This window comes from Arachis hypogaea, chromosome 13, assembly GCF_003086295.3.
Source record: "Arachis hypogaea cultivar Tifrunner chromosome 13, arahy.Tifrunner.gnm2.J5K5, whole genome shotgun sequence".
Classification (NCBI taxonomy): domain Eukaryota; kingdom Viridiplantae; phylum Streptophyta; class Magnoliopsida; order Fabales; family Fabaceae; genus Arachis; species Arachis hypogaea.
In genome coordinates, this window is record NC_092048.1 from 30,556,588 (window position 1) to 30,700,766 (window position 144,179).

At 34.6% G+C, this 144,179-nt stretch overlaps 10 protein-coding genes, 2 long non-coding RNA genes and 1 pseudogene across 21 annotated transcripts; 2 read left to right on the forward strand and 11 right to left on the reverse strand.

The window, feature by feature from the left end:
• Positions 1–3,955: 3,955 nt before the first annotated feature.
• LOC112737914 (GDSL esterase/lipase At4g01130-like) lies at positions 3,956–5,658 on the reverse strand. The gene is made up of 3 exons (XM_029291526.2): positions 5,319–5,658; positions 4,973–5,182; positions 3,956–4,317 (listed from the first exon to the last, which is right to left on the reverse strand). The coding sequence occupies exons 1-3, from the start codon at positions 5,518–5,520 to the stop codon at positions 4,199–4,201; spliced, it is 531 nt and encodes a 176-aa protein (XP_029147359.1). The 5' UTR covers positions 5,521–5,658; the 3' UTR covers positions 3,956–4,198.
• A 2,506-nt stretch (positions 5,659–8,164) lies between these two features.
• Positions 8,165–10,807, reverse strand: LOC112737915 (exosome complex component RRP41 homolog). The gene is made up of 10 exons (XM_025788069.3): positions 10,536–10,807; positions 10,394–10,454; positions 10,284–10,322; positions 10,101–10,168; positions 9,443–9,521; positions 9,317–9,353; positions 9,007–9,123; positions 8,792–8,877; positions 8,582–8,671; positions 8,165–8,482 (listed from the first exon to the last, which is right to left on the reverse strand). Exons 1-10 carry the CDS (start codon positions 10,634–10,636, stop codon positions 8,435–8,437), a joined length of 726 nt encoding a protein of 241 aa, XP_025643854.1. The 5' UTR covers positions 10,637–10,807; the 3' UTR covers positions 8,165–8,434.
• A 12,422-nt stretch (positions 10,808–23,229) lies between these two features.
• Positions 23,230–25,597, reverse strand: LOC112737916 (uncharacterized). The gene is made up of 4 exons (XM_025788071.3): positions 25,271–25,597; positions 24,517–25,013; positions 23,906–24,150; positions 23,230–23,815 (listed from the first exon to the last, which is right to left on the reverse strand). The coding sequence occupies exons 2-4, from the start codon at positions 24,963–24,965 to the stop codon at positions 23,580–23,582; spliced, it is 930 nt and encodes a 309-aa protein (XP_025643856.1). The 5' UTR covers positions 24,966–25,013; positions 25,271–25,597; the 3' UTR covers positions 23,230–23,579.
• Positions 25,598–25,663: 66 nt separating this feature from the next.
• On the forward strand, positions 25,664–30,999 carry LOC112733293 (mitochondrial carrier protein MTM1-like; annotated as a pseudogene).
• Positions 31,000–31,538: 539 nt separating this feature from the next.
• LOC140177909 (uncharacterized) lies at positions 31,539–32,595 on the reverse strand. Its single transcript, XR_011869540.1, has 2 exons — positions 31,936–32,595; positions 31,539–31,790 (listed from the first exon to the last, which is right to left on the reverse strand). It is a non-coding gene; the product is annotated as an uncharacterized lncRNA (long non-coding RNA).
• A 411-nt stretch (positions 32,596–33,006) lies between these two features.
• Positions 33,007–39,309, reverse strand: LOC112737917 (tubulin gamma-1 chain). Of its 9 annotated transcripts, none has more exons than XM_025788072.3 (14): positions 38,593–39,309; positions 37,676–37,723; positions 37,014–37,234; positions 36,521–36,721; positions 36,226–36,337; positions 35,425–35,825; positions 35,084–35,137; positions 34,901–35,005; positions 34,446–34,520; positions 34,260–34,304; positions 33,961–34,089; positions 33,719–33,823; positions 33,543–33,630; positions 33,007–33,355 (listed from the first exon to the last, which is right to left on the reverse strand). In XM_025788072.3, exons 3-13 carry the CDS (start codon positions 37,140–37,142, stop codon positions 33,589–33,591), a joined length of 1,398 nt encoding a protein of 465 aa, XP_025643857.1. In that variant the 5' UTR covers positions 37,143–37,234; positions 37,676–37,723; positions 38,593–39,309; the 3' UTR covers positions 33,007–33,355; positions 33,543–33,588. The 9 variants fall into 9 exon arrangements, with proteins under 9 accessions (XP_025643857.1, XP_072067667.1, XP_072067670.1 ...); XM_072211566.1 differs by having other exon boundaries at positions 38,683–39,286; XM_072211569.1 differs by having other exon boundaries at positions 33,007–33,419; positions 38,593–39,275.
• A 3,557-nt stretch (positions 39,310–42,866) lies between these two features.
• Positions 42,867–46,623, reverse strand: LOC112737918 (CMP-sialic acid transporter 1). 2 transcript variants are annotated; one of them, XM_025788074.3, is made up of 9 exons: positions 46,433–46,623; positions 46,193–46,276; positions 45,883–46,097; positions 45,681–45,759; positions 45,332–45,501; positions 44,726–44,912; positions 44,451–44,528; positions 43,839–44,021; positions 42,867–43,192 (listed from the first exon to the last, which is right to left on the reverse strand). In XM_025788074.3, the coding sequence occupies exons 1-8, from the start codon at positions 46,481–46,483 to the stop codon at positions 43,872–43,874; spliced, it is 1,014 nt and encodes a 337-aa protein (XP_025643859.1). In that variant the 5' UTR covers positions 46,484–46,623; the 3' UTR covers positions 42,867–43,192; positions 43,839–43,871. The 2 variants fall into 2 exon arrangements, with proteins under 2 accessions (XP_025643859.1, XP_025643858.1); XM_025788073.3 differs by having other exon boundaries at positions 42,867–43,232.
• A 1,662-nt stretch (positions 46,624–48,285) lies between these two features.
• Positions 48,286–50,804, reverse strand: LOC112737919 (cytochrome P450 703A2). Its single transcript, XM_025788075.3, has 2 exons — positions 49,857–50,804; positions 48,286–48,978 (listed from the first exon to the last, which is right to left on the reverse strand). Exons 1-2 carry the CDS (start codon positions 50,802–50,804, stop codon positions 48,340–48,342), a joined length of 1,587 nt encoding a protein of 528 aa, XP_025643860.1. The 3' UTR covers positions 48,286–48,339.
• Positions 50,805–52,189: 1,385 nt separating this feature from the next.
• LOC112737920 (ubiquitin-conjugating enzyme E2 35) lies at positions 52,190–56,618 on the reverse strand. The gene is made up of 8 exons (XM_025788076.3): positions 56,410–56,618; positions 56,117–56,144; positions 55,808–55,894; positions 54,551–54,609; positions 53,299–53,340; positions 53,118–53,191; positions 52,559–52,656; positions 52,190–52,442 (listed from the first exon to the last, which is right to left on the reverse strand). The coding sequence occupies exons 1-8, from the start codon at positions 56,443–56,445 to the stop codon at positions 52,405–52,407; spliced, it is 462 nt and encodes a 153-aa protein (XP_025643861.1). The 5' UTR covers positions 56,446–56,618; the 3' UTR covers positions 52,190–52,404.
• A 13,978-nt stretch (positions 56,619–70,596) lies between these two features.
• On the reverse strand, positions 70,597–75,503 carry LOC112737921 (alpha-1,2-mannosyltransferase ALG9). The gene is made up of 10 exons (XM_025788077.3): positions 75,074–75,503; positions 74,488–74,575; positions 74,201–74,360; positions 73,760–73,977; positions 73,303–73,598; positions 72,149–72,263; positions 71,913–72,051; positions 71,278–71,474; positions 71,088–71,177; positions 70,597–70,941 (listed from the first exon to the last, which is right to left on the reverse strand). Exons 1-10 carry the CDS (start codon positions 75,340–75,342, stop codon positions 70,810–70,812), a joined length of 1,704 nt encoding a protein of 567 aa, XP_025643862.1. The 5' UTR covers positions 75,343–75,503; the 3' UTR covers positions 70,597–70,809.
• A 27,765-nt stretch (positions 75,504–103,268) lies between these two features.
• LOC112735854 (uncharacterized) lies at positions 103,269–104,574 on the forward strand. Its single transcript, XR_003168576.3, has 3 exons — positions 103,269–103,651; positions 104,172–104,255; positions 104,383–104,574. It is a non-coding gene; the product is annotated as an uncharacterized lncRNA (long non-coding RNA).
• A 5,157-nt stretch (positions 104,575–109,731) lies between these two features.
• On the reverse strand, positions 109,732–110,571 carry LOC140177529 (protein FAR1-RELATED SEQUENCE 5-like). The gene has a single exon (XM_072210650.1). It carries the CDS (start codon positions 110,569–110,571, stop codon positions 109,732–109,734), a length of 840 nt encoding a protein of 279 aa, XP_072066751.1.
• A 17,296-nt stretch (positions 110,572–127,867) lies between these two features.
• Positions 127,868–135,701, reverse strand: LOC112737922 (phosphoenolpyruvate carboxylase, housekeeping isozyme). The gene is made up of 11 exons (XM_025788078.3): positions 135,482–135,701; positions 134,968–135,161; positions 133,536–133,927; positions 133,324–133,408; positions 132,493–132,715; positions 132,075–132,178; positions 131,888–131,981; positions 131,552–131,706; positions 129,000–129,998; positions 128,509–128,895; positions 127,868–128,404 (listed from the first exon to the last, which is right to left on the reverse strand). Exons 2-11 carry the CDS (start codon positions 135,130–135,132, stop codon positions 128,108–128,110), a joined length of 2,901 nt encoding a protein of 966 aa, XP_025643863.1. The 5' UTR covers positions 135,133–135,161; positions 135,482–135,701; the 3' UTR covers positions 127,868–128,107.
• Between the last annotated feature and the right edge of the window lie 8,478 nt (positions 135,702–144,179).

Sequence of the window (144,179 nt, forward strand, 5' to 3'; positions counted from 1 at the left end):
GTGTGTTTCTTGGATATGCCCCTAATTACAAAGGCTATAAATGTCTATCACCCAATGGACGAATATATATCACTAGGAATGTTAAATTTGATGAATCTTAGTTTCCTTATTCTGACTTATTTCTCTCTAAATCTGTTACTAATGAGCTTGACTTAACTAAGAAGGATGCAGATAGTTCCTTTTATTTTTCAAAGTACCCTATTCCTACGGTTGTTCCCCATGTAACTTCCGCCACTCATCAAAATCCATGCACCTTAAATGAGCAAGACACTCTACTTAGTTCACATACAATTAAAGGTGTTCCTTCTGTCACAACTAATGACTATCCAAGCCATCAATTAGAGGATGCTTTTGGTCCTAGCCACAATCCTACTCCAACACAGCCACAAGGCCCAATACAACCCACTTCTGGCATAGAGATTGTTCTTCGACCTATAGAATCCTCTAACACTCAACCCTCTACAACATCACACCATTCACAACCAATTACTCCTCACAATACTCATGCTATGATGACAAGGTCTAAAACAGGTTCATCTAAACCAAAAGTATTTTTTTCTTCTATTCGGTCCAAAACTAGTGATGAACACCCTCCTAAAACAGCTCATGTTGCCCTCAGTATTCCTTGTTGGAAAGAGGCGATGATAGAAGAGTTTCAAGCTCTACAAAGAACCAATACTTGGTCTTTAGTGCCTAAGCCAGAAAATGCAAAAATTATAGGTTGCAAATGGTTTTTACCATTAAAAGACACCCTAATGGATCCATTCACAAGTATAAAGCTAGGTTAGTGGCTCAAGGCTTTCACCAAGAAGAAGGTTTTGACTTTGAACAAGTTTTTAGTCCGGTAATTAGACCTACAACAATTAGACTAATCTTAAGCTTAGCTCTTTCTCGAAATTGGGTAATAAGACAATTTGATTTCAACAATGCCTTTTTGAGTGGGAATTTACATCAAATAATCTACATGTCACAGCCGATTGGCTTTGAAGAAAATTCTGACACACATGTTTGTAGGATGCATAAATCTCTCTACGGCTTGAAACAAGCTCCTAGAGAGTGGTTCATTAAGTTAAGCACCACTTTGCACTCTTTTGGTTTCAATAATGTCAAGTCTGATAATTCTTTGTTTATAAAGAAACATACCAATTCAATTATTTATATTTTTTGTTATGTGGATGACATTATAATTACTGGCAATAATTTACATTGTGTGGCTGACATGATTAAGAAATTGGACACTGTTTTCTCATTAAAAGATTTAGGTGACTTAAGCTATTTTTTGGGGGTTGAGATTCACAAAACTGAAAATGGAACTTTGCATCTCTCACAAACCAAATATATTACAGATTTATTGTCAAAATTGGGGATGGCGCAAGCTAGCTCTATGCCAACCCCTATGGTTTCTTCGCTACAATTGTTGTCAGCAGGTTCAGAGAGTTTTGAAGATCCAAAGCTTTATCGAACTGTTGTAGGATCTCTACAATATTTATGCATCACAAGACCAGATATCTCTTTTGCTGTGGCAAAAATTAGTCAATTTATACATTCTCCCCTCTTAGCTCATTGGAAGGCAGCAAAGCAGGTGTTAAGATATTTGAGAGGCACACAGCATCATGGTTTAGTCCTGCACAGAAGCGATGATATGAGATTATATGGATTTGCAGACTCAGATTAGGCTACAGATCTAGAAGATAGAAAGTCAGTGTCAGGGTATTGTGTGTATTTTGGGGCTAACTTAATTTCTTGGATGTGCAGGAAACAACCGACTATAAGTCGTTCCTCTGTTAAAGCAGAATTTAGGAGTGTAGCAGCTTGTGAAGCTGAGGTACAATGGCTCAAGCATTTGCTAGAAGAACTGGATGTCAAGCTTCAAACTGCTCCAACGATATATTGTGACAACTTAAGCACTGTTTTGTTAATGGCAAATCCTGTGTTACATGACAAGACTAAACATTTCCAGCTTGAAGTACAATTAATCAGGGACAAGATAAATCAAAAACAGTTACATGTTATGCATATTCCAGGGACAAACCAGGTTGCTGATCTTCTTATTAAACCTTTGACAGCCTCCACATTTGAAAGACTGAGGTTCAAACTGCGAGTTGTCCCAAGGCCAAGCTCGAGTTTGAGGGAGGTGTTGAGATTAAGGATGATTAATTATGATAATTAGAGAACTAATTTTGATTTTAAAAGTGCTATATAAGTAGAGATGGGAAACTCTATTGAAGGGATGACTCATTTTGTTTTACTGAAAAACTAAATTCAATACTTCTATTCTTTAGCTTTTCTTCCCTTTTCAATTTCCCTTTCTTTCTTTCTGTTCTTCTGCGATAAGAACTACTGTTGGAAAATTCCTTTCAGATAGAGTCCAAATCCTACCATACCTTATCTATTGCCAGCCCTATTAGGGATATGTGAACGTGAGGTTCAAATGAAAAGGATTTTTTTGAAATTTTTGAAATATGAAAGTGTCCAATCACTAGATTTTTTATCCCAAAAAAGAGAATATTCATTTTTTTAATAGAATATTCTGTTATTTTAAACGTTTTTTGTCACGGTAGAAATTTAATTAAAAAAATTAACGTATACAGATCCAATTAAAAAAATATAAAGACTTAATTAAACATTCAGTAAAGTCATAGGGACTTGCAAAATAATTAAACTTTTTTTTCTTTTGGGGATCTTTACTAGGGGTGCACATGACTCGACCCGGTCCAAAAGCCCGGCCCGGTCCCGAACACTTTAGGGGCTAATTTGGTGTGATTTCATCGGGTTTAGAGCCGGGTAAGGGTCTCAAAAATAGACCTGGTCATTATTTTGGGTCGGGTCCGGGCCATAGCTCGGGTCACCCAAAGTCGGCCCGGTGGCCCAGTCATCATACACAATTAATATTGTGTGTTATTACTTATTAGTGTTGAATCATGACTATTCTTATATGGAATTTAAGTATTGTAAATCTTAATATTTTGTGTTATTAGTCATTATAAGACTATAAGTTAATGTTTTATGTTTAGAATGTATAAGACTTTAGACTAATGCATAATATTGTGTTATTTGTATTGATTTAAATATTTGGTATTATTAGACAATATTAGTATTGATTGTGGTTATGCTTTAATTGTGAAGAAGGGTTAGTTCTTGTTATATTTTTCTAACTGAATTTTACCATGTTAAATAATGGTTGGAGTCTTGGAAATTTGGATATTTTTACATGCTAACTTACAAGAAGGTATCAACGTAATGTAATGTTAACGGCCCGATTTTCACCCGATTTTTACCCAGTTTTCACCCGGTATAATTGTGGCCCGAAAGTGTATTGGTTTCATCGGGTCTAGGGCCAGGTTCGGATCTAATAAATAGACCCAGTGTATATTTCGAGTCGGATCTGGGTCACATCAAACTCGGCTTGACCCGCCCATGTGCACCCTAATCTTTACCGGGACTAATTAAAGTAAGCAAGCATAAGTTGGTAGCTGAGGAGATTGCTGACTTGCCCAATACAAGATTGTTGTAAGTACTCAGTAGTCCATAAGCACGTAGCTTTTTTATACTCTTTTTTGTTTTTTTTTGTTTTTTTCATCTTTAATTTATATCAAATAATATTATGCTTAAGGAATAATACGGCCTGAATTCATGACATTTTGTCACTTTCTCTTAGTTTTAGTGGCTTCATTGCAAAAACTGTGGCGCATCGAAACTAAATATGAACGTGAGACAAATCGATTTAAAATGTTCCTGAAGAGGGAAGTTGGGATCAGAATAGGAACCATTGAGAATGGCATAGGTAACAAGCTTGTTTGCAGCTTCTGTTGCATGGATCCCATCCCAGGTTACGTAGTTGTAAGGATCATCACATGCTGTTGCTGTCACTCTGCGAAATTGTACTTTCCCCCTCCATATCCGCAACATGCTTTCGTGCCATACTTTATCCGTGTTCCAAAGAATATATAAACCGTTTTGAGAAGTGATTAAACTTATATATAGATATGAAGGAGAAGTGTTTGATTTGAACCATGAGAAGTTGGATGCTGAAAGAGCTCTAACAGAACAGTGTGTACATCAGAGAGAGTCTCTCTAGTCTGTCTCAATGTCTCTTTCAAAGGAAACCATACATCCAAATTCATCAATGTCTGAACTATTATTTTGTTATTTAATAATAGATCTGTGTTGGTGTTGAGTCTCACCTTAATTGTGGCACCTATTTCTGCTTCACTCCACCTACACCAATGGCACCTAAGTTGGAAGTGAAGTCATTTTGGCCAATGTAGAATGTGTAAAGCGATTTTCCGAATATATCCGGTGAAGGAAGCTTGGCTTCTGCAAGATGTTGTGAACTAAAATAAAGTTAATTCTAAAAGCAAGAACTTAAAAGGGTTAAAGCTAAGAAAAGTAAAATTAATTGTACTGAAATACTCTTGTTCACAAGACTCGGATACTCTGAAATATTCTATTAATAGGACACCTCATCAATTCTAAACAATACTAATCTGCACCGCAATGCTTGGTTGAGTGGCAATTATGTTTGCCTTGCTAGGAGGTGCACCGGGTTCAAATCCCAGCTGAGGCTGGTTGTTGTTTAAGAACCCATGGTAGTGTGTGTGAGTGTGTTGTGTGGGTATGTGAAACATGAATGTAATGGCTAGGATTGAGGGCTGTCCAATCCGCTTGACCAAAAAAAAAATACTAATCCTATAACTCCTATCTCTATTTTATAATTATTATATTGATGATGATAACACAAGAAAAGGGGTGCCAGTTTTGGCATTGTTAAAAGAAAACTAGTAAGCTCCTATAATACTGCTTCCATTCTTAAATAACTGTTTATTTGAACAAAGTGTTCTATTCAGAGCTAGTGTATATAGGCATAATTTATATCTAGATACATGGATTTGTTAATATGCCACTTTGTCTTTGTGGAACGGGTGAAATAATAAATAAAATTTGGGAACTAGAAACTTTGTACATTTTGCACCTTCTTGATGAAATTCAAGGACTCTGGTTATAAATTGCTTCATTTGGTTGAGCTGGATAGCAAGAGAGAAAGGGCTGATCCCGCTGACAAACAAACAAGTGTTAGGAATAAGCACAGTGGATGCCAATGTTGCATAGTTGGCCCCATGTCTGAAGTTTGATCCTATTGATTGCAGATAGGGACTCAAAAATGGCAATCCAAGAGCTTGAGCTGCCAAATCAAATGTAAAATATAATTATTAATATTAGTAATTTAGTATCAATGAATAACCAGATAAGTCTGCCCTTGGTTTATAAATGGTTGATGACAAAAAACCAACTAAGGAAGAAAGAATATGAAAGATTACCAAGAAAATCAATCATGAGTCTGCCATCGGAAGCTCGGCCAGCTGGTTTTTTGAAGAAAGTAACTCCAAAAGGAGCAGACTGTGCGGGAAAACCTGCATAGAAACCACCAGTGTCTGAGTTTGAATCCCCGAAGTTGAAGATAGCCTCAAAATCACATTTTGTGTGACTTAAACCCACTAAGCATAACAACAAGAAGGCCATCAAGGATGTATACACTACTATAAATATAATGGAGAGGCAGCAGTACTATACATGGAAACACGGCAACCAATTTATTCTCTTGCTGAGACAACCGGTAAAAAATTTCTGGCCCCACTACTCACTCTTGTTATATGCATAAATAATCCAATATCAATTGCTAATCATATATATAGCAGGCGCAACATGCACCACATATGTTTTGGATGTGTTGCTATTAATTAATAGTAACATAGCAGCAGATTACGTAATTGTTGCTTAGGATGCTAATAATACTTAGTATTGTTAGTGGACTAAATCCCCGTAATGGTCCCGAGATTGACGCCGTGCACTAAAATTGTCCCTGAGATTCTAATTGCACTAATTACGTCCCTGAGATTGGAAAATTTGCACCATAGTGGTCCCTGACCCGTTTTCCGTTAACGGCGCGCTGACGTGGCTTGATGACGTGGATTTTTGGTGACACGTGTCACTTCATGGTTTGGCCACGTGTCACGATATGATGATGTGTCGGTCAACGACACGTGGCAAGCTGACATGGATGGGTATGCCACATGTCACAATGCTATTTTGCCACGTGTCAGATTATGCCACGTGTCGCAATGCTATTTGTCCACGTGTCATCCACGATGTCATCGTTACATGTGCACCAAATTGGTCCCTTACTTTGCATCTAATGACTCATTTTAGTCCCTGAAATTGAATATCGTGCACCAAATTAGTCCCTTCATCAGTTTTTTCTCATTTTTTTATAAATTTAAAAGTTTTTATATTTTTTTATACACTAATTTTAATTATATTATAATAAATTTTTTAATTAATAATGTTAACTTGTATCATTGGTGTACATGTTAACTAAAACCAAAACTTTATTATTGCCTCTTGTGTTTATTTGTATCTGTTTTAATATTGTTCAAGTCATAGTTATAATAAGTACTTATATTAATTAATAGTGTAATATATGAAAAAGCCGCCTAACAAGTTATAGATAAAATGAATTATTATAATCGACAGTATAAATCTATCTTATTAATTTAGTGAGAAGTTAATTATATAGAAAATCGAACATTCTTAAAATGGATGAGAATAATAAATTTATATTAGTTAATAAGTGTCTTATCAAGTATTCTTAAAATATTTATTAAAGTGTTAAATATTAAAAAAATTGTATTAAGGAATATTATTAGGCAACTACTCCCATGAAAATGCCAAAAACATCTTCTCATGATGATCCTTGTTTAAAAAGTGTAACTTATTTATTTAGCAACACTTTACATAAAGGTAACAATTTTACTTCAAATAAAATCAAGCCCTACAATCTATCATCCAATGGTCAAAATGATGTATCTTCACATGAAGATAATCATTAAATCTTCATTGGAGTAGATACCATAGTATTAAACTCTTAACTTACACTCTTTATTAAATCAATATCAATATGTCACATAATTCTTTTAATAAAATATTGTAGAAAAAAATTGTATAATTAAAACTAATATTTTAAAAATATTTTATAAAAACACTTGTATTTAAATAACTTGTGAAAAGATAAAATTAAAATTAGTGTATTCAAATATATAATGAGAATTTTAAATTTATAAAAAAAAATGAGAAAAAACTGATGAAGGGACTAATTTGGTGCACGACATTCAATTTTAGGGACTAAAATGAGTCATTAGATGCAAAGTAAGGGACCAATTTGGTACACATGTAACGATGACATCGTGGATGACACGTGGACAAATAGCATTGCGACACGTGGCATAATCTGACACGTGGCAAAATAGCATTGTGACACGTGGCATACCCATCCACGTCGGCTTGCCACGTGTCGTTGACCGACACGTCATCATACCGTTACACGTGGCCAAACCATGAGGTGACACGTGTCACCAAAAATCCACGTCATCAAGCCACGTCAGCGCGCCGTTAACGGAAAACGGGTCAGGGATCACTATGGTGCAAATTTTCCAATCTCAGGAACGTAATTGGTGCAATTGGAATCTCAGGGACAATTTTGGTGCACAGCGTCAATCTCGGGGACCATTATGGGGATTTAGTCATTGTTAGTGACATTATTGACCTTGGAATGTAATGAATTCAATGGTGGTGTAAAGTGTTAATTAAGTAATATTAATGGAACTTTTTTCAGTTTTTTGGTTAAGGACTAATCCACCACATATCTAAGCTCCATTTAAGGATCTGTCACTGGCATTCTGGCAATGGGTTATTGCATACATAAGGCGTAATTCGGATCCGTAACACTTGCTTAAGTGGACAAGTGAACCACTCAGCCAACCCAAGTTAGTTCTATGCATACTTTTTGATTCAGTGAACATGGTGGTGTATCTATTTTATTCAAAGTTATAACCAGCAATCAATCATTTTCGCTGGTAAATATTCTATTTATTAATTTCTCTAAAATGGAGGAATTGGGTTTCTCTGTAACATTATTCTTGTCTTTTTTTTTTCTTAATAACGGTCACTGTAGGATAATATTGATTTTATTCAACCCTAGTGACCAGTTTCAATTCAAAATAAATAAATAAACTATATGTAAATATAAATTACAAATAGCTTTCGTAATCATTATTATTTATTAAGACGGGAAAATTGAATATGTTGGCCAAAGAAGAAATGAACGGCATCATCAAAATTCTGTTGACAAATTCATCTGGAAAGATTTACAGCCTAAGAATCAGAATCCAGGGGAACTTTTAATTCTCTCTATTTTCTTTCAGTCAATAAGTCAAACATTTAATTCAGACTTTGCTAAAATACAGGGAACACTGAAAGTACAAGACAAAATGAATTTATAAGAACATCAAGCTCTGCATTTCTTGTTTCACAAACAACCCACATGCCAAAAATATTTCCAGGTAGATAGCAAAAAGGACACATCACTTCAGCCACTGAATTATACACCCCGTCGATACTCCAGTTGCTTTGTGTTCTCTAATAGAATCTGCTAAGCAGGACAGAGATCAGGAATTAAGCTAAGAAATCAATAGGCCATGATTTGATTCCTTTGAAGGTGATCACAAAATTGAGGTACAGCACTTACTTCACGGATGTAATTTGCAACTGCTTTGCAGCCTTCAGTTGCCAGTTGCATAACATTTTCCAAAATGTCAATCGGTAGTTTAGAATCCATCTACAGCCAGCAACAAAAGAAAGAATGCATATTGGGGTAACAAAAAAAAAGGTCTAAAACTAACTTTACACTGTTGACTATAAGAAATCCGAAAAACAAAATGATGCAATGAAAATTAACCTGAAGAAGTGTCACTTTATTCAACTTTGGCAGAATTCCAACAGTTACATCAGGACCTCCAGCACTGTCTTCTACGTAGTTCAAATCTGTCCATATTCATACAACAAGTTTCAATAATTACAAAGTTGCAAAGCTAAAACAAAAGATGAGCAGTTTAAAAGAAAACACAAACTTGCATTTAGCCATTTGAAAAGTCAAGTAAAATAGGTGCATACCAAGCAAAGGGGTGCTATTAAGGTATCCAGCACTACATGAAGTTACAAGATCACACATGGGGATCCCAGCATCAGAAAGGGCCAAAGTTGCAGCATTGATACATGCAGATCTAGTTCCTACACAAGGAATATTGGGGAAAAGAGTTAGTTAATGGTCAATAATGAAGGGCTTCAAAGAAACTAAAGAATCATTTGTTAATACTAGAAAGATTTAACAGAAGATAAATTATTAGAAGAGCACAAGATAAACAAATATTTATCATGAGGAAAAATGGTGATAACAAGATCCCATTATAAGGTTTTAACTTACCACCATCTGCTTGGAGAACTTGGACATAAATATCTATCTGCAAATGACATATATGAATCATACAAACAATAAATATACAATTTACATTAATGAAAAAGAGATTCCAGAAGCTGTGTAAAATGGAACCTGGGAACGAGGCATTAAATGTGTCATTATGCATGCTTCCATAGTCTGTCGAATAACCATAGAAATTTCAGTTGATCTCCTGTAGCAAGAGAAAAATCCCGTCAGAAAAAGAAGAGCAAGAGGTCATTCTCCTAGTGTTAAAGAACCTGGCAATTTGGCCATAAGAACCAGTTTAACACAATCAAAAAGAAAAAGTTAAAGTGTCATAAGATGTATATTGGTGGGGAATGGTATGCCCTAAGTTTCTCCTTCCTTTCCAAATTCTCTTCTGTACTGTCAACTCTTCTCAGACCGAGATATCTTAAAGACCCTTCACTTGGACACATCAGTGATTAGTTGCTCATGTTGGCTACTTACATATCTCAGTGACTCCTTCGTTTGGTTGCTAAATTTAACTGTGGGACAAAGATTCTAGTGTTCTCCAAATTCATCATTGCACTGTTCTAATTGACACATTACATATTCTACTGCTACAGATTGAAATTAGAATGTTATGTACTGCTGACATATTGTTCAGTGTTCTGTTTCATAATATTAGCATTATTTGCATCATCCAATTCAGTCTTGAGCTACTATTTCAACATTATAAATAACTAAAAACAGTGCCCAAACAAAAAAGAACTAGGAATTAAATTTAAGCAAGAGCATATGAGAAAACCTGTCACCCTTTGGTTTCCTCTTGCGATCTCCAGTGCTAAAGTTAGCCATGCTGTACTCACATCGAATCTACAGAGATGATGAGAAGCATGTAGATAGAGAGACAGCAATTAGGTATCCAGCAAAATACACTACCTAGACACAAAATGCATAATAACTTGATAAGAAAAAAATTGTTTTTCACCAAAGCCTGGTCACTCATTTGCTGGCTCCTATTTTGGACCTGAAAGGCATACAAGTTAATACAGCAATCATATCAAATAATGCTGAAATGCAAATTGAAAAGTTATTTACCTCTCTGGGGCCATATACAGCAGCAACCACTTTGGTGTTACCCATCTCAAAAATAGCAGAACTGGTTCCAAAAACAAAAACCACGCATTAGCCAAACCCTAATTTGGAAATTAAGAGGTTTGAAAAGCACGAAAAGAATTACCCATCAGCTCTGGAAACAGCACCAATCTCGGCTCGAATTTGCCGCATCTCCATGGGGCGGCGACCGTCCAAGCGAAGTCCTTCAGGGCTCACATACTCCATCTTCCTTCAATTTCCTTAATCAGGAGAAGAACCAAGTGAGTAGCAAGAGGTGGTGGCGCGGGAAACTGAGCTGGTGCAGCGATTCTAAGCTGCTGGAGTAACACTGTCACAGGAATTAGAGAAGGGCAAATTAATCAAACCGGTCATCGAACTGGTTAAATGAACCGTTGTGTTTTTTTTTTTTTTTTTACCAAAGATAGGAGACTTTAATTGAGTATCGGGAGACTATGCCATTTGAGCTATTACTTATTGGCAATGAACCGTTGTGTTATCTATTTTTTAAAAATTTTTAATTATATTACGTATATATTAGAATTAGTTATCACTCTAAAATATATAATAAAATTAAATAAATATATAGTAATTAATTTTCGTATATAAATAATATTTTTATTTTTTTAATATAACTATTTAAGTTGGTTTTTTATGTATATGATAAATAATTTGATGATAGAAATTTACTAAAAATGTATCTTTTTAAAAAAAAAATCAATTAAGATAATAAAATATAATTTTTAATATTTTAATATTTTTTTATATTTTTTCTTGTTCTTATTAATAAAATATATGTTAAGAGATTACATTTTATTTTTTTAAATAAAAAAATTGAAAGGATCTAATTTTTAAAATTGACGTGTATTGTTTTTATTTAATTTAACATATTTAATTAAATTATTTAATATAATATATATCCATATTTTATTATTATTATTTTTCAAAATTTAGTTAAAGTATTTTTTAAAATAAAAAACTTTTATTATATGTACAATTTAATTTGGAGTTGTGGAACAAGTATGCATATAGTCTGGATGATGTAAAATGTATATGCATAATTACTTTGTTTGAAAAATAATAATAATAAAAAATAAATAGAATAAATAAAATGCACGTCAGAAATAAGTGGTTGGGGATTTGGATCCTCTAAAGTTTAAATTTCACTTTAGATAGTAAAGTGTGATTTCTCACCATTTATTTCATAGGTAAGACCAAGAATAAATATAAAAGAGAAACTATTCAAAGGTAGAAGATCACACCTTACTCTCTAAAATGAAATTTAAACTTTAGAGAATCTAAATCCATTGATTGGTCACTCCCCTACAGCAATAAATAAGCAGGTCAGATTTCTGTTGTGATAAGGTGATGATATGGATGCCCATTCATTATGTGCAGTTCACATTCTCTAAAGTGAATGACATTAAAGAAGTATTGAAAAAGCAAGTATGTTACCTCTATAAATAGTGGAATGTCACCCAAAAAAATATAGAGTAAAGTATCATTTTTGTTCCCAATGTTTGGGGTAAGTCCCAAAGTTATCCCTAACGTTTCAATCGTCCTATTTAAGTCTTTAACGTTTCAAAATTGACAATGTTGTCCTGCTGTTAGGATCCGTTAACAAAATTGACGGCAGGACAAAATTGAGACGATTATAAAACGTTAGGGACTTAAATAGGACGAAAACGTTAGGGACAAAAACGATATATAAAAATAAATTTTAATTCAATTTTATCTTTCAATAACATTAATTTTTTACTGTACATAATATTCAATTATTTTTTAATTACATCTAAATAAATTACACTTAATCACATTACTTTCATTTTAAATAAATTTATTTTTTTTATAATTTTAAAGAATTTTGATACATTAGAGACAAAAGGTATAATTTATATTTTATCGTATATATATTATTTTTTTCTGCAAGTTTATATACTAGTCATTCTACAAACATTTCATGATAACTAAAATTCTTTAAGAGTAAAATTATAAAAAAAAATAATTTATTTAAAATAAAAGTAATATGATTAAGTATAATTTACTTAGATGTGATTAAAAAATAATTGAATACTATGTATAGTAAAAAATTCATTATTGAAGAATAAAATTAAAATTTATTTCTATGTATCATTTTTGTCCCCAACGTTTTTGTCTTATTTAAGTCTCTAACATTTCAAAATTGTCTCAATTTTGTCCCGCCGTCAATTCTGTTAACGGATCCCTAACGGCAGGACAACATTGAGTCAGTTTTGAAACGTTAGGGACTTAAATAGGACGATTGAAACGTTAAGAACAATTTTGGAATTTACCCTAAACGTTGGGGACAAAAATGATACTTTACTCAAAAATATAAATAGTGGAATGTAATTTCAGTTTGGTACACACAATCAATAACAAAATCTTCTCTCTTTTAGACTTTAATACTTAATACTCTCTTTTCTCTCTCTTTTATATACGATACTATATATATTAGTGATATATATATAAATCACTTCTATTAATATATTGAGATATTATATGGGTAAATATTAATATGGGTAAATATTAACACTATAGTATTTTATTTATACTTCTTATTTTATATTTATTATATCTTCCTTAATTATTTATTTTACAACACGTTATCAGCACGAGACTCTAATCAAATTTTAGGAAGACTCAGGTAATAAATTTTCATTATGTCAAAACTCTCTCATATTGAATTCAATGCTCTTGATATATTTGGAAACAATTATTTATCATGGATATTAGATGCTGAAATCCATCTTGATTCAATGGATCTTGGAGATACCATTAAGGCTGAAAATAATGCATCCCAAAAGGATAAAGCCAAAGCCATGATTTTCCTTCGTTGTCATCTTGACGAAGGATTGAAAAATGAATACCTCACATTAAAAGATCCTGCAGATATGTGGAAAGACCTTGAAGAAAGGTACAATCATCAAAAGACGGTGATACTTCCTCTAGTCCGATATGAATGGACGCACTTGCGTCTACAGGATTTTAAATCCATAAATGAATATAATTCTACAATGTTTCGAATCACCTCATGAATGAAATTATGTGGGGAAAAGATAACTGATAATGATATGTTAGAGAAAATTTTCTCAACCTTCTATGCCTCGAATGTGCTCCTGCAGCAGCAGTATCGAGAAAAAGGATTTAAAAAATATTCTGAGTTAATTTTTTGCCTTCTTGTTGCTGAACGCAACAATGAATTGCTTTTAAGAAATCATGAAGCATGCCCAGCTGGCGCCGTCCCATTTCCTGAAATAAATGCGGCAAATCATTACCCTAGAAGAGGTAAATTGCAAGGTTTTAGTAGCAAGAAAAATTATGGAAGGAAAAGGAATTATGTTCACAAAGGATCTCACCAGAAGTGGGATAAAGAAAGGAATAATGGACAAAATAAATCAACAGAGGATAAATGTTTCCGTTGTGGTGAAAAGGGTCATTGGTCACATACCTGTCGTACCCCAAGGCACCTAGTCGATCTTTATCAAGCATCTTTGAAAAATGATGATAAAGGAAAGGAAACAAATTTCGTTTCAAATGATGCTGAAAATTCTACTACTCATTATGATGTATCTGATTTCTTTGAGGATCCTAAAGGAAATATTGGCCATTTGATCAATGATGGAATAGTTTAATATGTGAAATTGTTAAGTATTCATGTAAATAAATAATGTAAAGAACTTCTTGTTAAGTTTTATTTTCTATGCATCTGAATAATATATATAAATAATGTTTAATAAAATATTTATGAATTTTAAAATTATTGAATGTGCTATACTTCTTAGAAAAATATTTTCAATCAAGAAAATAATTTTATGCGCATATACTTCTACTCATTTTATTATTATTTGTCTTTGAAGAGAATGGCAAGGACATACAGTGAAGATATTTGCCTTGCGGATAGTGCAAGTTCGCACACCATTCTCAAAAGTAATATATATTTTACCCATTTTGTGCCAAAAGAAGAATATATTAATATTATTATTGGCTCAGGCAATGTGATAAAAGGCTCTGGAAGAGCTATAATTTTGTTTCCTAGAGAAATAAAATTCATAATAAATAATGCACTATTATCTACCAAGTCTCTAAGAAACTTGTTGAGCTTTAAAGATATTAGCCGAAATGGATATCATATTGAGACTATGAATGAGAGAAATCATGAGTACTTATGTATCATAACTCATGATTTAAATAAAAAGGTTATATTAGAAAAGTTACCCTCACTTTCATTTGGGTTATATTATACCAAGATTAGTGCGATTGAATCACATGCCATTGTAAACCAGAAGTTTACTAGTCCAAATGAATTCATAACTTGGCACGACCGATTGGGTCATTTGGGAACAACCATGATGCGGAGAATTATTGAAAATTCTGATGGACATTCATTAAAGAACCAGAAGATTCTTAAATCTAGTGAATTTTGTTGTGCTGCATGTTCTCAGGGAAAGTTAATTTTAAGGCCATCACCAGTAAAGATTGGATTTGAGTCCCCTAAATTTCTATAAAGGATTCAAGATGATATATGTGGACCTATTCATCCACCATGTAGATCTTTTAGATATTTTATGATCCTGATAGATGCATCTTCAAGATGGTCACATGTGTGCTTATTGTCTTCTCGCAACCTGGCGTTTGCGAGATTACTGGCTCAAATTATTCGATTAAAAGCACAATTTTCAGGAAATCCAATCAAAGCAATTCGTCTTGATAATGCTGATGAATTTACTTCCCAAGCTTTTGATGCTTATTGTATGGCTAATGGAATAAGTGTTGAACATCCAGTAGCTTATGTTCACACGCAAAATGGGTTAGCAGAATCACTTATTAAACACCTCCAATTAATTGCTAGACCCTTACTTATGAGAACAAATCTTCCAACCTCGGTTTGGGGGCATGTTATTTTACATGCCGCAGCACTTATTCGTTTGAGGCCAACGAGTTACCACCAGTTCTTTCCTATGCAATTAGCTTTTGGCCAGCCAAATGTTTCCCATTTAAGAATATTCGGATGTGCGATATATGTTCCCATTGCACCACCTAATCGCACCAAAATGGAACATCAAAGAAAATTGGGGATATATGTTGGATATGATTTTCTCTCTATAGTGAGGTATCATGAGATACAAACTGGAGATGTATTTAAAGCCCGGTTTGTGAATTGTCATTTTGATGAATCAAAATTTCCAACATTAGGGAGAGAGAATAAGCTTCCTGAAAAGGAACTTAATTGGAATGTATCCTTGATGCATTTAGATCCTCAATCAGGGCAATGTGAACTAGAAGTTCAAAAGATTATACATTTGCAAAGAATAGCAAATGAATTGCCTGATGCATTTTTCGATACAAAGAGGATAACCAAATCTTATATACCAGCAAAAAATACCCCAATTCAAATTGAGGTCCTAGTCGGACAAATTACCACCGAAGCAAATACACACTAGAAACGTGGCAGACCTATCGATTCCAAAGACAAAAATCCTCGAAAGAGAAAAGATGTAAATACTATTCCTGTTGAAAAAGACATAGTAAAGACACCTGCAGTTGTTCAAAATTCTGATATAGTTTTAACGCCAGAAGACATTCAGGTACCTGAAAATTGTGAAAATAACGAGATCTCGATAAATTATGTCTTTACAGGAAAGAAATGGGACCGAAATAAGACAATTGTCAACGAAATATTTGCATATAATGTGGCATTAAATATCATGCATGAAAGTAAGGATCTTGAGCCAAGATTAGTTGAAGAATGTCGACAAAGAAATGATTGGCAAAAATGGGAAGAAGCCATGAAGGCTAAGTTAGACTCACTTACAAAACGTGAAGTCTTTGGACCTGTAGTCCGTACACCAAAAGATGTAAAACTTGTTGGATACCGCTAGGTATTTGTGAGAAAAATGAAGTTGTATGCTACAAAGCTCGACTTGTAGCACAAGATTTTTCACAAATGCCCGGTATAGATTATGAAAAAACATATTCCCCTATAGTGGATGCGATAATATTGTGTTGTTTGGTCAGTTTATCTGCATATCATAAATTACATATGCATTTAATGGATGTGGTAACAGCCTACTTATACGGCTCATTAGATCGTGATATCTATATGAAAGTCCCTGAAGGACTAAAGATATCTAAACCATCCAATGAATATTCACAGGGATTATACTCAGTCAAATTGCAAAGATCTTTATATGGTCTAAAAGCAATCTGGACGAATGTGGTATAATCGTCTTACTGAGTATCTGGCCAAAAACAGATTCAAGAATGATGATATCTGCCCATGTGTTTTCATAAAGAAATCTACATCTGGATTCATTATAATTGTTGTGTACGTTGATGATTTAAATATCATTGGAACTCCTGAAGAGATTCCAACAATTATAAAAATTATAAAAGAAAAGTTTGCTATGAAAGATCTTGGAAAGACTAAATTTTGTCTCGGCCTGCAGATTGAGCATACAAAAAATGGGATCTTTATTCATCAAACAACATACACAGAAAGGATCTTGAAGAGATTTTATATGGATAAGTCACATCCATTAAGTACCCTAATGATCGTAAGATCTTTGAATGTGGAAAATGATCAATTCCGTCCTAATGAAGAAATCCTTGGTCCTAAAGTACCATATCTCAGTGCCATTGGAGCGCTAATGTACCTTGCTAATAATACAAGACCCGATATATCATTTGCTGTGAATTTACTAGCAAGATTTAGTTCCTCTCCAATCAGAAGACATTGGAATGGAATCAAACAAATCTTTCGATATCATCATGGAACGGTTGATATGGGATTGTTTTATCCCTATAGATCCAAGTCACAACTAGTTGGCTATGCAGATGCTGGATACTTGTCTGATCCACATAAAGGGAGATCTCAAACAGGATACCTGTTTACATATGGTGGAACAGCTATATCATGGAGGTCCACGAAACAGACGATTGCTGCAACATCCTCTAATCATGCCAAAATACTAGCGATTCATGAAGCAAGTCGCGAGTGTTTTTGGCTCAGGAGTTTGATCCAATATATTCTGTCATCATGTGGACTGATTGATCATAAGATAACTCCAACTGTCCTGTTTGAAGATAATACAGCATGCATTGCTCAACTTAAAGGCGGATACATCAAAGGTGATAGAACAAAGTATATTTCTCCCAAATTCCTCTTCACTCATGATCTTCAAAATCAAGGGATAATTGATATCCAACAGATCCGCTCAAGTGATAATCTGGCAGATTTTTTTTTACAAAGTCACTCCCAAAATCCTCCTTTGAAAGATTAGTACATGAGATTGGGATACGCCGATTTCGAGACACTAAATGATGTCGACAAGAGGGGGAGACTGTGCTCTTTTTTTCTTGGTCAGGTTTTTTTTCATTGAGTTTTTCTTGACAAGATTTTTAATGAGGCAGTCCCTATCACAAAGGATATTGTACTCTTTTTCCTTCACTAAGATTTTTTCCCACTGGACTTTTCTTTAGTAAGGTTTTAAGGAGGCATAATCCTGAATGGTCATCCAAGGGGGAGTGTTGTGATAAGGTGATGATGTGGATGCCCATTCATTATGGGCAGTTCACATTCTCTAAAGTGAATGACAATAAAGAGGTATTGAAAAAGCAAGCATGTTACCTCTATAAATAGTGGAATGTAGTTTCACTTTCATACACACAATCAATAACAAAATCTTATCTCTTTTATACTGTTAATACTTAAACTCTCTTTTCTCTCTCTTTTATATACGATACTATATTCATATATATATATATATATATATATATATATATATATATATATATATATATGAATCACTTCTATTAATATATTGAGATATTATCATATAGTGAAATTCACTTAAAGAAATTATTACGAGAACCAACCATTCTATAAAATTTAAACATAAGCACAATCAATACTAATATTATCTAATAACACCAAATAGTTAAATCACATACAAATAACACAAAATATTATGCATTAGAAAAAAACACATAAATTTCCAGCTTCAATTTCTATTGTTTTGTTCTTTTTGATGATTGGTGGAGAAACACAATTATCTCCTCCTCCCATTGTTCGTATCCTAAACAAACAACATCAAGAATAAATTCAGCAATAATCAGCAACACATCAAAAGTTCAGCAATAATTAGAACAAAACACTTAAACAGGAAAAACAAAGTTGCACCTAATCAGAAGTTTCAATAATCAAGAGTCAGAATAATAATTAAAATTCTGATTAGAACAATAAACACCTAATCAGAACAATAATCAAATACTGAAAAAGGAAGAATAATAAACACTTAATCAGAACAATAATCGAAATTCCTAATCACAAAATCCAATAATTAAATTCCTAATCAGACATTTTAATAATAAAAATCCCTAATAAAAAATTCCAATAATCAAAACCAATAATCAAAACCCTAATAAAAAATTCTAATAATCAAATTTCTAATCAGAAATTCCAATAATCAAATCCTTAATTAGAAATTCAAAACATTAATTATTTACCTGGGCTTGAGCAGGGGCAGAGAAGAGAAGAAGACACCAGCGGCAAAAGCAATCGTCGTCATCGTTCAGGTCTTGATGGTCAGAGAAGCTCCGTCGCCGTTTGCAGTCGTCGTCGTCATCGAGGGACGTTGTCACAGGGAGGCGAGAAGCAGTGCACCACCGTCGTGACTTCGAGGCTGTGGAGCAGTGATGGGCGATGTCATGGTGGCTGGTGAGAGACAGAGAGAGGGCTGAGAGGGAAAGAGTGCGACGGTTGGTGAGAGGCACAGAGGGGCTGCGACGGGAAGACTGGCGGTGGCGCCGTGAGGGCCTGAGGGGAAAGGCTGAGAGGGGACTGTGGCAGGGTGTGTGACTGCGTGGAAGAGGGCTTGTGAGGTGTGACTGCGTGAGGTTTAGGCATGACTCGTGGCTAAATGAAACTATGAATGTGGCGGCGTGCCCTAGTTCACTTGGATTTGGGAATTATGATTCTCTACCGGGCCAGGTCCAGGTGACCCGAGTTATGGCTCGGTTCCAATTTCATCCCTCTCTTTGGTTTCATTTCTTTTTTTTCGGGTTAGTCCCGGGCTACTTCAGGTCCGGACCATCATGCCCCAAAATTCTTCGGGCTCGGGTCGGGTCTTCGGGCAGGACCGGGTCATGTACACCCCTATGCCATACTATGATGGACACGTGAGTTGCAGCCGACGATGTCTATCGTATCATGAGGTGCTGCATGGCACAAGAAATGATACGTCCATGCAAGCACAGCGAACCCCCATGAAAGACCGTTGTACCTCCCAAAGTCCGCCAACAATGGCAACCACCTGATGTGCACCTGATTGTTGGACTTGTCGGTCATCAGGTATCCACCGATCAGCAGCATGATATAGCACCTGAGGGTGTCCGAATTGTCGGAGGCTGGCATCTGTTGGACTCGGTCCCTGAGCCATCTCATCTTAATGTGGAAAGTGTGGGTCTCCGGACGCCACCGCTCCACAAATGCAGTGATCAAGGAGTTGTCAAAGACAAAGTTCTTGAGCTGCACCGTGTTGCCAAACCCGGCTTCCCTCAGGTAAGGGACGATAGCATCCAGAGGTGCAAGTGTGTGACTAACCCGCCTAGGTAATAAAAGGCGAGGCCTCTGTTTAAAGGTAAAAAAGTTACAAATACAAGACTTCAAACTAATTTATCTAGCATGTTCATATCTATTCTTAAAAAAATATAATATGCAACTTAGATAACCATTAGATAAACATCAGAAAAAATAGTACTTATAATTCTTATTTGCCAACTAACATACTTATCAAATTTTCACTATGAATAAACTTAACTTCTGCTAATTAAGTTGTCAACAAGTCTTCCCTATCAATAAAAAGTTCACTATAAATTAACTTAACTATTTATAAATGTTTTGATCCATATTTTCCAACTAACATACTCTGTGTTACCTAAATATCATTCCATCTATCCGGTCTATTCACTAATTAAAAGACAATCAATTATTAATTTGAACCACAAAAGATAGCACCAACCTCGAAGTCGATGGTTCCCGCAATATGTCAGGTTGCGTTCATCCGATTTATGTCAGGGTTACGTGCCATAACATTTTGGGAACTCAAAACTCTCAATAAACTGGCCTAAGGATGGAGAGAAATGTGAGAAATGTGGGTCAGGAGTGGGGTCAGGCGGTCTGCAAACGAGTTGCTTTTATAGACACCAAGTAACCTTATCTCGTTTAGGGTTTATATCTCGTTTACACTGTGAACAAGATAAAGTTAAATACGAAAAATGATAAATACTCTGAAAACTACGTATATCAGTAATATTAATATTTATTTTATTTATTTAAAAAAATTCTAATGTTTAGTAGGACTGACTCAATGAAATATAAGGAGTAAAAACTAAAAAGTAAAAATCCTTCCAATTCCAACCTAAAGTTTGGCTTAAGGCACATGTTAAAAATGTAGTGACGATAACAAGAATTTTTTTTAACCAAAAAAAAATTTAACTAAATTGGATTGGTCTAATAGTTAGCTCACTAGCAAGGTTGCGAGAACCAGACCGGTCAATGAACTGGTGAGGCGACTGGTTCACTGGTTCAGTAGTTCGACCGGGGTTCAACCGAAGTTCAACCGGTTTAATTAAATATTAAATAAAATTATTAAAAATTTAATATATAATTTTATATATTTAAATTCATGAATTTTTAAGTAAAAAAATTTTAATAGAATTTAAGATATAAAAAAAATTGAAGATGAAAAGTTCATTGATAATATTCAGATTGAGTTAAATTTATTGATAACTTTAAAACAACTAACTGAGGCAGAATTTCCACTCAAGCTGCAAAAAATTAAAGATCTTGCAGGCGACATTGTCAAGTCAAGGCTAATTATTCAACATCAATTCTCTTATACAATTCAATTATCCCTTTTTGGGCTGCCAATATACAATTCAATTGAATAACACATTGATGAAATTTCTTATTGTGCAACAAGCCTCTTATAACTAACCAAACCCTAACTAGATTCAACAAATTCAATGCTTTTCAACAACAAAAACTCAGAATACAGAGTTACAGATAATTCAACCTCCAAATCCAGAAACAGAAAAATTAAGTGAAACAATTCAAATTAAATTCAGACTCACATTAAGGAACAACCCAACTCAGAACACAATCCCAATTCAGAATCTAGTACAAAAAATCAACTCAGAAGCCAGAATCTTAGAAATCAAAACTAAAGAAGCAGCGGCTTACTGGAGACACGGCGAGGGAGGAATGACGGTGGTGAAAGTGAGCTCAGAAGAGGATCATCAGTTTCTTTTTTTTATTTTAATTAAAGTTTCAAAACCAGATCAATTTCAGTACTGCACCATTCAAACAAAACAAATCAAATTCAAAACAACACAATTTACACAAAAATGTATACATATATACACAAAATTGAATCAGAGGAAACAGATCTAGAGAAAAAAATAAATTGTTCATAATATATGTAATTTGTTCATGCAGCTTGACAGTCACAGAAATCAACTGATTCAGGTAAAATAAAAATTTCAAACTATTTCCATTCAGAAGCAACAAAAATATTCATGAAGCAGCAAACCGAAGCAGCAAACAGAACAGGCAGCATAGAAAATCAAAAACAAAAATCAAGATCAGAACATATTCAGAAGCAACAAACAGATTGAAAGGGTAATAAAAGTGTTCGAGACTCAACACGACTTGAAAAACTGAACCTGAAGCATATTTAACTGGATTCATATGTTTTTTTTTTTTAAACTCAGATGCCCTGTTATTTTTTTTTTTTTTCAAACAGAACAGGCGGGCTCGACCGGTGGTGGTCGCGGTTGCTGTGGTTGGTTGTGGGTGGCAATGGTGGCCTTGGTGGGTGAAAGGAGGCTGGCGCCGAATGCTCAGATTAGGTTAGGGAAAAGGGGAAGAAAGGGGAAGAAAGGGTAGCTCAGATTAGGGTTAGTTAGTGGCATAGTGGGTTACAGCTTACAGGGTTAGGTTCGCGTACGCCTTTGTCTTTTTTTTTTTTTTTTTAAGCCAAAACGACGTCGTTTGGCATTGAAGTTGCAAACCACTAAACCGCCAAAAAACCGGACAGTTCTTCCGATTCGTCGGTTAACTGCCGGTTCGACCGATTTTTCTACCGGTTTTTTGCCAGGCGGTTTTCTACATTACCCGGATCGGTTAGGTAATCGGTTCCCGGTTTTCCGGTTAAACCGGCCGGTCCGATCCGATTTTCAAAACCATGCTCACTAGTCCGCTTAAGTAAGTGTCAAGAATTTGAATTTCGCGTAACTTGATCTGTGGATAAAAAACAAGAATTCCCGTAGTGTGTGGATAACATTTTGCTCATGACTCAGCCAACTTCTCTAATACTAACAGAAATCATTGGGTCATCTATGAAAATTTTTCCATAAGAATTACTGTTAGATTTAATAATAGTACCGAGAGATAAATTCATCTAGAATGTCTGCAAAATAATTATTAACGTGTATCTTTTCTCATCTTAAAATTTGTCAATAACTACTTGCTCAAATATATAACTTATCTAAAATAATATGCTGCCTAACGAGTCAACAAAAACATTACTCAGTTAAGTAGTTAACTAACTTGGATTGATTGAGGGTTTAAATCTCGCATTCTACATACAACAATTCATTAAATAACGACAAACCCTTAAATGCTTCTTTCTACAGCTTTTATAATTGATTGTTCCTGAGGTGAGGAAGAAGGGATCCACAACTTTATTCTGCTCCTTTCTAAAATAAGAGCATCATGTTATAAAATAGAGGCACAAATCTTATCATTATAAGAGCTATTGTTATTTATGCTGATAATTCAATATTGTGTTTCTCTTGTTCTGTGACATTTTCAAGTGAATATATGACACACAAAAGATCCTCATCCTAGAAAGAACTAACAAATTGAATAATCTCAAAATATAAGAATTAGACAAACAAAAGAAGAAAAAGGTCTGATTCCTACTAAAAATATAACTACATAAATAAAATCTCCTTCAAATTCAAAAAAGAAATATCACAACATTATAATTATGTAATGATGATGATGATAGCCAAACTGAAAGGAGGCACTAAATTGAAAGCGTATTTTCCTTGCTACAAAAATGGATGGACATGGTAGCAATGTTCATCAGAGGCATTTAAGTCTTGCAAATGTCAAAAAACCTGTGTGACCTCTAGCTTCGCCACAAGGTCTAGCCATAACCGAAGAAACAGTACTGTCTGGCGCATAGCTTCCGCCAGAACGTTGCCTCCTCTTGCAAGGCAGAGAAGAACCATTAGACCCATTGTTGTCTCCATTAAGGTTTTCCATTTTCCCTTCTCTAACTTCGTATGTGCGCAACAGCACCTCAAATGTTCTTATATCTTTAACATAAAAACAAAATTTATTTAGGAATTATAACTTGAAAGACATAGAAAAGGCACCAAAAGTTGTAAAATATAGAGAGAGTGAACCTGTGAAGCAGTTTTGAAGTGTTTCGCATGATCGCTGTACTTGCTCAACACATGGAGAGAATGAGCACAATGTACCATCTTGTTTTAACATTTTTGCGGCTGAGGGAATAGCAAGCCATGGTTGGGGTAGATCCAAGAATACGGCATCAGCCAAGCCAGCAAATTCATTCGGAAATCCCTCGCCCTGAATATCCCTAACTCGCACACTAATTATGCTGCTTAGACCTGTCCTCTCAAAATCATCCCTATGAAGAAGAAAATCAATCAAGTAAACATATCAAACCGGAATGGTGGAATGGTTTCTATATTCCGCATAACTCTATGTCAAGAAAATAGTAGTAACCTACATAGAATCTAACTATCAATAGCTTTCAAATCGACATTTTCAGCCCTTCAAGAATGCTAAATCCTGTTAAGTAGAGTCCTAACTAATCCAACTAAACATCAACTTATGCATACAAAATACGAAGAGATTGAACATTGGAATATTTTTTCACAAATATGTAACTTCAAATGCATTCGAATTAAGTTTCCCAGGCAATGGTCACAAAATTGCAATCATGAGGTAAGTGGAAATTAAGAATATCACTATCATCTTCCTTGTTCGTTACCTAGCCGATCCAGCTCGTTGCTCATGGAAGTCGAACGTATGGACATGTCCCGTAGGAGCAACAGCCCTTGCAAGCGAAGTAGTTAAAGATCCACTTCCAGTGCCAGATTCAAGAACCAAGCAACCAGGAACAACCTCCAAGTACATGATAACAAAGCTAATATCTGCAATATAGAGAATCTGAGTCCTGTGGCTTAACACTAGAGTCCATAACTCTGGTGTTGGAGCCAACAAATATACAAAACCACCCTTATTGCTGAATACTTTAGACCCAAATGGCTTTCCTATCCATTCGGAATGCTTAAAAACACCGAATCGATTCTGCAGTACCGAATTTTCAGCCACTGTTACTGCCTTCATGTTGTCATGCCTTTCATAAACTATAACCAAATCACCATTGCTAATCAATCTATTGAAAGATAATTTCTTTCCAGGATCAATTGCCAACATCTTAAAAGGTCCTCAAGAATCTTTCAGCAAAATCACAAGGAACAATTCCTGTCATTCATAAAAGGGAAAAACCAACAATGCAAATTGAATTATTTGAATGTACTAGTGTTTAATCTTACTGCATTTAACTCTCAGTCCCAAAATTCTGAGCATAAAACACTAATGAAAGTAGTTACCAACTTGAAATTAAATAAACTCGTGAACTTTTCTCTTTGATGAAAAACCAAGTAAAGTAACATAAAAATCAAAACATGGATTGAAACAAGAGAATCAAAGAAGAAAAGAGAAGGAATGACGAAACTAACCGGGGATTGAGCAAGCACTAATCTTTACTCGTCAAGTTGAAAACTTTATGGACCCAATTGATGGGTTCGCAAGTTGGGTATCAGAGTCTGAAGATGACTAACTTTTGCGAATGGGAATGAAGCATCAAACAACAGCGGCACTGGTTTAAGTTTAACATAAACAAAAACTGATTTAGGGGTTTAACTTAATCTAAGACTATGTTTGGATCGGTGATTTGGGAAGAGGAAAAACGAACTGAAGTCTAAAGAGATTAATAACAAAAACTTGAGTTAAATCCCAAAATGGTCCTTGTGCATTAAAATCATCCATGAGATTCTAACTACATCAATTACGTGAGATTGAAAAAAGTGTACCTTATCAGGGTTTAGGGTTTAGGGTTCATTAACGACATAATGACGTGTACTGTAAGTAACACGTGTCACTTCATGATTTGACCACGTATAATGGTATGATGATATGATGACCAGTGATACGTAGCATGCTGACGTGGATGGTTATACCACGTGTCACAATATTATTTGGCCACGTGTCCATTTGTGCCACGTATTGCAATTGTATTCGCCCACGTGTCATTCATTATGTTATCGTTGTAGATGCACCAAATTAGTCCCTCACTTTGCATTAAGTGACTCATTTTAGTTCTTGAAATTGAATGTCGTACACCAAATTAGTCCCTTCACAAGTTTTTCTCATTTTTTTTTGAAATTTAAAATTCTCAATATTTTTTAATGTATTAATTTCAATTCTATTTTTTCACATATTCTTCAAATAAAAGTGCTTTTATAAAATATTTTTTCTCTTGCGGAATACCCTAACTGCTAACTTGGAGTTGACGTGAAGGCATTTCAAGCACCTTCACTACCATCTCTGACCTCTTTCAGTGCTTTTATAAAATATTTTTTTTTCTTGCGTATACCCTCTAACCGCCATCTTGAAATTGACGTGAAGGCATTTCAAGCTTCTCACGTTACCATCTCCGACCTCTTTCGTCTATACTACAGAGGTCGGAGATGGTAGTGAGGGTGCTTGAAGCGCCTTCAATCTAGCTCATTTACACATAACGAAAATGTGTATTTCATAAGAAAAAAATGTTTATTTTAATTATTAATTTCTTGTTAAAAACACATATTTTTTTATGAGAAAAGATGTGTCTAATCAATCATATAATTATTTTTTTTTATAATAACATACTTATATATTACAAAATTTATTAATGTTAAATTATTAAAAAGAATTATATAATTAAAACTAAAATTTTAAAAAATTTTATGAAAGCACTTGTATTTAAATGATATATGAAAAAATAGAATTGGAATTAATGTATCCAAGATATTAAAAATTTTAAATTTAAAAAAAATAGAAAAAACTAGTGAAGGGACTAGTTTGGGGCACGATATTCAATTTCAAGGACTAAAATGAGTCACTTAATACAAAGTGAGGGACTAATTTGGTGCATCTACAACGATGACATAATGGATGACACGTGAACGAATACTGTTGCGACACGTGGTACAAACGGACACGTGGCCAAATAACACTGTGACACGTGGCACAACCATCTACGTCAGCATGCTATGTGTCACTGGTCACCACATCATCATACCATTACACATGGCCAAATCATGAAGTGACATGTGTTACTTACAATCCACGTCATCATGTCATGTCATCACGTCGTTAATGGAAAATGAGTCAGGGACGGATGTGGTGCACTTTTTTCAATCTTAGGGACGTAATTGGTGCAATTGGAATCTCAGGAACGATTTTAGTGCACGACGTCAATCTCAGGGACCATTTTGGAGTTTAACTCCAAAACCTTCATATCAAATGCAAATGACACCACTTTTGTGTGTGTTTGGATTACAGTTTGCAAAGAAGAATTTGCATAAAATTGATTTTGTAAACTTAATTTTAATGAAAAGTAAGTTTGTGTTAATATGATATATGTTTGGCAATATTTATATCAAAATGGATTATAATAAAATAAATATTATTTGAATTATATTACTCAAAATCATTTTTAGATAAAAAATTATTAGAAGAGACATTAATTTAAATAAATTTTTATATTGTCCTATCATTTTACTTTAGATATTTGAATAAATCTTATTAAGAGACATCATTTTATAATAAAATTAATATTTACTTACTAAATTCAAGTAACATATAAAAATTGAGAAAATATATTTTAATACATAAAAACACTAATAAATATTAAATTAAAAGATACAACACTAATAAAATACATAAAAAATATCACAAAAAAATTCACATGAACTAAAAAACAATAAGAAATAATAATATACATGAAAAGACAGAAAACTAAAAAAATAATATAAAAAATATTTATCATATAAATAAAATAAATATAATAAAAAATAAAAATATAAAAGAGAATATTATATATTTTATAATGTCAAATAAAAAGAAAATGTTCTATAATTTTTTTAATACTGTTAATATTTTTTAATTTAGTATTATTTTAGACTATAAATTTTTATTATTTATAACTTTTTTATTACTTATAATTAGTATATAATAAAAAAAATAAAGTACAGTGAAAAGTACAATAAAAAATAAAAAAAAAAGAAAAAATTTTCATACAAATATAATATATAATAACTACAATCAACAACATATATCATATGAACAAAAAATTACAATAAGAAGTAAATAAATTTATATGAATAAAACTAAATAAAAAAATAAAAAATTTTATACACAACATAAATATAGTACAATAAAAAATAAAAAAAATTATATAAATAAAAATTAATAAAAATATCATAAAAATTAATAAAAATAAAAATTTATATCTATAATAATTGTCATATAAATAAAAAAATAATAAAAATATAATATCAGAATACTAAAAAAAATATAAAAGTATTTATCATATAAATAAAAAAATATAATAAAAAACATATAAATCAAAATACAAAAAAAAATATTAAAAATAATAAAAAAAATTAAAATATTGAAACAAATTTGAGATGGAAAAAAAATTAGAACGAATACAAAAAATTATTGTAAAAATTATATGATTACTTATATATTTTTATGAAAGAAATGAAGGATAAAATTGATAGAAAAAAAAAATTTTTTACTTAATTTTTCAACGGTAATGAGTCTTTTCCAAGCGTGAACACAGAAATTAAAATTTTTTATTTCCCAAGTTTAGCATTGGCTGTGCCAACTGTAAGCTCCCTTTCCTTTTGGAAATCCGTTTTCTACTTCATACTTTGCCTACAATCTGTTTTGTCCAACATATAGTTACATGCTAATGCCCTTATATTTTCGTTGTCCAACAGGTTGGGATTTATATGCCTTGTTATGACATCTTTCGCAACTTCATGGAGGAGTTTACTACTCAGAATGCTCCAAACTTAACACCTTATGTTCCATTAGTTGCTGGATCAGTTGCACGTTCATTGGCTTGTGTTTCGTGTTATCCTGTAGAGCTTGCAAGGACACGCATGCAGGTAGTTGATTTGAAATCCTAAAATGTGGATTCATTGCATGATTTTGCTACAGATTTAAGACATTGATTGGAGCCATCAACCCAATCAGGGGTACAGAGAGACTTCAAAGTTGTAAGTGCTCTTCTGGCATTTTTCTCTCTTTTCATTCTGAGTTAATACGTTTTATGGTAGATCTCTTCAAAGTCGTAATAGTATGCTATTACTGTTGCACATGATTATATCTGTTATAATTTTTGTTACCTCGATTAATAATTATTGTGGTTTTGATTATGTTTTTCTAACAGTACATAGATACTGTTATTGGTGGACTGGCCTTGGTGCTCAACTTTCTCGCGATGTTCCTTACTCTGGAATTTGCTGGTTAACCCTTGAGCCAGTAGGATTTCTATATTCAATGAATAAAATGTATTGCTTATTTGATTTATTTTATTTTGACCATACAGCTTCTTTACAGATAAGGAAAAAACTTCTTGGCCTTAGGGGTGATGAAGCAACAGCAGCCACTATCCTTGGGGCAAATTTTACTGCTGGTTTTGTTGCAGGAACTGTCGCAGCTGCTGCCACATGTCCACTTGATGTGGCAAAAACTCCACGACAAATAGAGGTGGTTTCTTAAAACTAAGCTTTTAGATGATAACTAAGCCAGGACAGGACGCTGCCTGGGTCAGGCAGGGCCGACTGGCCCTACTGTTTTGCCGGCCAAGGCAGGCTTTTGGCTGAATAAGGTCAGGCAGACTGGCCCTAGTGTCTGGCTGGCCAGGAGACGCCCTTGGTCGGGTCTGACCAGGCAGAGTAGCCCTAGAGCCTGGGTGGCCAGGACAAGCCTCTAGCAAAGTCAGGCTGGGCAGACTGGCCCTAGTGTCTTGCCAGCCAGGACAGACCTCTAGTCAGGTCTGCCAGGCAGACTAGCACTAGTGTTTACCTGTTTGACCAGCCAAGACAGGCTCCTCACCGGGTTGGGTAGCTCATCAATAGAAGTAGCTAACTAGCTGAAATTAGATACAGCACAAATTGCTGGCTAAAATCAAACTTGCAGCATCATTATGCTGATTTGGCTATTAACTCCAGTTAGCTAAGCCGTAGACACAATTAGATATGCCATGTATACACGTAATATGGATTTATTCAATGATTATTTTTGGGTCTTTGGGGACACTTTTCAAATGTCCACCTTTATATGCATTATTATGTTCATTGGATTTATAAAATGATGAAAATTTGAATGCAAGTGCAATGCAGCTGGAATATTTATGCATTAGTAAGCTGTTGAGGTTTGGTTTGTCTGTGACAAACCTGTATAGTTGCATAATTGACCCTCTTTAATGCATGATGATTAAAAATTATTCTTTGCATTAACTTTTTGTAATGGTTTGTGTAATTCTTTTTCCCCGTCCCGATTACTAATTTTTATTTTAGAACGTATGCATTTAATTACTGCACATTAATAATGAACACATAGTTTGAGCCTTTGAGTATTCCATGTTGTCTAACATGATCCCTTTTGCATTTTCACAGAAGGATCGTGAAAGGGCATTAAAGATGACAGCAAGAACAACACTGAGAGAGATTTGGAGGTAGCTGCATTTTTATAAGCTGATGACTGGTCCCCCATATCATTACATTTAGCACATAAGCTTTGGACTGACGTTGGAACATTTCTTCTTGGGACAGGGATGGAGGGTTGAGAGGGCTATTCACAGGTGTTGGTCCCCGTGTAGGCCGCGCCGGTCCATCAGTTGGTATAGTTGTCTCCTTCTGTGAAGTTCTCAAGCATGCCTTGCATCGTAGACAGAAGACTCCATCGTAACATATACTTGCATTCATCATTGAGTCTTATTTGCTGGAGTGGTTCAAAACTTGGAATTCTATTTGAAGTTATAGCGTAATAGTGTAGAATACATCAAAGACACCAAACTAGATCCCAGAAGACCAAGGATGTTTCTGACATATCAATAAGTCAGGGTCAACTGGCAAAACAGAACATGCTGCAGTTGGCACCTCCTAATAAGTGACGATGGAATGATCCATTAATTGTCCTCCACATGCATAGGACTTTCTTTTGGATACACGGTTTTTACATTTTTTTTAGTTATTGCATCTGCAACGTTTTTTAAAGGAAAGTCAATAAGTGCCTTTGTACAATTTGAGACCATGAGTCGGCTTCTAACTGGAAAGTGAGAAGCTTACAGTGAAAAATAGTTGGTTCTCTTTTCTTTTTATAGAATAAATACTACGAATTCACAAAATTCTTGTGATAGTACATCTTTGTTACATTGTCATAAATCCAATTCATTTACTCGCCGAAAGTTTAAGATCTGTAAATCTGTTTGTGAATGTTGTAGAAGATACAATTTTTCATAGAATTTGTTCTTTTTTTTTTTGTTGGAAATTTCGGTGCAGTTGTCTTCATGTGAAGTTGATAGTTAAACATCATTAGATGATAATTTATTCGAACATGTTAAATTATCAAACAATTCTTAACTAAATTTCACATGAAATCAGTTGTATTTGAGTTTCCAACTTGTTTTTTGTCAATGAAAAAGTTCGTTCTAAATGAAGACACATATGAACGATTTTAAAGTGGCAACATATGCTTGAACTTGAAAGTAGTAACATTTAAAATTTGAAGCTGGTTATTTTTTAAATGTGAAATATTTCAAAGAGCAAAAAATGTACGGAAGGCCATAACTTTTTAACTATATTATTTTAGATTTTACTCTCTTAGATTATGCTGATGGATTTTTAATTATTTTAAATTATAAACATTGAAACGGTATGAACGGTATTAGCAACTAAAAAAGAATAAAATTGTATTAGCAACTAAAAAAGAGCATCAACAATTGAGCATAAGAGCATGGGAAATTAAAAACCATCGATCCCTACTATGTTCACTTTCTATGAGGGTAAAAATACAAGAGAGTAGGGAAACGGATAATTCACAAATTGTAGAAAGAGGTATTCAGAGGGTGGACGAGGTATGTGAGAACCAATGCCACAAGCATAAGCACGTAGGCAATTCCTTGGTCTATTGAAGTACCTGTTTAATAGCAAACGCATAAATTAATTAAAACATTTTTCTAACACAATTCCAAATGCAATGCCTTTGAAGGCAATCTTACACTCTATGATATGACTAAGTTGAGAAATCAAATGAAAAAGGAGATAAGAAAAGGGATAGTCACCATCGCTGGTGGGAGCAGGTGCAGGTGCAGGAGAAAGGGATTGGGCTTCAATAATAGCTGGTTGAAAGATGGCAAGAAGAAGAGTATATAAGGCCAAAACACCTGACGAAGAAGCAAGAGCTATGAGAAATGTCATTTTCTTTTCTTCTCTTCTTGGGTGCTTTCACAACCAATACTGTCAAGAGATGTGGAAACTTGAGAACCCCAAAACCAAGTATCAATTTGATACTATGTGATCAGCATACACTGATATGATATCACATTTATATAGAAACTCAATTGTAGTGAGTGAACTGATTTGGTAAATACTTGAGTGTCTTTCTTCCTTCTAATATGGGGACCAGTTACAACTACGGCCGCTAACAAGGGCCATGTGGTAGTTACCTCTTCTGTTTTCCCTATCAGTCAAATTTATATTAGAATATTCACCGAGTTTATTTATATTTCCTAAATTGACTGATTTTGATGTAGTCTTTATGTGCCTGTTTAAGAAATGCTTTGGATTTCCTGTTTCCTCCGCTTTCTAGCGTTTTGGCAGTTTTGACCCATTTTTCTCTTCTCTTAAATTGGTGGTCGGTTTATTAATCTTTAGGATGGATCAGGGTCGGCAATTAATGTTGGAGTGGTATCCCGAGAGATCTCTGTTCTTACGTGTTCTTCAGCATGTAAGCAAAAGGAAAGACTCTTTTATATTCTCCATTCTGGTTTATTGCAAAATATGTTTTTGAACTGAACAGTGAACATGCAAGGAGAAACATGCCATGTGCCCATAACTCACGATATGACTTTTCGGGAATGAATCACGCTACCCAATCCAAGCATTCAATATTCTTGCACTACATTTTGAGAACTATATTTTTGTACATATAATGGTTAGGTTTGTAAATAAAAATACATAAGGTATTATTGGTTCACCATAATAAAATGGACTTCTTTTTCCTTTTTTACCTGAAAGTTGGAATTGAAGTCCCTTTCGAAATTTAATTATTTAAGAGACAAACACCACCAATCACGGTGTTCATAATCGAGGAACTCAAGACCAGTTCAAGAGGACAGTATAACATGCAAATCTGAATCAAGTAAATCTATGCACCACATCAATTTAAATATTTCAACATTCATTCGAAAGTAGCACCGAGATTAGCTTACAAATACCTAAGATCCATATAATAAAATGTGATTCCTAATTTCCTAAGCATCAGTGATCAATCAATCATATAATACATTCCTAAAACGAATTAATACAGTGAGAATCTGTACTAATTCTCGCTTGGTTGGATGTCCAAATGATTATCAACAGACCGTACAAACCAAAATTATCACACTGCAAACCATAGAATCCCCAAAACAGTTGAAAATGCTCATCAGAAACCTCTCCCAGCTTACATAAAGTCTTCAGTTCCCTCCCTTATAGTAGTGCCTGCAATAATTTGGTTCAGGATTGTGACAAGTATCTTAGACATTTGTTGGTCTCTCATTTTGCACTACAAGGAAGTGTATGCGAGGGCACACGTGTTTATAAATTATCATTGACATTGTATTCTTCTCCCCAAGTGTAAATTGTTGAATGATTTTACGACGAGTCAAATCCTAAAAAATTAACTTACCTTGGATTGCGTGGAGTCTTCACACTAATAATATTGGATCTAGGGATCATGTAGCACTGCCTTCTGCTGTTAGCATATTGTTCATGTCCTATATAAGAAAAATAAATAAATAAATAAAACCATTTGCAATATGCTACATGAACTTAAAATTGGAAGTTCGCTAGTAGAGAATCTACCTCCATTCCCCATTTGACATAATCTGGGGACTCACAGGCCTTATATTCATCAACCAAAGCCTCAACTTCATCCCTTGATTCATCAAATTCTGAGAGGTCATTATCCTGTACATTTTTCACTGATATTAGATTTGAATAACAAGAATCTACAAGAAGGTGGTACAAACCAAAAGCATATTTAACAGTCGCAGCAGTGGAGTTCAAAAGACTGATCAGATTGTACACATGAAATTGGCACTTACAGCAAACATTGGGAACTTCCGGTAGTTATCTAGAAAGGCTTGTTTCTTTCTCAACTTCTCGTACTGGCTCAAACACCTACTGAAAAGATGTCGGATGCTAGTATGGTTTGCCAACATAAGACCACTGACCTATAAAATGGATGATATTATGTTATTTCCTAACTGATTTCTTGTTATCTAACTTCAGACTAATAAGCATTTTCAAAAGGTATGTTGGTTTTTCTCCAACATTGAAAGCAGATTTTGCAGAAACAACAACAATAACGAGAGAGAGAGACTTGAAATTAAAGAGGTCATACCCGGTGTGCAGTCTGAATATATGGTGACTTTCTAGATAGAGCAACCTATCAGATGTTCAGGAAACAACATGAGATCACGTGTAATATAAAGGAGACAAATTGATGCAGCTGCTAAAAGCCTAAAACTTCAATTTGCACTGCCACAACACAAGAGAGAGAGAGAGAGAGAGAGAGAGAGAGAGAGACCTGAATACTTGCAGGACCCCACTCAATAAAGTTCACTAGCTTTCTTTCACGAATCCTCTGTAAACTTTCATGAACCTAAATCCAGAGAAATAAACTGTTAAAATACTTGTATATTAGAACCATATTTTTAGCTATGAACAAGTCAATCAAAGCAGGCTGCACCTACAAATTTCATTTATCAGGGGAAAAAAATCAGAAAGAAATGTCATTTTAAGTTTCAAATAAGCTCATTTTAAATTCTCAAGGATAAGGATGTTTAGACAAAACTGACTTTCACAAAATCGCTCTCACTACTTTTTTAAGAAAATTTGATCTTGGAAAGCAAAATTTTATCACAAGGCCAAACAGCTAGATGACTAGCAATTCTTATTTTTGTTTTTCTATTGTTTTAATAACAATTTCACTTTGCAAACCGTACAACATCCAGGAAATGCTATTAATGCTGCTTATCATACCTGAGTTGGGTCAACTTCTCCTTGAATGATATTCAGAATTGATATATATTTTGCTTGGCTGGCATCTTTTGTCCGAGCATATGAAGACACCATAATATTCTTTGCCTGTCAATTGAATTGATGTTTCAGTAGGTAGAACACACAGGAATTTTGTTTGACGCTTTGTTCATGTAGCAATTATACCTGCAAAAGTCTTCTCATAACATCGAGTACAGTGGTTTTACGAATTACATTAGCCTGCAAGTAGATATCATCAAACTTTTAAATGTTTCATTGAAGTGTAATGGGAAATCACAATTAGGCAGCAACTTATCTATATCCTAATTAAATTACAAAAGGAGGGTAAAATGGGAGGAAAGAGGAGAGATAGAGTGTGTAAGATAGTGAGATTAGTTCAATGATTCTCTGTAAGATTCTTCAAGTCCAACAAGTTAACAACAGAAAAATTTAGAAGACATTAACTAGACTAATATTTTATTCTTCAAAGATAACTTATATAAGAAAAACAGATACAATGGTCTCACCTGACGCTCCACTGTCAAAGGGGTATATCCTGTCATTAGGAAATGGCATCTTGGCGTGGGAATCAATGAGGCAAGAAGACCAACCAAATCATTATTCATGTATCCTGGATACCGAAGAGTGGTTGTGCTGGCAGACATCACTGTAGAAACTAAGGAATTAGTTTGAGCAAATGTTGGGTTCGACAAATGAAGCCGTTCAACAGCAATCCTATTCAATGCAGTATTGTCAAGAACTACAACACAGTCTGCATTAAGCTTTAGTCGCTTGAGTGTTAACAGCGAATTGTATGGTTGCACCACCACATCACTTGTCTCCATTTGGTTAGGAAACACACTGTATGTCTGAACCAATTTTTTGCTGTAGCGATCATTCAGGGTCTCCAACAAGTATGAGCCCATACCTGCATTCAAGTAAGATAAGCAACTAGTACAAAAGCAAGGATATTTTAAGAAATAATAATTGAAAAAAAGGTACACCACTGAGAAGTACTTGAAAAATATCCAGTCTTCTCTGGTATGAAGTAAGTTCAAGGATCATCAGGGAACCCAAACATTATGTTGTACAGGCAATTTTTTCACAATAAGCTAAAAGGTGCAGACTTGTTCAATTTCTTTTCTTAAGGGTTAGATTAGTTTAACTTTTGTTTGAATGTAAACTATCATCAAGGGAAAAATTAAGTCAAACATTTCACAAATCTTTAGCTTTTCAGATGAACCAACTACACAAATGCTCAATAACAAAAAGGAATATAAGATGGATCCTATGGGATTTTTTAAGATAGAGAAGAGATGGAAAGAAACCTGAGCCTGTTCCTCCAGCAATTGAATGACACAGAACAAAACCCTCGAGACTGTCACTGCCATCTGCTTCTCTGTCAATCATGTCCATTATGTCCTCTTCAACATTCTTTCCCTGATCAAATGCAACAATAACAATAGCTAAGCATTCTTTCACCCCACAAAAGTAATACTTGCTATAAACTACTCATAAACAACGAAACGAAAACCAGTCGCAGGAAGCAATAATCCTCAGTTCTAGGATGATATGCGTGCAAATCATGATTGTGGGACAATATTATGACTAGTAGTGGCAAACCTGATGGTATCCACTAGCCCAATTGTTTCCCGCACCGCCTCCGTGGTCCGAGACAAAGATGTTCTCATGGTTGTAGAGATTACGGTAGTCACTATTTTGAATGCCATTAATAACTCGAGGCTCCAAGTCAATGAGCAGAGCTCGTGGTATGTAATGCTGATCATCAGCCTGATAGAAGAACACATCTTTCCTGTCACCACCCTGCAGCAATTTCACCAAAACAAGTCAACGTAGAACCACACTGCACCAATCACAATAACACACTCCACACTACACAAGTAAGTAGTACCATAACCTAACCTAAACTAAGTAACAGTTCAACACATAAAGCAATTATTAGTCACTGAGATGAGATTCTAGTGTGAATTGGAAGTTGTGTGCTATTGATAGTGAAACAAACAACCCGCAGTTCGAATTGATAAGAAAAAATGATAGCTTGATAGTAAGGTTTTGTAAGAGGGAAGTGAAAAGGGGAATTGGTATGAAGTGAGACCTGAGTGGCGAAGTCTTCGAGGATGCCATCTTTGCTGATGCCATGCTCGAGGCAGAGCTGCTTCCAGAACTCCATGCCGATCTGGTTGCCGCATTGCCCTACCTGAAGCGTTATGATCTCCCGAGGCATTTCTTCCTTTTCTTTTTTTCTCTCCAAAACGCAACCAACGCTAGAGTTTAGAATTTAGATCGCTCTGGTGGCTTAACGGAGCGGGTGACACCCTTTTTCAAAAAAGAATAGGGAGAAGAAGAAAAGAGTCAGTAAAATAAGAGTGGAAAAAATAGAAAATGGAAACGGATGAAGTATTACACAGACATAAGTAAAAGTCAAGGTTCTCAAAACCGAACCGGTCATCGAACCGCTCTAATTACTGATTTACTGATTCAACCGGTTTAACTAATTCAACCGTGGTTTAATAGAAAAAACCGTTTTATAATAAACACCTGATTCTATAAAAATCCAATGAATAAAGCAACTGGTTCTAAACACTCTTCTACCGCATTTTTTTACTTCAAAAGGGAATCATAAACAACTAGTTCTATGAATAAACAAACTACAATGATATGCAATGCCAAAAATAGGCCAATGATGAAATAATAAAGGGTTTCTCTCTTCAATTCTATGTTCAAGCTTGTAGCTGACCAGAATCAACAGAGTAATACCGTTGAAATAGTCTTCCTTCTTAATTCTTATATACCTCAAAGAATTTCCTACAAAATGAAAATTGAACACAATACACAGTCTTAAAACAAAAACAAAACAAGAGTCAGAAATCAATTACCTCTTCCAAACACAGCCTTAAAACAAAATAGAACAACATTCAGAGTATGAGCATTGATCACAAAAAATTGATTTCTAAAACAAAACAAAACAAAAACAGCAGAACAACATAATAAAACAGAATTTTTTTCCTTCAGAAGAAGAAAACAATGAAAACATGACGCATATAATAAATCAATGATCACCAATATCCAGCAATAATCTCAAAGACAACGATAAATACACAACAACAATTTAGCAAATAAACAAGAACAAGACCTAAATAGAAAATCCAACAAATTAAATCGCAGCAACTTAACAATTTAGCAAATTAAAACAACAGTAGCCCAACAATTTAGCAAATTATCAACTTAACAAGTTCAAGAACAGAAAATCACAACAAAAACAAAAAAAAAAATTAAAAATAACAGAACAACAACACAAGAACAATTGGCAAATTAACAAGTTCACAATAACAGTTAAAATTTACCAGAAGAACACTAATGCAAGTGGAATCATCACGCTAATATGTTTTCTGCAAAGATGCTATTTGTGCAGATAAAATTTCCTAATTACTAAGATCCAATTATTCTAATTTCACATGCAATCAACTTACTAAGTTTCTAAAAGCTAGAAATTATAAAACCAAACAGAAATATGGTTAAAGCATTTCATCAAACATGTTGAGTGCAGTAAAATCAAAACGAAATAAGAGAATTCAAAGCTTAATATCAATGTGATAGAGAAGAGAACATAACTATTGTATACTTTAATTCAGTTTATGAAAAAAATCCAAACCACTACCAAATCAAATAGTTACTTATTGTAATAGAAATCAGAAGTTGCAGAGTTTGAAGCAAAGTATTGGTGTTGTGAGTGTATTGTCTGGTGGCGGGTTTAGGGAACCCACGGCGGCGACAAAAGAGAGCAGTTAGACGGCTAGGTGGAGCGCACGGGGTTGGTCGCAGAGTTTGAAGCAGAGCAACGTGGCTTCCAGACGAACGCGAATGCGAACTCGAACGGTGAACGGCGAGTGAACGCGAACGGTGAACGAAGACGACGGCTGAACGAAGACGCGAACGTGAACGGCAAACAAACGCGGCGAAAGCGCAGCTGAGCAGACAAAGACGACGGACGCCGAGCTCGAGGAAGCAGCTGCGATCGGTGACAGCGAACAGGGGTTGAAGACTTGGAGCACGAGGGAAGCTAGATAGACGGACGGACGGCGAACTTTGAGTGCGACGGACGGCGGCAGTATGCCGCTCCTTGCGGCGGTGGTGTAGGCTTACAGTGCTAGGGTTTTTTGGCTGAGTTTCTGTGAAAGAAAGAGAGAAAGAAACGAAGGAGCTTCCGTTTTTGTCTAAACCGGCCGGGTCCCGGTTCCGTCCGAACGGCCGGTTTCTTCCGAGTTCAACGATTTTTCACCAGTTTTCTGATCAACGGTTTTACAAGCCTGATCGGACAATTTTCTGTACACGGTTGGACCGTCCAACCTGCCAGTCCAATTTTTAGATGAGCAATGCTAGGGGCCAGCAATATTTGTGATTGGTAGCCATCAATTAGCCATCAATGATGATTTGATGGTGTGAGATTGGCGTGAGATTTCATCCAATGGCTCACCTTTCTCTGCTGGTTACATGCTGGCCAAAATGCAATAAAATTGCTGGCCCCTAGACTTTTCCTTTTTAGAATTATGGTAAAAATAATTATTTTTATTCTTACTACTTAAATAATCATGATATTATAAGTATACTAAACTTGTTATTATAAGTATAATTATTTTTTATTAAACCATGATATTATAAGTATACTAAACTAGTTAATTTGAACAAAAATTTAATTTTATATAAAACTTAATTTAATTTTAAGTATTACACAGACATAAGTAAAAGTAATTATTTTTTAATATAATTTAATATATTGCCAGTAAAAAAAATTATATATGTATTTAATTATATAATGTCATGTTAACAATATTAATTATTTTTTATATTTACTATATGAATAATTATTAAAAAAAACCAAATATAATTCAACCACATTTGATTAAACAATTATATTATCAGTATACTAAAATTATTAATTTTTATAAAATAATTTTTTATAATAAAATATATTATAATGATATAAATATTTTACGTAATCATCTAATTAATCTTTAATAACAATTAAATAATTAGTATAAAAAATAATTATATTTATTAATATAATATATAAGTAGAAACTTAAATTTTTAGTTTTACTTTAGAAGGTAAAATATGATCTATTACCATTTATTTTATAAATGGAACCAAGAAAAAACATAAGAGAAAAAATATTTAATGATGAGAGATTTTACTTTATCCTCTAAAATAAAAATCTAAAATTTAAAAGATTCAAATTCTATAAGTTGATACTAACATAACTGTTAATTTATTTTGTTATATATGAAATAACAATAATAATTTTGAGATTAGTTAGGATAGTAAATATGTTACACTAAAACTAAAAAGTCATGAATTCAATTTTAAGAATCAACAAAATGAATTATTTTTTATAAATTATATATGATAAAGAATTTTTTAAAAAGGAAAATTTGTACACTGACTATCTATCTTATATTTTCATTATATATAAGTATAAATAACAATAATTGCTTTTCAATTATTTTTTAATCTATCAATGGCAACTTATCTATCGTGCCAAAAAAATAATGAATTGTGATATGCTACACTCTAAGGTAGGGGTGTACATGGGGCCGAGTGAAGTCAGGTTCGCCGTGACCTGAATCCGACCCTAAATAATGACCGGGTCTATTTATGAGACTCTTACCCGATCCTAGACCCGATGAAATTGTGTTACTTTCGGGCCACACTTAAGTCGGGTCTAGACCGGGTGAAGTCCGGGTCTTGATCAACTTTATCACGACATCACCAAAAATTAGATTCTACATCTTTTGAACCTCTAAATTTTGAAAAATAATTATTCCATAACAATACAATATTCGCATAATAATAATTTAGAATCTAATAATAATAATTTAAAGTTTCATAATAATAATTATATCAATTACACATTAAACATTCAAAATTCAAAAGACAATTAAAACAAAGTTAACAACCAACACAAGATTAACATAATAATAATAATTTATAGTGTCATATCAACCAATAACAATAAAATATTAAGTAGCAAACAACTACACGGGTCCAACGGGCCGGGGCCAGGTGACCCGAGGCTTGGTCCGAACCCGATTTAATAAATAATCGGGGCCATCTATTGAAATCTCGGATTTGACCGGACCATAACGAAGTCGGACAAAATTAGCCCCGAAGTCATCGGATCCGGTCCGAGTCTTCGGGTCGGACCGGGTCTTGTGCACTCCTACTCCAAGAAAGGGTAAAAAGAAAAAAAAAAGCCAAAAAACAAAGGTCACTAGACTATTTGATAACGTTTGAAAGAGAGAGAGACAGATATTAAATAATTGAGATAAATTTTAATATTGTGTTTGATGTAAAATGAAAGATAAAAATTAAAATAAAAATAATATTTTAATTTAATTTGTACAAAAAATAAAATTAAAACTAATTAATTAAAATAGAAGTATTTTAAATATAAAATATTATTAAAATTTTAATCTTTGTCTTAAAAAATTGTAGTCGCATGTATCCTCATTCAATACCTCAAAACAAACTGTGACTTTGTGCCTAGGAAGCAGTCCTTATAATCCTCATCCAATTAGTAATTAGAGTATTAGACTGTTGCCTAATGGTACCGAGTCTTCATCATCCTTACACAATCCCAGGTGTCTCTTCGATTGTGCCTTCAGCTCTTAAAATGTCCTTCGATTCATCCAATCATATCGATCAAATCAAATACCCCAATGACTCTGGTCAGGTTTGTCCAATGAACTATTGTTGATTAAACTCACATTTACTCTTATAACGTCTACAAAGTTCTCTTTAAAAAAAAACCACAAGCCATGCCACGATTACTTTAAAGTTTAACCCTTGAACCAATAATCTGATGACAATAAATTTTAAAAGAAAAAATGAAAAATTCCAACCTTTCCTCCCACCTACAACCTAGTCTATTTAGGGCAGCTTAGAGCACCTACAATGGTGAGTTCCTCTTTCACTTTTTTTTGACACATAGAAACTCTAACCATTGGAGGAGAGAAGGAATGAGTTCTCGCACGGGTCTCAAGGTGAGAGAATCCCTCTAAATAGGGATTCAAGTTAACCAATAATAACTTGCCATTTGGCAAGTTATTTTAAAAAAATAATAATATAAAATCTAAAATAATTAAATAATTATATTAAATAATAAAATAATAATTAAATTAGTAATAATTATAATAAAAATTATATTAAATAATTATATTTTTACTTAATTAATAATTTATACTAATTATTTAAAAAATAATTAATTAGCTTAAATAATTAAATTTTTATTTAATTAATAATTTATATTAATTATTTATATCATAATTAATATTGAATATTATTTATATTATTATATTAAATTATAATTAATTAAATTTACTTACATTAAAAAATAAATTTAATTTTTACACCTTACAAAATAATTCTTAGTTGAGTTAGTTATTTTTATTTTTAAAATTTAAAATGCTAACGATATTATTAAAATTAGCAATTGTAAACACAAAATTATAAATTAGTGTAATTCCAAATTATATATTGTGTATTATTATTATATATGAATTTATTTAATATTAATATCTTTTAATAGTAAATTATTTTTAAATTTATAAATTTAAATAATATTATTAAATCAATTATATAAATATTTTAATTAATTAATTAAGTGGGACCACAATAGGGACTAAAGTTAGTTCTTCCTAATGGAGAAGAGAGAGATGCTTTGAGTTCCTATTTACCGTTTATAACGCAAAAGCTGATGTGGAGTTACTTTTTATGACAGGTGGGCCATAAATAGAGATTGAAATGAGTTCCCTACTGGAGATGGTCTTAGAAGTTTGTCACACAATTCAGTTCCTAACCACCTCATCACTTCTTGAGAGAGAGACATAGAAAATCTCAATCAGACAGCATTTGACATTAACACTAAACTGTAAAGGTGACATTCATCCTCTGTAAACAACCATATTCAAATTGATTAATGATGATTAATTTGTTTTGTGATTACAGCAACCAGATAAAAATGTTGACCACATATGGTGGCCCGACTTGATGCACCATAGGTAGCATCTTACCACTTACAAAATCCAATGGCAAGATTCTATTGCCGTCTAAACCACATTCTATCTTCTTTTTCTTCTACATCCTCCTTTATATTTTTATACCCAGGCAATACGTGGGATCAATATAGAGTTCAATTAATCCCTTTTGAAGATGCCTATGCTCTTGGGAATCTCTGAATCAATGCAGGCCATATAACAAGTGACTTCAATAGGCCTTCTGGGAAAATCATAATAACAAACGAGGAGTTCAAAAACACCTGTATAACCAATAGGCAAGTATTGAAAACCAAAATTACCAATTGCTTGCTTACGAATGAATCAAGAGGAACAAAAAATTTAAGAACTGAAATATGATTAATGTATAGATATGCAGACAATAATTAATCAAATCACAAGGCAATTGTATTGAAGGCAGGAACAATTGGCATCAATGGCCGGTATTATATTTAGCCTAAATTACATCAAATTTCCCTAAGGTTATGTAGTATTACACTTAGACATTCCTTGATTTGTCATGTTTACACTAGCCTCCCTCAATGTTATGTTTATAGAGGAGGTTAGTGTTATATATCACAAAAGAGAGGCCACTGTCCAACTTTGCAAAATATGAAGGTATTGAATAAAGTATCTATTAAATTTCAACAGAGGCTGGTGTATGGTTTTAAAACTCGAAGTGCATCATAATATAACCTAGCTTTGGAGAAGGCTAGTTTGATTAACCCGTATATTTTTCATACAGCTACACTGACATCATACTTAGCAAAACACATTATGTAACTAGCAATGTCACATGTTAATATTTTGTATTTTAATGTGTTAAGTCAATAAGAGAAAACTAAGAATTCAAATAAATGTGTCGATACCAAAGCATTGAATGACATCATGATTGAATGACATCATGAATGTGCTCTTCGATCAACAGACACTTCAATAAGCTTCTCCCTCTCTTCATCCGGTTTAACTGTTACTGGCATATCTACTAGCATATTTGATGGGGCAAAATACATGTGTAGAGACATCATACAAATAATAATACCCAAGAAAAGCTGCAAAGAGAAACAGGATATTAGTATCCAGCGTCAGCCTGATAATAGAGCATAAATGGTTTAACAAACATATCAATATTCTTCAACCTCCACAAGAGACACAACTCAACGAGAATAACAAACAATGTAATTTGCTTATAAAGAATGGACAATGGTCTAAACAAAGAAACATCATCTGTTAATACGTATAATAAAGAGAAATTTGCCTATTGAAATACGTTATTTAGATAAGACTTATTACAAAAAGCACGTCAAAAGATTCAATAGAAACCAGACTATAAATGAAAGCACCAGATAAAAGGTTGCTTATCCTGTGAAGCAGCATCCTACAATTATATCTCCACGTGGTATATAAACTCCAAAATATTATGTGCAATAAATTAAACAAGCAATATCAAATGCAGGCCATGCTTAGTTCAGAAATTTTACCTGCAATGTAGGTTTGAAGTTGAATAGGAATATTGATATTATCATTGTCAGAAGCATTGCCATTGATGTAGAATATACCTAAGGAAGATAACACAACTATGAGTAAATGGAGAAAAATTGCATGAAGAAACCAACAAATACTGTGACACAATACTTAATTACTACTTTCAGTGGCTCAACAAAAATCCACAAAATGATATGCATCATATTCACAATGTGGAGATATACATGATAAAAAAGGGACTTGCAAGAGTCAAGAGCACTGAAGGATTTACCTTAACAATATTGTCAGCATGTTTCATCAACCAGGAAACCAAAAGGCCAGTAGACCCTAGATTTAATACCACCATCCAAGTAGTGATAGTGTATCCATTGAATATACGTTGCCACCAGGGTCCATTTTCAAATCCACCTCTAAAATCATCCAAAGCAAGTCGTGCCATATTGAAGATTGTACCAAACCTGGATACAGCTTAGGGAGTTCCTATAAGTGCAGTTCTAAAAGATATCTAACCAGTGTAATAAGTTGCATGGAAGAAAACAAGGACAGTAATAATCTTATAAGAGAAAACAGTGCAGAAATGCATTCCTCCTAATTCTAAAAGAAAGTTCAGAATCATTAAGTAAACGTAGTACAGAATGATGATGCACCGGATATTCCACCACTGATGGAAATCCAAATGCATTGTACAGAAAACAAGATTCACAATCAAAGTAAAAACAGAGCATTCAATACTTGTCACAATACAGTAGCAACAAGATAGCAATATTAATTTAATATTTTAAAGGAGAGAAAATAAGGAATAAATATCTTTGATATAACCAGGTTAACCAATAACCGAACACATTTGGCATGACATATTTAAGAAAAAAATACCTACGTGTACAACTGTATATTCTGCCAGTATAAGCTATCATTGTTTTTCTTCATCAAGAACTCAGTATAAATTCCAGCTAAAGCTGAGAGACAAGCTGACAGAACTCCTAACATGTAACCCTGTATTGGTGCTGAGAATAGTGAATCACATGAAGCCTCTCCACAGCCCCTAACCTAAATCAACAAGCAGTAAAAGTTCCACTCAGCAACACTAGCATGAAGTTTCCTTATATACTAACCATAAGTAATGATAAAAACGAAAACAAGTGAAATATACTTCAAGCATCTTCTGATAAAATAACTTAAAACGGTTAAACCAGAAAACTAGAGTTGCAAGACTGAGTTTCTGGCACCTGGCTTGTGGTTGTCCCAACAGCCAACAGCACGATGGCCATCCACTGCAAGTTCGAAAGCTTCCTCCCTAAGAACAACCTAGAAATATCTGCTTGACATCAACACTAATTGAGAAAACAAATCATACCATACATACACAAATTGACAGATAAAAACAGCTTAAAGCAGACACTGCTCCTAATTCTGAGAGAGAGAAAGCACCTGAATAGTATTCCAGTGGTCACAATCTTTAGATTGCCCATTATCTGGTAGGTGGAAGTGTCAACATATGTGAGGGTAGCAAACTGCACATTGTTGTGGATCAGATATATAATTGAAGGAATGGGGTAAAAAATCACTGTTCTCCACTCAGTTGTCATCTTTGGCAGAGGTGACTTTTTACATTCCCTCCATAGAAAGAAACTTGACACCGCAAGCTGTTACAAACACCAAACAATGTGAACAAAACTCAAAGCTTTGTTGCCATCAACTAAAATCGATAAAAAAATAAGAGGGGAACAGTGATTTTGACCTTGAAAACCTCAGCAAGAAATGGGACAGTGGCATAATCATACTTATACTTTCCGTTACTTTGCGAGAGGGTTGTCAATATTCCCTGCCATATAAAATAATCAAAATCAGTGAATTGAAGTTTTAAATTACTCTATTTTTTGTTATTATTTTTCTGCTTTGAGGGGAATACATGTAAGAGGCATGGGAAAGGGATGAGATTATGGTAGAAAATTTAGATTTGGGGAGAATGGAGGTAAACCTGAGAACTGGTCAGAACGGTGAGGAGCACAGCGACAAAGTACCACTGCATCTTCTTCTTCGAGCAAGCTGTGCAGTGCAGATCCACTCAGGAAAGGAAATGCGCTTCAACGAAGCGTTTTATCACGTGATCCCCAAACCTTGCATTCTCAATATTTGAAAAAGAGTAATAAAAATCAAGTTCAAACTCCAACTCTAGTTACTGGTTTATTAGTTTATTGGTTTAATCGTGATTCAACGAAAAAATTATTTTATAATAAACATTTTATTCTATAAAAATTCAATGAATAAAGCAACTGATTTTAAATACTCTTTTATTATATTTTTTTACTTCAAAAGGGGATCATAAACAACTAGTTATAAGAATAAACAAACTATAATGATGAAGAAAAGAAAGAAGAAGAGTTTTGAATTATGCAAAACTTATCAGAATAAAAATACATCTAAAAATTCTTAAAATACATCCAAATATTTTCGTGTTACACCTAAATATCGTGTTTCTTCTTCTTCTTTATTTGATTTTTTTGTTTTTATTCTTGTTAAGAGAGTAAAATAAGAAGAAATTTGAGAAGGTAAAATAAAAAAGAAAAAAAAGATGGTGATGATGATTAAAAAAAAAAAGAAGTAGTAGAAGATGAGGAGGAGAAAGAGGAATAGTTTTGAATTATGCAGAACTTATCAGAATAAAAATACACTAAAAAATTCTTAAAATACACCCAAATATCTTCGTGTTACACCCAAATATTTTCGTGGTATACCCAAATTTGCTGCAGAAAAATGTTTCCTCTAATACTATATTTTTCTAATGCTATATTTTTCTTCTGAATTGAACTACACCTTAACCACTTGATTGGATTCAAAACAATAATCAATTTCGTCATGGTTTAATTGACACTCTGAACTTATATTATTTATTATCTTCAACAACGAGATAACTGATCATGGATAAGAAAGAAAAAGAAAAGAGGAGAAAAAATTCCAAGAAAGAGGAGGAGGAGAAAGAGGTGGTATAACTGGTATTGATGACGACGATAATGAGAGAGAAAAATTACGAAGAAGAGGCATGGAGAAAGAAGAAGAAGAGATACAGCGTGAAAGTGTGTGAATATAAATGACTTGTATGGGAAAATACTTATATGTGGAGAATAACTCTTTTTATTAATGTTGCAAATGTGATGAATGCTAAAGTTAGTCCCAAATCAAAGAAAATAAAAAAAAGTGAAAAGTTTATAAAATGAGAGATCTATTAATTTATTACTTTAAAATTTTGAATTGAATGTGATATCTTCTCATCTTATTTATCTCACTTGATTCTTTTCTAATGCTCAAAAACTCCCACAATTTTTATGATTAATCACTTAAAAAAAAAGTTTATCAAAAGTTAGACCTCCTATCCTTTTACTCTCACACTTCATATTTAAATTCGTCGTTTATCAAAAGTTTTTTCTTCCTCGTACTTTTAGTTATGCAAATGCTTGTAACTTCAAATTAAAAGTCTAAGTTTCGTTACAATTGTATACGTAACAATCATCTCCTATCTCTTCAACAACAATATTAACATTAAATATGTAATTTCTTTTTACTACCACATCGAAACATGAATCGATTAGATTTTATAAAATCTACTTTAATATCATGGGCTCTGAACATAATATAACTCTATACGTTATACTATAAGAAAAATTTTAAGTGTACTGGAAAATAACAGTGTTCCAGTGGTTTTAACTGTTGATTTCAATTAATATATATTATATATATTTTTCATAATTAAGATCAACGGTTAAAACAACTGAAATACCGATATTCCCAGTACACCTGAAACTCTTCCCTTACTATATTTTGATCGAGTAGACATTTAACAAAACATATATACTTTATTCATGAATTTAAAGTGAAAATACATTTTAGTTAATCATACAAATGTTTTGGTAACCGTGGACTAGCAAAAGCAATCAAGGGCTCAACCTTAGGCATGGTCATTCCATAGACTTCCCTTGTATCAATATCTTGAGGATTTAAGCCACGTGGCGGAGCCCAATCGAAGCAATGAAAAAGTCGAGCCAAAGCCATTAAAACCAAGGTGACTCCAAGTGGTGCACCGGGACATTTCCTTTTTCCAGCACTAAAGGGTAGTATTTTGAAATCTACTCCATGGCTAATCTCAACCCTACTCCCGTCAACTAGCAAGTGCCTTTCGGGCCTAAACTCCTCCACAGTGTCCCAAATCTTAGTGTTACGCCCCAAACCATGGGTGTTGATGAAGACACGTGTCTTTGCAGGTATATCAAAGCCGTTGATGGTGGTGTCACGAAGAGATTCATGTGGAATGAGGAAAGGCCCTGCTGGGTGCATCCGAAATGTTTCACGTACAACGCATCGCAGGTAATTAAGGTGGACTAAATCAGATTCCATCACCATTCTATTGGGACCCACTACTATATCAAGCTCTTCTTGAATTTTACGAAGGACATGGGTATGTTTGATTACCTCAGCCATTGCCCATTCATTCGTCACCGCCGAAGTATCTGTTGCTGCAGCTATCATATCCTTAAAAATGACAATCATTATTTAAACAATAAATAAATTATAATAATAACGCAAACCTATAATTTTTTTTTTACCGAAAATAGGAACACTCGAATTTACTATTGGTGAGTATGAAGAGACTATACCATTTGAATTATAACTCATTAACAAATCTATAAATTTTTAGGATATTGACAAATATGTCTATGAATAAATGAAATTAATTTTATCTTTATCAAATTGAGTACCTTATTATGTTTATATATAAATATTTAAAATATTGACAAATTTACTTGTTGAAAATAATATTGAAATATTTTTTTTTATACAAAGACTATCTAAATTTGTTAGTGTTTTAAATTTTTATAGATAGAATGAGAGTTTATTTTTCAAATGAATATAATTAAAATATTGATAATGGAAATGTTAGTTTATGTTAGCTTTAAACAGCGATTTCATATTAAGTTATTTTTAAAAGATGTGACCTATAACTATTGAGTATTGACGATTGGGTCAGGTGAATATTTGTAAAACATGATAATCTATTTATTAGAAAAATGTCCGGATTTTTTTTTTCTATAATATACAAATAAATATAGTGGTTCCAATTTAACAGAGTAAATATTACTAATAAAAAATATATCTCAAATAACATAATCTTTTCATACTTATTTATAAATCACATATTTGAGTTTTACTCATAACTTTAGAAAAAAAAAAATACTAATGAAAAATTATTTGATTACCATTATTACATTATCCGTCTAGAGGTTAGAAAGAGTAAGAGTGTTTTTGTTTATTCAGCGCCTCATTGGAATTAAAAAAAAAAATATTAAATGAATAAAATAAAACGTTAAGCAACAGAAATATCATTTAACGGCCTAATGAAATGCAAATACCTGAATCAAAGCTTTGATTTCTGTATCATCCAAACACGCTTTTCCATCTTCGCCTGGCAGTGATAGTAAAATATCCACAAAATCCATTTCTTCATCATCTTCTATTCCCATATTATTATTCTTCTTCTTCTTCTCAATTCTTGCTTTTCTATGTTCTTCAATAATTTTGGTGTGAAAATCATCCACTTTCTTTTCCACTTCCTTCATTTTCCTTTCACATTGATAAGGATCCACCCACCTCCAAATTGGCAAGTAGTCACCCAAGTATATGACACCCAATAACCAAAACAATTCATGGGTTATGTGCATGAAATCCATAGCCTCTTGTGGGCCTGCTGATTTAGATCCAAAATATTGCTTTCCTAGCAACATTCTAGTGACATTGTTCATTGAAAATGCACCCAACACTTCTCTCAAGTTAATGGGCTTTCCGGTTTGGGCTTTAGCCCAAACATCCTTAACAAGGTGGTTAGCTTCATCTTGACGATGTTTTGAGAAGGATTCAAGTCTCTTTGTGGTTAACAAATGTTCCATGCAAATTCTTCTCATTCGCTTCCAATGTGGGCCTAAAGGGGCCAATGCAACGTCCCCACACCCATAGGCTAAATGAACAGCGGCAAGAGTGTGTGGACGAGAGGCAAAAACATCATCTTGGCGAACAAGTATTTCGCGTATGATATCAGGATCATTAGTAGTAATTGCATCAATGTTACCCAATTTAAGATAAACTAAGGGTCCATATTTATCGCATAAAGATGCTAAATCTCTATGTGGAAGTTGCCCTAATTGGAGAAGATTGCCAACGATTGGCAACCTTGGTGGGCCAGGAGGGAGTTTGGGGTGCTTATTATGCAAAGATAAAATTTTTTGTATGAACCATTGCCAAATGAGTTTAGAGGCTAGTAGTCCTCCTATGAGTAAGGTTGAGAAAAATATGGGCAAAACCATTTTCTGATTTCAACAAATTGCACTCATCAAATTAAAGAAATTACATGTATATATATTGTGTGACCATTGTGTACTCAATGGATGAAGCTATTTCATGTTTACATTTACTCGCCTTGATAATTCACAATCTTTATGTGGTGTTCTATCTTTTCTTTTCTTCTATTTATCATTTTCTTGTTATAAACATTATTTTATGTGAACACACCAATAACGTGGAGTTGGAGGTCATGCATTTGATGATTCTTAACAAATTCATTTCTTCGTAAGCAGATGAATGTTGCATTCCTTCTAATTTGGTTTTGGACTTTTGGTATATAATTACGAGAAGCATGGCCTCTTAATTAGGTAGCGAATTTCATTGTTTGGATAATTTAGGTGGTCAAACCACAAATATAGGTGACATCAAAGTTTATGCGAGTCGTTATTAAATAACTAGAAAAAGTCAATCTTAATCCGCGTTGATGATGATAATGATGATAATAAGCAAATCAGAAATGATTGTTGTTAGTCAGTCAACACAATAAACTCAAGAGACAGAGAGAGGTGAATTGAGCATTAAAAATTTTAATAAACTTTTCATAAATAATAAGGAATACTACTGGAGTAATAGAATTACATTAAGTTCTATATTGTAAACTCTTCATAACCTTGGATTTGATTTTCTTATTTCCTTTTGTTGCTTTATTGTTGTTGCATGCTTCTCAAATTCCTATATGTATGTGTGTGTGTGTTTTTTTTTACACTTATAAATTTAAGTAATATTAAATATTAAAATTATTGAATCATCTTTTAACTTTTAAACTTTCAATTTTTTAATTTCTGTTGTCTTGATTTTGAAAATGAAAATTCGAGTTCATTCTTATTTAATTTTATATTCTTATGCATCCAAAGTATTAAGAAAAAATTACTTTTTCGATTATAGTTATATTGCTTTCAGTTTTACTCCAGATATTCGTCATAAACGAGTCTGAACAATAAAATTTTCTACTAGTATTAACATCCTAAAAGCATAACAGCGAAATCCATGTGAAAAATAATGAAGAGATAACATACTTTGAAACTCTATTGATTGACTACAAATTATATGATATGTTTCAGGGTTGGGAGTTGGAACTTGGAGGAAAAGAAAAGAAAAAGACAGGACTTTGAGCGTAAAATGGAGTCAAGTTAATTCTTCAAGACTTAGTCAATCCCAAGCCCTAAAAATATTCATAACACACAAAGCTCACCCTAAAATTCGTTAGCTGCAAGTGTTAGAAATGTGCCGTGACTACCAATGTACACTTTTGGCGATCATAGATTTCATAACCAAACAAATAAAACGAAGAGAACACATAAACCTATACAAAAATTTTAGCTATTGTAAAATAGTACGTAACTACGTATAGAGCTCAATGAAGGATGCGCTAATTTTAAAGACAGATCAACGTAAAGCACATAAGAATTCTGACTTCCAAGATACGGAAATTAAGAGGAAACTGGAGGCTATTTGGAATATAAACTCACAAGTTAGACAACAATTTGACCATATTTTCCATTTAAAACTGACAGTTCATATTATACACTTGAACGTTTGAAGCCGTAAGTTTGAACCCAATCATCAGGCACCGCTTGCATATAATCGAGTCCATTCCTTTGCTGCAGGTTAACAAACGACACATTCCAAAGAGAATATGAATATTGTATTGCATTGCTGGCGGATATCAATATCAACTAATTTCCAATATACAAATTATAAATGCAGATACGCCTACCTGTTTCAACAGCCTCGGCCTCATTTGATTTCCAGTGCTTTGCAATATTCTCAGAAAGTGGATCGTCCGGGTTTGGTGCACTCAAAAGAGCCTGAATACTAGTTGTGCCAATGAATTCATATTATCAGAATATATAATAGTCACTGTGAAAAGAGCATCTTAGTTAAATAGTTCCCTTTGACTTGCCCCAGGACATTTTCTTCATTATTTGGTGCTCTATAAATTAAATGGGGATGAAAGTATGATTCATACATATTCAGTAAGACATAAAATGAAGAAAAAGAACACAGATTACTCTTTCTGTAAGCGAAGTTTTTCCAAACAAAATGCAGAGTTCTTCAATACCAGCAGAGTAACTAAAAAAAAGGGGGAAAAAGAAAGTATTTTTCATAGATTTGCAAACTGGCATACATGGAAATCTGTATTCATCTTAATATGTATCATCAGAGTTTTTTTTTTGCAAACTCAACATCAAAGGCAAGACAGTAACCAGTTGCTTCATGAAATAAAAAGATATGCGAAGAGAATAAGGAAATCCAGAAGCCGAACATACATATACCTCAAAAGAACGGTGCGTATCTGAAGGGCAGGACTCCACTTATCTTTAAGAATATCAAGACATATCCTGCCAAGCTGATTTAAACGCGGGTTTTTTCAGGATAAAATAATTAAACATGCAGCAGTGTGAGAGAATTATCTATTGAAGAATTAATTAATAATGTAGGGCAAGAAAAATGCACCTTGTCAATGTTTGGGTGATATATTTTCGTCAGAAACCTAACCTGTAAAAAGCAATGCATAGGAACAATTGAAGAAACATCAAAATGCCATTTATCCTAGTAAAAACTAAAAAGTAGGATTTTAATATGGATTCATAAGAAAAAGAACTTTGAAAAGATTGAAGAGAGAAAAGGATTAAGACAGAAAGGATGGTAGACAAAGTCAGGAGAGCATTATTTAACAATTAAAAGAAAAAACCCAATCACTTGCACGGAAGAGCTGTAAGTGGCACACCGACTACACCCTTTCAGTAAACCGTGAAATTCGAGTATCCTGAAAATGCTAATCAGTACCCTAGTTCTATGTCCTAAAGAAATCTAGTGGTGACTTCAGACTCTGAACGACTTCAGACTCTGAAGCCACAGAAAACAAAATATCCTGTAATTTTGCTTTAAGATAGATTTGGTTTTTGAAAATAAGTATCCACAGTTCTCATCCAAAAATGAAGTTAATAATAGATTTCAAACCAATTTGTAGAGATGTATATAATGGTCAACCTGAAGGTAAAATCTTTCAGTGATATTACAAGTAAACTATACAATTTACCATTTGTCAATTGTAAACCACGCGTAATATTTGCAAAACAAACACTGCAAAATTTACTTCACTCAATGCAAGGGCATTTCAATTCCACTTGCTCTCTTTAGAACCAGTTATATAACATTCATAGAACTGTCTTCAGTTTGAAGATAACCCATGCTTTCTGACACTATGCATATTACTCAAAAGTCCACCATTCGCTCGATTTATATCAATTTTGTATCCTATATTCAATTTCTACATCAATTAGTTTCGTTCAATACCCAATCAACATATTAAGATAGTATATAAAATATTTTTTCTTTAGAAAAATTACAAGTATTTTCAGTTTTTTCATTGATGGAATCCTGGAATTGATAATAATCTAATATAAACAAAAATTTCACATCAATATTCAAGAAAAATAAAAGGTAAAATACACAACAGTGCAGGTTAACACAGATAAAATGTAAGGAGGATATTCTATTCAACAGTTTAAACAATGCAATTTCCAAGTTCTTAGTATGTGAGTTTCAGAAAGGGAAGGCATTAAGAAAAATAAGTGGACCAGAAGGATGTTCGATTGAGGACATGGGTATATCACCCAACCTAGAAAAGTAGAGTAAGAGTTAATGAAAATAACAGTGGTAATACTTTTGGTAGTGCAATAGAAGAGAATAAAAGTAAATTAACCTTTGGAGCAGCCATTGGATATTCTTCTGGCAAAAATAGCTCTAATTTGAAGACTCCACCTAGTAATACAAGCAAAAAGGCATGCATATTGGTAAAAAACAAGTCAGGTATCCACACATTTCAAGAGAAAATAGACAAGAGGAATTAAACCCATGAATGACATGAAAATTATATAACAAAAATATATATCGCATTCCACTTCCAAACATGATTCTATAAAGGAGGAATCAAAATATGATCTAAGAGAGCATTTGCATGTAACACTGACTACAGATTGAAGAGTTGACTCCAATGTTACGAATATGAATGAACATAAAAAGGATAAACCACAATTTTTTATACTGTTTTGGGAGGTAATTTCAAAATCTTATAAAAATAGTAAGCACAATATTATGAAATGAATGAGCAGAATACAAGTGATAGTACCCTAAAAGCTCGAGGTTAACTAGATAACCAGCAGAAGAAATCTAACAATAAAGATATGCAAGTATATAAAGGGAACTCCTTATTCTGTAATGGTTGTGCTTAAACCTCTGCTCACGAATTCAAAAGATAGACTTGTAAGGGTTCCACCCTAGCAAAATCACCACAAGTGTAGAATAGTAAGAATTTGCGACAGAGGAGAGCCCATCCCAAAAACACCAGGCTTGTAAATGCCAGAGAGATGGAAATGGTTCAGATTGAAGAAAGGTAACTATTGAATATCAGAGAGAAAGTGCTTATTTATTAATGGTTCATAGAGAACATAATCAAGAAACTTATCAACTCTACCAACCTTTTCTTACTCAATCCAGAGGATCCCCTTTTTCATTCCTATAGGTATTAACTTCCTAAGATATACTCCAACTACCTAACCAGTAATGTTCTACCAGAGAGTCTCTACTACAAATAGGAGTTCTTGGTCTCGCCTAGCCAATTAAGGACACATGCCCCTTTGCATTTGCCAACTCCATGTTGCAATTTTTCTTCATATTCATAAAACGTTAACTACTTCAGAAAAATAAAAAGGACTAAAACACAGCACCAAAAGACAAAGGAAAAGTCAAAACCTACCCCCAACTCTCTATAGAGGGACTGTGAACCAGCACAGAGTTTCAAACTTTCAATAAGTAGCAACAAAATGAGTCAATAACAGGCACATAAAAATATATAACAAAATCATTCCCACACATTAAAGCAAAGCGTAATTGCTTACAGCAACTCTCCATGTACTACCGAAAATACCAAACAAAGGAAAATGAGTGAGCTCATTGCTACCTTCGTACGGTGACTGGGTCGGCCCGAGGATCATGACATTGAAATATCGCATATTATCTTCCGAAGGGGAAGCACTAATTCCCGGTGCTGCATTAACATATCATAATATCAGGTAAAATCCGTGCATTATAATTATTATTATTATTGTTATTAGATCAGCGAGGTAACAACTTCCAAGGAACATGTTAAAAGATGCTAGTTTCTAGATATATACACTTAAGAAAACATAAACAAGCAACTAACTCAACTAAGAATATAAAATTAAATACATAAACAAAGAGTAACAAAGTATAAAAACCTAAAAACTACCTGGCTCACTGAGCAAACGCTGCGTTTCCTGCTCATATCAAACCAGTGAAAGAAAATAGCAGTGATCAGCACGTTGAACAAATGGAATTCTTTAAGAGAAAAATCCAAGATTTTGAAGATAAAGAAACGAATAAAAGCCTAACATCCTTCGGTTTCCCCTTTTATCGTAGTGGAAAAAGGGCAATTTTGGAATTGAGCCATATGGAAGAATGAGGTTTTCGAGTTTCTTTGGTTTGCTTTCTGAATCAGAGGAATTAAAATTGGGGTTAGGGAACAAGAAAATGGATACGAACCTTGATGATTCTTCGAGGGAGATTACTGTTGGCCATTGTCAGGGGTCGACTGCAATGCACGCAATAGGGTTTTCCCTCTTTTCAGAACACAGCGAGAGAGACAGTTCCTCAACTCCCCACTGTCACAATTCCAAATACGAACTAAGCTATTGGGCGTTGAACCTTTTTTTTTTTTTTTTTGAGTAAACACCAATCCGGTCATATTGTCAATTCGGTCCTTGACTATTCTTTTTAAGGCCACCACGATTTTTGCCTTAAAAAATAATTCAATTTTGAATAAATTACTATTTATACTATGAAAGATATAGACGCTGACAAATATACCTATATAAGAATAAAACGACAATTGTAATTACGGAAGATGAATTTTGTGTGCCAAAAGTACCTTAACGGACAAATTGCATAACCAACATCGGGTACTTTTGATACACTTTTTATGGTTACAATTATCATTTACCTTAGCATTTGTATCTTTTATGAGTACAAAGAATAATTTATTCTATAATTTTTAATAAAATTATTTTAGAATAATACGATTTTTAAAAAATAAAAAATAAAAAATTTATGAAATAATAGGATTGCTAACCTCATCTGCTGCAGATAGGATTGAGCGCCGAGCAAATTAATGTGTGGGTTAGCGGATTGAGGTTTAATCCTACTCTATCAACTCGAGAGAGAACAAGGTTTTTTTTTTTTGAAAAATGTAAACAATAAGTAAAAAAAAAAAGTTAGTTTTAATTTTAAAAATTAAATTTTTAATTAATTAGATATAATTCTTTCAGTAATGCTAGGGAGTCAATGGCCTAATCGTATAATGTGTATAATTGGCTAAATCTTTGGTCTATGAATAAAATGAACATCTGGCCTAATCGTACAATGTGTACAATGGGTTAAATCTTTGGTCTATGAATAAAATGAACATCACCTATATTATCCAAAATAACCATCCGGATACCAGGATAATAAACATCTCATGTCCTAAAATCACTCATCCCAAAAGCTTAAGCTGATTTTGGAGTTCACCAAGGATCGAACTCTTGACCTTTCGGATCTAGAACTCTAATACCATGTCATGAAACCACTCATCCCAAAAGCATAACCTGACAGGACAATGTAACACTAATGATCATATCTCTAATATTTCCTAAACCTCCATTGTACACATTGTACGCTTAGGCCATTGGCTCCCTATACTTTCTCTAATTCTTTTAATGAACCTGAAATGCTACCCATTGTTTGAATTTTTTCAAATTACCCCACCTTTTATCTTTATCTTCTTTTTCAAATTCCAAACTTTCACAATCCTTCCACCACCAGTACTTTCCCCGATTATCACTGTCTTCCCTCTCCCTCTCTACTGCCACTACTCACCATCACCACCACCACCATCCTCACTCTCTCTCAATTGGTAATACGCAACACTCAAGAATCATGTTCTTCTCTTTCGTCTTAACAGTGAAAAATTATTGAGTTCCATTGTTGTGCACTCTTAATTCAATATTTTTTCTTAGAATAACGACATATCGGTACGCCATGGTGTGTTCATCGAACCAGAATAGGAGCATGGAAGCGCACTTCCTGCTAAAGAGACAGGGGTTCGACGTCTCTTCTTACTGCACAGGTGCGCACATTGAACTCTTTGATCCCTCTCTCAGAGAACCAATTGTCTACGATTTTGGTACCCCTTATTATAAGCAAATGTTTGATGACTTTCACAAAAAAGACCCTGAACTATATCCTCCTCTTTTAGGGAATCAATTTTTCATTTTCTCTATTTTTCAGAGATCATGAGTTGCTTCAAATGGGAAAAGAATAAAAAGAAAAAATCAAATTTTTAGGGAAGACTAAATGTGAGGGGAGAAATGTGGCTAGAGGTATGAATCGTCGAAAGTGAGCTGCTTGTAGAAGAAGATGGCGGACATGACTCGAGTCTCCTGGTGAGGGGAGGTGGAAAGGAGGTGTGTGAATTTTAAGGAAAGAATGTCAAGATCGGTCTATTTGCAAAGATTGAAGAGCAACTTGGCGTGAGAACGCTGCTCGGTGGAGGAAGACATCAGGTGCAAGATCAGGGTCTCGAATGGGAATGGGAATAGATCGGCGCCTAACACAGCGGCCAGTTTCAATTGTTGCAATTGAATTGACTTGGGATTCATTTTTTTATTTTTTATTTTTTATTTTTTTATTTTTTGCCTTTTGGTGACTGATGGTGATCGAAGAAAAAGAAGAATGAAGGTTGTAAAAATTTAAAATTTTGGAAAGATGATAAAAAGGATAATTTAGGAATTTTATTAAAATGTCAATAAAAAATTATGATTTGAGTACTATTGTCACATAGAATTCATCTTTTATGTATACTATAATAATTTTTTTTGTTTAATGGATACTTTCATTAACATTTATAAAATTTATAGATATAAATGGTAGTTTATGTTTGTTTTTTATCTTAAAGAGTACTTGACTAAGCTAATGATCAGTTTTTTTTTTTTTTTTCCTTTTTATATTGATAGAACCAAAAGATTTGTTGCATAAAATATAATAAACAAAAATTGAAGGTTGACAAGTCTAATGGTTTTTTTTTAATATTATAGTTGAATCAAACAAAATATTGTATTCATAGTTTCATACCTATCCCTCTTTATTCGTTGCTTATTTGTAAAAATGAATAATTTGTTTATATTTGAGGACCTGACGATAAATAAAGAAAATCAGAGCTAATTGGATATGATATGAATTTAATGATTTGAAAGAAATGGCCAAAACCAACTAGATATGGATATTAGTAACCTAATAAAAAGTAAAAAATAAATATAAATAAATAAATAAAACCAACTAGATATGAGTTTCAAAATTTAAAGGAAGGGAGTCACGATAAAGATATCAAAAACGTTTTTTTTAAATATATTTTTATTAAAATTAGACCGGACAAATCAATTTAGTCAAAAAATTAATAAATTAAATTTTGAATTGATATAAATTAATATTTTTTTTATAAAAAATAATTACAATATTCTTATTATAAAAAATAACTAAAATTTTTCTATTATATATATTAATTTTAAAAATTCTAAATCCTAACCCTGACGACAGAGAAGAAAAGGATTAGAATTTAAAATTCTCAAAATTAATATATATAATAAGAGTATTTTAGTCATTTTCTATAATAGGGGTATTGCTGTTATTTTTTATAAAAAATAATATTAATTTAGACTGATTCAAAATTTATTTACCATTTTTCGGTCAAATTAATTTGTCTAATCTAATTTTGACAAAAATAACACAATCTAATCGATTATATGCGTTAAATTTTAATTATTAAAAAATATTTAAAAAAAACGTTTTAAACATCTTGATTGGAGTCCCTTAAAAGAAATAAATCATTCTATCTTAACTGCACCATTCATTTGTTGCTCATAAGGAGTTGAATTAAGACGTTAGATATTAAATTATTCCAAAAATCTATGAACTTCATTGTCATTGAGATTTGGAGTAGTATCAATAATGATCCTTTTTGGTATCTCATATCTACAAATGAGATCTTTTTCATGAACTTGATGAATACTTTCTGAGTGAAACTAGCAAATGTGTCGCTTCAATCCATTTGGTGAATTAATCAATTGCAAATAGGATAAATCAACCATTTGAAGCTTTAGGGTTGATTGGATAATATGGATGCCCCACATTTGAGAAAGACCATTTTGATATCATGTTATGCAATGGGAATGGAGGACCATTAATTCTATCAGCATGCATCTCACATTTGTGACATTTTCGAATAATGTAAGCAATGCAATCAGCTTCTATGGTGGACCAATAATAACCACTTATTAAAATCATTTGTGCCATTTAAGGATGTCAATGGGGTGGGGCGGGGCGGGGGATGCCTCCTTGTTCCCCGTTCCCGCCCCCAGAATTAATCTCCGTTCTTGCTTCATTTTTCGCCATGGGAGAATAATTGTCCCCATCCCCGTTTTTCGCATTCCCCGCATTTTTCGCGGGGCCCCATTCCCCATCTCCCTATATTTAATATTCATATGGAAATTATAATAAAAGATATCAAAAAAACCAAAAAACAAACTACAAAATATTATTACAAACACACAAACATATCTTATCCAAGATTATAAGTCCAGAAATATAACATAGCAAATCATAGTCCATAAAATAAAATATTGAACAATAGGGTTAGGATTTTTCAATGAGTGAAATTATTAAAAAAACCCCTATATTAGAAATAAAGTAAGGGTTATTAAGTAAATTCAAAAATTCGGAGAATTATCGGGGATGGGGTAGGGATCTCCGCTCAGGTCCCCACGCCTGTCTCGGGGGAATTTTGCTCCCATTCCCAACCCCACGGAAAAAATTCCCCACCATTGAGGCCCCATTCAGGGTGGTCCTCGTGGAATCCTCGCCTCCTGAAAATTTTTGACACCCTTGACTGCCATCATATGACGATTGGCATGGGTTTCACAACTACCTTCATGGACTTTAGTTATAATGATAATGACTTCGTCAGCATCTACACATCTGAAAAGTGTGTCATCAAAATTTCTCTTATAGAGAATTTTTCCACTAAAAAAAAAAAAAATCCATTGCCAGTCATCAAACGGTCTTTTTACTCGATTCATTTATCCTTGACAGGTATTTTCTTTCTTTGATGTATTGCTTGATATCACAGTACCATGGGTTACCATCTATTTCCTATTCGACATATTTTCATAGTGAAAGTTCTTGTGTTTTTATTTGGATTGGTATGACATTAGGATGGGCTTCTAATTTAGTCATCATAGCTAAGATTGTTAGAGCGTCTGCAAATTGATTCTTACCTCGAGATTGAAAGAGCCTAGCATCAGAAACAACACAAATATCCAACACAAGAATAATATGGAAGCACTCACAACACAATATGGCAGCAACTATGAACAAACAAATATAGCAAGTAAAGCAATAATAAGAACACATCGAGATTTTAACATGGAAAACCCCCTTAATGTGAGAGGTAAAAACCACGGGTCGTCCAAACCAATGAAATAGTTCCACTATAATCAAATGAGGTACAAGAGAGTCTCAAATAAAGCACAAAAACGTACATATAACCAGCCAAAATATCAAAGCACCAAAGCTCATAAATGAGAAGCAAGAAGATGAAATATACCCAAAAATAGAGCTGCTGTCGAAGCCAATTTCTTCCTCTAAAGACCTTCAATTAAAATCTCCACCGTTCAGAATAAAGAATAAGATGTGAAGAATCTACAGTTTAAATTTCACGTTGATTCAACGGTGAAACAATGAGAAACTGCTATTCAAAGATTAATGCTGTGTAAAAACGGGAAACGTAATTTCTCTCTTTGCGAAGCCAATTTCTCCCACTGAAAATGTTAAATCAACATCTCCACCGACCAGAATAAAGAACAAAATGATGGAAACATGAAGTTTAAATTTCAAGCTGATCCAACGGTGAACGAATGAGAAACTTTGATTTGAAATTTACTACTGTGCATAAAAACGGGAATTCTGTTTTTCCTCTTCTCTCTCACTTTGTGGCTACACTCTCTTACTCTCAAAAGAACCCAAAAAATCTGATTAGGATTGTGGCACAATGGGTGCAAAGTGACACCCTTAAAATATTGGGTTTGGGCCTCACAAATGAGAGAAAAATCCCAACAAATCCCCCCTTCTCGACTAGGTGGAGGCTCTCGCCATTTCGGCGATCAAACAACATGTTTCAAACTTATCTCTTGACAATGCTTTTGTCATCATATCAGCACCAACGTCATCAGTGTGAACTTTCTCAAGTTCCAACAACTTGAAATCTAACACATCCCGTATCCAGTGATACCTAACATCAATATGTTTAGATCTTGCATGAAAAGTAGAATTCTTGGCAAGATGAATAGCACTTTGACTATCACACAACAACACATAACGGTCTTGCTTGAAACCAAGTGTTGTAAGAAACTTCTTCATCCATAATAATTCTTTACATGCTTCAGTTGCTGCAATAAACTCTGCCTCTGTGGTAGAAAGTGCAACACACTTCTGTAGTCTTGACTACCATGAAATTGCTCTCCCTGCAAACTTGAGCAGATAACCTGAAGTAGACTTTCGAGAATCAATATCTTCTGTCATGTCTGCATCAGTAAAGCCAACTAGCAAATGTTTCTCACCACCAAAACTCAAACTCAAGTTAGTTGTACCTTTGAGATATCTCATAATCTATTTAACAACATTCCAATGTTCTTTATCTGGATTAGAGAGAAAATGACTCACAGTACCAACCGCATGAGCTATGTCTGGTCTAGTACACACCATAGCATACATCAAGCTTCAAACAGCTGAGGTATAAGGAATTTCATCCATTACTTGTTTCTCTTCATCAGTGGTTGGACACTGCTTGGTGCTCAACTTAAAATTAGGAGCAAAAGAACTAGTAACACATTTGGCATCACTCATGCCAAACTTTTAAAGCACTTTCTTTATGTACTTCTCCTGTGACAAATAAAGCTTCTTAGAATCTCTATAACGAGTAATAGTCATGCCCAAAATCTGTTTGGCAGGACCCAAGTCCTTCATAGCAAAGAAATTGCTCAACTGTTTCTTCAACTCATTAATCCTCAAAGCATTCTTGCTCACAATCAAAATATCATCCACATAAAGTAAAAGAATGATAAAATCATCATCAGAAAATTTTTGCACAAATACACAATGATCTGAAGTTGTCTTACGGTAACCATGCTCTCCCATAACAGATTCAAACTTCTTGTACCACTGTCTTGGAACTTGCTTCAACCCATAAAGACTCTTCTTAAGCTTGCACACAAAATCTTCCTTTCCTTTAACAACAAAGCCTTCTGGTTGCTCCATGTAGATCTCCTTATCTAAATCACCATGAAGAAAATCTGTTTTCACATCCATTTGTTCAATCTCCAAATCAAGAGAAGCTGCTAATCCAAGCACAGCACGAATGGATGACATCCTCACAACAGGAGAAAAGATCTCCTCATAATCAACACCTTTTCTCTGGCTAAAGCCTCTAACAACCAATCTAGCCTTATATCGAGGCTTAGAATTGTGTTCTTCATTCTTGATTCTAAATACCCATTTGTTCTTCAAAACTTGTATACCCTTCGGTAGGTTCACTAACTCATAGGTATCATTCTCAAGTAAGGACTTTATTTCTTCTTGCATAGCTTCAAACCATTGAGCTTTGCTTTTATCTTCAGCAGCCTCTCCAAAGCATTCAGGTTCTCCCTCATCAGTCAACAAAACAAACTCATGTGGAGAATACCTTGACGGAGGCTTCCTCTCTCTTGTAGACCTTTTGAGTGCATTTGCAAGAATTTTCAAAGCTGGTTCTTCATCTTGATCATCATCACCAACTTCATCAAGTATCGGATCAACTGTTCCATCTTCTCCTGCACTTGTATCATGCTCATTATTTTGAACTTCAACTCTACCATCTTCTACCATAGGCATAGAGGGAGTAATATCCAAGTCATAAAAATCATCACTAGGCTGAACCATTGGCTTCTCCGTATTATCAACATCCTTTAATGTTTGATCTTCAACAAAGACAAAATTTCTACTCCGAATCACCTTCTTGCTAACAGGATCATAAAACCTGTAACCAAACTCATCCATGTCTTAGCCAATAAAAATACACTGCCTAGTCTTTACATCAAGTTTGGATCTCTCATCTTTGGGAATATGAACAAAAGCTTTACATCCAAAGACTCTTAAATGATTATAAGAAGCATCTTTACCTGACTATACCTTCTCTGGCACTTCAAATTGCAAGGGAACACATGGTGTCTGATTCAAGACATGAACAACAGTGCTCAAAGCTTCACCCCAAAAGGATTTTGCCAATTCAGACTGTGACAATAAGCACCTAACTCTTTCAACCAATGTTCTATTCATCCTTTCAGCCAAGCCATTCAACTGAGGAGTCTTCGGAGGAGTCTTCTAATGTATTATACCATGCTCTTTACAATAAGCATAAAATGGACCTGAGTACTCACCACCATTGTCAGTACGAATGCATTTCAACTTCTTCCCATTTTCTCTTTCAACAGAAGCTTGAAATTGCTTGAACACATTCAAAACTTGATCTTTGGTCTTCAAAGTGTAAACCCATAATTTTCTAGAATAGTCATCAATAAAGGTTACAAAATAGATAGACCCTCCAAGTGTTCTTGTCTTCATCGGCCCACATACATCAGAATGCACCAAGTCAAGTATCTTCGGCTTCCTTGAAGGTGGATGGCTTTTGAAAGAAACCCTGTTTTATTTCCCAGCAAAGCAATGGTTGCACTTTTGCAAAGAAACCTTACAACCAGATAAAAAATTCCTCTTGGATAACATATTCATGCCCTTCTCACTCATATGACATAATCTCTTATGCCATAAATCAGTTTCATCAACAAACTCAGCAGCATTAACAACATCTTTCACAATCTTTGCTTGAGTTAAATAAAAAGTAGAATGTCGAGTACCTCTAGCAACAACCATGGAACCCTTGGTGAGCTTCCAGCTATCATGAGAAAATGAGCTATCCAAGTCTTCATCACACAACTTACCAACCGAAAGTAAGTTCAACCGAATATCTGGAACATGCTTCACACGCTTCAAAGTCAACTTGGTATCGTTGGAGGTTTCTAAGCAAACCTGCCCAACACCAGCACATTTTGCAACACCTTGATGAGCCATTTTCACATCACTAAAATCACCAGGAGTATAAGATGTAAACAAATCCCTCTTAGATGTAACATGAATAGAAGCACCACTATCAATCACCTAACTAGTGCCATTATCAACAAGGTTAATAGATTCAAACTCCTCAACAAGAAGAAAATCATCATGAGTTACATTAACCTTGTCTTCATTGCTACCATCATCTTTATTTGTGCTCTTGTCTTTACTTGCCTTGGCTTTCTCCTTCTTTAGCTGCCAACAAAATTTCTTCACATGTCCCTTTTGACCACAATGATGACACTCAATATTCTTATACTTTTCTCGAGACTTGCTTCTGCTTTGATCTCTACTTTTAGAACATCGACTTTTGTTTCTCCCCCTAGACTCAGAAACAAGAACATCTGAATGTGTAGTTGATGTACCTTGTGACTTTCTTCTCATTTCTTCATTCAAAACACTGCTCTTGCCAATATCCATAGAGATTACACCATCAGGAGCAGAATTGGACAATGACATTCTGAGAATTTCTCACGAGTCTGGTAAGAAGCCAAGAAGTAACAATCCTTGAACCTCTTCATCAAACTTGATACCCATGGAAGATAACTGATTCATTATTTCTTGGAAGTTATTCAAGTGATTTATCATTGATGTCCCATCTGTATACTTCAAAGCCAACAACTGCTTGATAAAAAACATCTTGTTATTCCCAGTTTTTCGAGCATACAACTGTTCAAGCTTAATCCAAAGGGTCCTAGCATGTGTCTCTCTAATAATATGGTTCAACACATTATCGTCAACCCACTGCCTAATATATCCACAAACTTGTCTATACAACAAAGTCCAATCATCATCAGATTTATCATTAGGCTTCTCTATACCAAAAATTGGTTGATGAAAATCCTTAACATAAAGCAAATCTTCCATCTTTGACTTCCACAAATCATAATTAGGACCATTAAGAGTGATCATCCTACTAGTATTAGTATTAGCTTCCATTGTTTACAGAATCACAAGCCCAGAAAAATACCAACAAGCTCTAATACCAGTATGAAAGAGCCTAGCAGTGGAAACAACACAAATATCCAACACAAGAACAATATGAAAGCACTCACAACACAATATGGCAGCAACTATGAACAAGCAAATATAGCAAGTAAAGCAATAACAAGAACACACCGAGATTTTAACGTGAAAAATCCCCTCAATGTGAGAGGTAAAAACCACGGGTCGTCCAGACCAATGAAATAGTTCCACTATAATCAAATGAGGTACAAGAGAGTATCAAACAAAGCACAAAAATGTGCATTTAATCAACCAAAATATCAAAGCACCAAAGCTCATAAATGAGAAGTAAGAAGATGAAATATACCCAAAAACAGAGCTTCTATCGAAGCCAATTTCTCCCTATGAAGACCTTCAATTAAAATCTCCACCATTCAGAATGAAGAATAAGATGTGAAGAATCTATAGTTTAAATTTTGGGGGTTGCTAGTGTGTAGATGAAAAATTCGTTCTATATATATATGATACGTGTAGCAATATAATGTAAGTAACATGTAGTGCATTATGCTAGAAGGAAACAAATTCTACAACAATGGGCCCACTAAAAAGTTAGTTTACAGTGTGTCATATCACACTTATAATCATCATTAGGATTGAAGAAAAGATAATTAAGTGTATAATTTTTTTGTTATTTTGGGCCTTGGTTTCACATTGTTAACAATTGTAAGAAAAATATTAAATGAAAAGAAAAACTATTGGTTTACCAACAAAAACAAAAAGAAAAAACAATTATTGCAGTGAAAAAATTGAGAATGCGTCAATGTCCAACACTCCCTCCTCTCCCGCTGCACACCTAAAATGCCTTAATATTATATTGATTATTTCAAAAAATAATTAAATAATAATAATAAATAATTAAAAAATAAGTCAATAATTTAAATTTAAATTTAAATATCAAAAACGTCATTTTTTTTGTTCTCTATGATATTAATTCTCTTTAGTTGTTACTCCTTTTTTATTCTATATCTCCGAACTACGACTCCTTAACTTTATTTTTTAATTTTTTTAATTTAATTAAATATTTATTTTTATGTTTTTATATTTTTGAATTTCATTCAATTATTTTTTATTTTATTTTATAGTTATGTTATTGTGTATATTTTTATTACATACTTAATAGTTATTGAATAATAAGATTCATCGGTAATTTAAATCTTAAAATATAGTAATATTAAATAACAACAAACAACAATTAAAATGAAAAGTCAAATCTAAATACACAATAATATAATATAACTACAAAATAAAATGAAAAATAATTGAATGAATTCAAAAATATAAAAACATAAAAATAAATATTTAATTAAATAAAAAGAAATTGAAGAATGGAATTAAGGAGTTTTAGTTCGGAAATACAGAATAAAAGACGAGCAATAACTAAAAAAAATTAACATTATAGAGAGCAAAAAAAAATAATGCTTTTAGTATTTAGATTTAAATTATTGACTTATTTTTTAATTATTTATTATTATTATTATTATTATTATTATTATTATTATTATTATTATTTGAAATAATCAATGTAATATTAGGGCATTTTAGGTGTGCAGTGGGGGAAGAGGGGGTGTTGGACATTGACGTATTCTCAATTTTTTCACTGTTAGTTTTTCTTTTTCATTTAATTTTTTTTACAATTGTTAACAATGTGAAGCCAAAGCCCAAAACAAAAAAGTTATACACTTAATTATCTTTTCTTCAATCCTAATGATGATTATAAGTGTGATATGACACACTGTAAACTAGCTCTTTAGTGGGCCCATTGTTGCAGAATTTATTTCCTTCTAGCATAATGCACTACACGTTACTTGTGTTATATTGCTACACGTATCATCTATATATATATAGAACGACTTTCATCTACACACTAGTAACCCCCGTCACGTCGATCCAACGGTGAAAGAATGAGAAACTGTCATTCAAAGATTACTGCTCTGTGTAAAAATGGAAAACCTAATTTCTCTCTTGTGAAGTCAATTTCTTCCACTGCAAACGTCTAATCAACATCTCCACCGACTAGAATGAAGAACAAGATGATGGGAATACGCAGTTTAAATTTCAAGCCGATCCAACGGTTAACGAATGAGAAACTGGCATTTGAAATTTACTGCTGTGCATAAAAACGGGAATTCTGTTTTCCCTATTCTCTCTCACTTTGTGGCTACACTCTCTTACTCTTAAAAAACCCCAAAAAATCTGATTAAGATTATGGCACAATGGGTGCAAAGTGACACCCTCAAAATGTTAGGTTTGAGCCTCACAAAGGAGAGAAAAAGCCCAACAGAAACAGGTGTGAAAATATATTTCATCAAATTCCTCAATCATCTTTATCAATTACCTTTGGTATGGAACTAATTTTAGATCTTTTGTCCTCCATTTTCCTTTAACTTTATAAATGATAAGTGAAAAATCATCAAAAACTTCTAATTGTTTGATTCCCAAGTTGATGGCAAGACATAAACCATTCACGCATGCCACAAACTCAACTATATTGTTGGTGCTTTCAAAATCCAATTTTATAGCGATTCGATACTGCTTTCTAGTGGGTGAAACAATCACAACACCAATTTCACTACCATACATATTAATAGTTCCATTGAAGTATGTCTTACACATTGCATCTTTTACTTCATCAACTTGTACCACTACCATTTCATTATCAAGCAGTTCGGGAGAGGATGATCTTGATTCTCCAATGGCATTTTCAACCAAATGATCAGCAATTGTGCTCCCAATAATTAGTTGTTATAACTTATAAGGCGTGCAAAATCTTCATATGTTGCTCCCACCATGTCTCCAATGTATGGAGATTGCAACTTCCCCAAAAAGCGTGAACATGTTTCTAACACAGTAAGAGGAGGTTGTACCTATGTTGCCTGAGATCTCTATCTTTGGACATATAGTCTAAATGGCTCATCATTTTTTTTTTTTGCATCATAACTAGTTGATCATGAGTCGGTGCTGATTCTAAGTTAAAATGATATTAACTTACGAATTTTTCATTCAGATCTTTCTAACTAGATATCTTAGAGTGATTTAGCTGAATATATCATTCCAAAGCAAGTCCTGTTAAGCTTTCATGAAAGAAGCTAATAAGATTTTTTTTTCCTTTGGACCAAATTGCCATTTTGGTGCAATAGCTCCTCAAATAAAAAAGTGGATTGCCACTTCCGTCATATTTGGTGAACTTAGGTATTTTGAATCCTTTAATGATACTTAAATAAAAAAAAGAAAACGAAGGTGAGATGGAGGGGACGAAGGTTGAGTCAGCGGAGGTGGATGTGGTGAAGTGGGGGCGGGCGTAGATCTGGGAATGCAACGGTGGTGGGCAACACAACGAGGAAGAGAGGCGGAGGTGGATATGGCAAAGGGGAAGCGACGCAAATTAGGAAAACGCGACGGTCGGTGGGCTCAGGGAAGAGGAAGAGAAGCAAACATAGAGGAGGAAGAAAAAGTGGCGGATCTGAATGAAGGAGGAGCAGACACAGCAGATTTGGACAAGTGGTGGAGGACGAAGAGAGGAGGGTACAATGGCAGTGGTGGTGGATGGAGCAGTGAGGAGAGAAGAGCAATAATAGGGGTAGCGAGGAGGAAAGAAGGAGAAGGAAAAAACAAAATGGTAAAAATTTGTGTCTTATGAATTGTCTCCATGTCCCAACTTTAAAGAAGGACATTGAAGATATGTATTTTGTGTGTCACCCTGTCTAACAAAAATATATGTTTCAACAAACAAATAGTTGACGTGAATTACTGTCTCTGTTTGATGGATATAAACACTAACCAAACACCATCTTAGGGAGCTTAGGGGAAAATGCCACACATCAATGACATCACTAATTAAGTCAAGCTACCCCGAACAATGTAAAACATTATGGGTATGAGACATCAAAAGAAGTGCATATGATCAACGAAGGGAAAGGGAGAAAGAAGCAATGTTATTTGGAGAACCAATTCTCATGACCTTTTTTGGTTTATATTTTCGCTTTCAAATGTTGTGTTTCACAATTTGTGTTGCGAAAAAAGTGAAAACAAGTAAACACACTAACTATGCCTCCCTTCATTAAAGTCACTTCCAAACATGGTTTAGTTGGCTTTATTTTTACCTTCCATGCCATTCTCTATATTTACTCTTCCCAACATAGCCTAAAACCTAGGCAAAGCCTGTGGCTACCAACTAGTTAACCATTTACCATTACTTCATAACAAGGTTGACTAAGAATTAGGAAATATGGGAACATAGTATTCCACATTCTAAGATAAATCAAAATTGATAGCAACAACAGTACAGGAGGTATATGAGGATAAAGCTGATTAACTCAGTTACATATGAAGAATATTGTATTGAAAATTCAAACATTGCAGTTTGGAAGAAAAAGAGAAAGCTAGCTCAAATAAGTAAAGAATATTAGCATGTGAACATGGCAAAAATCTAAGGTATGTTAGAACTTAAATTCAATATTCATTGTAGAAAGTGGGACAACCTACATTCTATGTTTCTACAAACTTAAAGTCTCAACCAAAAAATGGTTATCCTGGTAACTCACTTTTTCACTTTGCTCTAATCTTATCCTAGATGGTTTCTCTTTAGATGTTACAATAAGTCAATACAAAATTGAATCCAGATATTCAAGGACTATTTAGTACTGCACGTCATTTGGGTATTCTTTTAAGCAGCTTATACATGCCAAAAACGTTCTTGTCTTGCCACAGGTAAGGGATGAAAAAGGACCTATACAAAGATGGTGAAAGCTCCCTGTCCAGATAAGGTATTGCAGCAATAGCCTGATATGCATAGAAAATGCAAACAATCAGGAGAAAGAAACAATAAATAAAAAATAACAAAAAAAAAGTATATGTTAGACAGAACGATAATGGAAAACTTTGAAATCGTATTGAAGACAAAAAATGATTTCCAGAATGACTTCTACCTCCCAAGTTGACATGTCACTTCCACGAGTCAGGTAAGGTCTCTTAAGCTGAAGCTCAACAAGGAAAGTACACGCATCAATATCATGGAGCTGTCAAATCAATGGTAATGATGGTTAGTTTACTTCTAGCAAAAATTGACAACAGAACAAACAACTGATCTGGTTCCTTTGTAGATTAACGAGGACATACATATTGCTCATTTGATGCCTTATTCTTGTTGTTAAAATATGACGGAGCCGATGCAGTTCCACCTAGTGTAGAATTAAATGGGAAGGGAAGAAGACCTCGGAACCCATCATCAATCCATCGAACTTCACTCACATAATTAGGAATGAAAAATGATGATGGGAAGCGATGCCATTCGCTTCCAACACAAAGCACAGAACCTGAAATTTAAGGGAACAAAACAATTAATAATTCTGATGTTTGTCCCAAAATGTTAAATGATTTTAGCCTTTGTCTGATACAGAAATTAAAAAGGAAACTAGCATATGAGGGCATAGATTCAACTTGAAGCACACTTTAAATATAACCAAATATAAAGATGCAAATTGAAGTAACACTTTGGGTCAATATTGCATGTGGTATTTAGTTTCTTGAGCATTATTTATCATCCAGTTTCTGTATATTTTTTCAATAGTGAAATCACCACCAATGAGCATGCAACTTTGTGAAACACAGAATCTTTTTCCCTTAAGCATCCATCAGTTCCATTCCCGAAATCTTTCTAAAGCTATAACAATCCTTGCAGATTGAATCGTTCATATATATGTTATAATGACCACTATAAAGAAAACAAAATCACCATACTATTTGACACTCACCAGTTCCTGCATCATCATGGTGCTCTAAAATCTTGTAAACCTCCATGGGAGCAGAGTAGCCATGAATTAGAGAAAATGTACGGGCATGAGAGGCACATAATATAAGGCTAAGAATAACTGGCCTCAGAATTTTGGCTGCCTGCATTAGGAAAGAAGGAAATCTATAATGCACTTACATTGACTTGATATTTAATGTAAAGAGAACTTTCTAAATCCTAAGTTAACTGATATCTCACCTTTACCATTATAGAATCACTACGTGGATTATATTTGTCACGGAAAAGATCAGGGAAGCTCTCAATGACAGCTGAAGCAGCAACACAAATAAGCGGATATATTGGATAAAGAAACCTTCATGAAAGGTATCAAGGGAAAATATGAACAAAGGTCAGTTATTGCTAGAATTGGTACCGTAAAGAAAGAAATGGAGTACAGAATGTTCTACTGAATTGGAAATTTTTGGTAATAGGCCAAGACGATCAACCACACCTAACCAATCCCTTCTTTGATTTATTTAGAGTAACTAACAACCCTAACTGATTCATGGGTCCTAATAGTTATTAATGTTGTGTATACATATTTATGATGATACAATCAAATAAGAATAAATAATTAGTTCATCTCAAAGGACACTAAAGGAACGAAAGATGAGTACCCTGCACCTACGAAAGATACCAAGGCTAGCTAAAACTTGCATATTGGGAGCATGTTTGTGGATCAGCATGTGCTTAACAGAATTATGAGTGGGCATAGAAAGAGAAAGCAGACATCTGCATGATTTGGTTAGGATGAGAAATATTATGTGCAGGGGTTAAATGAGAAATAAGGAATTATTTGGTGAAGATTTGGGAGACAGGAGTATCTCTAGGCACTCTTGGATTGGTTTTCTATCATTTTTCCTTCTCTTGTTCATATTTCTTTGTTCTGGAGATATCACACTGATCATACCTGCACTCGTAATTCACTGTTTTTCGTTCCACCACTGGTTACCAATGGCTATCAACCTATCACCACCATTTATTAACCATGGCCAGAAACTGTTATAAAGAACTATACCAATGCACAGGATAGTGAAAATCATAAAAACCAAATCATTGTCTGCTTGGATTAACAGGAGAACAAGGTGTGTGAACCAATTAGTAAACAATGCCACTCTTTCTAAACACCCATCTAGACTTCCACTTACAGAACATTTAACGGTTTAATATTTGCTAACACAGTGGAACCATGATTTATATCCATTCTATCCATAAAAATTAAGGCATTAACTACAATAATCTTCTTGGTGTGTAGTGTCTAGTGCAATAGTATACAAAATTTCGGCTCAACTGACAAAGTATTATTAACTATTAATTTTTTAACGCCAGGTCAAGTGGAACTATTACTATACCTTTCTTCTTTATGTGGTTGCAAAGACATAAACCCCAGCCAAATATATATAGGAGATACCACAATCAACAGGTCTGGTGCATATTTCTTCCTTGCAATGGGAAGAATTCCCAAGAACAGCAGAGCGAGAAGAAAACAAAAGTTGAAATTGTTAAATCCATTCCGCAGGTAATAAAAGGGTCCTTCAGTCCCATAAAGATGGCTTTCACCACCACCAGCTACATTGTATATTAAAATATTCAAAACGGATGACGTCCATCTTCCATAATAGTGAAAGTCAATAACTGTTGACAATGCCTGTAAAATGATGCAATCATTGCAATAGAGACAAATTTGAATAAATAATAATGTGAAATCCATATCTATATATTATGTTCAATATTAGATGACATAAGCATATGAATTACAGGCCAGGAAAGTGACTGGTAGGTACAATTCTATGTGTTGAGTAGACTTACAAGAAGAATAATCGATGTAACCGCCCCGGCAATGAATGCTCGATTAAATTTCCTAGATAATGAATAAAGTGTGACCGGAAGGAAAGCCAAGATTGAGAATGGCCAGCCGAGTATCACGCCAGTAGCAGCAACAGCAACTGATGCTGCAGGTTTGTCAAGAAGAAATAAACCTGATGCAAGAGACATCGCATACATAGAAAACGAACTTGGCAAGAAACCTACAAACAGATAAAGTGAAGAAAGTTAGCAAAACTTAATCCCACATTTCAACCCAGGTCATTGATTTCAAAAAGCTTAATAGTTGACTGACAATTCAGTTAGTTTGTTTCAAAAAGGGTACTTGGTCTTTGCATGAAGGTAAGAACCATCATCGAATGCATAAAGACAGAGAATAAAGATGTTAAGATATCGAAGCTTGGAATAAAGGAAGATCTCACTTACTTGTGCTAGCAAAGAAACAGCCACTGGTTAAGCACAGCATTGCAAGCGCATACGAAGCAAGCCGTTTTCCATACTTTCTTGAAAGAGCTACAACAAGAACAGTTTCTGTGATAACTGAAAGAAGACCGAGAAAGAGTCTTACAGCAACGAATACTCGCACCTTCAACAGAAAAAAGACACATCAATAACCAGAATGGACAAGAGTTAAATACTCAATGCATCAATAAATCGCCACCAAGCACTGTCAAGTCCATATAACAAATCAACTAGCCCGGTTTGAGACTTACTTTTTCCTCGGCAAATAACCAAGAAGCCGGTCGACCCACCAACTCATGAAACAAAAGGTACAAATAAGATCGAAGAGCAAACTGTGAACTGCAATTTGCACACAGCATTTGTCAATATCATGGAGACACAAAAGCAAGGTGAAGAGACTAGAGTGAAGTTTCAATCCTCAAGTGATTTTTTCATTTATTAAAAAGAAAACCAAGTAAACTACAATTTTAGACTTGGTAAGATCATGATGCTAACATTTTAATTCTTGAAAGAAAGAAATAAACAATCGTTTTTTTCCTTTAACGGCTAAGCAATCACCAATTTTAAAGTGATCGTTTACCCAAAAAAAAAAAAAAAACACCCAATCATTTCCTGCAAGCTGCAGAGAAAAACCCAACCTATGCACATCCAAATGTACATGTTTTTTTTTTTTTTCTCTTCTCAAATGCAAATTGATTTTTCTATCAGCGAGTCAAAACCTTTTAATTTCTCTCCGAATTGAATCCAGAGGCAGCTTATCACATAAATAGAACGTTCTTCAATGACAAAAATAAGAAAAATAGAAGCTATTAGTACACTAATTTAAATAAAGTGGACCTGTATTCCCAAGTTTGGAAGCCAGTTTTATAAAGAAGGAAATGGAGGGGCTCCCAGTAGTTGAAGACTTCGTCACAGTCATGGATGATATTGGAGGAGGCACTCATGTACCTCAGCATTCCAAGAGCCACAAAAGGGAGGAACCACCCTAACCCTTTTTCATCCTCAGCACCTCCGCCGTCCGATTTGTTCGCCTTGTCCAGCTTCGTGTACGTTGACGGCGACGGATCCGACGGTTGGGAACGCCTCTGACGCGTGACCATGGCCATCGATGAATTCTGAAGTTTTGAAATGAAGTGTTTGCTGCTGCTTGTTTTTGAAAGGGAAACGCAACCTCGAAGAGTTTGCTTTTGGATGCCTTCTCCAACGGGGCAGGTATTTTCTACTACACCGTGAAGTATCACTTGCTCTCAATGTGGTTTTGCCACTTGGCTTTAGTTAAATTGTTATATTTTATAACAAATAAAAACCTAATTATTTTAGTAAAAATTCAGCTACCGTAAACTTTACATAAAATTGATAGTTAAAAATAATTAAATAATTTAATTAATTTGACTAAATTTTATCTAATCGCTCTTAATTATCAACTTCGCGTGAAATTAATTGCATATAAGTTTCCACCGATTATTTTTAAATCCAACAAATTTTTATTTTTATAAATTCTCAATAATTCTTTTCGCGGAATGAATGTCATTTTGAAATTAGACTAATTTCTTTTATAATAATATTGTTGTAATCTAATTGTCTTATAATAATTTTTTTTCTAATATTTATATTAAAAATTTGATTAAAAATAACAAAATAATCAATTTATTTGACGTGAGTAATTTTAAAAAAATCTAAAAGTAAAAATTTGATAAGAAATAAAGTGTTTAATTAAAAAATTTTGGAGACTAATTTAAATATTTATGTTTTTATAATTATTTTTGAAATTATGTCAACCTTTTTTCTCTTTATTTTAGTATTAAACTTAATTAAAATTTAATATCTATATAGACTAAGAGGATGTTAGTTTTACTATATCTCAAAAAGTATTTTGATGATTAATATACTCAAATATAATTTAATAATTTTATTAATGTACCAACTAACGTTTATTTAAGTGTATCAAGGACTTAAATAATTTTTTGTAATTATTAAAATCAAATTAGTTATCATCTAAATCTAAATAATTCAAATTTAAATTAAAAACGATTTCAAAAGATAAGTTGAACAACATGATTATTTCAAAATTATATTTCAGAAGCTAGTAGTTACTTTATAATTAGTTTTACGCAAATCTGATTACATTAGAAGCCCAGTAAATACTTCAGAAATGATATTACAAATCTTAAAATTTTGCATATTCTACTTCCATTTGCGAAATGACTGAAAGTGAAAAATTGCTAACCTCAAAAAAGTTGTTCTGCTTCTAATATTCAAACATAAAATACATACTAAAATAGGTAAGTCGTTTGGAGAAGCTCTCTTTCATCTTAAACAAGATACAATACAAAGTTTATATTCTTGACAAATGGCGTTGACACAAACTAAAAGCGATTCGACTTTCTACACTACTTTAAGAAATGTGGAGGCACAGTAGAAAAAGAATTTTCAATAGATTTTCAATACTCCTTGTCTACATAAGACAGATTTGGACCTTTGAAGACAAAGAGAAGAACAATTTTGAAAACAAGGTGCTGTTATTTTCATATCTCTCTTGTTCTTAGATTATTTTCTTCTTTATTCTTCTGTCTTATAAGAAAATTCAGTTATTCGAATTGTAATCTAAGTAGTTCTTTGATTTACATCTTTAGAACAAATGACATTTTTGTAATTATGAGACCAGTCTTTGATTCACTTGTATTATCACTACAAGAAATGCGTCGAGTACCGTCGGATTTAATATCACGCATTACCGACGGATTTAAGGACGGTTTTGATATAGAATTCGTTTACTCAAATTGTTACCAGTGGATTTATGATTTCGATGATAAATTCACCGGTAATACTTAGAGGCAAAACAAGGGAAATAGGCATGAACTTTAACGTGGGTTTTACCGTCAGATTTATCTGACGGTAAGCCATTTTAGTAAAACGATGCGTTTTGGTGACCTATTATGAGTTGCCGATGGTAAATTCGATGGTAATAAGTCCTAAAATTGAAAGTGCGAACCCTGTCCCCCTTCATTTCGAAAAATCCTTTCTCTCTCTAACATCTCTTCACCCTTTCTTTCTCTAGCCCTTTCCCCTTTCCGCTGCTCCAGTCCCTCCGCTGCTGGCCCCGATCTCTTGCCGCCGCCTCTCCCCTCTCAGAGAAACCAGCCAGTTCGTCCTCTCCCCTGGTACTAGCCGCAACTCTATCTCTCTCTGTCTCCGTTTCTCTGCTAGCATCGCCGCCGTTGCCATCCAGCACTGACGCCATCGCCCTGCAGTATCGACGCGACTCTCCCTTTGTCTCTGTTCTTCTTTCCCTTTTTACCCTTCAAGGTCCATAGTCCCTCTTTCTTCTTGTTTAAGTTATTTTAGAATTTATTTATTATTAATTTAGGATTTAAAACTTGATTATTATATGCTAATTTAGAATTTATGATTAAATTAATTTAGGATTTAAAATTTGATTGATTATATACTAATTTAGAATTTAAAATATCAAATGACAATAAATAATAAATTTTGTGAAATTTAGGCCAAGTTACTTTAAGGATGATTAGAGATAGATAAATGTTATCCTAATAGGTTATATACAATAAATTGTCCAAAGTGGCTAAACTATTTGTAGTGGCTTGGCTTCCACATATATATAAAATGAATATAGTAAATTGCCAAGCTAAAAAGCTCTTGTTGGTTAATATAAGTGGAAGAGGTTTAGATTAATGTTGATACTAATAAGGTGACTTGAATTTTTATTTATTATTTCTCTTTTATCCTGTTGACATAAATAATACTATTATTAGCAGCCTTAGCCTTTAGGTTTACTAGTGTGCATATCGTCATCATCATGTAGTTCAGTAGGAATTTGGTAACTGTATCAAAGTTTATTAAATAACTTTAATAATAATAGGCATAATATATGTACTCAGTGCGGCTCATTTTTTTGCAAATGTAGAAGCTCATGGTGTAACACCATGAAATGGAGCCACACAAAAAATGTTCACTGCTATGGATGTCAGGAGAAAAACGTAGTTTCCGTTTTTCATTCTCTTTAACATTTTTTTTTTTGTTTCAGATTAAACAAAACGTAATTTCCGTTTTGTATTTGAATTTTTTTTTGTTTTATGAGAAAAACAAAAACGCAACTTGCGTTTGTTAGAAAAGTTTTATTAATTTTTTTTTAGAAAAGTAAAAGTAGGCTACGATTTGTCAGATGGACTATTCAAATTTTTTTAAAAGAAGAGAAAACGCAGGTTGCGTTTTATTTGAGCCTAATTTTTTTTTTTGAAATGTACAAAACGCAGCTTACGTTTTGTATGCGAAATAATATTTTAATAAAGAACCTTACATATAAATAGCTAACACAGCTAATTCCAACTCGCACCTCACTTCTCTTCTTCACTTCTACTCCCATTCTCTTTTCTTGTATCTGATGCTTGTGATATTTTTTGGTTATTAGAAGGGTAAAAAAAGTGAGAATATGGAGGATATTGCAAATATACGAGTGTATTATAACGGTGAGATTATACCGAATACACACGAAGGAGTGAGTTTTGTTTGTGAATGTCCATTTTCATTTGCTATTCCATACAGCACGAGTTTTATAGAGTTGCAAAATGGTCTTTGTGTGAACATACAAAGTCACATTTCGAAAAGGGTGAGCAACATTTTGTATAGGAATCCTATGCAAGTATTTGGTGGACTGATACAGTTTCAAATAATGTCCATCACTGACGATGCAAGCATGCAGCAGATGTTCTATATTTATCGACAAATCCGATTTCACGTGCCGGTGATAGAGCTGTACGTTGAGTTTGAACAGCAGTCGGGGATGGGTACGGTCGGCGACGAGGTCAATGTTGATGAGCTCGGGGATATAGATTGGGAAGAAGAAAATAATGACAGCGAAGAGGAATTCGAAGCTAACTATGAAGTCGATGACGAAAATGATGACGGAGACTTGGCAGGCAATCCGGCGGTGCAGAATGAGGCGGATGCCATTGTAAGCCAACACCCGTTTGGTGTGCCGTCTTTTATGCGGACTCTAGATCTCGAAGCCATGCATGCCCCGGAATTTCCTGAGTATGCGAATACGGGTATGTTATGATTATTAACTCAAGTGTCCTATAGTGCTTAATTTATTTACCTTGTTTGACTGATGGTGGTGCGCATGTCGTAGGTGAAGGCAACGTTGCGGCGGAAGATGGCGAGTTTAGTGTCGGAATGGAATTTGGTTCGAGAGAGTCGGTGATATCTGCAATCAAAAGCTACACCATCTCTAGAGGAGTTGATTACACTGTGTATGAGTCTGAGCTGCAGACATTCTATGCGAAATGCAAGGGGTATGGTGCAGGGTGCGACTGGCTTATCCGAGCTAGCTTGATTCGAAAAAAAACTTTTTGGGAGATTAGGAGATACAATGGCAAGCACACGTGCACCGTGGGCACGATTTCCCAAGATCATGCCAAGTTGGACTCAGACACAATTGCAGATGCCATTAGGCCGTTGGTCGAAGCAGACCCCTCGATAAAGGTGAAGTCTGTTATTGCAGAAGTTCAAGGCAGGTTCAACTACACTGTGACTTACCGCAAGGCTTGGTTGGCAAAGCAGAAAGCTGTCGCAAAAGTTTTCGGTGATTGGGAAGTTTCTTACCAGACTCTGCCAGTATGGTTGAAAGCAATGACAGTGAAGATGCCAAGGTCTCGTGTTCAAATTAAAACGTTACTCGTTTACCGTGAGAGTCAGGAGGTTCAAGGTGTAAGAGTTCTTCACCGCGTGTTTTGGAGCTTCTATCCGTGTATTGTAGCATTCAGACACTGCAAGCCACTGGTGCAGGTTGATGGCACGCACCTGTACGGAAAATATAAAGGTGCACTTCTGGTAGCGGTTGCACAAGATGGGAATCAGAACATTGTGCCTATTGCATTTGCGATTGTCGAAGGCGAGACGGCAGACGCATGGGAGTTTTTTCTAACTAATTTGCGGAGATATGTTGTTACCATTGATGGTGTGGGTATTATTTCTGACCGCCGTACCTCCATCGACGCTGCAATAGCTCGCAGTAACGGTGCATGGTCACCACCAAAGGCGTGGCACATGTACTGCATCAGGTACATCGGGTCCAACTTCTTAAGGAGGTTCAAGGCTCCATATTTGCATAAACTCGTGGTGAACACAGGTATTTCAACTCGCTGTTCTAGTTCTATTCATAGTAAATTGTGGCATCTGCTTATGATTAAATGGTTTGTTCAACAGGCTATTCTAGGACAGAGCAGGAGTACAACAAAAACTACCAAAGACTTAAAGAGCGGGGTGAAGCATATACTCAATGGTGCGATGAGATCGGTGTTGAGAGATGGGTGTTGGCATTCGATGGTGGTCATCGTTGGGGTCATATGACGACAAACTTGGTAGAGTGCATAAATTTTGTCCTGAAGGGTGCACGCAACCTTCCTGTGACTGCACTTGTCCGGTCAACTTTCTATCGGTTGAATGAGTTGTTCACTCAGAAGAGTACTGAAGCTCATGAGCGTCTTCGCAACGGATTCACGTATTCAGAATTCGCAACGAAGAGAGTTGAAGAAAGCTTCCGACGTCTTGATTGGCAAGTGTACGTGCACAATGTGTACAAGATGTCTGAAATTTGCAAGGTGTACAGAGGCGAGTTTGTTCCAATGGGTGACCCATCTACGTGGGATAGATACGAAGGAGCGAAGGTGATCGCCAATTGGACATTGAGGCGTGCGACGAAAGGAAGACCGAAGTCAACCCGCTACTTGAATGAGATGGACTCGCGTGATATGCGTGGTCCTCGCTGGTGCACTATATGTGGACGCGAGGGACATAGCCGCAGCCGATGTCCTCAGCGTGCAGGTCCAAGCTCCGCTGGAGGTCATTAGTGGTTTAGCTTTTCAATATAACTTTGTTATTACCTACTTCAAAATTATATGCTACCTTTTTTTGTAACCTCGTCATTTACTTTAACCTAGTTAACAATTTATAATAAATAAAACTTTTAACCTCGTTATTTAATTTTTTAGTGAATAAACATTTCGAGCCAAACAGAGTTATACGAGAACAAAGCTAAATATGTCAGAATAATAATACTGAACAGAAGTTTCTAAATATAAGATACGACACTAAATACAAATCTGAATACAACACTGAATACAAGATCAACTGCAACAGACTACTTCCTCGGCGCCTTCTTCGAATACAAGGATGGGATGTATTTGTCCGGAGGCGCAGTCTGTGTCCGTAGGTTATACGGATGACCCTGAGACACACCGGCATCCAGCCCACTACCAACGTCAGGACCACCGAAATCTGTCACGCTCGCACCACCAATGTCATACAAACCGGAGCCACTCATCCCCGGAGCACTCGCTCCACCAACATCATACCAGTGCTGCAAGTCGTATCCCAAGTCTCCCTTTTCTTCTTGCGGGTACTCATTCAAATCAAACAACTGGTCGCGTGGTGGAACGGAAGGACCAGGCGGATCTACATATCCTGTCGATTGATCAAAGTCGAAGTCACTGGCATGACCTGATGTGGCTCGACGACCAGCAGACTGCTGAGATGTAGCAGGCCCTTCCTGCGGTGGCGTCGGAAATAGATAATCTGTATCTCTCAGGACCTGATCGAAGCTGATGGTGTCAGATCCACCCAACGGACTAAAGTGACCCTCGGCTGGAATTACCAGCTGTGGTATGTAGGGCTCAGGTGCCTGAGGAGGCTGTGGTTCCGGTATATATGGTGCCTGCTGCTGATTTGCTGGCCACTGCTGCGCATATGCCGGTACCTGAAACTGCTGCACATATGCCGGATCCTGAAGCTACTGGGCATGTGTCGGATCCTGAAACTGATGCGCATATACCGGATCCTGAAACTGTTGGGCATATGCCGGCATCTGATACTGGTGCTCGTATGCCGGGACCTGATAGTGGTGCTCATATGCCGGAACCTAATTAACAATTAATTACAATTAATAGTAATTAATGATAAAAGATAAACCTAAACAATAATACTTACTTATTATTTAAAACGGTAAAAATTCATAATAATAACACTAGTAATTAATAATAATACCTGAAACTGTTGCTCATGAGGCGGGACTTGCTGCTGAGGACCAGCTGCGTCTTCCTGTTGCTGCTGTGATTCATCGGCGCCAGCCTCTTCACCTGCAACTCTATCTGACAGTCGCAGGTGAATCCCATACTGCTGTGTGTACCACTCATAGTACACTGGGAGAGGATGAAAGTCAATAATCTCCTCGCCTAACTGCAATGTGTTATAGCGGTCAGATCTCCACCTGTTAACCCATTGACTGTAAATCTCTCTCCAGTCTTGGTTCTGTGCTCCTGTCAACCGCTTGCAATGATCACGACCAAGGTCGAACGCCGGGCCTGGTGGAAGCTGTTGCATCCCGAACTGTCGCCTAACTCGGTCTGTCGGGTGCCATTCTATGCACTCGAAGGACACTAGCGGCGACTGCGTGGAGCACATAACCAACTAAGCAACGAGGACATTCGGAACCCACACTCCCATATACGGCCGCCATATAAACTGCACATTAGTTACCAAGAGGCCTATTAGAAAAATTAACTGAATAAAAACATTGGACATTAATGGTTACAACTTACATCGTCAACTCCCATGTCGTCGAGTCCTCGCCTAAAATGCGCAGTAGGCCTCCAGATATATCGTGTATGTCGGCACCAATGGCTCCACCTAACATAAAAAAATAATAACAATATTAATAAGAATAACAAATTAATAATAATAATAATAACATAATAATAACAACAACAACAATAACAATAAAAAACAATACCTTCGCGCAAGTGGAATACCGACGTCGCCAAGCTGATCGCGGGGTATAGGTGCCAGGAGCGGCATACGCTCCCACGCCCAAACAAAAAGCAGTATCAGTGGGTCGTCCATCTCTTTACAGTTGTATCGTGAAGCACGACACAACGATCTGTATAAGTGCGCCAAACTGGCTGCCCCCAACTGTATTCTGAAATCCGGTGGAAATCTCGAAGTAGCGGTAGAAACTTCGAATTCAATAAAGTGGTCGACTTATCCGGAAACACTACTGTTCCGAGCACGCAGAAAATGTGCGCCCGGACGTACCGCTCAACAGACTCCTGAGTGTCACAAGGCTCAGTGTCTCTGCACCTTCGGACCCATGCGAGATTAACCTTCCCTAACACGTGATCTTCTGGACCGGGCTCCCGACCAAAACAGGCAATGCAGTTCTCCACCAAAAACTGGTGACTGCTATCTGATCTACCGGTAACAGCCTCCCCATTAATCGGGAGACCAAGAATATAGCTCACATCTTCCAACGTCACTGTCACTTCACCGACTGGAAGATGAAACGTGTGAGTCTCCGGCCTCCAGCGTTCCACCAAGGCACTCAGTAGTGCAGCATGACCTCTCATTTCGCCTACTCGCGAAACATGTTGAAACCCAGTTAATGCTAGTGCCTCTGCCGCTACCTTGTTAAAAGTATCTGGCGGATCGAGTTTTCTGGGTAACAAATTCCTGATAGCCTGCAATAAATAAAATGATAATTATTAAATTCTAAATAATAATCATAAATTATTAAAAAATGATAATAAATTATTAAAAAATAATAAATATTTATTTACTATTAGAAAATAATAATAATTATTATACAATATTCTATCATGGGTAACATTCATAATAATAATAATAATAATAATAATAATAATAATAATAATAATAATAATAATAATAATAATAATAATAATAATAATAATAATAATAATAATACGGTAATTAAATAGTATTGTTACTACTATTATTATCTTAAAAAATAATTATTATAATAACAGTAACAACAACAACAACAACATAATAATAATAATAATAATAATAATAATAATAATAATAATAATAATAATAATAATAATAATAATAATAACTATTTCATGACTATCGTATGATAAAACACAACTATTTTTCATATAATAGACATGATAATAATAATAATGTCGGTATGATAAAACACAACTACTATTCATATCATAGACATAATAATAATAATAATAATAATAATAATAATAAATTTATAAGTTAAATATATCACTACAGAATATAAAAATAAAAATATTTATTTATCATAAACTTAAATAAAAAATTACTCACCAATTGAGGATGATTCAAATATTCAATAATGTGTTCTTCTGGTAAAGTAAAATTACGAACCATTTTTCTTTTTTTACTAAATAAAATCCCAAACCTTCACTAATTTTTCCTCTTCACAAACTCACTCCCTTTCACCCTTAACCCCACCCTTTTACTCTCAAAACTCACTCACAGCATGTAATATGAAAGGGAAGCATGTAACATGAAAGGGAAGCATGTAACACAAAAGGGAAGCAGCCTGCGTTTTGATTTTTATAGGCAGGCTCTACCACCACTCTCCTTCACACGTGTCACACATGCAGCTGAGGAGACTGCCAAACGCAGGTTGCGTTTTGCTGTGCACCTGCCAAACGCATCTTACGTTTTGGAGGTTCGAGGTGTTGGCATGCAAAGAGCACAGAGACACGTTTCGAAATTGGGTTCTCCTCCCATGCCAAACGCAAGCTGCGTTTTGCAGAGCATGAAGCTTTTTTAAAATCATCTCAGTCAAAACGTAACCTGCGTTTTGCAGGTTACTGAATTCACCAGTTCCACATATGTGGATTACTCACCATGATACAATATTGCTGCACATCACGTTTTTCACTTCCATAAATAAATTAATTTTTGACTCAGTGCTTAATGTTCATAGACGGAATTATTTCTAGATTTCTATAGTGGTAAACACTACTTAATGGGTGCATATTTGGTGGCGTCATGTCATTAATTTTTAACTTTAATTGAATTGAATAAATTGTTTGTGTTTGACATTGTAATATTATATGCACAACATTATATATATAGTATGAATTTTAGTATGAAAATAAGTTAATATACTCTGTTAGAAATGTGGTGAATTTAATTGTATTTTAACTGATGCTATAGATTGAGATTGTTTGAATTTGTAGAAACTGTTAAAATAGATAGATATCCAATTTTAGGGGAGATTATATCAAATTTTTTTAGATAATCTAAATGTTGAATGATTCATATAGTTTATATGTTGATTAGTGTTACATTTTTTTTGTAGACATGACGACATGTAGCAGAGGTAGAGGGAGGTTTCCACTTAATCCCTTACGGCTGTTTAGTCATCTCCCTCTATCCCAACTACCCCGACTATCCCGTCGACCCCTATAACGTCACAGGCGTGTCCAATGGACCAACAGTTCATCATCGTCCCAAAGTCGACATTTTTTGTTTGTTTGTCTACTTCGTTGGATTCTACTTCTCTGATATTTTATTATATTCAGACCATTTATTTTTAATAAAATAATTTGTTGATTTCTGATCATTTTAGATTTTCGCTAACAATTTTGTTAACAAGAGTTTTAATTTGACTACTAAATGTGACTTAACTGTGCCCAAAAAATAAAAAATACTACCTATAATTTACCGATGGATTAATCTGATGGTAACTTAGCGCCTAAACACGTGAAATGACACCACCGTCGAATTAATCCGACAGTAATCATCAACTCAGTCTCGACAAATCCATTGAAAATACCGACAAAAAGTCTGCCGATAATTAGGGTCGGACGAAAAAATCTGCCGATAAACAGTTTTTGGTGCCGTATATACCGTCAACTCTAAGACAACGGTCAATCCAACGGTAAATTGATTACCAGCAGATTTATTTGATGAATCCGACAGTATTCAATATTTTTCTTGTAATGTATCTTACCCCATTCTTATAGAACTTAAAAGTATTCGTTGACAGAGTTGTAGAAGTTGTGAACGTCTTTCTACTGGTTCATCTTATAAGTCTCTAAACTTCACATTCTAGATTATTCTATGATCCCTATTCTTGAGAAGGTTTAAAGAAAGAATATTTAATGTTCTTAGGTCAAGATGCGGTTTGATCTGAGTCTTGCTTGAGAACCTCAAGAGAATAACTGAGATTCTTATACGGTAAGGTATCCAATTGAGTCACCTCCTAACCTGAAAATGTTTGAGGCAATAATACCTAACGTTCTTAGGTTGGTGAGGTATCTAATTAAGTCACCTTATAGTCTTGAGAAGGTTTAAGGAAATAATATCCAACGTTCTTAGGTTGCGTTGCAATGCAATCTGAGTCAAAGTTGTAGTTTGAAAAGGCTCTGAAAAATAATATCTGTGTACACTTATTCAAATACTAAAACTCTCAAGTTGCCTAGGGACAAGACATAGGAATTTTAAGCCTAACAGTATATATTGTCATACTTTCTCCCTATACTATTATCTCTTACCTTTACAATTCATATATTGTTTAGTAGTTTATTTAGAGTTCAGAAGTAACTTTTTATTGAAAGGATTTGAGATATTTTAGAAACTACTTTAAAAGTTTGTTTTTGAGTTTTGACAAACTTAAAACAAGATTACAATATGAATATGCTAACGTATATTTCAGCTGCAAACAAGTCAAAGAATTAAGAACCCTTTTGAATATATTTTTAAATAAAAAGATTTAAAACACAATTCAACCCACTTTAGCTTTGCACTCTTTTTTAACATAGAAGAACCTTAAGAGTGTGTTTGGTTTGTATCTAAGAGGTTGGAAACAAAAATAGGGGAGGACAACTTGAATTCTGTGTCCCTCCTATTATATAAGGCTTTGTTTGGTTAGTGGGTAGAGACAAATAAGACATAGACACAAAGACACAAAATGATATAGACACAATGAGACATGAAATTTGAGAACTTGTTTGGTACTCAAGGACATAACACTACTTGCAATTTACCATTCTAACAAAATGACAATGTTATCCCTGCCACAAACCATCAACACCACCTCTTTACCATTATTTCAGTTTAAGTTACCACCATTAAAACCATCATAATCACCTCTCTACTACCATTTCAATACAAATTACAACTATTAATAATAGCAAACAGAGAATAAATTAAAAAAAATTCAGATCCAATCTAATTTAATATATAAACACAATTTTCAATCAGCATCTAAATAAAAAATAAATAAATAATATATGAATTAAAAAATAAAACAGAAAACTAGATGGATCTGGCAACAAGGAAGAGATGTAGAGAAATTTTAGAAGAGAAGCGAAGGCGAATCTAGAAGAGGCGGAGAGATGAACGTAGGGTGAGGGAGGCGTGACAGAGGCGGTGACGATGAATTTGGCAAAGATAGATGCAAAGTAGAGGCAGCAACAAATCTAAACGGAGGGTGGCTCAAAGATGAGGGAGCCAGGGAAGAAGAGAAGAGTTGAGGCAGTGGAGATAAGGAAGATGATGAGTGGCAGTGAAGGAGGTAGTGGGGAAGGAGGAGGAGGAGGAGAGGCAGCAAAAAAGGACAAAGGAATGGAGGTGGTCAAGAGGGACAGAGAAGGTGAGGCGGCGGTTGGGGTAGGAGGCATGGAGGAAGAAAGGAGGTAGTGAGGAAGAAGGTAGAAAAGAAGAGAAAAAGAAGTGTATTAGGATTTAAAGGAGAATGGTATAAATGGAAATAAAAAAAGATAATAAGGATAAAGGTGGAAATAAAAAATCGTGTCTGTGTCTCAAATGTGTGTCACAGGTTAAAGCTGAGACACTAAAAATATGTATTTTGTGTCTATGTGTGTCACCGTGTCTATGATAATTTTACGTCTCATTAAACAAACAATATACATGTGTCATCATGTCCATGTCTCTGATGGACATGGACACCAACCAAACGGGCCGTAAGGGTCTGGAATTTGGAAATTGAGACACAACTTATTATGAAATTTTTCTTGACTGTGTCATCATGTTATATTCTTTATTCTTCATAACTTATTGATTGATAGCGCATCATTAATTGTTTAGTATATTAATTGAGTTTTGATTAAAAATTTTTTATAATTACTAAATAGATATAGCATTGAGTTTTAGGAGTTGCATTTTAATGTTCTAAATATTTAATGTTGATAAGACAGTTGGTGATATCTAAAGCTCTATAAAAAGAGAAAGATGTACACTATCATTATAAGAAAAACGCTGAATATCGTCGAATTTAGAATCGTAAGTTAGCAGTGAATTTGGCAATAAATTCGTCAGGCAAAACATTTACTGGCGGATTCGATTTTCCTACAATAAATTCGTCGGCAATAGTTGGAAGAAAAAAAAGAAAAATTGGCAAATACCGTCGGATTTAGGATTGGATTTTTCCGACGGTAAACTTAATTAGTTGAACGCTGCATCTTGCCCTAAATTCTAACTTGGAACCCTCTCTCCCTCATCTCAAATTACAGTCTCTCTCTCCTTACCCTCTTGTCTCTCACTCTCTCTCTCTAACTCTCTCGTCTATTCCATCTTTGGCAGCCACCTCTCCCTCTTATTTCGAATTAGACTCTCTCTCCTCACCCTTTCATCTTTCACTCTCTCTCTAACCCTCTTGTCTCTCCCATCTTTGGCAGCAGCCCCCTCTCAGGCGAGCTTCAATGCAACTCCGGCGGTAAGCTTTCTACATCAACAACACCAAAAGGAATAGCCGTGGTGAGTGTCCTGCATCCACATCCTACATCCGCCTCCTACATTACCAAGAACGGCATCGATGTCATGCTTGTCAAGAGCACTCTTCCTCATTTTAGGTATTCATTTTTCATTTCTGTTTTTTTGTTTTTAGATTTTATTGTTTCCTCTTTATATTGTCTATTATTTTCTGCTGTTAAGCTGTTTCTGTTGACATGATTTTAACTAATAGGTTGGTTAAGGTTAAGGATCTTTGAACTTGGTTTTCTCCTGATTCTTATTATTCTTGTCGAGGTTCTTTATAACTTAGATTAATAAACCATCAAAACATGAACATAGCTCCTACCTCTTTGATAAAGGTTTAGTGACTCATGTTGGGTGCAAAATCAAAAGAGAAAGTATTGCGGAGGAACTACGTTTCGGCTGTGAATACAGTTCACTTATTTATACCTAGGTTCTCTATAATTCAAATCTTAAAAACCTAATCTTCTCTCAATTAGAATAATCAAGATAAGTTCTACTTAATTCAAATCCTCGAATTTAAAACATAATCAAATCAAATTCAAAACTAATTAACTATAGAATCTTCTTCAATATTCAATTTGAAGTCAAATCTTTGAAGTTGGGCCTTAAGAATTCAGCACTGGAAGCAAAATTAAGCTAAGTATCTTGGACAGGTGTGGCACGCCCCTTGTCTAGCGTAGCACGCCCTCTTTGTCTGGTCTGGGGCATGGCACGCCCTCTTGGGCTAGGCTAGGGCGTGGCACGCCCTGTACCTCACGTGGCACACCTTATTCGAGTTGCTCTCAGGGGTCTTGCTTGCCTTCATGCATGACACGCCCTTCATGTCCCGTGGCACGCCTTGCTTGTCTTGGATAGGGTGTGGCATGCCTGTGCTTAATGGTTCAGGGTGTGGCACGCCCCTGTTTGGCTCTCCAGGGTGTGTCATGCCTCATCCTCTCTTGCCTCTTGCATGGCTTGATCTTGGGTGCATGGCTCCTAATTCTTCATGTAATGTCTTGCCTCCTGATTAACCTTCATTTGCTACTTGATTTGCCTTTCTTTTAACTATATTTTCTTAAAAACACTTAGCAAATACCTTAGTAGTAAAAGGTAACTAAAAGTAATGAAATCAGAAGCTGAAACTATAATTAAACCTAAGGAAAAAATTCAAAAGCAAGAAAAAAGACAAAAGATGCGAATGCATCAAAATGTCAATGAATAATAATCTATGTGTTCTTTTTATAGTCAAAAGTGTCCCTATCTTTCATTATATGTTGATTAGCTTTTGTTGCATAAGAGCTAAGCAATCCCAACAGGTCTATATTAAATTGGATTTGAGATTGAAATTATTGAAATTTATAGTGAATGACAAATGCTCATGGTTTTGGATGTTTATTGCAATTTGTTTTCTTTTATAAACTCAGCTAACAAACATTTATAATTTGTTAAGTGTACCAAGAATTTATACTTTGTGCTATGTAAGTTTGTTTTAAAATCAAATAAGATGAATATTGGGTTTCTTTAATACTATCGATGTAGGAACACCATGAGAATGTGATATACTTGGTAATGCTTGTTCATATTGATTATTACTTTGATTATCAAGTTTGTGCACTTTGCTTTGATATACTTCTTTGTTTGTCATTCATCGTTCCAATTCACAAACACTCGATTATCATGCCTGAATGTCATTATGCTTCTTGTTAACTTCTTTGTTTGTTTTAACTTGCGAATATTCTTTGTTTGCCTTTATATTATTTTTGTGACATATGTGTTTGTTTTTTAGCTCTTTGCAAACATGATGACAGGCAGATGTGTCATGAATTGGCCTCAAAGTTGGGGTAGAGGAAAGGTGTCCACTGGTACCCCTAAGACTTCTCGGTCATCGCCCTTTATTCCGACTACCCCTAGGATGCCACAGGCAATGTAGTTAGTTTACTTTAGTTAGATTCAATTTTTTGGTTTTAGTGAATTTAGGTTGTTAAGATAGGTTCAATTTGGGTTAGTAGGTTTGAACTGCTGAAAGTGTTTGAGGATTTCATAATTTTTAATGGATATTGCTACTAATTTTGTGTTGTATATTGCTATAATGGTTTATTTGTGAATTGCTTAAGCGAATTGTTGATGGATAGAGTTTTAGGCGCCTTCTAATTATAGCCAAAACTCTGCCAAAATTTTTAAAAATTATAAATATAATTTAAGTTTTTTATTGATAGGTTTGCGCCAAATAACAATGCATATACACAGAAGTGTACCCCATGTCATTAAGTTGATGTACGACCACCCATGGATAGGCTACAAGAAGATTTCTACTGAGACTAGGAGAAATTTATATGGGACAAGATTCACGATGCAATGATAAGGAAGATCTTCGACCATCGGATGGCTAGGCGGCTTCAGTAGATGATGGAGGACATACATGAAAGGTTCGACCACTTCACTATTTGTCTATGCCCGGACATTAAGAAGGAGTTGTACGTCCATTGGGAGACTAATGAGGGGTTTAGGCATCGCCATCTCTCAAACAGAGATAATAGGGCATCGACCAGGTCGTCGAAGTATACTGATGGGTCAGCGACTTTCATGAAGACAAAGGCAGGTTGGTATGTAACTTGTTTTATTTTGTTATTAAGTTCGTTTTGTCCTTGAAATATAACGTCATTATTACTTGATTTAACATATTTTTTCAACATGTGTAGTCTAAGTCGTTGGATCGTGATGCGATGATGGCAGAGACCTTTAGTTATACTCACACCTTGAAGGAGAAAAAGGGGAGATTTGCTTATCAGTGATTTACGGATCATTATGTGAGTAAACATCATGTGATACAAAGTTTTCAATTAATTGCAGTCATAATCATAACATATATCACACAGGAGTCCTACACGCAGAGATTGGAGGCCGCAACCCAGCAATCTTAGCATACTGGAGAGGACGGCAACAACTCCACTGCATCAGTCGTCGATCTTGACATGGTTTGGTGCGAGACTGCATCTAAGTTGTACAAGAATCGCGTCTACGGGATGGGATTGTTCTTTGCCGACAACCTTTACACCTCCTCATTAAGACCTTCATCTGCCTTTGCCACCAGCTGGCCCATCAAACCTGAGGATGGTGTCGATTTGAGCGAGCAAGTGCTGGAGCTCACCCGGAGACTTCATCAATAGGCTTAGCAATTGCAACAGTCTGAGAAGAGGTATCAGGAGAACCCCACATGCGTGTCAGACACAGATTCCCTCAGGCTAGAGTGGAGGCGGGAGCTGGAGCAACTTCAGCAAATGGAGCAACAGATGGCGGTGTACAAGATTAGATGCGTGCCAATAGCAGTGGCACTGCTAGTGGCAATGACTCTCAGGATCTTTAGTGATTAGAGTTTATTTCTAGACTCCTTCATCGTATTTTATTTATTTGACTTTTCATTTTAGCTTTACACTTGATATTTAATTTACCACATTTGATTTTTATTATTTAGAATTTGACTACTAATTGTGCAAAAAATAAATTTAAATAAAAAATGACCACTAATTGTATTAAATTTTTTTTTAAAAAATTGAATTTACCATCGGATTATTTGAAAAAAAAATCCGACGGTAATTAGGCGGGAAAGAAAATAGTGGAGTATCAAAATTACCGGCAAAAATTTTTTTCGTAATTAAATAGTTATTAGGTAAAGAATCCGTCACAGAATCCGCTGGTAGTTACCGTCAGATTAAAAAATTCGACGATAATTAATTACTTGCGAGAGTTATTACCGACAGATTATTTTCGTTATTCTGCCGATGAATCCGACGATACTAAGCAATTTTCTTATAGAGCATGTGCTTAGTAATGTGTGTGACGGATTAAGCTTGACCCTAAGAACCATTGGGCTAATTTTCTTTTCTATTTATTTGCTTCATAGGGGTTTACTTGTCTTACTTTATTGCTGCGTATTGTCCCTTGGAATGATTTCTTAACATGACATGAGGCGTTTTGTCTCTTGCAATGATTTTTTGACACGTAATTAGTGAACATTATATGAAGACAAAATCTGTTAACTCTGAACAAAGAGTTTAACAGAAGGACCAGAAAGTCTGACGAAGTTAGTCGTTAGAAACTATATTATCATTTTTCAATTGATGAGGGACGGGTTGATATTTTAAACAATGGTTAGGAATTGGGTGGGATTTTACTCTAAACTTATAAATTACTCATTGGGGACAAATACCCTAAAACTCTATTATATCAATTTGTCTTCTACAGTCTTTAACACCAATTATTATAAAATTGACTCTTAATAAGTCAAAAACACCCTTTAAAATTGTTGCAAAAATTGCTCTCATTTCAGATTTGCATTTGTTTACTTGCATAAATGTGTTTGAACCTAGTTGCAAGAATTTGCTAGTTGTTACAAGAGTTATATTAGAAAGTTATAAAAATGATCAATACATGTACACAAATTTAATCATACAAGAAATTAAACTAGCTACGAACCCGAATTAATATTTTTCACAAATTTGCACAACCTTAATTAAATTACAAAGTTGTAAAATCTAGATCTGATAAACTAATTCAACTGAAAAATCAATAAACTGGATCCCAACTAGTTCAATTCAAAGCCAGGACCGTTTAGGCATAAGAACCGGATGAGAACCGATAAATCTGCAAAAATGGATCAAAAGTCGATATAAACGGGTCCAATCAAATCACATCAAAAACCAACTCAAATTCATAGTATACCACGCTATAGTTGAACACAATCTAAACGCCTCCACCAACACTCTCTCTCCACTCACGTGAATCATCTTTCTTTTCCTAACAATATAAAGTCACTTTGCTAGCTTATAGTAGGCAATGTGAGACTTCGAAAAGCATTTGGAACTTCAAAAAATTAAATAAACACTGCAACATTCATGATAGGAACCAAGGATATATAACAATGACTTAATTCACTTTTTCACTACGCTAACCTTATCATAGATTATATGTATATGATTATAAAATATAGTGTCAAGTGGTATTGGCAAATATCATTTTTATGAACACTATACGAGTTTTGGCAGTTTCAAGATTGTTAAAGCTTAAATGGCTAATTATCCTTACTAACAACTAAAACAACTTTTTAATTTTATGACTACAAATGTGTTATATAGGAACATTTACAAGTTACAACACCACAACCACTTTTTTGGGTTTTAAATTTAGAAAATTCTATGGTACTAATGAAAAGAATCTTCCTTACATGCTAATGTCGTGTGTCATGTTCAGGAAGGTAATGTGTGTCTTTGGAAGTTATTTTTTCTTTGTATTCGTTGTAGATAAGGTTAGAAATTTGTAGAATTGACTCCCATACTTTAGATAATTTGTCTTGCGAATGAACCTGACAAGATATTATTAAATGATTATTAAAAGTTGGTGAAAAACTGAATATAAATATTAGTTAAGATAGGGATATATTATTTTAATTTAAAGTTAATGGACCATCAATAATTCTAAGATGGGCCTAGGAGCACGGTAGTAAGGTGGGTTATGTGAAATTGGTGAAAGTGGTAATGGACTCAGGCTGTTGGTAGTTTTGTAGGATGAAATAACAAAATTTTTATAATATAAAAAAAGGGGTTTGGGTAATAGCTTTTTGTTTTTGGCTTGTTAGGTCCCGTTGTATTAGTCTAAAAAATTGAATTCAGAAAATATCAAGATTTGTATCCTTATTAGCCAATATCTAATAATACATATTTCACAGTACTTACGTTGACAATATGTAAAAAAAAATTATGAAATAATTAGCTCATGACAAATATAACAATTCAAGCAATTCACCATATCATCCACTTTTTAATTCTTGCTTTCTGCAACCACTTAAAGCTACTCTAATCACCACAACTACATAACCTAACCTCTCTAGAATATACAATCATTTCTCAAAAATTAAACTTCCATAAAATCTTGATTAAAATTTACTCTTGGTTAACCACAAAAGCAACATAACTAAAAGAACCTATGATAAAATTATTAAAACCACGTTAAAAATATAGTAAGATTTTTTCCATTATCTAGCCCATCGAATTGGCTTCGATTGTTATTTGCATAAATTTCATAAACCAACCAACATTCTCACAAGTGTATTACACATTCACATAATAGCCCACATAAAATCCACCTTCCAAAGCCCATTGTACAAGTAACATAGATCTAGCAATAATATAATAAAATGATACTTTTTAAAATAATTTAATATTCCAAATTCATTTAATTAATATTCCATTAGTATTTTATCATGATCCACTTAACACGTATTACAATGTTTGTTTAGAGACAAATCCTAAAAAGGTATTGGACCCACAACAGCAAATACTGTCACCAACAATAGCAACTATGTACAGAAAATAAAATCGAAGGGATACAAGTTTCAGGTTTAACTATGACACGCACCAACCAACAGAAGAAGATAAATCTTGCTTCAGCATCATAGAATTGTCTTTTAAATTTATGTATAGCAAAATAGAAAATAGCAATCACGGATATATAGCAATGACTTAATCCACTTTTTCATTATGTTAACCTTGTTATATATTATAGGAAGGTGTTCACGTATGGCACTGTATTTGTGCGGTACGTGATGTTCCGCATTCTTGAATCGTTTAAATATAATATAAAATAGTGGCATGGTGAAGATTGGGGGCACGTGGTGTTTGGTGGAAGAGAGTGTGCAGTACTCATGGTGGGGTCTCAACGGGCTGGAAAGTTATCCATTCAGTAAGCAAGGAGTTGGCGTGTATGCCCAAAGGTGAGTTGTCGCTTGGAAGTTGTAGTGGCGTGCTATGCCGAAGCCGAGCGGAGTGGAGTTGGCTTGGGGCTGTAAATTTTTTTTTGTTCCTTTTCCACTGCGATTGGGCCATGTTGCGTGGTTTATTTGGGTCAGTTGAATTTTATAAAAGAGAAATATTGTGTTGCATGGTTCTGAATTGGTGCTTCCCAAAAATTATAATGTGAACATGGTTTTGTTGTTGGTGATATTTAGGAAAAGAGTACATAAAAATGGTTTAGCTAGTAAGTGTTTTTGTGCTGTTATTGTTTACTATCTTGTAATTAGTGCTTAAATAATTAGGAATATTTAGAGTAGAGAGTGATTAGTACACAGTGAGAAGTTATTTCGTTGAGTTACTATCAAATTTTGAAAGAGATGGGTGGTAAGTATGATGTATATTGAATAGCATGAGCCAATGATAAAAATAGTTTGTAAATTTATGTTAAAGCCAATTTTTTGTAATGCAATTGTATTATGATAAAATTTGTGAGTGACTTATGTATCTAATATGCTTATATCCATATTAAAAATTTGATTAAAAGCATGAGAGATTATTTTTTCTGACCAAAATAATGTTTCAAGAATTGTATGAAAAAATTAATTCAAAACCCAAGTTCTGACTGCAAGTTGTGTTGATGATTAAGTTGGATGGTTTTTCATGAATTTATCTCTTGGTATCCCCATGAAAAAAAACACCAATATTACTACTTACTACGTTTAATTTACACATTGGGGCATGTTAGACGTGTTGGAGGTGCAGACAGATAAGAAAAACCTTAACGTCTGTGGGCTGTAATTTTTAAGCCAAGCCCACTCTTAGAATATCAATAAAGTATAGACTCAGACATTGAAACTACAGCATACTTTATAGACGTTTTACTGTACAAAGAGACACGAGGGAACTAGTAAAGGTGATGATAGGAAAAAAGGCAACCAACAAATAAGAACCACATGTGAGAAACAGTAAGTAGGTAAGGGTGAGTAACAGGAGAGAGGCTTCAAGGTTTGGGATGGTATTTTACGTGTGGAGCGGAGATGCAATTGCAGTAGGCAGTGTTAAAAAGGATCAGTCCATTTCGGGTGTGACGGTCGAGGTGGATGCACCCAGGCTGCGATAGGTGATTGCGTCGAGATCAAAAACCTGTTCTTATGCCTCGTCGGTGGAGTCTAAGACCGTTAAATTCATCTTTCCCTTTTGCAGGATGTTGCGGTAGTGGTTGGCGAGGTTGGCATAGTTGCTTGTCAAAGTTTGGACAATGTCGTAGTTGTAGTCATAGACAACGACATCTAGGGTGGCACAGAGTGTGCGTAGGGTCATTCTTGTTGCGTCTTCAACGCTTGTTTCCTCATCGAAGGTAAATCAGCCAGACTCGACCAAAGCATCTTGAGACGTTAGAGGGACAAGGGAGGCGAGGTGGCGATAACATGTCTGACCGTCGCGGGAGGTCTTTGTGATAGCTCGATACAGCGGCTTTGGAATGTCAAGCTTGTCACAAACATCAGTGAGTAATTTTTGCATGCTGAGGCTGAGGAGGAGAGCGTTGGCGGGTTTTTTGGAGGCAAGGTCTTCACCTAGGAAAACAATGTAACAGTGGTTAGGACCTGGAAGGAAATAAGATGTTTTTACAGTATGCATGTAAAGCGAGTTACGTGCAAGAGGAACTTACAACACAGGTAGCATGGAAGGGGGAGCTGGTCCTCGTGGCGGAACCTTTCATGCAGGGATCGCAAAGCAAGACGCTGTTTGTCACGGTGATGATCCTGGAAAACTGGTTCCGGTGCGTAGCCGTTGCTTATCAGGTTGATACCACGATCGTGGTCCCCTTCGCCAAAGAAGAGGACCCAGGCTTTGTCGGCGTTTTCGAGAGTTGCAAACCTTGCCCAAGATGGACCGTGGAAGTCACGGATCTACTCTTGAACCTCCTCGAAGGAGTTGTAGATCCCGGAGACCCATCCGGCGAAGACACAATAATAGTCTGGGGTTGCCGGTGTAGTCTCCATTGGAATAATATTATTTTTTTGTTTTGTGTTTGCCGCTATGGGAATTGGGTGCATTTATATACGTAGGACTTACATGAATGTGAAGGATGACGGTCAGTATTGGGTGGGGCACGATAAAATTTATAATTTGAAAAGGGTTTTGATGTACATGGCAATGGCAGAGAATCAGAATCTAATTTTCACTTGTTGGAAAAGCAAGCATAGTTTGACTGATAGGGTAAGGTTTCAGAAAAAAGGAAAAAAATGTATACATTTGGAAATTTGCAGACAGGACTGGGATAAGGGTTTGGTTAGGATTAGTTGTGTTTTTTTAAAGATATGATAGGATCGAGGTTTTTCATAGATTAAAGGCAATGTATTTACTGCTTTACAATTTATTGCGTATGTTATGAAAACCGGATAATAATTGCATGGTTTAAAGATTTTTGTTTACCATTTTACTATATATATATTTTTTTGTTAATGAAAGAATGAAAATAGTTAGTCATATATATGTAATTCATTGGAAAATATTACTGTAAAAAGAAAATATAGTAATCCAATCTAAAAATAGAGATAGATAAAGATCATATACGTCGACATCCTATTTTAAAAATAAATTGATAAAATATTAATTGATATGCCATTTCTTTATCTAATTTGGTCTTTCTAATGGAATTAATAATTAGAATTATATAAAAATAATTGAGAATTATACAAAGTCGAATTAAAAAAAATGACAAAAAAAAATCTATGAAATACATGCATAAATATAAAATGATTAAGAAAACTATATAAGGGAGGAACACTAAAAATTGCAAAAAAAAATTTAAATTTTTGTTACTCAAAAAGACATAAATTTACATTACGCAAAATTTTAATTTTTTAAAGACCGTTTTGATTATTTTTTTTTAAAAAAAAAACTTAAATTTGTGTATTTGAGTTTAGCATTCTTTCGATTATAGTTTGTTAGTACTATTTTTATTTAATTTGGTCTTCCTAATGGAATCAGAAATTGAAATTATGAAAAGGTATATTTGTGTTTTTTAACTTGAAAATTAAATTGATATAATTTAAATTAAAATTTAATTAAGTTTGATAATAATAAGCGTACTCGTAATATGGTACTCATATAATTGATTATGTTTATTCAATTTCAAAAAAGTTAACTGTTTAGAAATATTTTTTTCAAGTTAAACAATTAATTTTGACCTAATAAAATTAAATTAAAAAAATTATGAAAGTGAAGCTGTAATTAGAATTCCATTTATATTTGTTAAATGCCTTTATTTTTTTGCCTTCATGCTTTCTTTAACTTTATAATTGAATAAAGAAAATAATTTTTTAGATCCATAATCAGGTACGAAGGTTGGGACAATAGAAATTAATCGCATTTTTTAAAGTGTGAGAAATCGAAAAATAAAATTTGTTTTGTATATTAAAAAATGGGTAAGAAGAATAGAGAATATTTTGGCAAATATATGGCCCCTTAGTTTGTTGTAGGTGACTAATGCACAATTTTGTCTTCATTAAATTATTTCATTTGAAACTAAAATATGTTTATCTTAAATAAATACATGTAGTTATGACCTAATCATAATGGGGATGTGGTGCTTACCTTTGCATTATATCTATAGTTTAAAGTAGGGGATTAGTTGTACTGACCCTTGTTAATAACCCATGGTACTAATTTTAGCAGGCTTCCTATGGATGTGGTTTCTGAAAATTAAAATGACTTTCGAAAAGGGACCCACAAACCATTGATGCAGAGGTAGCGTGTGGTTCCCGAAGAGATACAATGGAATTGATGGTCTAATCCTTATGACAGATGATAATCATTTGCCTATGGTAGGCGATGCAGAAGACCATTGGAAGACGTTTCGTTGCTCATTTTCTCGAAGGAAGAACGATGCAAAGGTGGTTGGAACAAAACAACAAGATGATCATTGTGAAAATTGAACCTGAACCCACTCGGTGTTCAACTGCTTCCCTTTTCTTCACTGCAAATGGGCTTGAAGTTATGGGCCACTTTGCCCATAGTGGGCCCCTGAGTATGATTTTTATTGTTATGACTGTTTAATTCTATGAAAGGGAATCCATGTAATTTGTCTTTGCTGTCCTTTTATTCTCTACATACCTGAAGCCCAGTAAGAGATGCGAAAATTGGGCGCAAAACATGTATCGAAAAGGTTGGTAGAACAATAGCCCTGTTTCATCCTTTTATTCCATGATCATGGAATCACATTTCGTGATGTGGATAGATAGACCCACTGGATGCCGTAGGATCAATTTTCGTGATGATGATTGTGTACACGGTAAATGAATAGTAGCAGAAAGTATTAAAGCCCATGGGTGTTTTGACGGATAAAAAACGCACCGCATGAAGCAAAAAGTGGAGTGGTTACCTTTCTTTTTACCCATTTCATGACATTGATTGGTGTAAATCACATCATTTCCTTTTTACACTCAAATCACAGTGAGCTTTATACAAATAAGACTCTGTTCATCTTTGCTTACCCAAGGCGGAACCCCCATTCAGCACCGCCAAAACAACAGTGGGCCAATGGAAAACTTGGATTCCTTCTTTATCGATTCTCAGGATCCCTCGAATGATCACGGGTAAGCAACATAAATGGACGTTATGGTCTTCATGTGTTGTTGTTGTTACCCCATTCATAGAAAATGAATTTCATGTTGCATCTTGTCTTTTTTTGGATGGGCTGTAGGTTTGACGGGGGACTCAACGCTCTTACCAATCCTCCGCTTGACACCATTTTGGAGAACGGCATGAACCTGGAGCTCAATATTGAAATGGTAGGTGTTAAACCTGTGATATTTTTCATTCTGTTTCTATTTTTGCTGGCTTGAATGTAGTTGACTATCAGAATGTCGTAGCAGTAGCCATCATATTTTTTTGTGAGTTAAGATCGCTTCGAAGGTTTTACGTCCTAATGAAAATGATATTCCGTGGATAGCCACCACCACAGCACTTGTCCCAGATTGCTCATGGCGGTTTGGACGTTGCGGAGAATGACGAGAAAGCCCTAGTTACTCGACTACTGAATTTGGCTGAGGTATGCATTGAGGCCCTTCTTTGTAGGTTGTGTGGATTTATGTATCAAGTGTAGGGATATTGAATGAACACTAAGTACCGGCTATCATGCTAAGCCCATGAAGTGTTCCGTTGTGTTGACTTTACTTTTATTTGTTGGTGTACCCCTGTTGAGAACCATGTTTGGCCACCTTTTTTCCTCAAAAAACCCTAGCCACAAATCTCACATAGGTTTTCTCACATGCCACTTGGTATTACACAGTATGATAAAATCAGTCGGGTTGACATCAGCGTACCTTGTAATGGTCAAAAGTTGCTATTCCCTTTTCGATTGAATAACACGACGTAAGTGGCTACTATACGATGTCGTCCACAGTCAATGGTTATGTGACTTATTCTGCAGGACATTGAGCATAAGGTTGCTGACGTGGACGATTGCATTGCAAAGTTGGAGACAAAATCATAGATGTCCGAGGGCATGCTCCTAAGGATCCTTGAAATGACTCAAAGACACTATAAAGACCACCATAAGATTGTAATATTTCCCCGGCCAAACGGGAAAATTGCTAGGGGAAAAGTTGTGGATGTCGAAAGCTATTGTGGCTATGCAAATGTGCCAGACCAAAACACATAGCTGCCTGGCCATGCTGGGAAGCTTCTACAACAGGGCATCTCAGCTACTGTCAAATCCACAGTGAAAAAAGGGAAGGCCGTCCTGAAAGAATCATCGTATGACAACTCCCTATTGGATATTTTTGTTCCCAATTCCTCCTCTAAAGATGATGTCGTTGTCATCAAAAAGTTACATTCTAACCAGAGGAAGACTAGTGGAATCTCCATTATTGCATCTGCAGAGAAGTCATCCTCCCCGCATTGGTCTGTTGGCATTCCGAAGACATCCTCCGACAATACTGTAGTCAAAAGACCAGTACCTGGAGGTCTGTAGGAAAAGGTAAAAGTGTTTAGCATGTTCCTAAGATCGTAAGTCCTGCTACTCTACCTAATATTGACCAAGGAACTTTTTGCAGAAGGAGTTAAGTCTTCCTTTATGGAGCCAGTTTGAAACAATGACACAGGTAGCTAGTCTATATGGATCCGCACCATCGACTCCAAAGGCGCAGAAGCTTCCGGGGCTTGAGCATGTGGAAATCACGCCAATGCATAGCAGGCCTCTTTTGAACCTTAGCCGCCTTCTGCCGACACCCCACACAACTGGGGTCTAACGGCGCCCAATGATCCGTAGAGTTGCCAGTAGCAAGAACCGCCGGTCATCCATCAATGTTGATCCAAGCCTCCTAGCTGTTCCACTAGTAAGAGGCATGATAATGCTTTACCCAATGCATAAAAGGTGATTTACGTGGAACACATGTAACTACCTTCACCTCCATGGACGTTTATTTGCAGAGCTTTAACATGTACTTTCGACCGACACTTGGGATGGGATTATCCAGGGACGACCTCAAGGTGTCAGCCTATATTTTCCAACTCAAAGACACAGATCCCGTTCGAAACCTTGGGTAAGCGCCGTTGCCACTACCTGCATCATTAATATGAACAATGGCACACACACTCACGTTGGTTAATCGATGGGCGAAAAGGTATGCTATCACCAATAGCACACTGGTAGTGTTTGTGTATAAGCTACTTCCGCCTCTCTAAAAGCTCATTTTCCTCTTCGTTGAGCCGCACCCACTGGGCCACGATGAGAATGTCTCCCGCAAAACCAACAAAATTTCAAGCTTACTATTACTGTTGCTGAAATTATTATTATTATTAAAATATAAATAAATAAATTTTAAATTATTAAATTTTTAAAATTTAAAAAATAATATCAAATATGCTATATGAGTACACTATATTACTAAGTATTGTCCCTTTAAATTTATTTTTAGATAAATAAACTTTAAATTATCAAAACCAAATTTGTTATATGAGTAAAATAAGTGGATATTGTCTATTTATATTTAATTTTTAAATTAAAAAAATAAATGATAAAACTTACCGTATGAGTACATATGCAAATTATTTATTCAAATTATTATTATTATTATTGTTGTTGTTAATGTTAATGGTTATATTATCATTAAGTTTAATTATTATTGGCATCCCTATAATTGTTCTCAACTTTTATTATTATTATTATTATTATTATTATTATTATTATTATTAGCGTTATTACTTATTAGATTTCATTGTTCCGATGATTGCTATAGAATCTAATAAAATATTTAGACTCTCTTGTGATTATTACTATTATTGTTATTGTGATCATTATTATTAGAGAGGTATTTGTTAATATATTACCGTCATTATCTTGTAACCATTATTAGAGAGCTTTTTCTTACTGTACGATTGGAATTGTATGGATTCACATGAGGAGTGCTGTTATTTGTGAATGATTAGGAGTTTGTGACACAAATGACTTTGTCCATGAAAATGTAAATATGTTGAAGAATTATTCATCGCTGGGTTACACATTCATTGCCTAAGAAATAAGAATAATAGGATTATAAGTACAAGTAACTAACAGAGCTAGCTAAAAGGCCTTTTTCCTTAAATAGAACGTGTTGTAAGGCCTGCTTCAACAAGCCCACAAAAGTGCCCAACTTTTTTCACATGAATCATACATTAAAAAAAAAAAGAAAATTGCCAACCCCGTTCATACACTTGCTCACTGCATTTAAAAAAGAACCTGTTCACTATCTAGACCGCCCATCATCTAATCCTCTAATGAAAGCCAATCTCCAGCTCACCGTGTGTCCCCCATTCCCTTGTCCCTTGAGAGCTCAGAACATGAGAGAGTCTCCCCCTCCTTTTGTCATTCACCCCCACGCCGGAACTGATGTGCCACAATGTAAGCCACCCCCACTCTCTTAGGAAATACTTTTCATTTTCCAGCCTTCGGGGTGTGTTCCACTGCTCCTCCTCCCCAACACCTTGCCTTCTGTTAGGAAATAGCTTTCATTTTCCACCTTTGATTTCTCGAAATTTGTGGTGTTGCTGGAGTCAATTTTTATGTTGATTGGTTTATGACCGGGTAAGGAACAAATTCGTTAGGTATTAACTGAAATGTTAAGTTAGTGTTAAGTGGCTGCATGTGTTGAATTGGTTTGCTTTGTGTCTTGAATAAAAAATGTCCAATTTCTACTGAGCTTCTAATTTTCATGAGTGGCCATAATTTTATGTGCTGTTTGGGTGAATTCAAAAGTTGATAGGCGGAGGAGGTGGTTAGATAAACATGGGAGTGGTTAATTTGGTTTATTGAGTTGCTTTTGAATTTTTGCATTGTTTTGTAATACCAGTAGCTTCCGTTAATTTCGTTGATCCGGTTTGATGTGGTCTGTTAAATTGCTATGGAATTCTTGAATCGATTGGTAATACATGTAGCATGTGTGTTGTTATCGTGTTTGGGTATAACCAAAGTATGAAGTGGTTGATTCAACAGTAGGTTACGTCCGTTTTTTCATTGTGTTGGTAATTAAGCATTCAGTTCATGTTTACGTAGCGGATCCTGATATTTAAATTTTCGTTTCTAACATTACTAACGTCCATTGCAGGGAGGTGTTGTTCGAGCTAGGAGGCTTTGAGATTGTTAGGGGGGTATTCATCTCTTTGGCCCCCCATACACACCCCACCCAGATGTGAGTTCCACTACTTGCTGCACACATCTTCGCGCACACACACGTCTAACGTAGCCAAATAACACGCAATTTTATTCTGGGAAAAGTAACGAGGTTATCAATTCTGATATCTCTTCATTTTGTATAGCTCATCAATACCTCGTCCATGATTGCATCACTGAGAGCTGTAGGAAACAAGGCCCCTAGGAGTTGGTATTTTCCATATGACTTTGCCGCTGCTGTGTGATAAACCCCAATTTTGTGGTTTATCTTGTGCTTAATTTGGGGGATTTTATCAACTTTTCTCACATTTATTCAATGAAATAGCATGGTTTTGTAATTCTCCTTAAATTTGTGCTTAAGTGTGAAAACATGCTTTTTAGGCCTTTAATTTGCTACTTTTAATTCACCTTTGATTTCACTAGATACCTTGATGTGTTTGTTAGTGAATTCAGGTTGAAAAGAGTTAGGAATGGATCAAAGGAGTGAAGAGAAAAGTATGCAAAGTGGAGAATTCATGAAAAAACAAGGATTTGGAGTGCATATACATCGACGCGCACGTATGACAGACGCGCACGCGTGGGACGTAAATTGCCAAGTGACGCGTATGCGTGATCCATGCGTACGCATCGCAGTTTGCACGTGACCTCATTAAAGTGAAGTCGCTGGGGGCGATTTCTGAGCTTTCCAGGCCCAAATCCAACTGATTCTAGAGACTATTTCATGTAGAATTCAAGCTTGGGCAAGGGGGAGCACTTAGTTGTAGGATAGCATCATGTAGTTTAGTTTTCTAGAGAGAAGCTCCCTCTTCTCTCTAGAATTAGGGTTCTTAGGTCAATTGCATCTTAGATCTAGGTTTAATTTCTTGTTCTTATCTTGTTTTCTTTACAATTTCTTGTTTCTACATCATTGCTTCCTTAGTTTTACTTGTTATTCCCTTTATTTTGTTGCCTATTTTGATGTTGATGAATTCTTGTTGGATTTGGTTTTCATTTACTTCAATTTTATGTTTTCATGTCTCTTCCATGTTTATCTTCATTGTTATTGTTAATTTCTTGCTTATGTTAGTTATGGATTTCTTTAATTCTTGCATTTGGTGATGTTTACTTTTATTTCACTCTAGGTGTTTGATAGAATGTTTCCTCTAGTTTTTGAGTAATTTTCTTTACTCTTGGCCTAGGCTAAGGAAATTGAGTGACCTTGAGTCATTGGGTCTCATTGAATTGGTGATTTGAGAACCCTATGTGGTCAATTTGATAACCATTAACACTAGCCTACTACTAAGTCAATTAGTAGCTAGGTTAGGACTTATGGATTGATGTTGATCAAGCCATTTGATATACTTCAAGCATAGAAGTAAAATAAATGAGCTCGGTTCCTCATAATTGTCAATATATGGTTTGTAGACAAGGATGGTGATCTCAATTCCTATGTCTAGCCAAGAGTCGTTTTCCTTTGTTTTATTAGTTCTTATCATTTACTTTCTTATTGTTTACTTTTCTTGCTAATTATAAAAATCAAACCCCCTTGTTCTTCATAGCCAATAATTGATCACTTCATTGCAATTCCTTGTGAGACGACCTGAGGTTTAAATAATTCGGTTAATTCTTATTGGGGTTTGTACTTGTGACAACCAACAATTAAAATTTGATTGAGAGCTATTAGTTGGTTTAGAACTATGCTTACAGCGAAGTTCTTATTTCTATTGAGAAAATTCTAGACCGACAATAATTCTCTTATCACTGTGCTTTGCGATGCTCCAATCTCAGAAATACAACAGAAGTACGAAGGGCGCTGGATACCCAAGACCAACGACTTGGAACATGTAAGCGTGTTGTTTATTATAACAGTCTTCTCATCACCACTTGAGAGCAGAAACGTGTTTATTAGTGGCTAACCGATGCTGCCTGTTGTTTCGCTGCCTTTCACACCTATTTGTTGCAGGTATTTGTGCCAATTTGGGAACCCGTAGACGCTTGGTACGTGATGTTGTTGGATGTTAAGGCCTCAAAAATATATGCTTTAGACGTCAGTAGGTCTCCAAAATCCATTGTGCGAAGGGAATCAAACATGAACAAAATTGTGAGAAATGTTTAACCTACTCGTGTTTTAGTTGTCACAATTTTCATTTCATCCAGCAGCGTTGATGACTTAACATTTTTTTCTCAAGCGGCATGCTTTATAGAACATGTTCATCCACAGTAGGAACATCGTTAACTTCTGCCACACATCCCCTGACCCCTCAAATTGGGGGAACTACATCTACCCGGAGGGTCTGCCGAAAGACCTGCAGAGGTTCTTCCTTTTCAACTTCTTTAAAAAACTGAATATTTTTTAACCTGAATTTACATAGTTTCATCAAAATCCATGATGCTAACCAGAATTATATAGTGCAGAGTCCGGCCTATGGTGCTTATCATGGCTACAACACAAAGGGGGCTTCTCTACAAAAATATTCTGCCACATCGTATGCTAACCAGGATCCTCTTCTACTTCCTTATTTACTTAGTCCATGTTGTAACATGACTGCCTTCATAATACCTTTGCCAGTACATTCTAGCCAATACTTGTTCCCTGCTATTGTATTCGTAACCAACATCTTTTATGGAACTGTTACAGGGGAACTCTGATGAAGTGCAAATGAGAGTTGCGTTACACATTGTGTAGTCTGACATCAACCGGTACCGTGCTTTCGTTGAGAGCAAGGTAGAAGTTGTTTGGCAAGGAATCACATCTTCCCATGACAAGGAGTCCGTCAACAATGAAGGCATCTGATGGATTCATATTGTTGTAAATACTTTTGAACCAAATGGCGTGCTCTGCTTTTGTGATTCAGTGATTTGTCATTGTGTAGGTTATTGGGAGAAGTGGTTGTATTTTTTTGGGTTACATATGTAGTAGTAAGTAAGCATGCATGCAATGAACTCAATGTGGTGCATTTTAAATTGTCATGACAACTTTAATATGCCTTTTTGGAGCAACTAAACCATGGCCACCCATGTTCCCAGTGAGTGGCCTAATTTTAGTTGCCTTAGCTAGGGAGCACAGACAACCTCTCCCCTTTGCTGAATGTTTCTGTTTAATATATATAAGGCTACATCTAGTTACACCTTTTGGAGGTACAATGCTGAAGATTTCTTCACGTTTTACTGATCTGTGTATCCAATCTTCCTATGTAGTACTTTGCCATGAATTCTTTTTTATAATAGTACTTTTAACTACAGGAAGAGGGGCTCAAACCCCCAACCCTCATCTAAATTGTTACACATCTATTGCCTAAATGTCTCTTTATAACTGCAAAGTGAATCACCTTTCTAGTAAATTCAATGTTGAACACTTACAACAGATTCAGAACAAAACATTCTTTTAAAGGTCTTAAAACTACACATGCGTATATAGTAAAGACCCTGGAAAATTGATTGTTGTGTTTTATTTACTACCCCTCTAATCGTTGGGTCAAAATTCTTTAAGCAATATAGGCTGTCTCTAAACAAAATTGAAATGTGGGACAAGTTTCATCCATACGACATTAATCATGATGGATTTCAAGTAGTTTAGGTGTTACAAATAGTCCACAATATCAGTTCATCCCATAGTCCCTCACTTTACTCATCATGCTACTTACAATAACTACAAACAAAATGACAAATACCGATCCCGACTCAACTAATTGCTGGCCACACAGACTATAATAGCCTAAACCGCAACCACATGCACTTGTCATGTTACACATCACGGATCGTGCAAAGGGGTTGAACTTACATGCACAGTCTTCCTACCACTCTTGCTTTGGTTGTCGTTGCCGGACACCTAACAAAGACATGCAAATCAAAGACACTTCATTAATAAATCTCAACATTAGGACATGCATGTCATACGTGTAAATATGGTTTTATATAAAGATAATATCTAAATTTTATTATGCAAAGTGATATATTTGACTAAATTATTCAAAATTATACAGTGTTAGTATCTTCACTAACATGTTTGTGTGAGGAGTCAGAAATCTATCACAATTCATTGAAACTAATAATTTTTCAGCAGGTTGCTTGGTGAATGTATCTGACATGAAAAATCTTAAGTTGACTACAAAATTTTTCATTCCCAGACAATTTCATCTACTACAAGTCAAATTTAGAATATCTTCTTTTGTTATTAAAAAAAGGCATTTCACCTTTTAAACAAGATTTCTAGATTTTGACTTGTATAGATTTTTGTGACGACCATTCATTGGAGTCAATTGCTGACTTTTGTTTATGGTTTTAAGCTTGAAATCCAAAACCTGCACTAGTTCCAGTTCAAACTAACTCTCAACTTGGATAAAGTGATACACTAAAAATTGATGTATTCCAACAATTCATTTCCTTGACTGAATTTTTTTATGTAACAAAGAAGGTACAAAATAATTTCATTATAGGACACTTTGAAGGATGAAAAAGTACACAAAATATGTTATTACCTCTATTTCAATCAATTCTTAATTAATCTAAAGAATACAATGCTAGGAAGAAGCATAACTCAAACTTTTTGAATCATATTGATTGAATGCATACAATGCACACTATGTGGAACAAAAAGGTTTAGGCTTGGAGACCCTAACATGTTCGTGCATAATCTGTTAGAGAACATGTTTATTCTAAAGGCTATCTCATATCACCTACGTGGATTTTGCAAACATTTTGCAAACTTCATCAATAAATCTCAACATTAGTACAAGCATGTCAAACGAGTCAATCTCATTTAGTTATTTGACAAACCCCCTGATTAATTCATCAAGAAAGTCAGATTTGCCAGGTGAACACAAACCTTTTCAACTGATTTTGTAATTTAATCGCACAAAAAACTCAACTAAGTTTTTTGCAACTAATTATTAAATCAGAGGCTATACAACATTAGCACCCATGTAAATTTCCTATTACACCCCAACATGTGACAACCCGCATCATAGAGGCAAAAGCCCTTTCACTTGCATACATCACAACTTAACACACAAACTTTTGCAGGTAGAAAATTCATTTATTCATATGTACTGTGCCACGACTCTGTGAATCATCCCGGGGTACAGCGGCTTCAGCGAGGTCCTGGGTACACAACGGCTGGCTGCACGGACCACTCGGGCAACGGGTTCGACGATGGCCTACTACTCCACAGTTGCTGCACTTGCACCTCTTTATTCCCCTACAACCAAAAGACTCTTGTGCATGCCCAGTTCCCTTAGTCTGAACCGCAACAGGATCACCTACTCCATCTTGGGCACCAGCGGCAGTCCATTGGCAGCGGTCCCAACACCATTCTTCATTTCCAACACATTAGTTTCCTCAACTATCCTATCCAAGCAACTCTTGAAATTATTCTCTCGCATACACGCAACTCTTGCCAACCGCTTAAAATGTTGTAGGAAAGCACCCATGCAGCTCCTATATACCTCATTCGCTTCACCCTCTTCATTCATGATGGAAGGGCCCTCGAGCTCAACTTTGGCCATCTTCGACCAGCGTTACAACACCAGGCTTTCTGGAAGAGAACCTATGTCTAACTGAACCAACACTGCAAGTATGTGGACGCAAGGTAGTCTGAACGACTCCATCCTCATACAACTGCAAAAAAAGGAATCTGTCCCAAAGTGGTGGCCAACAGTCCACCTGAATAGCGGCCTGCGATACTTTTGTGTCACATAAACTCTCCGATCCTCCAATTTGTTGCACTCCACGATACTAACCCGAACATTTCTTTTTAGCGCCTCTCTAAAACGCAAAAATATTTCCCTCGTGTAGTTCAATGCACCAGACTTCTCTAGCCCCGGGAACTGAGTTTGAAGAATCGGGCTCCCATACAATGACCTGAAGTCAAGCTCTTCCTCATTATCTATCAAGAAATCAACACACCGTTGGAAGTTCGTCACGAAATCCAATATTCTGTATCGCCTCTCCACAAACCTCCCCATCTTTGCATGCAGTGACTCACATTGTGATGTCGTCCTCAGGCCAGCATAAAAGAACCTGCGTATGTAAGCGGTAGCCCATGCCATCTTCTTCGTGTATAAATCCTTTACCCACTCTACTTCCCTGACAAGACACTCATCCATCATTGCCTCCCATTGCCTCACAAACTCCTCCACCTCCACGTCGGCAAGCATGTAATTTCTAAGCAGAGTTATGAATCGAGGCTTGCACACATTCATAGTTGCATTTTTTAATAGGTGCCACGCACATAGCCTGTGATGAGCTTCTGGAAACACTTCCTGAATGGCAAACCGCATTGACCTATCCCCATCAGTGATGACTGCCTTAGGTGCTTTCCCCCCATGCACTCTAAAAACTTGCTCAACACCACACATACGACGCTTGTGTTTCCAAAGACACCATGGCTGTGCCAAAGACACAGGTTTGGTTATGGTGGTTCACCCCGGAGAACACTATCACCGGCAGATTGTACTTGTTTCACCCGTAAGTTGCATCAAATGCCAAAACATCACCAAATATCTTGTAATCATCCTGACTACGCCCGTCGCTCCAAAACAGATCACACATATTTTGCTCAGTCCCAACCTGGTACCGCTAATACATATTACCATCTCTCCTGGCACAAACATTGAAATACCGTAACACGGCATTCACATCGCTGCTTTGCATTGCACGTTGCCGCCTAACCACATTATACATATCTCTCTTTGTGAACGTAACTAGGTTAAAACCCCCAGCCTGAGCAGTAATAGACTCGTAAATTTTGGGAATTGAAATTCCAACCTGCCTTAAACTGTCCATGTGGGCTCTATCAACATCTGATAATTTCCTATATGCTGGCAGGTATGACACAAACTTTGCCGGGAGAAGGTCGTGGTTATGCTCATCAACAAAACGACACACATACCAATTGTTGCTTTCGGCTTTTCGCTTTATCCTCATCTCTGCTTGACATCCACAGCGGGTAACAACCTTGTGCTCCCTCTTCCGATCCTTCACTTCAAGCCATTTTCTATCTCTAAATCCTTCTCTGTTGCACAAATACGTGTATCGCACGATTTCACCATTTCTATTCTTCAGTTTCTTCCCTTGTCGCATGCCAAAACCCTTTGCTCGACTATATTGCTCATAAAAACGACACACTTCATCCGGGTTAGCGAACTCCATCTCCAATATATGTGCACGACCAAACACTACATGTTCAGCATTGCTGTTCTGCTCACAGTGCTCTTCATTGGGTGATTCTTCCCCCAACTCTTCTTCCTCTGTTTTCATCCCAATGTCCAGCAGTGATTCCTGCACAGACAAAGGCTCATTAGTTACGGTTGCCGCTCACAATGTTAAATTACAACTCAAGGAAAACCCAGTAAAATATACACCAATCCCATTCGTACCGTTGCATCGATATCTCCGGTATCCCTGAAGCCATCAAAATTCTCTTCCCCACAAGCATCCAATCCAGGGATCGTTCTGCTACAAGAAGACATTGCAACATAAAACCGCTCTGCCTCTGCTAATACAACTTCTCCAAGAAATCTATTACTCATAAAACGCTTCACCAAAACTGCAGCAAACCCACAAAGCATATTGTCAGTATCCGACCGCAAAGAAGAACATCGACATACCACGTAAGTAACACCACTGCCGAGACTCCCAACTTAAAGGTGCCAAACATAAACTAAAAAAATCACCCTCTTCCACACTCACACTACAAAGAACCTTACATAAGCAACTTCAATCCCAACTCAATAATCCATAAACAAAAACTATCCTCAAGTACCGCCACCTAAGGCTACGCAACACAGTTACTAAGAAACATCATATGCTGCCATTATCATTATGACGAAATTACAGTGTCAAACAATCAACTTCATCTTTATTTTTAGATAAAGACTTCATGCTTCCAAAGATAAACCCACCAACCAAAACACCAAACCCAAACCATTCACACTACTCACACTCATGCGCCCATCCCTGATGCACAGAAACTTGTCTCTCAACAAAATTTCCTTCGGCAAGTATACCGAATTGTCGTCAAGTAAAAACTCACAATAGAGTGAGGTCGAATCCCACAGGGATTGATTGGTCAAGAAACTTTAATTAGAGGAATGTTCTAGTTGAGCGAAGCAGAAATTTGAGTTGAGTAATTACAGAAAATTAAATGGCGGGAAAGTAAATAGCAGAAAATGTAAATACTGGAAATAAATGACAGAATGTAAAGGGCAGAAGGTAAACTGCAGAATCTTAAATGGGGATTTGGGAATATGAGCATAAAAGTAAATGGCAGATAATAAAGAGAATGGGTAAGATCAGAAATGGGGAATTCATTGGGCTTAGGAGATGTTGTATTCTCCGGATCAAGTTCATTCTCATCTCTTCCTCAATCAATGCATTCATTGATCTCCTTGGCAATCTTAAGTGATTGGATTCCAATTCCTTGGCAACCCAATCTCTCTAAACTTGAACAATTGCCCAATTCCTTGATTTAATTGCTCATGAGAAGAGATGAAGTATGGTCACTGATTATACCACATGCATTTCCAAATCAAAGTATTGGTAGGATTATATGTCACTATCCATCCAAACCCCAATTTGGTCCAACATGAGAAAGCATTTCTAGCATGATCTCTTCATTCCTCTTCCAAGGTTCCGAAGAGATCCAAGTATGAATAGCTTCTTTTCCAAGACAACTACCCAATTGGATGAAGATTGAAAGCTTTCTAGTAAAATCAAGAGAAAAGAAAGAAGAAGAATAATGAAAACTATTATTGATCCATCAAATTACAACAGAGCTCCCTAACCCAATGAAAAGGGGTTTAGTTGTTCATAGCTCTAGAAATGGAAGACGAAAATGAAAAGTACATTCTGAAATTAAATCTAGAAGTTGCAGAGAAAGTAAAATATACAGAATGTAGTTCTCCACAAATGCCAAGCTTTTTTACTAGTTCAAAACTACTCCTATATATACTACTCTTCTGATCTTCTAGTTGGCTCTTCAAGTCTTGGATATGGGCCTTTGGATCTTTAGTTGAAGCAGTTACAGTCTTCAATGGGCTTAGCTTTGCTTGCAGAGAGAAAGTGAGTCAGGCATGGTAGCAAGTTAGTTAGGACGTTAGTGGTGTTAACGTTAAGTGAAAATGTGAGTTCGAGAACGTTAGTGACGATCACCTTTTTCACTAACGTTCCAAACCAAAAATGATCCACGTTAACTTCAACGTTAGTGGCACTAACGTGACCACTAACGTTGCCTCTTGGTCCTTCGCAAACGTTATTAGCATTCACCTTTTCCAGTAACGTTGCTCTTTGCCTCTTTTCCCCACGTTAGTGGTCCACGTTAGTGTAACTAACGTGGCCCTTAACGTGGGCATGCCTAAGCTTCGAGAGCGTTAGTGACACTTACCTTTGTCACTAACGCTTCAAATGCCCCTTCTTCCCACGTTAGTGCCTCACGTTAATTGCATTAACGTGACCACTAACGTGGAGGTGATTGCCATTTCCAACGTTAGTGACAAAGGTGAGTGTCACTAACATTGGCCTATCATGCTTAGCTCCACGTTACTCTTCACGTTAGTGGTCTTAACGTGACCACTAACGTGGGCACTATTGGCTTAGTCCAACGTTAGTGACAAAGGTGAGTGTCACTAACGTTGGCGATTGCTTTCTCCTCCCACGTTAGAGTTCACGTTAATTGGATTAATGTGACTCTTAACGTGGCTAAATGTGCCTTTTTGGAACGTTAGTGGCATTCACTTTTACCACTAACGTTGGAGCTCTCCTTCTCCTTTACGTTAGCTACCACGTTAATATAATTAACGTGGCAACTAACGTGGGCTATGATGGCTTCGAAGGCGTTATTGGCGATCACTTTTTCCATTAACGCTACAAGCTTCTTCCCATTCCACGTTAGTGGTCACGTTAATTAGACTAACGTGGTTGCTAACGTGGCTCTTCCTTACTTCCTTTGTCCTAAAATCAAGCAGATAAAGTGCATCAAAGCTCTGTTCAAGTCATGAGATCATGCACTATCCATTTTATCATTCAATTCATGCATAATTCTCATGAAATCATTCAGAATTCACAATATTTGCTTGAATCAAGATGTAAGTGTACTTTCATCCGAAACTTGCTTATTTACTAAGAAAATGCATGAAACTACCCTAAAACAGTAAGAAAAGGTCAGTGAAACTGGCCAAAATGCCCTGGCATCAATCCCCCCACACATTTGCCCAACAAGTCCCGCCATATACTACGCAAATTCTCAAACTTGGTGAACAGAATCTAGGCAAAAGATTACTTACCTCCACTTTAACCAGCAACCTAATGTCGCCTTCCCTCAAATCTGTCATTCCCTCTTCAACACATGTTCCTCGTTGTTCCAATTTCTCCAACTTTAGCCTGCACACCACTGCCCGCAGACACGCACCGTATGGAGTCCTTCACGTATTAGCAACCCACTGCTGGACCACCATGACCCCTCTCACTCTATTCACCATGTCTGACTTTAGTGCTACACAAGTATTACAACAATTATGTTATTGGGCACACAAACGGTTAGGGCCCAAGCCTCCAAAGTTGCTATACCAATACCCTTTAAGAAGCCACACACCTTTTGTGTATTTACAACCGGTCATTAACGTTATTCTATATTCATTTCAAGGTTATATTCGACTTTTCGCCCTTCACTAACAAACAAAATTCAAGAGCTACTTGATCGTACGATGAATTTCATGTTCCGCACTTTTCGACTGGCACATGGGATAACTTTCCTATATTTATATGTATGCATTGCTAAAATTATAATTTATATATAATTTAATTATCATTTAACAATAATATTGTACTATATTAAATTATAAAATTATTTGTCTATTTTTATTATAATTTTATATATTTATTTAATTATTATCGGATCAAATGGTTCAACCAATAACTCTCCAGTTGATCCATTAATCTAAAAATCTAGTAGCTAGACTAGGTCTAGTGTTGATCCGATTTTGATAACCATGGAAAAAAACGTATAATCCCTTTTCCAAATCAATCATACATACAACCATGAAATTTTTTTTTTTTTTAGTTTTTCACGGTATTATCCCCCAACCCGACAGGCTAATGACTAATCCGGTGCGGTACTGAGCTCCATTTAAAAGTTTGTCACTGGACAATGAGTTGTTGCATGCATAAGGCGGGATTCGAACCCCCGACACTTAAGCGGACTAGTGAGCTAACAACTAGACCAACCCAACTTGGTTATACGATCATGAAATTTGCCAAAGTGGATTATGCTTTCAATTCTACATGTGATACATGGGTCATGTATCTAATAAAACCATTAAAATGGATTAAATCTATCAAGTTAGTATGTTTATCCACCTTAAATAGAAAAGTTTTTATCTCTAAAATTAGATCCGGAAATACAAGACGCTAAACAAACACAATCCTATTAACTAAAAAAAAAAATAGCGGGTTAAATGCATGGTACATTTTTTTTCACTTTTTCAAAAAACCCACTTTTTTTTTCCTTCAATTTTTCCTCCTAATCCGACTTGAATACCTAATCCACCTGGTAAAAGAAATTCTATGTTGTTTACGCTTTTTGACCCACAAGTGGTTTTCATTAGTCAAATATTTATTTTTGGGTTCTAAACAAGATTTTTCTATCTATTTTTTTAAGTAAAAACTAGATGGGTCAATCTATATAATTCTTAATCTATATAATTCGTCAGGGTGTCCATAAATGGCCTAAGTTTAAAAAGTAAAGGCCAGTTTGAATACACAATTTAATTTAATTTTTTTAAAAATAAAATTTAAATCTTAAGGACTTATATTAAAAATAATTTTTAAATAAATTATTTTGTATTTGATATTTTAGTCACAAAAGTATTTATTTTAAAATAAAAATAAAAAAAATTTAATTGTGAAAAAATTATTTTTTTAAATTTTTTCATAAATACTTTAAATAATTTTTTAGATAGTTATAAATTAGTTTTAGAAATTATACTAAATATTAATGTTGTAATTTTTTATAAATTAAAAAAAATTATTTATAGACCAATCCAGATTAAGTCCCATTAATAAACAAAAAATAAATGAATTGACTCATATAAGCCAAGCCCTTAAGCAAACTAGGCCTAAACGGGTTGGTCTAGCTCATTTAATAGTCACAGAACCAATACTGCAATACATGGGGGCTATATACTTTCCAAAACTAAAAACCAAAATTTCTAAAATCCAAATCCAACTTTTGTTAGCACAATGAAACTCTAATAGTCGTTGTTGCCTTCAATCTTCAATGTGGCCTATGAATGCCCTCTGTCACTATACAGGCCCATGGATGCGTCACACACCTTCCTCACATGACCCATTATAACAACACTCTCCCTCATTGGGCTGTTCTCCCCTCATTATATTCGTTGAAGAGTAAAGTTACAATTAAGTTCTTGAAAATTTTGTGTTCGCACAAGTTAGACTCTAAAAAAATAAAAAAATAATTAGGTTTCTTAAGAAATGAAACGTGGACACATTACATCCTTCTATTAGTAAGATTAACGGTGCTTTTAACGTGGATGGTTAATGTAAGTGAGATGTTCATTAAATACCACATTGGAATTACTTTAAATGATAAAGACAAATTAGTCCTTGAATGTTGTTTGATTTTAACATATCCTAAACTCTAATTATTCAGAATCTCCAATTATTCACCCTAAAACAAAACAAAACCCTAGCACAATGCAGAATGAATAGTACCGGAAGCTCCCAAGTGTAACTGCCAATTGTATGTAACAATATACAAGTCTAGAATAATAGAGAATTCTGATCGGTTGTTTTTGAGATGTCCAAATTTTAGGGTAATTGCTATCTCCTTCTTACAGTTGCTTTGATTTGTTCTGCGCAAAAAAAAAAATTCAGTTCTTGAATATTTTTTTACAGGAAAATTTGTCATATTGCAAATTCTTTAAATGGCTGGATGAAGCTGTTAGGAATGAGAAAGTTATAGAAAGTGAAAAGCATGGTTGGGAGCAGAGATTGATTGATTTGGAAGAAAGAATTTTAGCGTTGGAGAAACATAAGTCTCCTAGAATTGTTGTTAGTCGATTTAGGGATGTTTGCTTTTTCTTTTATTGGGTTTATGTTTGGAGTAGTTGTGTCTGTCTTGTGTAATGGTACTAGGTGAACTAGAATTATTACTGTAAATGTAAATGTAATGTCGTTTGTTTACCATGAATGAAGTTAGTTGTGAAGTGTGAACAATTATTGTAAGTATGTAGTTTGTTTACAATGAATGATATTATCTGGTTGTTTTAAATGTTTGCAAAATCTAATAAACAACCACATCAATGATAAAAGCACAATATGTAATCCGAAGTGAAACATAATTAACATAGATAATAAATATTACTCAAAGTGAGTTAAGTACATCAGTAGACTTATAAAATTGCATCACTTGAATCTAAAATATGACCAAATTCACCCTAAAAATTTAAAGCATAACACTACTGTGCTAAATCCAAAAGAAATCATCACCCCCAAAATAACATCATATCTACCAAAAAAAATATCATCTCCAAAATAACATTATATCCACCAAAATAGCATGTCCAAATCAAAGTTTTTAAACCCAAAAAAAATTAAGTCATGATCTATTTAACCTAAGGAGATCAATATTTTAATGCCAAGGCTTAGGCCTAAAAATTTTAACATTCTTTAGGCTAGTTGTGTTTATTGTTGCTCTTGTTCCTGCATAGAGAAGATCAGTTGGTCCTTGAGCTATTTGTGATTGTGAGGCAAATTGTGGGTGAGGAGCTTGTGCAGGCCTAACAATAGCTTCTTTCTTTCTAAAGAGAACTGGATTTAATGGCTTGCTTGATGAAGGCCTTGATTGGACTTTTCCTTTCCTTGATTGCCTTGGATAATTGTTCCTACACAATGCTAAACCAATATCAATAGTTGATATATTCCATAAATAGTAGACATAATAACAGGTTGACATTGTTAGCAATAGCAGTAGCACTGACTATAGTTGTGCTTGTGAATTGTGAGATATTCATTGCTAGGACTTGATTAGGCTAAAACATAGAATAACAGTTACATGAAACATGCACAATTTCACCTTTTGGTGTACAATTAAATCCTTATAAAAATTATAAAAAGGGACAATTAAACTCTTATAAAAGTTATGAAAAGTACAATTAAATCCTCATAAAATATATTGCATGGACAACTAAATCCTCACATTTGAAAGAATTAAAGACTAACCTCAGGATCAACAGTAGTCTCTTGTTGTCAATGTTGGGGGACTCTGAGACAGTGCACACTCCTCTTGAGGGGCAGACTCACGCTGAACTTTGGTCTTTTTTTTGGTGCCTTTGTTTATTGTTGGAACTAACTTGCAAGTCTTGTAGTTGTGGCTAGGGTTGCCACACTTGTTGTAAATGACCATAAGACTCCTCCTAACCTTATTTTCATTCATCAGTGGCTCTATATAATCTTTCTTCTTTATAGACAATATTAATTCACTACCAAGCGAAGCAACTAAAAATTCACAGTTTTTTAATGGTTTATGCATGATTTTCAGCAAAAAACAAAAAACTCTAAACCCAAAAAGAGTAGACATTCATATTATTTTAATAGTTCATGCAAGATTTTTACTAATAAAAAATTATAGGTGAATTATAGGGTACAGATCCAAATATACAGATATTTCATTTGAGTCACAAAATTATTGACGCGTGTTGTGTCTGCTAGAGGAATGACATAAGAAAGAGAAAATGTTAATTAGCTTTTTTGCAATATATATAACGGGTTTGTTATTTTATTAAGGTAGAAATAAGAGACAATTACACTAGATAAATAATAGAATTGTACTACCACCGTTTGTTGACCTTTCTTTAGTTTATACTTTATATTTTTTTTTCAAGTTGAATTTGAATTTTAATATCATACCCATAGGCAATAGCTATTGTTTTTAGTAAGAAAATTTATAACTAATCTAAACTATGATGTAAAATACACTAAGGCACTCAATTTTTATAATATTAATGGAAAATATTTATTTTGAATATTCAATATTACAGATAAAAAAATATAAACAACAAAAATAGTCAACTATTAAAATACTACAATTAAGATATAGTTTAAAAGTTCGTATATAAATTGAGTGCATTGTACCTGAAATATAATTATAACAAAATTTCTAGCACTATATCTAGGATATATATAATTTATAAAAAATATTTTTTTAAATAATAGTTATCTATCTTTTATTTTTATATTTTTTTAATTTTTTAAAAAATTTAATAGGATTACTTCATAAAACAAGAATATATTATAAGTGAGATATAAATTTAATTATAAAAACAAAAAAATAATTTATTTGAATTAGATTAAATAAATTTTAAAAGTTAAATCTAAAATTTAATTTAAGTCCAATACAAATTGTTTTTAATTTTGATATATTTTATAATTAAATTTAAATTAGATCATATTGAATTAAATTGGATTATAAGTTTTTAACATCCTAATTAACCAACTAGCCTATTACATTAGCTAGTCTTTAAAAAAAGATTCTGAAAATCAGATCAATTATCAAACCGTTTTAATTATTGATTTATTAGTTCATTAGTCTAATTGGTTCAACTATGATTAAGCTGAAATAACTGTTTTATAATTATATAATTTAATAAAATATAAATAAATATACTAAAATATAATTATAGTTTAATATAAATCTTAAAATGTCATTTAAATTTAAAATACTACATCAACAAAAATCTTACGATCTTATTAAAGTACAAACTCAAAAGTTATTAGTTAAATAATAAGTGTTTTTTTATTGATACTATCATTCATAACTGAAATTATAAATCATAAAATATATAAATAACTTTTGATCTCATTAATTATTAACAATCTAATACTCTTTATATGAAGCAGTAACAATTGATGCACAATTTTAATAAAGTTGTGAGGATAAAAATTAATTTTATTTTTAAAAATTATTTTATTAAAGATAATTAAATTAAATTTTAAAAAATCTAGATTTAAATTAATTAAGATTTTTAAATAAATTTTATAATAATTAAATATTTTTTATATTTAAATTTAATAATAGTTTTATAGATATGTACAAAATTTAAATTGTAACGACAATCACTTATAGAATACACGCATTGGAACGAGAATGTTTTTTTAAATTTTATTTTATTGAATTAAATCTGAAATTACATATACATACATAGTATAGAAAAAATTTAAAATTTTCAGTAAATATAATAATTTTTTATTTTGTTGGTTTTATCCGTTCTTCCTAAAAAATATCGTAGTTGTCATAATAATTCTTTAATATAATGCAAAATATATCTTATACAATATCTTATATCATATGTACAACTTAAATTAAAAACTTATGATTATAATTTTTGTGTTACTTAAATTATATTTTTGTATTATTCAACTAATTTTTTTATATTTTTTAATTAATTATTTTGTATTTTTATTAAAATTTATGGATTTTTTTTGGTATTATTCAACTAAACAATCTGCATAATTAAAAATAATTTATGTATTATGGAATGAACTAAATATTTTTTTGTGCCTTTTAACAAAATTTTTGTGTTTTTAACTAAAAAATTATACAATTTAAAATTACTTTACTTTAAAAAATATTTTTCACATAATAATAAATAAAAAATATTTTTATATTATTGTATTTAAATATAATTAATAAATAAAAATATTTTTTATATAAAATATTTAAACATAAAATTATTTTTATTTTTTAAAATAATTTTTTGAATAAAAATAATTAATTTTTTTTTATAAACTCACCCAAATAAATTCTAAATCTACGAATATTCTAAGTCTACTATAATAGATAAATCTTGTAATAATCACAAATTTATCCACAAATAATATAATCAACATTCCAAAATTACTATTTAAATTATCTTTCCATTTTCTAAACAACATACTAACTAAATGAAAAAATAATTGGTTTACTAAAACAAAACATTTTGTAATGAGAATATATATATATTTATATATATTATTTTACCGCCATATAGCTATAGATTGTTTTATCTACTAGTATATTACATTAGAAAAAGAAAAAAAAAAAAAAAACTTGATATTGTGATAAGTGTGAAGTGGATGACCATTGACCACCTATGATTTGGATAGGCTTAACTTTTTTATTACTAAGAAAAGTATATTTAATGAAAGAGGAAAAAGAGGACTCTTGTACATGTATAAATAGGAGGTTAAGCCTCCCTTGATTACACACACAAGCAATAAGAATTCTCTCTCTCTTTATATTGTCTATATACAAAATTCTTCCTCTCTTTCTTTCTTTCATACATTAATACATATATATAAATATATAAGTATCATATCTTTTATACTGAGATAGTAATTGTGGTTAATATTGTTATCTAATCATATTTCTTTACTATGTTTGTTACTTCTTCCTTATTTATTTATTTAGTTATTTTATAACACGTTATCAGCATGAGACTCTGATCAAATTTTTAGGAAGATATCATTAATGCTGAAAATAATGCATCCCAGAAGGATAAAGCCAAAGCCATTATTTTTCTTCGTCGTCATGTTGACGTATGATTGAAAAATGAATATCCCACATTAAAAGATCCTGCAGATTTGTGGAAAGACCTTGAAGAAAGGTACAATCATCAAAAGACGGTGATACCTCTTCAAGCCCGATTTGTTAGAAAAAACTTTATCGACCTTCCATGCCTCGAATGTGCTCCTGCAGTAGCAATCGAGAAAAATAATTTAAAAATATTTTGAGCTAATTTCTTACTTTCTTGTTGCTGAACGCAACAATGAGTTGCTCTTAAGAAATCATGAAGCGCGCCCAGATGGCGCCGCCCCATTTCCTGAAGCAAATGCGGCAAACTATAACCCCAGAAGAGGTAAATGGCAAGATTTTGATAACAAGAAAAAATATGGAAGGAAAAGAAATTATGCTCACAAGAAAAGATCTCACCAGAAGTGGGATAAAGAAAGAAATAATGGGCAAAGTATATTAATTGAGGATAAATGCTTCCGTTGTGGTGGAAAGGGCCATTGGTCACGTACCTGTCGTACCCCAAGGCACCTAGTTGATCTTTATCAAACATCCTTAAAAAAGGATGACAAAGAAAAGGAAACAAATTTTGTTTCAAACTATGAAAATTCCACCACTCATTATGATGTATCTAATTTCTTTGAGGATTTTGAAGGAAATATTGGCTATTTGATCAATGATGGAATAATTTGATATGTGTATGTATTTGTTAAGTATTTCATGTGAATAATTTTACTGTGCATGTACTTCTACTCATTTTATTATTATTATCATTTGTTTTTTAAGAAAAATGGCAAGGACATATCCTGAAAATATTTGCCTTGTGGATAGTGCAAGTTCGCACACTATTCTTAAAAGTAATATATATTTTACCCATCTTGTGCCAAAAGAGGAATATGTTAATATTATTGTTGGCTCTGGCAATGTGATAGAAAGCTCCGGAAGAGCTATAATTTTGTTTCCTGGAGGAACAAAATTTATAATAAATAATGCACTATTATCTATTAAGTCTCTGAGGAACTTGTTGAGTTTCAAAGATATTCGCCGAAATGGATATCATATTGAAACGATGAATGAGGGAAATCATGAGTATTTTTGTATCACAACTCATGATTTTAATAAAAAGGTTATATTAGAAAAATTACCCTCATTTTCATCTGGATTGTATTATACCAAGATTAGTGCAATTGAATCACATGTCATTATAAACCAGAAGTTTACTAGCCCAAATGAATTCATAACTTGGCATGATAGATTGGATCATCCGGGAACAACCATGATGAGGAGAATTATTGAAAACTCTCATGGACATTCACTAAAGAACCAGAAGATTCTTAAATCTAGTGAATTTTGTTGTGCTGCATGTTCTCAAGGGAAGTTAATTTTAAGGCCATCACCAGTAAAGATTGGATTTGAGTCCCCTGAATTCCTAGAAAGGATTCAAGGTGATATATGTGGACCTATTCATCCACCATGTGGATCTTTTAGATATTTTATGGTCCTAATAGACGCATCTTCGAGATGGTCACATATGTGCTTATTATTTTCTCGCAACCTGGCGTTTGCGAGATTACTGGCTCAAATTATTCGATTAAAAGCACAATTTCCAGAAAATCCAATCAAAGCAATTCGTCTTGATAATGCTGGTGAATTTACTTCCCAAGCATTTGATGCTTATTGTATGGCTAATGGGATAAGTGTTGAACATCCAGTAGCTTATGTTCACACACAAAATGGGTTAGCAGAATCACTTATTAAACGCCTCCAATTGATTGCTAGACCCTTGCTTATGAGAACAAATCTCCCAACCTTGGTTTGGGGGCATGCTATTTTACATGCCGCAGCACTTATTCATTTGAGGCCAACGAGTTACCATCGGTTCTCTCCTATGCAATTAGCTTTTGGCCAGCAGCCAAATGTCTCCCATTTAAGAATATTTGAGTGTGCGATATATGTTCCCATTGCACCACCTAATCGCACCAAAATGGGACCCCAAAGAAAATTGGGGATATATGTTGGATATGATTCTCTCTCTATAGTGAGGTATCTTGAGATACAAACGGGAGATGTATTTAAAGCCCGGTTTGCAGATTGTCATTTTGATGAATCAAAATTTCCAACATTAGGGGGAGAGAATAAGCTTCCTGAAAAGGAACTTAATTGGAATGCATCATCGTTGATGCATTTAGATCCTCGACCAGGGCAATGTGAATTAGAAGTTCAAAAGATTATACATTTACAAAGAATAGCAAATGAATTGCCTGATGCATTTTCCGATACAAAGAGGATAACTAAATCTCATATACCAGCGGAAAATGCCCCAATTCGAATTGATGTCCCAGTAGGACAAGTAGCCACTGAAGCAAATTCACGCCAGAAGCGTGGCAGGGCGGAAAATGCCCCAATTCGAATTGGTGTCCCAGTAGGACAAATAGCCACTGAAGCAAATTCACGCCAGAAGCGTGGCAGGCCTGTCGGTTCCAAAGATAAAAATCCTCGAAAGAGAAAAGAGGTAAATATTCCTGTTGAAAAAGACATTATAAAGACACCTGCAGTTGTCCAAAATTCTGATATAACGCCAGAAGACGTTTAGGTACCTGAAAATTATGAAAATAACGAGATCTCGATAAATTATGTCTTTACAGGAGAGAAATGGGACCGAAATAAGACAATTGTCAATGAAATATTTGCTATAATGTGGCATTAAATATGAAAGTAAGGATCTTGAGCCAAGATCAGTCAAAGAATGTCGACAAAGGAATGATTGGCCAAAATGGAAAGAAGCCATGAAGGCTGAGTTAGACTCACTTGCAAAACGTGAAGTCTTTGGACCTGTAGTCCGTACACCAGAAGATGTAAAACCTATTGGATACCAGTGGGTATTTGTGAGAAAACGAAATGAGAAAAATGAAGTTGTGCGCTATAAAGCCCGACTTGTGGCACAAGTTTTTTCACAAAGGCCCGGTATAGATTATGAAGAAACGTATTCCCCTGTAGTGGATGCGATAACATTGCGTTATTTGGTCAGTGCATATCATAAATTGCATATGCATTTAATGGATGTGGTAACAGCCTATTTATACGGCTCATTAGATCGGGATATCTATATGAAAGTCCCTGAAGGACTAAAGATATCTAAACCATCCAATGAATATTCACAGGGGTTATACTCAGTTAAATTGCAAAGATCTTTATACGGTCTAAAGCAATCTGGACGAATGTGGTATAATCGTCTTACTAAGTATCTGGCCAAAAATGGATTAAAAAATGATGATATTTGTCCATGTGTTTTCATAAAGAAATCCGCATCTGGATTCATTATAATTGCTGTGTACGTTGATGATTTAAATATCGTTGGGACTCCTGAAGAGATTCCAACAATTATAAAAACTCTAAAAGAAGAGTTTGAGATGAAAGATCTTAGAAGAACTAAATTTTGTCTCGACCTGCAGATCGAGCATATAAAAAATGGGATCTTTATTCATCAAACAACATACACAGAGAAAATCTTGAAAAGATTTTATATGGATAAGTCACATCCATTAAGTACCCCAATGATCGTAAGATCTTTGGATGTGGAAAATGATCAATTCCGTCCTAAAGAAGAGAATGAAGATATCCTTGGTCCTGAAGTACCATATCTTAGTGCCATTGGAGCGCTAATGTATCTTGCTAATAATACGCGACCTGACATATCATTCGCGGTGAATTTACTAGCAAGATATAGTTCCTCTCCAACCAGAAGATATTGGAGTGGAATCAAACAAATTTTTCGATATCTTCATGGAACGGTTAATATGGGATTGTTTTATCCCTATGGATCCAAGTCACAACTAGTTGGCTATGCAGATGCCGGATACTTGTCTGATCCACATAAAGGGAGATCTCAAACAGGATACCTGTTTACATATGGTGGAACAACTATATCATGGAGGTCCACGAAACAGACGATTGCAGCAACATCCTCTAATCATGCTGAAATACTAGCGATACATGAAGCTAGTCGCGAGTGTTTTTGGCTGAGGAGTGTGATCCAATATATTCTGTCATCATGTGGACTAATTGATCAGAAGATAGCTCCAACTGTCCTGTTTGAAGATAATACAGCATGTATTGCTCAACTTAAAGGCGGATATATCAAAGGTGATAGAACAAAGCGTATTTCTCCCAAATTCTTCTTCACTCATGATCTTCAAAATCAAGGGACAATTGATGTCCAACAGATCCGCTCAAGTGATAATCTGGTAGATTTATTCACAAAGTCACTCCTAAAATCTTCTTTTGAAAGATTGGTACATCAGATTGGGATGCGCCGATTTCGAGATATAAAATGATGTCGGCAAGAGGGGGAGACTGTACTCTTTTTCCCTTGGTCAGGTTTTTTTCCATTGGGTTTTTCTTGACAAGGTTTTTAATGAGGCAGTCCCATCACAAAGGATATTGTACTATTTTTCCTTCACTAAGGTTTTTTCCCACAGGGTTTTTCTTTAGTAAGGTTTTAACAAGGCATTATTCTAAATGGTCATTCAAGGGGGAGTATTGTGATAAGTGTGAAGTGGATGACCATTGACCACCTATGACTTGGATAGGCTTAACTTTTCTATTACTAAGAAAAGTACATTTAATGAAAGAGGAAAAAGAGGACTCTTGTACATGTATAAATAGAATGTTAAGCCTCCGTTGATTACACACACAAGCAATAAGAATTTTCTCTCTCTATATTGTCTATATACAAAATTCTTCCTCTCTTTCTTTCTTTCATACATTAATACATATATATAAATATATAAGTATCATATCTTTTATATTGAGATAGTAATTATGGTTAATATTGTTATCTAATCATATTTCTTTATTTGATGTTTGTTACTTCTTCCTTATTTATTTATTTAGTTATTTTATAACACTTGAGCCGATAGTCCAAACAAAGAAAGTCATAATCGTTGTATTGCTTGAAAAATTTGGTGCGTCCAGCTATTAAGAAAAAGAAAGTGTAATTAGTAACAATTTTAATGGAGTCAACTATTTTTAAAAGGAGTTAGGAATTAACATTTAACAATCTGCAAATATTTGTACTGTACTATAATTACAGCCTTCGCATTTGCATTAGAATTTAGTTTAATAGAAGAAAAAAGGACACGTATCACTAATTTTAATTATAAAATATATCTGTAAAATATCTGTATATAATGAATCTTTACACTAGTGCAACCCAAAATTATAACCACTTGCTTTACACACTTTCAAACATAAACCACAAATTCTTTACATCATTGGAACCACACAAAAAGAAACCACAACTTTGGAAACACAAAAATGACTGAAAAATCTTTTACCTAAAGGTTGAATGTCATGATTAAAAAGGTGGGAACGTATCTGTCTTCTCAAAACGATGTTTTAGCCACGTGTTCAGAAATTAATGTGTCTTGACTGTAATGCGTATTACTTTACTTAACACGTCACACCTACAACCTCCACGTAGGAGAGAGTGTTGTGTTAACCGATTCAACCTAATTTGGGAACCTATATGGCATATATCTAATAATCTTAGAGACTCGGAACCTAGTTAATTTTTCTAAGAGACAAATTTGTTGGACTGCCAAATTTTTTGGAGCCTATTTGAAATATTACTCTTAATTAATTAAAAAAAAGAGTACTTTAAATTTAGATTTTTATATTTGTTTCAAATTAAATGAAATTAAAAAAATAAATAAATTTAATAACATTTATAAATGACTATTTTATGAATAATATTTGTAAATTTTTATATTAATTTTATATTTTTGTTATACATAATAATATAATAACTTTTTTTATCATGCCTTATTTAATTTAATTTTATTTATTTTATATATTCTAAATGTTAAATAATTTCTAAAATTTTTATTTTATTTTAAATTATTAATATCAAATTTAAAATTTTAAAAATAAATATATAAAATTTAATTTCTTAAAAATAATAGGTTGAACGTTGAACCACTAGAATAGATAAAAGATTGTAATATTTCACCGTCAAAATACACACATCAGACACAAGTGTTGAATGCAGGAAGATAGTTTCCTCTTAGAAGTTAGAACATAACAATTCGTTGCGTTCATGGAGTAAGTCAATTTTATTGACGGCTATCGTTGGAATTCTACCGCAGCCAAATTATATTGTACGTCAAAGGAAGGAACATACATATTTCATAACTTATCGATGGAATGATGGATACAAGGCAGGGAAAAAGGAAATAACACACACCAAACTTTGGTTCGGGCAACTAAATTATGATTTCTGGAAAAACAATATAAGAAATATGCAAATACAAAGGCAGACAGAAACTCCATTAACCAGTGTTCTGCATGCCAGCAGCAATACCCTTCATGGTGAGGATGAGGGTGTCTTCCAAACCAGGAGCATATTCACTTGTTGGGTTCAGTGTTATAAGTTCATCAGCAGGTTTACTTATCTCTATATACTCTTTTGAGATGTGCGGTCGCAAATTCACATTGTAGTTCGGATCACGGATACGTTTCAATGTGTAAGCTTGGCAAACGTTCAGGGTGGTAATGTAAGAATCACGCAAGCGGAGCCTTTGTTTTAAGTATGGATCCCCTTCAAGAAGATCTCTGTGTCCACACACCTGATAGTAAAGCAAAAGTGAAAATGAGCTTTGAGTATCAGTCCATTGATAGATTCAACTGGAATGATGCTTGTAGCACATTTTAGAAAGGGATTAGCGTTTACCTGAAGCAGGAGTTTCTTGGTTTCGTCAAACTTGGTCCTCAACTGCTCCCCAAACGACCATAGATCTTGTGAAACAAGGAGCTTATCATACAGGGCAGCTATGCCAGGGTCTCCCTTGGCAAACACCATTTCCACTAAATCAAGAGTGACCCTGAAGAAAGGCCACTGATTGTACATTTCTTGCAGCATATGAAGATTCTTAATATCCTTCCCAATAACATGTCTAAATGCTTCCCCGAAGCCTAGCCACACCGGAAGATGAAACCTTGTTTGTGTCCAGGCAAATATCCAAGGTATTGCACGGAGAGTCTCAATGCCTCCACTTGGCTTTCGCTTTGCTGGTCGACTTCCTATGTTCATGCGGCCATACTCCAACTCTGGTGTAGCCTACATTTTAGAGAGTTGAGTTATGATGATTAAATTTAAATACAAAACTGGTTAATAGAGAGAAAATGAAAAATACAAATTGATGTTTGCAGTTTATATCTTACCAGACGGAAGTACTCAACAAATCGAGGTTCTTTGAATACAATAGAGCGGTATTCCTCTGTAGCAATGACAGCCATCTGATCCATCAAAGCCCGCCACTCTGGTTTGGGTGAGATTGGAGGATGCATTCCGTGTTCTAGAGTTGCAGCAGTGTAACGTTGAAGTGTTCGGAAACATAAGTGCTGCTCTCCAAATGATTGTTCAATAACTTCACCTTGGACAGTTACACGAAGTGACCCATGGATTGTATCCGGAGGTTGGGATAAGATAGCAAGGTGGGTTGGACCACCTCCTCTCCCAACAGTTCCACCGCGACCATGGAACATTGTTAGCTTAACACCATACTCTTTAGCTACCTTGATAAGTTCCTCTTGGGCCTTATATAGCTGCCATGCTGCAGAGAACCTTCCAGCATCTTTACCTGAATCAGAATAACCAATCATAACTTCTTGCTTTCCGTTGATTCGGTTTCTGTACCAGTCTATGGAGAACAACCGAGCCAAAGCAGCAGGAGCTGCCTCCAGATCTGCAAGTTTCTCAAACAATGGGACAACTCTTAGTGGATGCTTGACATGGCATTCACGTTGCAGAAGTTCAACTGCAAGCACATCAGATGGTGCAGTTGCCATTGATATGATATATGCTCCAAAGTTATCTGCTGGCAGTTCAGCAATAACATGAAATGTGTCCAAAACATCTTTAATTTCTTCAGTTTTGGGAAGGTCGCGCCCAAACAGTGGCCGTTTGCCACTCAATTCAGACAAAAGCCATTGCTGCCGTTTCTCTTCTGACCATTCCTGGTAGGAACCAATTTCCAGATGCTTGGTAATGGCATCCAACACATCAGTATGACGGTCTGACTCTTGCCTGATATCAAGCCTCACTAGTGACAATCCAAAAGTAGAGACTTGCCGAAGGAAATCTAGAAGGCTTCCATCGGCAATTGCCCGATCACCACAAGCACAGAGTGATCTATAGCAAAGTTCCAGGGGTTCCAAGAACTGTACAAGATTTGAACTTTCGTTAGTATCTGAAATATAAGTTATCTGCTGCAGAATGATATTTATGGGTATTAGGTTTCAGGTACTACGCAAATTTTCACCAAGTATCTTCAGACATCAAAGGACAAGGCAGTAATGGATCTAAATGTTTGATACATCAAAATGAACTTTTATCTTTTTTCTTTTGATGAGTAAGCAACAGCAACAAAAACAAAGCCTTATCCCAATAAGTGAGGTCTACTACATAGATCAAAAGATACCATTGTATCCTATCACGTGTCATATCTATAGTGAGAATGTTTAGATAGAGATCTCGCTTGACCATTTCATGTGTAGGTTTTCCTCTACCTCTAAAGACAGAGGATACTCATGCATGATAATTGTAGTACACAATCAAACTCAAACACCTCTAGCGACCTGAGCACCCGAAATCTATTAACAACCAACGCCTAGAAAACCTCGATTCTACCCAAATCTATCCCTGCAAACATTGGTTGCTTTTGACCTAAAATAATCCTAAAAACAAAAAGGTACAAAAAGTTTGAACAACAATATACCACCCAAGATTAAGGTTCCTATCCTAATGAATAGCTCCTTTGAAGCACCAAAAGATCCACTCAATAGCATCACCAAAATAGCCCAAGTGCACAATAACCTCCACCCTGATCTTTAAAAATAATAGCAGCAAGCCAAAAGCATAACAAACCAAATAAGAAAAGCATACACCACACCCCTTACAAAGAAAATCCAATTCCAATCTCACCACAGGCGTCGTAATTTATCCTTCTAGGCAATGAGCTAGTTTGGTTGTACGGTTGGGGAAGTATTTCTTTAAAAGCAAAAGTTAAAGTAGAAGCAAAATATTATTTTGCATTTAGATGTAATTAAAGTATTTGAATTTAACAAATATAGTTCTTATTTTCAAAAACATGACAACATTATGTTTGGATTAAAAAAAGAATACTATATACTTATGTTTAAATAAGTAATTATTTGATATTATTTATATTTTAATATTACACAATGCTCATAAACCAGAGCTCAACATATTATAAAACCACACATGCCCAAATCCCACATGGAAAATCCAAGATACATGAACTTTTTTCTCTCAATTACATCCTTCTTCAGGGCCAAAATTTTAAGGACCAAATTAACTCATAACAAGGTAAGTATTGATGAAAATCCAAAAACAAAAGGTGGATAAATGCACAAGGCTCCCACATGGAGAGATCCATGAAAGTATATAAAAAGCTTCCCACAAGTGCAAAAGCTGTTTCCATGTTAAAAAAAAGTTTACATTTGTTTTTTACTTTTTATTTTTTAATGCACTGAATTTAATAAAGGAGGCCAGGGAGGTGCTTACAAACTTAATAAACAACCAGTGGAGATGTCAAATGGTTGAGTAAACACATGAATTGCAAGAGTTGGGAATATTACATTATCAAAAAAAGATAGAGAATGGATTACACCTGATGGTAGAAGTTATAGGGAAAGTTGGTAAGAGCCAATTTATTACTTGCTGTAAAGAAAGTTAAAATGGACATATATACCTCCTCAACATTGGTAAAAGTTTCTTCCTCTGGAATTTCAGAGTGCCCGTGTGCTAGCAAATGGCGAGATCGCTCACGAGTCTGATAAAGCCTATCCCTTACTTCGCCCAGTAACACACGGTATGGTTCATTTGGGGGAATGATTTTCCAAAACTCTGTCATTAAGAAGAGTATTAGTAAGTGAACTAAACAAACCTATTAAAAAATTTACAGCATTTTCTGCAATATTTCAATAACTAACATTACATAATAACAGCTGACATTGTAATATGGATGTTCTTATTAAATAAACTAATAAACTATATCTTGAACTACAGGAAGGAATTTAGTGAACACCTATATAGTGCTTAGCAACTGCATCTTTCCTGGAAGATCTGTTAAGTTCATCTGCACGTACACGCAGCTCATCATTGCAACGCCACATTGACAGCTACAGATACAAGGTTGCAATTAAGCAAACTGCCAAAATGGTGCAAGAGTAATAAACCACCCACAATGATTATTTTAAAGAGCTGATAATTACTTCAAACATAAGATCTTCTATCTGGGAATAATATAAATTAGCAGCCATCATTCTAGCCAATAAACAAACATCCCTTGTCACTTCAGGAGTTACTCTTGGATTGCCTGCATCATATTGAACATAGTCAGAGGCATTTTAACTTCATTCTTAGAGAAGATTAAGAGAAATGTGAAACATGTCACAAAGACATAAAATTAACTGAAAGTACCTAGCTAAGATCCACATTTGGTATGATAAATTTGAAGAATTTATAATTTCTAAACATGGTGGCAGCTCCCCTCCCCTCATTTTTTCATTAAAGATTTTTTTTTTTTTTGAATCGGATAGGATTTTGTTGTATTTTAAAGATAATTATGCAGATCTTTCCATTTCTCCCTACAGTAAGAAATATACTTTTGGTCAAACATTAGAACCATACCATCACGATCACCACCCATCCAAGAAGAAAATTGAATAAGAGGAGCATTATAAGGGACACGTTCATTTATCCCTATATTCTTCAAAGCTGTATCCAGCCGACGTAGAAATTTGGGTACACCAGTCCAAATTGTCTCATGGAAGTAGCTCATCCCTGCTCTCATCTCATCTTGCGGGGTTGGAGGAGTCCTCCTAATTTCATCAGTACGGAAGGCAGCTTGGATCTACATGAACAGAATTAACAAATGAAATTGATTAATAAAATACAATTTACTTGAGCATCCTCTCTTCTATCATTTGAACTTCTGCATGTTAACTTCAAACAAAGGCATTGACGTGATTTTAAAGGAAATCACATGGAGAACAGGTCCCAACATAAGATTGCAAGTAAAACATGTCAATCCATGTCCCATCCAGGAGTTAGGAGTTATTCGTACCAATGAAGATTCCCATTGCAATGTAATAAATGTTTACTTGCATAGAGGAAGCCAACTGAAAACACTACACAAAAGTCACTTTTGGGTTTCATTGCTGGCTGTAATGCCCAAAAACTAAGCTACTGATGGCTTGTTTTAAAAGCAAGGAAAGAGAAAATTCAGACACAGATAGCACAGATATAAACAATTCCTGAATTGCAACTCCAACAATCATATTATGGACCAAATAATTTCCTCATTGTTCAGGGTTATCTAAATAAAATAACATAAATTTTCATTCGAACGAAATTTCCATTTCTGTATTTTTTAGTTTAACAGAGAAGTATAAACCATGGATACCAAGAAAAAGAATGATCTGCTTTGGAAAAATCAAATTGGAAGGATTTGATATTCACCTCCCTCTGTAGAGCCTCATCAAGTTCCTGCTTGTCATCAGGAGTTACATCTTTGGCATATAATTGAGTTAAACAGTTTCGTATCCTGTATAGATGAAGAATAGATTAATAGCTAAATTTCTTTATTTTGCAAAATAAATTAGAAAAGAAAACCAAAACAACATGGCAGAGAAAGAGAGAGAGAAACCAAAGCATAAAATTTAAAAGCAAACCTTCCATGCTTCTGAAGCAAAGATCTACGAACAGATTGAGTAGGGTGAGCTGTAAGAACCAAATCAACGGTCTGGTTTTTCAGTGCTTCAAAAACTTCCTGAGGAGACTTTTTTAATTCCACTACAAGCTTCTTGAGTGTTTCTTCAATGTCTGATTCAGTAGTTGCATTGTTCTCATCAGCAAAATCTCCCTTTTTCAACTTGATCCTTCGCCGATGAGCAATCTGGACCTCTTCTGCTAAGTTGGCCAAGTTAAGCATATGAGAAAAGGATTTGGCGACGACAATTGAATCACCAGCATCCAAACTAGTTATCAGATTTCCAAGTTCGTCCAGTTTCTTAGAGTCGTGTTTCCCTTCATATTCAGCAGAAAGCTCGTATACTTCTTGAACCTGCAGAATAACAAATAACTCATCAATCTAAAACAGTTTGTAAAATATCTGAATTCAATAAATAATTAGAGGTAAGCATATAATCTAGTATACATAAGAATAGAAAAGGAGTAAACATCAAATTTGATCCTCCGCAAATTTCAGATCCTTCAGATCGGATACTTTGGTGCTCAACAAATTTTTATTCGTTAGAAGTTCTCGAGAATTATTCCACCAAACAAATTGGTCCCTTTGTAGCTTTTAGTCAAATTTTTAATATATGCATTAGACAAATAAGTTTTTGACAAATTTTATTATAAGAAAACTAGATTTAAGACAAATTAGTTTCCTTTAGAACAACAAAGGGACCAATATGGGAGTAATTATTGAGGACTTCTACATAATAAAAATTTGTTGGGGAATAAAATGTCTGATTTGAAATTCTTTGTTGACCAACTTAAGTGTTTACTCATAGAAAAGATATGAGATAAATCCACATAAAGATTGATATCTCAAACCTTGATTCTTGCTTCTATTTCACTTCTTATTACCTCATGCAGAACCTCCAAACACCGTGAGAAATTTTGTCTCCATGAAAAACGAAAGCAAAGTGCCACTTCGTAAAGGCCAAAATGTTAACCAAAGGCCTCAAACCAAAAGTTTGCAGTCTCATCTTTATCCATTAAAAGTTTAAAACAGCTAAATTTTCAATATCAGAAAATGACTCAGCCATACACACACACACACACACATACACATAAACATACACATACAGATACACATACACATGAACATGAAGTAAAGTTTGCCTTTCACTGACAAAAGCATCGTAAAGTTCTTTCTCATTAGCACTTTTCAAAATCAGTATCCAGATTCCAGAATTCTTTGGTATCTTTGATTCCACACTTTTCTAAAGCCAAGCCAAACGGATCAACTTGTACTTTTGTTTCAAAAGTTGAGACATTTGGGATCACAGCTCCAGTAAACACATACAAGTTTATTAAATGAAAAATGATCCAAAACAAATTCCAAGGAGTTGAAATCAGAAAAAAGAAACTCACCGTTTCTTTCAGATCCTCTCCGTGTAAGTCCTGAAGAATATCAAGGAAGCGATCCAATAGCAGAGCATCATACTCAATCAGTTTGTCATCTTCGCTCACTTTTGCCGGAACCAGCTGCCTAAGTTGGGCATCAATGGATGCCATCTTTTCCAACTTCTTTGCCATTGCAGCAACCTTTCACTTCCTCCCCTTACCTGCCAGCATAATCAAAACTCAAAAACCAAAATTCACGAGAAGAAAAGGAACTACGGAACATGGAATCGTGAAACAAATTAAGAACCATCTTAGTCAAACTATGAAGAGAGCCAAAACAGTTGATGGAGAAGAAAACAAACGGAGATATTGAGACCAAAATTCAAATGGATCGTGCTATTTGATAGTACTTCGGCGTACAGAAAAAATGCACATGGAACAGTAACAAGAGTGAAAATGAAAAAGTGAAAACTGAAAGTTGTAACTTTCGGAGTCATTAGACGTGTGATGAAACAGCGATTGGAGTGTAATAGTGTAGTACCTGTGTAAAGGGCCAATAAAGTTGTCAGAAGAGGGAGAAATAAGAAGAAAACGATGATGAGAATTTAGAATGGGTCAGAAGGAGAGAGAAATGGAGCAAGTAGAAGTGAAAGAGTGCCAGATCCAGACTCCAGAGTGGTGGTGACTGGTGAGTCGTTATATGGAAATCAGCTGCTGAACAGTGAAAAGTCTGCTAACTTGCTCACTCTAAGTGAGTGTAGTAGTGGGCCAGTACAGAAATGCACCTAAAAGTGGGCTGATCGGATAATATTCGCGGTAATTATTCGCATCCAATCTAAATTTTTTGGATATTATCCGATCCACAGAACCATCGAATCGGATTAGATCCGATCCGCATTTTGGTAGGATAAGATTGCGGATTTAGTAGTGATATCCGTAGATCAGATTCGCAAATTCGCATATCTGCACGTCTCATATAAATAGCATAGTTTAAGAAAGTAAATCCTAATTTGATATGAATTTTAGTGTGTTGTTTTATAAATTTTATGATATCTTGTTTTTAATTTTTTATGTTATACTTCAATTTAAAATAATTAAACTTAAATCTTGTATTATTATTATTTTTTTTTGTTATTCAAGAGAACTTTTATCGATAATATTTTAGGAGTGAATAGGCTTAAACAGGTGAAAAATAAATTTTATGGATATTTTTTTATAAAAATAACCAAATAAAATTTTAAAATAGTTCTTTTTTAAATTCTGCGGATATACCCGATATCTGATCCGATCCGAATCGGATCGGATCTGGCCTGAAAAAATGTGAATATCGTATCTGATCCGATTCGATCTGTGTATAGCCTTACCTAAAAAAATGGCTTTTTTCTTAATAAATAAAAAATTTATATTTACTCTTTTAATTAATTTTTCAGTTTTTTTTTTACCGATTTAATTATTTGATTCTATAACTATATCCGAAATAAGGTAAGAAATTATAATACAGTTGCGGCCAGCGATCGTGGTAGCTTAATAGTATGAGAACGAGTTTTTTTTGTGTGTGACTATGAATCTATGATAATGAGTTTAATATTAATGTATTTGAGATATGTATATTATTGTAATAATTTAACTACAATATTATATATGCTGTGATTAGATTAAATTAAATGCCCATTAATATGGGCGGTTGATTTTTATTTTCAATATCGAATAAGTTGAAAAGCAAACTTCATATGCCTATATATAGAGAAGTAATCTTAGAAATGTTACGACACAGCAATAAAAACATTCCATTCTCTCTTTTTTACTATAATATTCTTCTTTTTATACACTACTAATAAATTCTTTCTCTCTTTATCTTTTGTGGTTTTAAACTATAATATTTATAATAATTAATAAATAGATAAACTACTTATATTATAGTGATATAAGAGCATATTTATATTTCTGTATTGTATATTCTTTATTTATTTTCACAACACGTTATTAGCACGAGACTCTGATCAAATTTTTAGGAAGACTCAGGTAACAAATTTTCATTATGTCGAAGCTCTCTCATCTTGAATTCAATGCTCTTGATATATCTGGAAACAATTATTTATCATGGATACTAGATGCTGAAATTCATCTTGATTCAATGGATCTTGGAGATACCATTAAGGCTGAAAATAATGCATCCCAGAAGGATAAAGCCAAAGCCATAATTTTTCTTCGTCGTCATCTTGACGAAGGATTGAAAAATGAATATCTCACGTTAAAAGATCCTGCAGATCTTTGGAAAGACCTTGAAGAAAGGTATAATTATCAAAAAACAGTTATACTTCCTCAAGCCCGATATGAGTGGACGCACTTGTGTCTGCAGGATTTTAAATCCATAAATGAATATAATTCTGCAATGTTTCGAATCACCTCACGAATGAAATTATGTGGGGAAGAGATAACCAACCATGATATGTTGGAGAAAACTTTCTCGACTTTTCATGCCTCGAATGTGCTCCTGCAGCAGCAGTATCGAGAAAAAGGGTTTAAAAAATATTCTGAGTTAATTTCTTGCCTTCTTGTTGCTGAACGCAACAATGAGTTGCTCTTGAAAAATCATGAAGCGCGCCCAGCTGGCGCTGCCCCATTTCCTGAAGTAAATGCGGCAAATCATTACCCCAGAAGAGGTAAATGGCAAGATTTTAATAACAAAAAAAATTATGGAAGGAAAATGAATTATATTCAAAAGAGAGGATCTCACCAAAAGTAGGATAAAGAAAGAAATATCGGGCAGAATAAATCAATAGAGGATAAGTGTTTCCGTTGTGGTGGAAAGTGCCATTGGTCACGTACCTGTCGTACCCGAAGGCACCTAGTCAATATTTACCAAGCATCTTTGAAAAAGGATGACAAAGGAAAGAAAACAAATTTTGTTTCAAATGATGCTGAAAATTCCACCACTCATTATGATGTATCTGATTTTTTTGAGGACCTTGAAAGAAATATTGGTCATTTGATTAATGATGGAATAATTTAAAATGTGAGATTATTATGTATTCATGTAAATAAATAATGTAAAGAATTTATTGTTAAGTTTTATTTTCTATGTATTTAAGTTTCAAATGTGATGTATATAAATAATGAAATATTAATGTTCATGAATTTTGAAATCATTAAATGTGTCAAGTTTTAAAATAAAATTTCAGTATATGACATTATTTTATGTACAGTGTTTCTTAAAAAAATAATTCCGATCAAGTATTCAATTTAACTGTGCATACTACTCATTCTATTATTATTATTTGTCTTTGAAGAAAATGGCAAGGATATATAATAAAGATGTATGCCTTGCGGATAGTGCAAATTCGCACACCATTCTCAAAAGTGATATATATTTTACCCATCTTGTGCCAAAAGAGGAATATGTTAATACTATTATTGGCTCAGGCAATGTGATAGAAGGCTTCAGAAGAGCTATAATTTTGTTTCCTGGAGGAACAAAATTTATAATAAATAATGCACTATTACCTACCAAGTCCCTGAGAAACTTGTTGAGTTTCAAAGATATTCGCCGAAATGGATATCATGTTGAGACAATGAATGAGGGAAATCATGAATATTTATGTATCACAACTCATGATTCAAATAAGAAAGTTATATTAGAAAAATTACCCTCACTTTCATCTGGGTTATATTACACCAAGATTAGTGCAATTGAATCACACGCCATTGTAAACCAGAAGTTTATAAGCCCAAATGAATTCATAACTTGGCATGATAGATTGGGTCATCCGGGAACAACCATGATGAGGAGAATTATTGAAAACTCCCATGGACATTCACTAAAGAACCAGAAGATTCTTAAAATTAGTGAATTTTGTTGTGCTGCATGTTCTCAAGGGAAGTTAATTTTAAGGTCATCACTGGTAAAGATTGGATTTGAGTCCCCTGAATTCCTAGAAAAGATTCAAGGTGATATATGTGGACCTATTCATCCACCATGTGGATCTTTTAGATATTTTATGGTCCTGATAGACGCATCTTCGAGATGGTCACATGTGTGCTTATTATCTTCTCGCAACCTGGCGTTTGCGAGATTACTGGCTCAAATTATTCGATTAAAAGCACAATTTCTAGAAAATCCAATCAAAGCAATTCGTCTTGATAATGCTGGTGAATTTACTTCCCAAGCTTTTGATGCTTATTGTATGGCTAATGGAATAAGTGTTGAACATCCAGTAGCTTATGTTCACACACAAAATGGGTTAGCAGAATCACTTATTAAACGCCTCCAGTTAATTGCTAGACCTTTACTTATGAGAACAAATCTCCCAACCTCGGTTTGGGGCATGCTATTTTACATGCCGCAGCACTTATTCGTTTGAGGCCAACGAGTTACCATCAATTCTCTCCTATGCAATTAGCTTTTGGCCAGCAGCCAAATGTTTCCCATTTAAGAATATTTGGTGTGCGATATATGTTCCCATTGCACCACCTAATCGCACCAAAATGGGACTCCAAAGAAAATTGGGGATATATGTTGGATATGATTCTCCCTTTATAGTGAGGTATCTTGATATACAAACCAGAGATGTATTTAAAGTCCGGTTTACGGATTGTTATTTTGATGAATCAAAGTTTCCAAGATTAGGGGGAGAGAATAAGCTTCCTGAAAAGGAACTTAATTGGAATGCATCATCATTGATGCATTTAGATCCTCGATCAGGGCAATGTGAACTAGAAGTTCAAAAGATTATACATTTGCAAAGAATAGCAAATGAATTGCCTGATGCATTTTTCGATACAAAGAGGATAACCAAGTCGTATATACCAGCGAAAAATGCTCCAATTCAAATTGATGTCCCAGTTGGACAAATTGCCACCGAAGCAAATACACGCTAGAAGCGTGGCAGGCCTGTCGGTTCCAAAGACAAAAATCATCGAAAGTGAAAAGAGGTAAATAATATTCCTGTTGAAAGAGACATAGTAGAGACACCTGCAGTTGTTCAAAATTTTGATATAGTTTTAACGCCAGAAGACGTTCAGGTACCTGAAAATTGTGAAAATGACGAGATCTCGATAAATTATGTATTTACAGGAGAGAAATGGGACCGAAATAAGACAATTGTCAATGAAATATTTGCATATAATGTGGCATTAAATATCATGCATGAAAGTATGGATCTTGAGCCAAGATCAGTCGAAGAGTGTCGACAAAGAAATGATTGGCCAAAATAGAAAGAAGCCATGAAAGCTGAATTAGAGTCACTTGCAAAACGTGAAGTTTTTGGACCTGTGGTCCGTACACCTGCAGATGTAAAACCTGTTGGATACCGATGGGTATTTGTGAGAAAACGAAATGAGAAAAATGAAGTTGTGCGCTATAAAGCCCGACTTGTAGCACAAGGTTTTTTACAAAGGCCTGGTATAAATTATGAAGAAACGTATTCCCCTGTAGTGGATGCAATAACATTGCGTTATTTGGTCAATTTATCTGCATATCATAAACTGCATATGCATTTAATGGATGTGGTAACAGCATACTCATATGGCTCATTAGATCGGGATATCTATATGATAGTCCCTGAAGGACTAAAGATATCTAAACCATCCAATGAATATTCGCAAGGGTTATACTCAGTCAAATTGCAAAGATCTCTATATGGTCTAAAGCAATCTGGATGAATGTGGTATAATCATCTTACTGAGTATCTGGCCAAAAACGGATTCAAGAATGATGATATCTGCCCGTGTTTTCATAAAGAAATCTGCATCTGGGTTCATTATAATTGCTGTGTACGTTGATGATTTAAATATTATTGGAACTCCTGAAGAGATTCCAACAATTATAAAAACTCTAAAAGAAGAGTTTGAGATGAAAGATCTTAGAAAGACTAAATTTTGTCTCAGCCTGCAGATCGAACATACAAAAAATGGGATCTTTATTCATCGAACAACATACACAGAAAAGATCTTGAAGAGATTTTATATGGATAAGTCACATTCATTAAGTACCCCAATGATCGTAAAGTCTTTGGATATGGAAAATGATCAATTCCGTCCTAAAGAAGAAAATGAAGATATCGTTGGTACTGAAGTACCATATCTTAGTGCCATTGGAGCGCTAATGTATCTTGCTAATAATACGCGACCTGACATATCATTCGCGGTGAATTTACTAGCAAGGTATAGTTTCTCTCCAACCAGAAGACATTGGAGTGGAATCAAGCAAATTTTTCGATATCTTCATGGAACGGTTGATATGGGATTGTTTTATCCCTATGGATCCAAGTCACAACTAGTTGACTATGCAGATGCCGGATACTTGTCTGATCCACATAAAGGGAGATCTCAAACAGGATACCTGTTCACATATGGTGGTATAGCTATATTATGGAGGTCCACGAAACAGACGATAGTAGCAACCTCCTCTAATCATGCTGAAATACTGGCGATTTATGAAGCTAGTCGCGAGTGTTTTTGGCTGAAGAGTCTGATTCAATATATTTTGTCATCATGTGGACTGATTGATCATAAGATAGCTCCAACTGTCCTGTTTGAAGATAATACAGCATGTATTGCTCAACTTAAGGGTGGATACATCAAAGGTGATAAAACAAAGCATATTTCTCCCAAATTCTTCTTCACTCATGATCTTCAAAATCAAGGGACAATTGATGTCCAACAGATCCGTTCAAGTGATAATCTGGCCAATTTATTCGCAAATTCACTCCCAAAATCCTCTTTTGAAAGATTGGTACATGAGATTGGGATGCGCCGATTTTGAGACATCAACTGATGTTGACAAGAGGGGGAGACTGTACTCTTTTTTTCTTGGTTAGGTTTTTTTCCCATTGGATTTTTCTTGACAAGATTTTTAATGAGGCAGTCCCCATCACAAAGGATATTGTACTCTTTTTCCTTCACTAAAGTTTTTTCCCATTGGGTTTTTCTTTAGTAAGGTTTTAATGAAGAATAATCCTAAATGGGTATTCAAGGGGAAGTATTGTGATAAGATTAAATTGAATGCCCATTAATATGGGCGGTTGATTTTTATTTTCAATACTGAATGAAGTTGAAAAGCAAACTTCATATGCCTATATATAGAAAAGCAATCTTAGGAATGTTACGACACAGCAATAAAAACATTTCATTCTCTCTCTTTTACTATAATATTCTTCTCTTTATACACTGTTAATAAATTCTCTCTCTCTTTATCTTTTGTGGTTTTAAACTATAATATTTATAATATTAATAAATAGATAAACTACTTATATTATAGTGATATAAGAGCATATTTATATTTCTCTATTGTATATTCTTTATTTATTTTCACAACAATATATTTAAATTATTCTACTCATAAAATTTATCACACTGCATGCCATTAAACTAATTATATTGGCTAAAGTATTTTTTGTCTCTGATATTAGAACTAAGTTGTAATTTAGTTTTTAACGGATTAAATATCATATTTTAATTTTAAAAAATTTTAAATATTTTATTTTAGTCTCAAAAAATTTTAAATGAATTTAATGTTGTCTCATTATTAAAACTAACATAAACAATTAATATATTTAAGAACTAATAATATTTTATTTCAATACATAACACTAACATAGAAGCTTTTCTTTTGATTCTAAATCATTGATAATTGATTAAAAATATTTGTAAAGTTTTTTACAAGAAGATCGAGAAAATGAAGTGTTATAATAAGGTTTTGGTTATGTTTGTATAACATTAGGAAGAATATTGACTTAACAATAATATTGTTAACATCTATGTTACTCATTCTGTTAACTATTTATTTAAATTTAATGGTAGGACAATATTAAAACTATTTGAAATTTTTTAGAACAGAAATAAGACGTTTGAAATGTTAGGGACCAAATTAAGATTTGACCGAAATATTAGGGATCAAAATAGACAAATAGCACTTTATCACTACAAGAAAAATGCTGAGTACCGTCGGATTTACCGTCAGAAACAATCAGACGGTATAAACCTCGCCGGTAAATGTTTACCGTCGGATTTATTCCGTCTGACGGTAATTACCGTCGAATTCTCCGGCGGATTACTTGCTCGCAAAACCAATTGGTTAGTAGCAGATTTTTCTGACAGTAGTGTTGGCGCCAAAAATATTGTTCTGCGCCATATTACCGTCGAATTATTCTAACGGTAATTCTGACGATAATTTAAAATAAATTGTCAATTTTGATTTTAAATTTAAATTTTTTTCATATAATTAGGGACTTTCATAATTAGTGGTCAATTCATAAATAATGAAGAATTTCTATTTAAAATAAAAAATACAATGTTCAAATAAATTTAAAGTCAAGTACATCAAATAAATACAATAAAATAAAAAACTAATATCTACAGATCCAAGTAGTAGTCGTCGTCAGTCCCGTAACCCTGAGTCGGCAGCACAGAAGGCGGTGACGATGTCCATGTGCCACCAGTAGGACCGCTGCCACCAGCAAGGTTGATGCCAGCGGTGCACATCTAGGCCTGCATCTACTCCAGCGACTCCCTAAACCCCAGCCTGAGCTCATCTATAGATGTCACGCAGGTGAGGATCTCTTGATACCTCTCCCGATAATCGTTAAGCTCCTGAGCCTGCTAGTGAAGGCTGCGCTGGAGCTCCTGTACTTACAGCCTCAAATCCACGCCTTCCTCAGGTTGGATGGCTTGACTAGTGGCGGAGCCTGACGACGACCTCAATGTCAAGGTGGGAGACTGCTGGCGAAGAATGACTTTATCCCATATACATGGTTTTTGTATGGGGCTGAGGCGGTCTTGCGCCAAACCGCATCAGGGTTGACGACTAAAGCCGCAGAGCCATAAGCTTTGCTGAGACTATTGAGTCACGGCCTCTAGTCTCTGTGTGTAGGACTTCTGTGCAATTAACATAAGTTACTGTGACTAGTAAGACAGATATTGTTAATCTCTAATAATTTTATAGCATAAGATAATCAGATGTATGTTTACTCACATAATGGTCATGAGATCGTTGATTAACAAATCTCGCTTTGTTATCCTTCAGCGTGTGGGTGTACTTGAATGTCTCCGCCAATGTGGCCTTGCGGTCCAATGACTTTGACTACACAAGTTGCATTGAAATACAAAATTATTATAATGCCTAATAATGATATGCAAAACAAATAAAATAACAAAGTTATTAACAAAGTTAAAAGAACTACATACCAGCTTGACCTTGATCTTCATGAAGGTCGCCGAGCCGCCGATGTACTTGGACGACC

What these genes read in the sequence shown, in the direction of transcription:
- LOC112737914 (XM_029291526.2), bottom strand. Translation starts at nt 5,520, where the DNA reads ATGGCCTTCTTGTTGTTATGCTTAGTGGGTTTAAGTCACACAAAATGT. An exon ending in ACTCATGATTGATTTTCTTG is followed by an intron (nt 5,183 to 5,318) that starts GTAATCTTTCAT and finishes TTGATTTGGCAG; the next exon opens with CTCAAGCTCTTGGATTGCCA. An exon ending in CCTTGAATTTCATCAAGAAG is followed by an intron (nt 4,318 to 4,972) that starts GTGCAAAATGTA and finishes AACATCTTGCAG; the next exon opens with AAGCCAAGCTTCCTTCACCG.
- LOC112737915 (XM_025788069.3), bottom strand. Translation starts at nt 10,636, where the DNA reads ATGGAGTATGTGAGCCCTGAAGGACTTCGCTTGGACGGTCGCCGCCCC. An exon ending in CTGTATATGGCCCCAGAGAG is followed by an intron (nt 10,323 to 10,393) that starts GTAAATAACTTT and finishes TATGCCTTTCAG; the next exon opens with GTCCAAAATAGGAGCCAGCA. An exon ending in TAATAGCACCCCTTTGCTTG is followed by an intron (nt 8,878 to 9,006) that starts GTATGCACCTAT and finishes GAATATGGACAG; the next exon opens with ATTTGAACTACGTAGAAGAC.
- LOC112737916 (XM_025788071.3), bottom strand. Translation starts at nt 24,965, where the DNA reads ATGTTGGCAATTGATCCTGGAAAGAAATTATCTTTCAATAGATTGATT. An exon ending in CAACGAGCTGGATCGGCTAG is followed by an intron (nt 24,151 to 24,516) that starts GTAACGAACAAG and finishes TCTTCTTCATAG; the next exon opens with GGATGATTTTGAGAGGACAG. An exon ending in ACTTCAAAACTGCTTCACAG is followed by an intron (nt 23,816 to 23,905) that starts GTTCACTCTCTC and finishes TTTATGTTAAAG; the next exon opens with ATATAAGAACATTTGAGGTG.
- LOC112737917 (XM_025788072.3), bottom strand. Translation starts at nt 37,142, where the DNA reads ATGCCTCGGGAGATCATAACGCTTCAGGTAGGGCAATGCGGCAACCAG. An exon ending in TCGAAGACTTCGCCACTCAG is followed by an intron (nt 36,722 to 37,013) that starts GTCTCACTTCAT and finishes AAATTGCTGCAG; the next exon opens with GGTGGTGACAGGAAAGATGT. An exon ending in ATATTCAGACTGCACACCGG is followed by an intron (nt 34,090 to 34,259) that starts GTATGACCTCTT and finishes TCCATTTTATAG; the next exon opens with GTCAGTGGTCTTATGTTGGC.
- LOC112737918 (XM_025788074.3), bottom strand. Translation starts at nt 46,483, where the DNA reads ATGCAGTGGTACTTTGTCGCTGTGCTCCTCACCGTTCTGACCAGTTCT. An exon ending in ACCACTGGAATACTATTCAG is followed by an intron (nt 45,760 to 45,882) that starts GTGCTTTCTCTC and finishes AGATATTTCTAG; the next exon opens with GTTGTTCTTAGGGAGGAAGC. An exon ending in CAGAATATACAGTTGTACAC is followed by an intron (nt 44,913 to 45,331) that starts GTAGGTATTTTT and finishes AGCTGTATCCAG; the next exon opens with GTTTGGTACAATCTTCAATA.
- LOC112737919 (XM_025788075.3), bottom strand. Translation starts at nt 50,804, where the DNA reads ATGGTTTTGCCCATATTTTTCTCAACCTTACTCATAGGAGGACTACTA. An exon ending in AAATCAAAGCTTTGATTCAG is followed by an intron (nt 48,979 to 49,856) that starts GTATTTGCATTT and finishes GTCATTTTTAAG; the next exon opens with GATATGATAGCTGCAGCAAC.
- LOC112737920 (XM_025788076.3), bottom strand. Translation starts at nt 56,445, where the DNA reads ATGGCCAACAGTAATCTCCCTCGAAGAATCATCAAG. An exon ending in ATCACCCAAACATTGACAAG is followed by an intron (nt 53,192 to 53,298) that starts GTGCATTTTTCT and finishes CGTTTAAATCAG; the next exon opens with CTTGGCAGGATATGTCTTGA. An exon ending in GGCCGAGGCTGTTGAAACAG is followed by an intron (nt 52,443 to 52,558) that starts GTAGGCGTATCT and finishes GTTAACCTGCAG; the next exon opens with CAAAGGAATGGACTCGATTA.
- LOC112737921 (XM_025788077.3), bottom strand. Translation starts at nt 75,342, where the DNA reads ATGGCCATGGTCACGCGTCAGAGGCGTTCCCAACCGTCGGATCCGTCG. An exon ending in CTGTTTCTTTGCTAGCACAA is followed by an intron (nt 73,978 to 74,200) that starts GTAAGTGAGATC and finishes ATCTGTTTGTAG; the next exon opens with GTTTCTTGCCAAGTTCGTTT. An exon ending in CAACCACATAAAGAAGAAAG is followed by an intron (nt 72,264 to 73,302) that starts GTATAGTAATAG and finishes CCTTTCATGAAG; the next exon opens with GTTTCTTTATCCAATATATC.
- LOC140177529 (XM_072210650.1), bottom strand. Translation starts at nt 110,571, where the DNA reads ATGTGTGGTGTTGAGCAAGTTTTTAGAGTGCATGGGGGGAAAGCACCT.
- LOC112737922 (XM_025788078.3), bottom strand. Translation starts at nt 135,132, where the DNA reads ATGGCAAAGAAGTTGGAAAAGATGGCATCCATTGATGCCCAACTTAGG. An exon ending in GAGAGGATCTGAAAGAAACG is followed by an intron (nt 133,928 to 134,967) that starts GTGAGTTTCTTT and finishes GTTATTCTGCAG; the next exon opens with GTTCAAGAAGTATACGAGCT. An exon ending in ATGAGGCTCTACAGAGGGAG is followed by an intron (nt 132,716 to 133,323) that starts GTGAATATCAAA and finishes CTGTTCATGTAG; the next exon opens with ATCCAAGCTGCCTTCCGTAC.